At 45.3% G+C, this 108,306-nt stretch overlaps 11 protein-coding genes and 1 long non-coding RNA gene across 14 annotated transcripts; 8 read left to right on the forward strand and 4 right to left on the reverse strand.

Moving 5' to 3' along the window:
* The first annotated feature begins 855 nt into the window (after nucleotides 1-855).
* On the forward strand, nucleotides 856-2,566 carry LOC128726110 (protein ST7 homolog). Its single transcript, XM_053819898.1, has 3 exons — nucleotides 856-886; nucleotides 983-1,090; nucleotides 1,164-2,566. Exons 1-3 carry the CDS (start codon nucleotides 856-858, stop codon nucleotides 2,564-2,566), a joined length of 1,542 nt encoding a protein of 513 aa, XP_053675873.1.
* A 1,727-nt stretch (nucleotides 2,567-4,293) lies between these two features.
* LOC128725153 (myosin heavy chain, non-muscle) lies at nucleotides 4,294-39,657 on the reverse strand. Of its 3 annotated transcripts, none has more exons than XM_053818875.1 (13): nucleotides 39,523-39,657; nucleotides 35,323-35,538; nucleotides 22,245-22,401; nucleotides 19,287-19,405; nucleotides 15,455-15,478; nucleotides 14,779-14,802; nucleotides 13,618-13,710; nucleotides 10,795-13,534; nucleotides 10,401-10,705; nucleotides 9,196-9,960; nucleotides 8,044-9,105; nucleotides 7,814-7,977; nucleotides 4,294-6,748 (listed from the first exon to the last, which is right to left on the reverse strand). In XM_053818875.1, exons 1-13 carry the CDS (start codon nucleotides 39,655-39,657, stop codon nucleotides 6,637-6,639), a joined length of 5,916 nt encoding a protein of 1,971 aa, XP_053674850.1. In that variant the 3' UTR covers nucleotides 4,294-6,636. The 3 variants fall into 3 exon arrangements, with proteins under 3 accessions (XP_053674850.1, XP_053674849.1, XP_053674852.1); XM_053818874.1 differs by having other exon boundaries at nucleotides 19,284-19,405; XM_053818877.1 differs by lacking the exon at nucleotides 14,779-14,802 and having other exon boundaries at nucleotides 19,284-19,405.
* A 5,237-nt stretch (nucleotides 39,658-44,894) lies between these two features.
* Nucleotides 44,895-46,138, reverse strand: LOC128725374 (AP-3 complex subunit sigma-2). Its single transcript, XM_053819115.1, has 3 exons — nucleotides 46,070-46,138; nucleotides 45,915-46,006; nucleotides 44,895-45,827 (listed from the first exon to the last, which is right to left on the reverse strand). Exons 1-3 carry the CDS (start codon nucleotides 46,136-46,138, stop codon nucleotides 45,413-45,415), a joined length of 576 nt encoding a protein of 191 aa, XP_053675090.1. The 3' UTR covers nucleotides 44,895-45,412.
* Nucleotides 46,139-48,210: 2,072 nt separating this feature from the next.
* Nucleotides 48,211-54,149, forward strand: LOC128723273 (ubiquitin carboxyl-terminal hydrolase 36). Its single transcript, XM_053816994.1, has 3 exons — nucleotides 48,211-48,844; nucleotides 50,585-50,851; nucleotides 50,930-54,149. The coding sequence occupies exons 1-3, from the start codon at nucleotides 48,211-48,213 to the stop codon at nucleotides 53,569-53,571; spliced, it is 3,543 nt and encodes a 1,180-aa protein (XP_053672969.1). The 3' UTR covers nucleotides 53,572-54,149.
* A 1,891-nt stretch (nucleotides 54,150-56,040) lies between these two features.
* Nucleotides 56,041-57,746, reverse strand: LOC128724610 (peroxisomal membrane protein PMP34). The gene is made up of 3 exons (XM_053818332.1): nucleotides 57,678-57,746; nucleotides 57,545-57,605; nucleotides 56,041-57,307 (listed from the first exon to the last, which is right to left on the reverse strand). The coding sequence occupies exons 1-3, from the start codon at nucleotides 57,744-57,746 to the stop codon at nucleotides 56,472-56,474; spliced, it is 966 nt and encodes a 321-aa protein (XP_053674307.1). The 3' UTR covers nucleotides 56,041-56,471.
* Nucleotides 57,747-58,420: 674 nt separating this feature from the next.
* On the forward strand, nucleotides 58,421-59,630 carry LOC128724543 (28S ribosomal protein S22, mitochondrial). The gene is made up of 2 exons (XM_053818267.1): nucleotides 58,421-58,562; nucleotides 58,642-59,630. The coding sequence occupies exons 1-2, from the start codon at nucleotides 58,421-58,423 to the stop codon at nucleotides 59,628-59,630; spliced, it is 1,131 nt and encodes a 376-aa protein (XP_053674242.1).
* Nucleotides 59,631-61,099: 1,469 nt separating this feature from the next.
* Nucleotides 61,100-63,540, forward strand: LOC128724544 (zinc finger protein 721-like). Its single transcript, XM_053818268.1, has 2 exons — nucleotides 61,100-62,718; nucleotides 62,798-63,540. Exons 1-2 carry the CDS (start codon nucleotides 61,100-61,102, stop codon nucleotides 63,201-63,203), a joined length of 2,025 nt encoding a protein of 674 aa, XP_053674243.1. The 3' UTR covers nucleotides 63,204-63,540.
* A 511-nt stretch (nucleotides 63,541-64,051) lies between these two features.
* LOC128723538 (TATA-box-binding protein) lies at nucleotides 64,052-66,162 on the forward strand. Its single transcript, XM_053817292.1, has 3 exons — nucleotides 64,052-64,957; nucleotides 65,048-65,300; nucleotides 65,584-66,162. The coding sequence occupies exons 1-3, from the start codon at nucleotides 64,052-64,054 to the stop codon at nucleotides 66,009-66,011; spliced, it is 1,587 nt and encodes a 528-aa protein (XP_053673267.1). The 3' UTR covers nucleotides 66,012-66,162.
* A 2,100-nt stretch (nucleotides 66,163-68,262) lies between these two features.
* On the forward strand, nucleotides 68,263-69,855 carry LOC128724545 (zinc finger protein 567-like). The gene is made up of 2 exons (XM_053818269.1): nucleotides 68,263-69,221; nucleotides 69,294-69,855. The coding sequence occupies exons 1-2, from the start codon at nucleotides 68,263-68,265 to the stop codon at nucleotides 69,853-69,855; spliced, it is 1,521 nt and encodes a 506-aa protein (XP_053674244.1).
* A 2,516-nt stretch (nucleotides 69,856-72,371) lies between these two features.
* Nucleotides 72,372-76,771, forward strand: LOC128724546 (transcription factor grauzone-like). Its single transcript, XM_053818271.1, has 5 exons — nucleotides 72,372-72,491; nucleotides 72,565-73,445; nucleotides 73,524-74,070; nucleotides 75,294-76,183; nucleotides 76,261-76,771. The coding sequence occupies exons 1-5, from the start codon at nucleotides 72,372-72,374 to the stop codon at nucleotides 76,664-76,666; spliced, it is 2,844 nt and encodes a 947-aa protein (XP_053674246.1). The 3' UTR covers nucleotides 76,667-76,771.
* Nucleotides 76,772-77,010: 239 nt separating this feature from the next.
* On the forward strand, nucleotides 77,011-77,776 carry LOC128723539 (uncharacterized). Its single transcript, XR_008410814.1, has 3 exons — nucleotides 77,011-77,170; nucleotides 77,243-77,505; nucleotides 77,578-77,776. It is a non-coding gene; the product is annotated as an uncharacterized LOC128723539 (long non-coding RNA).
* A 2,616-nt stretch (nucleotides 77,777-80,392) lies between these two features.
* Nucleotides 80,393-101,163, reverse strand: LOC128723574 (phosphatidylinositol 4-kinase beta). Its single transcript, XM_053817330.1, has 11 exons — nucleotides 101,059-101,163; nucleotides 85,427-85,538; nucleotides 85,068-85,356; nucleotides 84,872-84,997; nucleotides 82,106-84,790; nucleotides 81,911-82,029; nucleotides 81,701-81,838; nucleotides 81,349-81,623; nucleotides 81,165-81,253; nucleotides 80,930-81,094; nucleotides 80,393-80,840 (listed from the first exon to the last, which is right to left on the reverse strand). Exons 1-11 carry the CDS (start codon nucleotides 101,115-101,117, stop codon nucleotides 80,653-80,655), a joined length of 4,245 nt encoding a protein of 1,414 aa, XP_053673305.1. The 5' UTR covers nucleotides 101,118-101,163; the 3' UTR covers nucleotides 80,393-80,652.
* Between the last annotated feature and the right edge of the window lie 7,143 nt (nucleotides 101,164-108,306).

Here is a 108,306-nt window from a genome sequence, read left to right on the forward strand (position 1 = left end):
ACTGCGTTACACAAACTATAGCAGAAGCACAAGAGACACATAAATTTGTTGTTTTCTGATCGCTTTCGTATGCTTACACTTCGACACGATGCGTTCTAACGATAAACGATGTTTCCCAGGGAGATGCTGAGATGCGGCACAACGTATCCGTTCGCGTTCAAGTTCAAAAATGAAATACAAACACAACTACACTGACATACAACTTTATACCCACCTCTAAACAGCTGACTTGACGCGCATGGCAGCGGCCAGCGCGTTTATGCTACCTTCATGAAAGATACGAGGTTATATTAGGCTGAGCTCTATTTATTTCTTATTGCTTTGCGAAATGCTAACCGTTAATGACTAGACTAGATAATGAAAATCTCAAAATATCGTGTGAATATTATTTACAGTTAAAATAAGGCCGAAATCCGAGTTTCTAAATGTAAGATACATACGATGCCACTATTCCACAAGCTAAAGAACAAAAGCATAGCGCAAACCTTGAAAAGGCATGATATTATATCCGAATTGAGGTTATATTCTCCTTCTTCTATCTTATATCTCATGGACAGGTTTCTATTTTCAGCAAAAAACGTTTACAATGTTCCTGTTAAATAAAATCAACTATACAAAGCGTATCAAGCTCCAAAACTGCGAGTGTAACCGGTACGCAAAGAATATAGCTCGCGCACTGAAACGTAAACAAAGCCGCCGTTGACGTTTCCGTCCGTGCGAAAACTTTGCATTGGTGCTGGAGTTTCGTTTCAGCAGAGATTAATTTCGGGCTTTTATTCGTGCTGTTTCGTGTTTCCGTTTGTGCTGTGGCTACCTTCGATTGTCCTTAAGTGTTGTGTCTTCCTACGCGGAAGGATGTGGGATTCATCGGTGTTTCTCAGCACACGTAAGTTAGATGGCCGGGCTTGACTGAAGCTGAGCAGCGGCTGATTCCGACCGGATGCTAATAATTTCTCTGTTTTTGGCTCTACGCGTGCTGCAGTGACCCCAAAATTTTATGTTGCTCTTACCGGCACGTCTAGTCTCATTTCCGGGCTGATTCTCATATTCGAATGGTGGTACTTCCGGAAGTACGGAACATCGTTCATTGGTAAGCTGAAACGCCGACAGGGTAAGTTGATAATTCCCCTGTCTCTGTACTGACGGTTGTTCTTGTTTTTCAGAGCAAGTCTCCATCAATCACATCAGCCCGTGGATCAGCGGAAACGATAATGGCACCGATTCCACGACACCCGCTACCGTCAACAGTGGCGGTGGCGGTAGCAGTGGAAACACACAGAGCATGCCCGAATGTAAAGTATGGCGTAATCCGTTGAATCTGTTCCGTGGTGCTGAATACCAGCGGTTTTACTGGCGGACACAAAAAGAGCCGCTTACTTTCTACGACATGAATTTGTCCGCACAGGACCACCAGACTTTCTTTACCTGCGAGGGAGACGCAGGAAAAGCGGAGTACGAGATCATGCAAACCGCCTGGCGAGAGCGCAATCCGGTGGTGCGGATCAAGGCAGCGAAAAGCGCGCTAGAACTTAATCCGGATTGCGCCCCGGCGTACATTCTGCTTGCGGAGGAAGAAGCTACCACGATCCTGGAAGCGGAGAAGATCCTTCGCACGGCCCTGAAGGTGGCAGAAGGAAACTACAAACGATCACAAACCTTCCAGCACCAAGGTGCAGTGGCCGAAGGCATTCATCGGCGCGATACGAACGTGTTAATCTACATCAAGCGCCGGTTAGCCATGTGCGCCCGTAAGCTGGGCAAGCTCAAGGAGGCGGTCAAGATGTTTCGCGATCTTACCAAGGAAATCCCTCCGATCATGAACGTGCTCAACATCCACGAAAACCTGCTCGAGGCGCTGCTAGAGATGCAAGCGTACGCCGATTGCCAGGCAGTGCTGGCCAAGTACGACGACATCTCGTTGCCGAAATCCGCTACCATCTGCTACACGGCGGCGCTGCTGAAAGCGCGCGTTGTCGCGGAAAAATTCTCACCCGACGTCGCGTCCAAACGAGGCCTAAGTCCGGCTGAGATGAGCGCGGTCGAGGCGATCCATCGGGCGGTCGAATTCAACCCGCACGTACCGAAGTATTTGCTCGAGATGAAGCAACTCATTCTGCCACCGGAGCACATCCTCAAGCGGGGTGATTCGGAGGCACTGGCATACGCGTTCTTCCATCTCAGCCACTGGAAGAACGTCGAAGGTGCGCTAAATCTGCTCCACTGCACCTGGGAGGGCACGTTTCGCATGCTGCCATACCCGCTGGAACGCGGCCACTTGTTCTATCCATACCCCACGTGCACGGAGTGTGCCGATCGCGAGCTTCTGCCATCCTTCCACGAGGTGTCCGTCTACCCGAAGAAGGAGCTTCCGTTCTTCATCCTCTTCACGGCTGGACTGTGCTCCATCACGGCTCTGTTGGCGTTGCTCACGCACCAGTACCCGGAGTCGATGGGTATCTTTGCCAGCACCACGCTGAGCTGGTTTTCGCTGCCCTTCCACTTCGTAAAGGAGCGCATCGAGGCGATTTGGCCGTGCAACCTGCTGCAACAGCTATCGCGCATTTAAACCAACTTTAAATTAGTTCAAGCTGATTCAACAGGCTTTTTTTTGCGTGTTTGCCATCTCCTGGAGGAAGTCACGCGTCCAGTATTTTCCCGCCTGGGAAAGGTTTATTACCCTGTACCCCCTGCTTTTGGGTTGTCCTGTTCCGTGGCTTTCGTTTCGACCCCTAATACCACTGCCCAACCGTTGCAGCATGGACGGAAGTAGGATGCATATGTAAAGGAATGATTTAGCATTAATGTCTGAAGCACAACACGTGGTTATGATCCATGGAAGGTCCATCGTGAGTCTCCCGATCGAGCCTGATCTCGGCGATCGTCATTGTAATAAGTCTATGTGGATGAATGTAATTTAAGCGACTGTGTATGTGAAAGCGTCTCCCCGTGGAGTACGTGTGCTCGAGTTTGATCTACGTTTTATGTCGTTTTTTGTTCTATGTGTGCGACCGTATGAGTAACTACTGGATAAAAATAAAATTATAAATTATTTAATATAAATAACACAAGCAAACCCTGTACCAATCGAAGTCATATCAATTGATTCCCGAATCGAGCATCGAGCGTATCTCTTTACACGCATGTTCTTGATTGGTCCTGGAGACGTGATAACCAATTAGCGATCGAGCTATGAGTGACCTCATCTCGTCCTTGTCTTATTCGCGTGCCACCAGTGGCGGTGTGATTCTTTCTCACGTGGTCTTCTGTTTAGCGCGGCATCTCACTCTGTTCTCCGCGTCAGGCGCAGCACTAACGGTACTATCTCTTTGCAGCATGCGACCAGCTTACTAGCGTTTGTCTGCGGAACTGGTGCCAGGCGCAGCAAATACGGTTACCTCCTCAAAGCATGCGATCCGGGTACTAGTACTCGCTGCGCGGCTGATTTCGAGGCAAATTTCGAGCGCGTCCCGAAAGCGTTTTTAGGAGATTGAAAAATGACGCTCTTGACTGGCGCGTGGTCGCTATGTTTTTTCAATTTATTGTGAACTTTTTAATGGACATATGTTTCATTTTCATTTAATATGCGATGAATTTCAATTGAATCTTTGAATTACTTTATTTGAAAGCTATTTAATTTTTATTTTGATGAGTTTATTGATTAAATACTACTACTTTAACTGAAAATTGATCGCGATTGTATATAGTTTCTTTCATATAATCATCAATCATTAAATTACTTTACTAATGACTACTTGATTTTTATTTTGAATAATTCATGGTTTAAATACTACTACTTTAACTGAAAATTGATCGCCATTGTATATATTTTCTTTCATTTAACCATAAATCATTTAATTACTTAAGTTAATGACTATTTGATTTTCATGTTGATTAATTCATGGATTAAGTACTATTTTACCAAAAAAAAACGATAGCGATTATTCATAATTTCTTGCATTTGATCAACAATCATTTAATTACTTTATTTATTGTCTATTTAATATTCAGTTAGATGAAAGCATCTTAAATCATACCTATTATGTTGTGAATTGAAACATCTACATTGTGGGAAACCATTTGTTCGATTTACAGACCCTTGCGTTCTGCGATTGCAAGTTGCATTTATGATGCACATGCGTGCATCAAATCGAAAGAATTCCAAAACATGACATGACGAAATTTATTTTAGATTTTAACGCTTTACTGTTTATTTATCAAAGCATTTCTTGCCATAGCAAGTTTCCATAGCATTTTCTTTCAAACCAAACAATAAAACGGCGCCGTTTTTAATTTTTTCAATATTTAAACGATATTTTATTATCAATTTTAATCGTTTGCTGCTTTCGCTGCTGGTCTACTCAATTGATCTTGTCCTATTAAAAAGTACATGGGGCTTATTCAATGTATGTAACAGCGGGAGGGAGTAGTGGCGATGGCGAATGAGGCTGGCGGAGGCCGAAAGTGTTATTTTGAGTTTGTTTTTCCTATTGTGCCACTTCCGAAAGAATGGAGTAGAAAAATGGAGTGCTTCATAAAAGTGACGATGACCGCGGGCGAAAGGGTTTTGTTGCGGAAATGCGTGTTCTGGTTGGCCGCCCTTCCTTTGTCACCGCTGCCACCCGCCCCTCCCCTCTCTCTATCCTTACACGCTCCGGGAATTCGATTTTTGATCAAGGCATACGTTTGCGCGACGGCTGGCTTACTTTAAAGTAATAGTGGTTATAATCATAATAATAATAGTAATAATACACAGTTAAATAAAGGACGAAAATATAAAAAAAAATCATTAAATAATAATCAAAATCAGAAAAAAGAGAATAAAATAACCCAAAAATCCTACAGATTCGGCCATTTTTCTTGCTTCACATGCTTTTCTTTACGTCAACATATACGCGCCTAGCCAAACAACGATCCATTTGATTTTTTTTCTAGCGCAACTTTTCTACTCGCGTTTCTTTTGCGTGTATCTCATGCCTTCCATGCGCATCTCAACATTAAATGCGACTGGTGTTTGAAATGAAACAATGGCCGCGATCGGTTAACCATTGAACGATTGAGCTTACTTTTCTCTCTGCTGTCACATTCATTTGCTACATTCTGATTCGATCTCTAAGAGGGTTGAAACACAGATCCGGGACAGTAAGTAACCCTTTAAAAAAAAGCAACACAATAACACTAGCGAACAACCAGAGACAACGTTACATTCGTGATAGTATGATCGAATGAGGCAACCGGACCTTGGATCTCGAAGGGTAAATGTCAAATACTCCTTTGATTCTTCGTAGCCACCGATTGAGGCAATTGGCATCCTCTACCAGACCACCACCCTCGTTCTCTTCACTTCATTCTCACATTCTGCACAACACATGCAAACACATTCATACACACAACACGTACACACGTCCAAACATTCGCATGCACGTGCATTGTTTTCTTCTCCTTTAATGGCTCAACATCCGATGTTTGGTCAGAACCTGTCTATGACTGGAAATGTCCACGTAGCTGGATAGTCCTGCGTTCTGGGAAGGCTCAGTCGAAATTTGAGCCCGAAACCATCCTGTGTATGTGCCGCAAGTTCGACTATCGACCTCCCCAACGTAAATGCACGTGCATTTACCGAATAAAATGCGGCTCCTGCTGGTGTGCCACCACTTGGCGAAATTCTCCTCCCTTTATGCTTTTTTTCTTCCCCGTCTATCTAGATTTGATTGTTATAAAACATGGCACTTTGCTAACGGTACACTGACTACATACGTTTATCATTTTATCGTTGTTGTTCTGCATTGCATTCCCTTCCTGAGGTCTCCGTCCGTCGTATTGCTGCTGATCAGCTTCAGTCGGTCTTACAAAAAAAAACATAAGACGCTTTTCTAGCAGTTGTTGCCCGGGACAGATGCTTCTACGTATTGCCACATTCACATCCGAACAAGAACATGGAGCCTGTATCTCCTCCTTGTCCATATCGCGACCAAACGTTTTATGGTGTGGTTAAGCGATTGTTAAAACAAAACACAAAGACAATTCTTTACAATCGATAACAAAAAGGGTGACGACGGTGTTAACAACAAAAAAGGGCGATTCAATAAAAATCCACCTGCTCCCGGTGGGATACCGTAGAAAACACATTTATGTCCATCGTTTCTTACAAAGTAACAGGAATGTGAACTGATGGGCCCCGATTAAACAAAACTTATTCCAAATTCTCGCACATGTACGCTAGTGCATTGAAGGACATCGTATCTCAATAGGCTTTCTGTAGCAATGATAGAAAGAAAAAGCTAGTACGCGTTTCCCCCAACCTGTTAAATGCGTGCTTTTCCGCCCCGGAAAATTGTCAGATCAAGGTTAACACATCTCGTATCAGTACCTTCTCTCTTATGGTTCGAAAATCAACGTGGCCACAAACACCCACACGCCCCAAGTTTACCCCGTTTGCTAGATCGTCCTTGCAATCGTCCCATCGTTTCTGGTTAACCTACTAATCATTATTATTGCCAGCGATATTCGTTGCGCGCGCTTTCAATGGTTCGCTCAGTAATGGTTGCCGGAATGGTCGAAGAGCTGTTGGTTTTGTGATCGATACTGCTGTTGCTGCTGTTGCTGCTGCTACTGCCTGCCATTGGAAGACGTCTTTCGTCAGTTACTGTTATCCTCACCATCGAGCGATTCATCCTGCACCGATATGGAATCATTCTCACGCTTCGGTGTCAATCGAGTCGAACTCAAACTGCCCATTGCTCCACCTCGTCTGTTAGGAAACGTAACGGAAAAAATGAATCATTATGTTAGTATGTGCTTAATGGGCATAAACAGCTAAAAATAAAAAAGTTTGGATCACAAGCAGTTCTGCTTTCCAAACTCGCTATATATCACTCTTAAACTATAACAACGTCATAAGTCGTGCAACAACGCCACACAATTAACATATTAGTGGGCCACATGGAACATGTTCTCAGCGGTAGTTAGTGCGGAAAATAATAACTGCCATTGGCTATATTAGTTGCTGAATCAATAATTCGATCCCAAAAAAAAACGATGGCTACAAAAAACAACAAATAAAACGACGAGGCATTTTGGTGTATATACTTTGCCCAGAGGAGACAGCATTAAACGTGGTAGCATGCAAAGGAACCGTGCCATGGTGGCGGCTATAAGATGTCTAAAGGTAGTAATAATTCAGTAGAAAATGCTTTCCATCTTGCAGGAAACATGAGCTTAATTCCATGCTATTGAGCTATCTTGGGAGTATAGACAGTAAATGATTAGACTATATCAGGAACAAGGGAATTTAGTTCAACAAAACTGCAACAGAACAACGCACAACAATAAAAACCACGAACGGGTGAAAAGGGGAACAACATTATTAACGTTACCTTACGCATAAATTGCAACAGTCAGTAAACGAGGAAATCTTCCACGTTTATCTTTTGCCTAAGGCGTACACATTTGCCCTCCTTTTTGCGCAATAGCGGTAAAGAATTATGGAACAGAAATTCAAATAATCTTGCTATTGTACTAATGTATTTCACTACTGTACAATAAGCAATAACCCTAACGATCAACGCACTATCGAATCCATACAACACCACGCGCCTGCCAAGCGAATCTCGGTCCTCGAATGCAAACTTATTTACTTTTTAGACTCTTTGTGCACACTATCAGAGCATTTCGTTGGATCATCGACAAGAAAGTAAAGAAAAGAAATCATCAGTGACGGATCATCCTGCAACCCACCGAATAGAAGCCCACCACCCATGCCGACTGGCCAGTACAAAAGACGGAAACCTTCGAAAATCGATTCAGTAAAACCTACCTTAGTTTCGATTTGAGGGCATTTACTTCCCGTGACAACGCTTCATGGCTTTCGAGCATATCCTCGCACTCGCGCTGAGCTTTTCTCTTTAGCGTTTTCTCCTTCTGAACTTCTTCTTCCGCCTCGTCCAGCTTACGCTTCAGTGTCTTCATGCGGTTGTTCGCCTGGAAATCGAGAACATTGCAGCTATAATACAACGCCGGTAAAACTTCAAACTGCCACCATCTTACCATCTCAATTTGCTCCTTATACTGATCAGCGTGTCGTCGTTCGTCCTCGATGTTCATAGTAAGCTCCTTGATGCGCTTTTCGAGCTTACGGTTCGCCTTCTGCACGGCCAACCGCTCCTTCGTTTCGTTTTCGAGCTGCTTCTCAAGGTTGGCGTTCTTCGCCTCGGACGCGGCTGTCGCGGCCTTCAGCTTCGTCCGCAGAGCAGTCTCCTGTTCCGACAACTTAGCCTTCAGCTCTTTGTTCAACCGCTCCAAGCCGCACTTGAGGGCTTCGTTGTTCTGAGCGTTTGACTTTTCCGTTGCCAGCTCGGTCGTCAGCTGCTCGATCGTCAGCTGTGCTTTGCGGTTTCGGTCGACCATGAGTTCGAGGTTTGATTGTTCTTCCTCGAGTTCCTCCTCGAGCGTGGTGATTCGTGCCTCCAGGCGACGCTTTTCGTCGATCATTAGCGAACCCTTGCTGGAGTTGGAGTTGATTTCCTCCAGAAGCTCGTCGCGTTCACCCTCGGCGGCCCGGCGTGCCCGTTCCGAGCTGGAAAGGTCCTCCGAGAGCTGCATCACGTCCGCCTCGAGGGTCTTCACCTTTCGCTCGGCTTCCTTACTAACAGCGGCTAACTCCTCCTTAGCTGCCTTAGCTTCCTCGGCGTCGCGGATGGCGTCCTTGATTTGTGCCTGCAGTTTCTTCGCCTGTTTCAGAGCGTCCTCCTTCACCTTGTTGTTCATCTCGAGCGTCGCCTCCATGTCCTTAATGTCGCCCTCGAGCTTTTTCTTGGCAGCAACGGCAGCCACACGCTGTTTGCGTTCCTCGTCGAGCTCTGCTTCAAGATCCCGCAAAGCCTTTACCAGTCCGCGTCGCTTTTCTTCAGACTGTTCCTCCTTCGCCTGGATGTCACGTTCGAATTGTGCGCGAAGGGCTTGCATGTTCACCTCCAACCGCAACTTCGCATCCTCCGTCAGCTGCAAATCATCTTCCAGTTCTTCGTTTTGTGCTTTAAGTTCCGCTAGCTGACTTTCGAGGGCTCGTTTCGCTTTTTCAAGCTCGTGCACGTTTTTGTCGGCTGTTCCCTGGAATTAATAGTTAACGCAGGAAAAATTGAAACCGTTACTATCACAATTACAAAGGAAAACTCTTTCTCAACTACACTTCTTTATTACCTGTGTATTTGCCAGCTCGTCCAGTTCGTTCTGCAGACCCTTGCGTTTCGTTTCTAGTTCGTCAATCTTCTCGAACGCATCGTCGAGCTCACGGGTCAAAGACAGAACCTTGGTTTCTTTCTCGCGTGCTTCACGCTCGGCAGCATCTCTTTCTTGGGCCACCTGCTCGCTGATAGCTTTCTCCTCGGCCAACACCTTATCGAAGTTCTTTTGTTTCTTCTCCAACTCCAACACCTTGGTGCGCTGCGTCTCCAGCTCGATCGTTGCATCCTCCAGTTCCGATTGGATCTTTTTCTTGCTCTTATCCAAACGGTCATTGGCGGCCTGCAATTCCTGGATCTGGCGCTGCAGAGTTTCAATGTCCTTGTTCATCTTCTTCTTCGATTCCTCTAGCTCCTTGGCCAAGTCTGAATCCTCCTCCGAGCGCTTCTTCATCTCTTGAATGGTAAAGTTAAGCTCAGCCAGCTTTTTCTCATAATTCGTCTTAGCTTCCTCATCTTCTTCCAACTGCTCTTGCAGAGCCTCTTTCTCCGACTCGATCTGGCGAAGTTTGGAGCTTAATGCAAGCTTCTGTCGGGTTTCCTCTTCTAGCAACTGCTGAGCTTCCGTAAGCTGACTCTCCAGATTTCCAGCGCTCTTGATCGCCGCTGACGCCTTCAATTCAGCTTCGTCCAGTTGCTGGGTGATATTGTCGGTTTCTTGTTGCAACTTTGTCACCTTATCCTGAAGCTCAACACGAACGCGTTCCACTTCAGCCAATTTCACCTGATATTGAAAGAATGATACATTAGTAACTGATGATTTACATGATTGTAAAGATTAATTTATACAAAAAAACTAAAACAATATACAATAGGTTCTGGCAACAAGCAGCATTACAAAGAAAGTCTAATTTTGAGGAGTAAGTAGAGATAAGTTCCGAAATAATGAATTATCAATTAGCGATAATCTTGTGCATTTGAACATTTTCACGAGTACTGTGAATAAATTGAAAAATATTCATTTCATGCAACACCATACTTCAAAATACTCAACGTAGTCCTTGCAGATTTTGCACATTTACGTAACCGCAAGAGAAACAATAACAGAAGGCATGCACGAAAAGAATCCGGTCAAAAGTAAGAAACCAAACTTAAATTCATCTTCGTAAATTACAATCTTTTGCTGTAAGTTCTCAAGAAAATTTGTTTCCAGTTCATTCCTACCTGAAGCTCAGCAATCTGTGTCTCTGCCTGTTTACGCCGGCGATCGTTCTCCTGACGGGATTGGTTTACGTTGCGCAACTCGGTGGCTAGGTCAGCATTTTCAGCCTCCAGTGTCTGTTTCCCCTTCTCCAAACCACTCTTGAGCTTTTTCAAATTTTCCAGCTGCTCGTTGATAGACGAGATCTCCTGTGCGTGTTTGTGGCGCATGTCCATCAGAGTCGATTCGTGATTAGCCGATTCATCCTCGAGCGTCTTTTTCAACGTAGCCACTTCCTGCTCGCGCTTTGAACGCAACTCTTGTTGAGCTGCAAAAGCAAGAAAAAAAAATCAAACAATAAAATACCTCTAAATCCTCAACGACCTTGTATGATTTACGCAATAGTTGATAACATACCGGCAGTAGTGTCCAATGAATCCAACAGCTCGTTTTTGAGTGCCTCCAGCTCTTCGTTGAGGTCACGCTTCTGCTTTTCGGCCTTGGAACGAGCCAACTTCTCAGCCTCCAGATCCTCCTGGATTTCGGCCAACTGTGACTCGAGCTCACGTTGTGTCTTCTGAGCCGCCGCCTTGGCCGCCGACTCTTCGTCAATGCGCACCAGAGTTTGGGCGAGTTCTTCTTCGCGCTTCACAAGTTGCTGCTGCATTTCCTCAATCTGCATGCGCCGCTCGTTGATTTGTTCCTTCAAATCGGCCACTTCCGTCTCGACCTTTCGCTTTGAACGGTCGGACTCCTGACGTTGCTGATGGTCCTTTAGCAGACGTTCCTCAAGCTCCGCAATTGTCGATTCGTGCTTCACTTTGAGCTTGGCTAGGTGCTTTGCTTTTTCTTCCTCCTCGGCAAGGGTCTGCGACAGGTCGTTGGCACGTTCCTCAAGCAGCTTTTTCTCTTTGACCAACTTGTGGTTTTGATCATCGATCAGCGCCACATCTTCCTCCATCTTTTTCAGCTTAGCATCCAGCTGTACCTTTTCGAGTTGCAGCTTTTGGCGAGCGGCTTCTTCTTCTTCCAGCTGCTCCTCAAGATCCTGTATGTTGATTTGCAGCTTCTTCTTCTCGCTCGTAAGGGCGTTGACGCGTTCTTCCTCTTCCTCAATACGCGACTCGAGGTCCTGCATCAGTTCCTCTAACTCTTGCTTGCGAGCAACCAGACGAGCTCTGCCTTCCTCTGCCTCGGCGCAAAGCTCAATTTCCGCTTGAAGTTGTTCAGCCAGGTGTGTCTTCTCTTCCATCGCTAGCTGGTACTTCTTCTCGTACTCCTGCGAGTTCCTCGACAAGTTGTCTAGCTTATCGCGAATCTGGCGCAGTTCGTCCTCCTTCTGTACCAACTTTTCCTCCTGCTTTGTCACCTCGAGCAGCGGTTTCACCTTCGTGTACAGACGCCACCACTGCCAGTTGCGGAGTTTCAAGTAGGCAGCACAGTTACGCTGGATGATGCGAATTGCGTTCAATTGCTGCAACCGTTTCTGGTAGTTCCGGCGTGCCAAGAAGCCACGGCAGAACGCCTGGAAGTTTACGATCAGATCCGTGATCTTATAATCGCGCTCCTCCTCTAAATGTGCCAGCACACCCGCACGGAAGAAAATCTTCGACTGACCGATGCGGTACAGGTTGCTGTCAAGCTCGAGAGACTTGATCATCTGTTCGCAAGCCCGCTTGCCATCCATAAAGCCCTTCGGTATGACGTTCGGCGTGAGCAGCTCGTAGCGCTGCCGGAACTCTTGGAATGGAATACGGTTGGGGAAGCCCTGCCGGCAGATACGGATACCTTCGAGCACACCGTTACAGCGCAGTTGGTCCAGTACAAGCGGGGCGTCGATTTTACCGGCACGTTTCTCGTGATTCGGAATGATACAACGCACAAAGTTCGGGTTTGTGTTGCGGAGCGTATCCATCAGCTTGGCCAGCTGCTCCTTGTACAGATGCGATACGGTACGGAACATACCCTTGCGTGTACGAGCCCCGAACTGTGTATCGGTGAGCGCCTGCTGTGCCATTCCTACGATCTCCGCATCCTTCCAGATCTGCACCACGAACGGGTCCTGCGATGCTTGCAGCAGCGACACGACATTTTCGTTCAACGGGTCCATGTTCTTCATCAACCACTTGGTCGCTGAGTAGTCCACCTTGCCGGCATAATGCACAACCGCGAAATCCGCTACACCGCGGAAATCAGTCTTCATAAACTTCGGATGCATCGAGTGAGCAGCGGCAAGCTTTTCCACGAACGACTTGTCCGTCGCCTTCGGGAACCAGCACTCTTCGTCCAGCAGTGCCATGATACCGCCCGGTTTGTCAATCAGGTCAATCGTCGGTTGTAGATCAAGCCCGAAATCGATGAACTTCCACTCGATACCTTCACGCTGGTATTCTTCCTGCTCGAGGATGAACATCGTGTGGTTGAACAGCTGCTGCAGCTTTTCGTTCGTGTAGTTAATGCACAGCTGCTCGAACGAGTTCAGTTCGAAGATCTCAAAACCAGCCATATCAAGGATTCCGATGAACGATGCTCCTTGCCGCTTGGTACGGTCCAGTGAGCGGTTTATCCGGTTCACGAGCCACTTGAACATTTTCTCGTAGCATGCCTTGGCTATCGCCTCGACGGCAAACTCAACCTGCTCCTTCGTTTGCGCCTTGGTGACGAAGTCCCGACCAACCTTGATGCGCGGTGTCAGGAACGCTTTCGTCATGTCGGTCACGCTCAATCCCAGTAGGTGTGCGATCTTTTGCGCGACCGTATTATCCGGCAGCGTAGCTTGGTCCGAATTGCGCTCCTGTTTGAACTTCATCGAGCCGAACAGCAGCACCGCACTGACGATGCGGAAGATGGAGTTGAAGTCGTCCGACGTCATTCCCATGATGTTCATGCTTTTTACAGTGGCCTGAAACTCAGCATAATCATCCACCCCTGGCACTGGCAGTCCGCCATTCGACAGGAACGGGTAAGTCTTCACGTCGTCGAGTATGAAGCGTTCGCGCTGTTCGGGCGACGCGCCGGCCAACAGCTGGTAGAAGATGTGGAATGTACGCTCATCCTTTGCTTGACGAATGGCACGAGACTTCTCCAGCAGATACGTTTCGATGTTGGCCCCGGAGATGTAACCGGATGCATCAAAGTTTATTCGGATGAATTTACCCTAAAAAATGAATAGATGCGAATAGAACATTAGGATACGGAGCAGCAGACAATCATTGAGTTGACTTGAAACACAATACTTACGAAACGGGACGAATTATCGTTTTTCACCGTCTTCGCGTTTCCGAACGCTTCCAGAATGGGATTTGCCTGAAGAAGTTGCTGCTCCAGCTCACCCTATTTGGTCCATATTTGTAGAAGTTGCCGAGCGAATTGATCAAACAGGAAAAAATTAAGATAAAATAGATGAAAATTTAGCTCTAGTGTATTATTTAAGAAATTTACTACTTTTACAGAGTTGACAATAACCATTCACACACCATTCAGCTATAAATATCATTCCCTGGTATAAAATAGATTAACGTATAGACTACAACTGATGAAAGTTCTGGGGTGTTTTTTTATGAATAATACACGTTATGCGTTATTTTTAATACTTAATAATTAGAACATTTTGCAAGCCTTCTTCCTTACGGATAGTTCTCTTAACCAACATGTCCCCGGGAAATAGAAAATTAGAAATACGAAGAAGAATATTTTTTACATAAAATCCGTAGCAATCTGTTCAAAATAATAATAAGAGCCTTTGAAAAAGCGCATTATAGTACAATTTTTCAAAATATTTCTCTAAATTTTAATCGTCTACTCAATATGTTCGTGAACGATGTTAGATAGATTCGATTTTTTAACACTTTTCACTTGAAGATGGATTACTTGATCCGTAATATTTGAAATTTCCCTCGAAAAAAACACAGATTGCAATCGAAAAGTATAGATGAAAGAAACAGGCTAAATAATCAAATGAAGTGAACGAATACAGTCAAATGTGATACAAATTGAAATGAATGACCTAACGAGTAAAACAAGCAGTGATGTTTTAACGTAAGACATCATAGCGCCGTCCATTACATAACGAAGAGGGCTTTTTCATAAGAAATAAGAATAAAACCACAATGCTACACTCATAAGCAAAACCATACTGGTACAATATAAATTTAGATAACATTAATCTAGAAACAATAGAAGATAAATGAGAGAAACAGCGAATATATTACACATGAAAAAAAAAACATCCTAAGCACACCTATTTACCACGAACATAATGAATTCTAAATCATAACCTAAAATGAAATAAGGCAGAAGTGTACGTGAAAAAAGTACGAAGAAGTGCAAATTAGAGTGCAAAAGATCATTACAATCATTACAACAAACATAACCGTATCGGAAACATTTTCTATACTTTACCGATAAACTTGTATGATGACCACCCTTTTTTGTGCGTTTGATTTTAATTGATTTGATTTTATTATTAGCCCCCGGAAGCATATTGCATTGGAGGACGTGCGGACGAAGAGGGCGGTAGCGAATTTAGCAGTTGTATTCGCCAGTGTTATAAGGATAATAAATGTGACCATAAAGGATTCCAACAAAGCATTGAATAGCACGAGTTAATAGCGTTGCGTTCGCGCACCATGGACGATCATCAGAGAGCACACGTTGGAAAGCGCAATTGTATATGGTATGGTGGTGTTCAATATTGGTAGTCACATTTTGTTTGAAAAGCGTAAGCAATTACAAGATACACGAGGTGGTGGGTTCAAAAAACATAAACGTGACAAAATAAATTTCGAAGATTGTTTGCAATGATGATTTTTGGCAGTTGTTGAAATGGTGATCAATGTGATGGGTTGGAAATATTTTATACGATTTGGTGTTGATTTCAAAGGATGTGGATGTGGCGTGTTCGATTTGGAAAAGAGAAAGAGAAAAAACAATGATATATTATCGGCTATATTTTTCGAATGATCAAACAAAAACTTAAATCAAATGAAATCAACAACTCAGGGGTTTTTAATGGATAATTTTTTAATAAATATCACATGATTAAGGAAACCAAAACAAAAAGAAACAAAATACTTACGATGATGAGTGCAGGCGTCGGTGTCTATTGATTGCAGGAAATAAGATCAGCAAAATTGAACAAAGTGACGACAATTTCATTCGCACAATATATTCGAGCATTTTGTACGGTTATAAGTTAATAAGGCCATATTGTTGGAGCGTTTAAAAAATTAGCAAAAACATAGCATAACGATTATCCATTGGATGATGAGCGCACGTTCGTGATACAATTACGATTACATGGTGTGTGGAAAAAAGAAATGAAAATAAAAAAATATTAGCTAAATATTCTTAAAAAACAAGCTTAACAGATCAGATTCATGTTGTGGTGAACAATAAATTTACTCTATCCATTAGAGTAATGATTGCAAAAAAAGTAGAGGCTTGAGTTAAAATAAACTAATAAGTCGATGCTTTGAGTAATATGGAATATGTACTTCGTATAGTACTTTTCAAAAGAAGATATATTGGGAACAATGCACTCTCCGAATGCAATTTTATGTCGAATTCATAAAATTATTCGTTTTTGTACGTCGATGTTGATAGACTCGGCACACGTGTGGCCTAAATTTGACGGTCAACAACATCAACTCACCCTTGGTTGCTTTTCCTCCGAGAGGTCAAATAAGCAATCACGAGCTAAAGAGAAAACAATAATCGCCAGCTTCAAACAAAGGAATACTGTGACAAAGAGCGCTGAGGATATTAATAAAAGTGCAACAGCTGACTGGAATTCGCCGTGCATTGGGATAAATCGTTTCGTAAATGAAGGAGCTGTTCCACGAAAAAAAGGTCCTAAAATGGCAACAAGGACCTACATCCAAATTGACCTAGTTTATTATTCTGCTGCTGCTGTTTGAGGGTGCGAAGTGGGAAAAGATATGCTGTATTTACAGCCTCTCCTTACACGTGCACTACCCTGTGTTTTGGGGAAGAGGTTGTGACTTTCGATACTTTATCAACCCCATTGTCCTGTCTCACTTGCTCACTTTCGTCATCGGGAGCTCCCGCCGGAGACCTTCCTCTCCATCTGGTGATTCCTTTCCCCCCCATGTCTCACTCATTCAGAGTTCATGCAACCGGTTTTTGTTTATATAATTCGCACCATATTGGGCGTCAATAGAATGGATTTCCAGCCCGGGCGCGGAAGAGAGCTGGCTGTTCACTTCGCAGCTACTCTTTTCCGTTGCTAGATCACTTTTACTACCGAAGCTCACCATCCCCATCGTAGTCACACTCAAAACCAAGCCTTTTATAGAATCCTGCACGACACCGATTGAACGCCAAGATCATTGGACGGTCGAGCGAGAGGTGAAGAGCGATTTTTGCGGTTTTATCATCACCTTCAAGCCTTCATGTTTCTGTGTTTTTTTTTTGCTTCTCTCATACAACAAGCTTTGCAACTTTACATCAGAGCTCAGCTGTAGCATGGTTTTCATGGGAAGCGCCTTTTTTTGTAACATTTGATCGGTGTGCCTGCTGTCGTCATTCATCAGCGTTCGATCACCGATTAGCGATCGCTGCTGACAGCGACTTTGAGCAGTCAATCGTCAATAGGTTGAGCTTTTTTTATCGCATTATTTTTTGTCACACATTTAAAATAAAGCGTGGCAGAAGCTTACTTCAACAAGACAAGCAAATTCGAGCCTCAAGAAAGAGCGCGAACTTGGAGAGTTTTCGTCTTGTAGATTTCACGCGCCCTTACAGGCTCTGTTGCTGAAGGTCCTCGAAAATGGTGCTCCAAAAATGATGACTCTACTCGAACGGTTTTACCCACTGCTATAAAAGGAGTCCCTCCTCTGTCTGATCGCTGGGAAAAGGCGACTAATGAATTGCTCATTGCCCGCCGCATATCGTCGCAATGAACATGTTGATCGTAACGATTACAATTTCAGGCCTGTTTCTCCATCTTTAGTCGGCGGTCCCGCAGACCAACAGGCAGACCAACCAAAAGAAAACCGCAGATCCGCGAATCGATCCGTCGTGTGTTCGACACAACGCGCGCTCTGGGCCGCGGCGGCTGTCGTCAATTATATTTTCATATTGTCGTGTCCCCAATTCATTCGCCTGAGCCTTATGGACGACGGCATCGTGTGTTCGACTGTGGCTCTTGCAGGGGGTGGTGTCGGACCATTGCATCCAAATATGGTCTTTTCGAGCATGCAAAGGCTCTGGTAGGCGCCCTTTTCGAAGCCGTCTGAGAGATCGCGATAAACGGGGAACACCGCCAGAAGATGTTTGTTGGGGAAGAGGGGGGGGGGAAGGTGGGGGAAGAGAGGACAGAATGGATCCATCACGCCAGGCGGGGAGTGGAATCGTGTGGTGCAACCAATGTCGAATAATCGTGGATAAATTTATGTTTCAATCTGCTGAGTTGCGCTCCCCAAAAAGGACATTTTTCCTTTTCGTACACCCATCCAAATGAAATTACACAATTTGATGCCGGTTTTAGGACACACGAGACACACGCACATGCTCACGGATAGATTGCCAAAATTGGTAAATAAAAACCAATCCCCATAGATTCGGATTGCCACATTTGGAATGCTCTCTATTTGGGCGTACATTTTGACTGCAAAAAAAAATGTGATCAACGTGTATGAATATCACTTTATGGGTAGTGGAAAACATCCTACCATTTGCCTGAATTTATTTAAAAATGAAATAATAAAACATAAAAAAATCACTAACATAATTCAGACCATTTATCACAAGCTATAAAATAGCTAATGTTGAACTCTAGTTACAATAGAATATTCACTGAAGGCAATTTAACATGCATTTTGTGCTTACTTGAAAGCACAGCAAGACAACGAGTTCATGAAATTGATCACACTGTCTCAAAGGGCACCCACGTTCACGGTTTTCACCAGACCTGAGGAAGAAAAATCTACGATCGCGTGTGTCGCGTGATGAATCTATTGTACCACCCCATGTGTTCTGGTTAAGTCTCACTGGCGCGCGAATGAGATTAACTTGGTTAACATTATCTCACAGTGCTGAGCCTATTTTGCAGTGTATAATGGTAATTTCGCTCCCTGAACACGCACGCGAACCTGAGGCCAGGAATGGCGAGCACTAAATTGCTCACTTCCATTAGAGTGCGTTAATTAATTATTTATTTCCTCACCTACGTCCCTTCAAGCGAGTTGACGCAAATTAAAGCAGGAAGAACAAGAGAAATGTGACAAATGCAGATCAGTAATCGACGTCAAGGGAAACCCACAAAGTAAGAAACAATCTGTGGCTGTTCCATTACACAGTTGATAATTCGAATCTCAATTTCAGCCACCGAAAAGTCACACTACAAGAGCGAAAATGTCCAGCTCTTATTACTCCATTTCACCTACCAAACAAGCAAGCAGAGCGATATTTACAATTGACAACTTTCCTTATTTGGAAAATGCAAATAAGAGTGCTTGCGTTTTTTTTTCGAGTACACCGCAGGCAGATTACAGGGGAGTGGAATGCAGTCGACGACTATGAAATTCAACCATAAATGGGCATCAAATTGATGCCGTTGCAGTTCTCCATTTTTACCTTACATTAAGGGGGAAAAAAAGGTGCAGTCTCGCGCTGACGTGCTCGTTTTTCTGGGGGTCCCCGGGACTGAACAGCGTGTCCGCTGCAGTTCGGTGGTTTATGGACATTCCATTTATGCCATCCAGAAGATCTGTGACCACATATGGTTTGGCTTGACCCACATATTAATCGTTCAAAGTAGTGTAGCGCTACAACTGAACATCTGGTTGTTTTTTGGCCGATTTGCTCATCAAAATCCAGGCAATTTGTCACGTTGAAAGCAAAATAAATGACTGATCAGAAGTGCACGAGCGCACTACACCTACCGCAACAGATCCCTTCGGCTTGGATGCAGCGACGTATGCTAAATACTGGATAACTTTCTTTGTGTTCTCGGTTTTGCCCGCACCGGACTCGCCAGTACACAGAATGGACTGATCCTCTCGATCTGCAACAAAACAAAATGTAAAAAAAGTGAATTATACACATCGGTAACACGTAGATCTGGGAATAAGATAGCACACTAGACAACCATTTAGCGAAACAAACGGACAATCACGCTCCGTTTACTGGTACGCGCAGAAGGACTGATGAATGTTTATTTACCCTTGTGACTTGAACCTTCTGGTCGTTTGTCTGCATCTCTCTCTCTTGACATGTTTGTTTATGACATTCCTCAACTGCCTTTGGAGGTAGATGCAAACAGCGTTAGTGATATATGCAAACTGTCTTTTACCCACCACTGGCAATGCTATTCCTATCATCTGTGGTTGTTCAAATATGTCGTTGAATCTATATCTACTAGGTGTGTTTCCCATAGAAGTGTTCTCAGTTTGCTAAGAGTATGTGTACTAATTTACAATCTCTCCATAATCTAATTAAGTAATCAATAAACAGTGTTGGCCACTTTTGGTTTCGTGAAGGCTCTCTCGATCAACCAGACACATACCTTGGCAAGAAGTTATTCCAAAGTTACGTCAGCAATCGAACACACTGTGGCATATATGCGTTTTTTTTTTGCTCTGCAGAAATAGTCACTAATAAACTTGTTGACGTCTCGGATAGGTGATGGAAAGAGTTTAGACAAGAACTAAACAAAAAAAAATGTTCACACGAACCACATGTTACACGAAACGATATATCAATGCTCAAATGAGGCGCTTGGCATGGTCTACGTAGATTGTTGGCAGGATTTCACGTCTAGCTTGACGAAACCATAAATGGTCATCTTCGTTTCTTTTTTTTGCCCGCGCTCAGTTTCCTATGACCTCATTAAGTCATTTGGGTAGTGAAGCAAGCAAAAAAAAACAAGAAAACTATCTGCTGATCGAACGTGTTGAGCCACAGCAATGTGCATAACATATGCTACTGTACAAATTGAAGGTACACACGTTACTCAGACGATCTTGAGAAAACTAACGCCATTTAAATAAATGCAAATTGATAATTTTAGTTGCATTTTTTAAATATTCACACACCTGTTGTATATGCGGGCGCAAGTCTAACTTTAGCTTGCTCATCATATGTTTTACTACTTCGTGTGTTACGTGCAGGTTAACAAATTGTACGTCAAAATATTCTCAAAATTCCGATCGGTTTTTGACATTTTGAAGCTTTACATCGAAGGGAGAAATTCATAAGTCCGCAGCGTCTATTTCTGATCACATAGATTAAAATTAAATTTCAGAGTGCACAAGATTAGAGGGACAATATCCTTGTATATCGTCTTATACCTTAAACCCCTAAGTGAGAAAGTGCACTTAATTAGAACACCACGCAAAAGTAGCGCAAACATCAGCAGGTTCTTTTACGACACGAAGAGGCCCCTCCAGTTGGCAATGAGGAAGAAAGCATGGGAATAAATAGTGCAACGTGTAGCAAACGTTACACGTTCCATGGCCACGGCAAACTGTTGGCATACGGTAATAATTATTGCGTTAGACGGCAGCAGAGGTGAACTGATATTTCTACGATGAGTCAGCTTATCGAGAGTTGCATTGGTAGCACGTTTGGGCACGTCTGGAATGCACGGTTTTTGCTGCACAGTTTAGGTACTGCTGTATTTTGTTTTTATTTTTCAAAACATATACTGCCTTTCGAAGAGGCAATAAACAAATGAACAACGTGGTTTTGCTACTGGAAAGGGAGCAGCGAATGAGAATTAGGCCCATATGTGAGGGCTGGCAGTTAATATTCAGTTGTTCGATACTAAATAACGGTCAATGAGGTTCATCATATTTACTAACCAAAAGAGAAATGTTTTATGTGCAATTTATTTTACCACAAAAAAAAATCCATATCAAAGATTACTTATGAAATCGAAAGGATACATTCACTTTTTCCCTTTTCTTTATAAATATTTGCTGTCGTCGAAAAAAAAAATCCGACATAAGGATGCTCATAAATCGAGGCATCGCTTTGACTAAAAATGGCAACTGTGTCCGAAAGAATCAACAAAGCTTAAAAAGGAATATTTACCGACCATCATCCGGTGAGCCACCCTGTCGAATGTTCAAAAGTCCTTGAAAAAAATATATTTTGCGAAACCGTTGCATTTGCATTTACCGCGTACGAATGCACGGTAAAGCACAAATTTAATCTTCCCTTCGTGCATGGACATGACAACCAAACGGAATGATATTCATCCGAAACAGGTTCCATTTGGATGTTGTGATTGTCTTAACCCTTGGTGTCTTGTGAAATCTCGCATTTAAGGGCATAAATTCAAACCGTGCAATAAATGAAACTTCATCCCAAAATGAAACACAAGACCCATGATGTAATTAGTGCTCGATGCCAAATGAAAGCAAGACATCCGTAGACGGTGGATTTTTTTTGTGTGCAATAAACGAGAATAGTGGATAAAGCTAATGGACTTGATTTTACAGCACTGAGGCCGTCGTAGGCGATCGATAATATGTGCGCCTAACGGTCGATGATCCATGTAACGATGAAGTAACACCAATGGTTGGGGCGATGAGCGTACCCTATCCAAGATGGAAGTAATTAAGAAAATTCACATTTTAATTGACCCGCGCGCGTCCATTACAGATCATAGAGCAAATCGTGTCACGGTCTTTAGCTCACCAAGTGCAATAATCTAAGATAGGATCTACTCAAACAAGCCTAAAATATCATGATCCTACCGCATTCTTTAAAGATTCATGATACAAACAACAAATTTAATTCGCTGCTTATCTTAACACTACTTTGAAATCGAATGTGAAATGACTTAATTAGCAGAACGGTCCTTCTTTAGCATTAATGCAATAATTAGCGTAACCTACCTTGCAGCATTGATCTATAAGCGGTGTCTGTAATGGCAAAGACGTGTGGTGGCACTTCGTGCCGTTTGATGCCTTTGTATTTTTCCATGATCTTCTCGGTATAGATAGGCAGCTTCTTGTACGGGTTCACCACCACGCAGAACAGACCCGAGTATGTCTGAAAGGAACAAAGAAACAATAATAAAATATGTATTCTCATATTTCGCATTGTATATGATATTTAGCTTTATTCAACAAATTGTCATTCCCATCTAATTCCTTAAATAAAACGAAATTTCAAATGTCTCACTGAGAAAACTCTACATCAAATACTACCCCCCTGTCACCGAACCGACTTTCCGTAATACATTTTCTTATGTCACCTCTAAATTAATGGCGAGAAAACGGCATATTCTGCATGTCAAAACAATGTCGTGAAATTTTTCACGAGGAAAGTGAATGATTCATAGCGCATGAACACCAAAATAAAATGTGTAAATTTGAATATTATCAACACTTCATTATAGATTTTATCACTTCATCATACCCTTCTTTACCCTTAGACATTTCAGTTATTTATAAATTTAACAATACATAACACGGTTTAAGCTAAAATAAAGTATGAAATAGAATAAAGAATCTTTAAGCAACTTATTTCATACAGCTGAAATTAATCAAACAAGTTAATTATGGCTCATTTGTGATTTATTATTTCATGTAGAATTCATCCATTACAGATGTCTATGAATAGATTTAGATGCGCAATTTTAAATGCACAGTTCACACAGATGCAAACCAATTAATGATACCTTTCTAATAATACACCCCAGGCAGATAGCTCATGAATGTTTAAAACAACTTTTCACAACCGTTAGATTTTTTGAATTTGTTTATTTTTTATACAATTTCTGTAAATAATTCCTCAAAATGAGTTGTTTAAAAATTGCAAAAATGCAATAAAAAGATAGACCACAATTGCTTATCAAGTGAATCATAACTTCATTTGATTCAATGCCGCCTTTCGCCATAATATTGTAAATCATTTCATCGCTGAACCCGGCTGCTTATCACCATAGGAAAATCTTATCAGGATCTGTTTGTCTAATTAGAGACCGGCAGCAATCTTAAGTTTAGCAAACAATCTTCCGATTGATTGCCAATTTGCTGTCAACAGTCAGTTTTGCAGATTAGTTTTTGCGCTATCAATACGCTCGCTGTCTGACATCCTATTGTACTCCATATGTCTTTAACTCGTCAACGTTACTTTCCATTCCTACCTCTCACGGCTCGAATTTTGTCCACAAAAAAAAATTCAGTTGTCATTGTAGGTTTGCAATTATGTAAATTAATTCCTATATAAAAAACTAAAGTAAGCAAACAGAAGCTACTGAAAATAGGCTCCTTTCTTAAGCGAGTTCAATTTAACCCCTCTACCCTGATGTGGGTGACGATTTTTCTAAATCAAGTTTACCTTCTGTTTTGCCTGTGTTCTCCTCTAAAAAAGATCTGCTCGAGAGGAGTACGATCATGCGTTGGGAACACGTTTTCATTAGATCTTATTAGAGAGGTTAAATTGGTCAATAAAAACTTCTCCGTCGGAAGGGATCATTACATCATGGGCGCATTGCCTCGTTTGTTTCAGGTTCCATCCTAGGTCGATGAAACAAAAGAGCACGATCGATCGAGAACTTATTCCAAATGCCTTATGATCGTTGAACTTCACCATAGATATTGTCGTACGATTATTGCTATGCGGTGAGACCGGATGAAAACAATTCTCCAAACACGCATACTAACATGCTATTCTTTGCGTGCCCGGTTTGACAAGAGCTGTTGTCCGGTGAAGATGATCATCGATCGTACATCGGACCAACAGGAACGATCAATGAACGAATGCAGAAATTCCTGCGTTAGTTTCAACCATTCTTCGCCTTGTTTATATCATCAGAACTTTGTGCAGGAATTTCACGTCCAACTGCTGTCCAAGTCTGCGAGAGCGCGCTAGTCTTTGTTGAATTTCGGAAACCCCCCCAATACATCCGCAATGACAGTCCCGAAAGTAGATCTTGAACCTGTTTCACAGTTACCGAGGTCCAGCGAGGTGAAGGTTGGAGGGAACGCATTCCAAAAATGATCGTCCCTTGCCAGAATGCGAGCCTACGATGGTCATATGCCGGAGGTTTCCTGCAAACCGTACCAAACTGCGACCGCGAATCCAAAAATGGAAAGTCTCCAGGTGTTGGTAAAGCAAAGATTTCGCGGCTTAATCACGGATCCCGCAAGAACTGATTTATTTTTTTTTTGTGTGTGAATCGCCGAAAGATCACGAAAGCTTTCACACACCGGTGTGTAGGTGTGTCGGTTGTTCAACTCAGCTTCGTAACAGAGCGCACACCAATACCAGCGCGAAGAAAAACCGGCCCAGCAAGTTGACACCATTGATGAGCCAGAAAACCTTTCCGTCGTCGTTTTTTTTTGGTGGTTCCTCGAGGTACTCAACATCTTCCACAAGGTTTTCGTGGTTTTTGCGGCACTGCCTTTTAACCACATCTTCCACCTGGCTCCCACCCGGGTAATATGCGTGAGAGTTCCAGAGACAAAACCCAACCGTCAATGGAGGGAGGGAGAATGAAATATCCCAAAAATGAAAAACCACTCGTCCCCGCTCATGGGCCAAAGCTGGAGCCACGGATCGTTGGGAAATTATTACGCAGCACATTAGAAGCAGCTTCAACGGTGGGCTTTGCTTCTCCTATTCCGCTATTTCTGCTTTTCTTTTCTCGCGAGTTCCGTCTTCGTTTCGATCATCCACCGCGCCAAGGGAGTACCAAGAAGGCACGTACGTATTCAAGGTCACCGTTTGTCCGGTCCACGACTCAAAGAAACTCCTTGCGGGTCTCAGACAGTGGGCTCAGAAACACTGACACTGACGTCGTTAGAGAATGATGGAGCTTCCCCTAGCACACAGACTCTTCTCTTACTTGCTGATGACAAATTTCTCAACCTACTTGTGGCGAATAGGCGATTCCTTTTTGTGAACCTACATATGAAGCTTTAATCGCAAACCAAACACCTTCGATATATGGCATCCGCGCTGCCAGTTTCGGGCGTTGGGAGACAGGATGTAAGTTCAAGAACGTGACAGGAATTCGCTAATGTCAAACCAAACGTCAAGTCGAAGAAAAAGAACAATAAGCAGATCGAGAATGTTGGGTTGGTGATCGCTGGTAATAAAAAAAATACAATCCAAGGAATGTGGCTTTCCTTGCTTGGCACGCGCGCTTGTCCGAGGATCGTAACTCATCCTATTGAGTATCTTCAACTCGATAGTACGTTGTCCTTGTGTAGTATTTTCTAATCAAATGGAAGATAACTAGCCGGGATGAGAATCGGGGTAGTGCATGATTTGTCTGAAGCAATAACACTACTTCATCGTCATTTCGCGCCGGCGATCGCGAACGAAAGCTCATGCAAATGCTAATGGCGGCCTTTCGATGAGTCACCCAACCAAAGGACGGAGGAACGCGGAGTCACCATCGTTGTCTCCGCGTCCCGTTGACCAAGCCAGTTGTCAAGCGTTGGACCCGGACTGAGTGGAGAAAAAAAACAGAGCCCACCAGTGGCTCCATGTGTATGTGTGTGACGGAACGTCAAAAAACGCCATCGGGACAGCCTGATTTTAACAGGTTCATCATCATAGCCTCGGTTTTAAATAAAGAGACCCCCGTCGGTTGATTCAAGAGCAGCGGTTGTGGAAGAACAAACACACACACACACATACATACATATACCGCGCGGCGTGGTAATGTACACAATGTGAATAATTATAAAACTTGCCGGGCAGCGTCACGGCCAATTACAAACCGCACAAAAAACCCCGCACAATTCCGTCGACTCGACCTACACAAACCCCCCCCCCTCCCTTTTCCACCCTTTTGGTGTGTCCTCCGTCCCCACGTGGTCTTCCGTTAAACCAACAAACGGGATGTCGGCAAAACAAAGGCTTACTCTCGGGGCAAAACGCTTGTATGGATGAGATGAGACAAGGCAGCAGCGGTCTGCGCCATGATAGATTTTCCGGCGTCGGCGTACGGGGCGCGAGTGACGTAATCTGCGCGCGACGTGACGAAAGCTCTCCACCGAGCGTTGGAGCAGATTAGTTTAAACAATAATGTTGTATCGGGTCGGATTTACCGCAAAGAAGTCAAGCAACAGCAAGAAAAAAACGTGCCCGTTTCATGTTCCGATTGGTTGATAGAAGGAGCGCGTAGGTTCCTATTTTTTTCGAACCCTGTTTCCGATGGAACGATTGTTTGTTGCTTTGTTATTTGTTCTACACCTTCCCCTCGAGAGCGGGTTTTCAAATAACACAATTTCATAACGCACGCAAAGGACCACTCCTCTTCTTAAAGGTCTGAGTGTGCATCATTTTCTCGCGAATTACAGTAACATATTTCAACATTGCTCACATCGCGCATGTGGCACAGATGATATCAAGGAACGCGATAGTGACACATCAGCGGATGCGCGTACACAAACGTACGCACACACACTCGCGTCGATATGATCATTCGCTACATGACAGTCTGAAGAAACTCTCGGTGGTGGATATAATTCAATGAATCAATGATACAATTCCACGCTTTGATTGCTTCGCACCAATGTGGAGCGAGCCGCAATTGAACCGAAGCGAGACGTAGGAGCTAACGGCGCGCAATCGCAAATAAAGATATTACATGGAGGCGCCCAACCCGTCACAACTCGATACGTACTCCTTCTCCTCCTCTTGTTCTTCTTTTTGTATACAGAGCTGCAAGAAAATGGCAAGTACCCATATCGATATCAATTACTTGTAGCTGCAACAGGGAGACACAAACAAACGTCAGAAACAGCAACGAGACTCTACCGATATATGGTCGCACTTTTTGCTGTGTATTTTATTTTATCATATTCAAATAGCTTCTTGGAAAATGAAGGAAAAAGTTAACTACTACAGAATTCCTTCTATCAACTTGCGAAACTGCAATTATCAATATTCAAATATGCATTTATAAATCACGATATCAAAACATACGTCCAACTTTCTTTCTCACACGAGTTTATCATTGAAGGGTTGAAGACTCGATCATTATACAAATCGACACTAAACGTTATGACGCAAGTCAAGTAAATGGTGCCTCCTCTTCGTTGTGTGACTTATGCATTTCTTTCCGTCGTAACCGTTTGTTCAAGCAGCGAGGATCGAGGACGCTAACCTTCCTCATGACAACTGAAGGTTAATTACACTGGAACCAGACCACCCTCACCCGCGCGCCGCTTGAACTTCCTTTGAGAGTTCCCTTTGCTTGGCTTCACGCGGGTATGATAGTCAATTGTTGCAAATCCGCTTATGTTGCTGGCTCTCTCTACTGGTCATCGAGCTCGTCTCGAATGCAGTTTAAAGCGATCGCATTATGACACTCGACACGCTTACACTCTCTCTCTCTCCTCTACGACTTTCGTTAATTCCTTTTAAATGTGCTACTATAGTCCACTGGAAAACAAAGCAAAACCTTCACATCGTCCTATGGGTCGCGTTCGTCAGGGCGGATTAAGATGTAAACATATCCACAGGTTTAACTTAATACCATTTACGGAGTGTCAAACAAAAAAAGCATGGTTGAAGCTCAAAGTGGCTGACTCTGGGTTTCGCTGCAACGGTTGTGTGGTTGGCCTGATTCGCGCTTGCTTTGTGTCGAGTGGCTGGGGAAAGCCCAAACCTGAACGACGTAACATTAAATGCCTCTTCTCCAGGTGCTTGAGGTGCGTGAGAAGGGAAACAGTTAAAAACCTGGTATGACTAATCACGAAAAGATGCCAACTCGTTATCGGCCCGACGGACACAAATGCAGGGTATCTGTGTGGAAGGGTACGATATCGCAATGTCCGCTTCCAACATCGCGAAAGGGAGTGTGTGATTCATACACGTCATCGCTAAAACTTGGCAGCTCGCAGATTTCAGATTGCGGAATAATTTCGATAAGCGAAGGAAGAAATCAAAGCTGAAGTGCATTATCGAACAGAACGTACAATATCTGATAAACTTCATTAGGGTCATAAGCGCTTGTCGTATCATAAAATTTAACCCAGCACCATGAACTATGTCCTAAAAGCCAAAAACTGTTCACATTTCCTATCCTTCGGTTGATTTTCATGGCAAAACTCCATCTTTGGAGCCGCGGAGTCATATCTTTCTTTCGTAAATCACACCCTAGCTCTGACACTCGAACCCCCCCATTGGCGCCATTTTGTACGATCGCAAAGAGGGACACAACACGCATAATGCGCCGTTTGGTGAACCATTCTCTTCCCATACTGCGCGATGTACGACCTCCAAGTCCGCTCCAATAAGGTCCCCGCCAGATTTGGAGATCTTGCCATTTTTGGAAGTAACACAGCATACTTGGCCACCGTACCCCCGACCGACATGATAAACTCCACCGTTAGGGGGTCGCCTCACTGATGTTGAGACTTCAGACTCTAGAGTAACGTGTGACCTACTGGCTTGTACACCAAACACACCGTTTTGAGGAGACTCCGAGCTACGCGTGACCTTCTCAACACAACGTTCCCTTTCTACGGTCTATAGACTGCTGGGGGGTGCTTTATCTTACACCAAAACAAGGTCCACTTCTCTCTGATCTCAGCCCGTCAAAACGACATCATAAGCCAGCCAGCCACAGATGGCCGACTTGGAGATGATGATGGTGCGCAAGATGGCGCCATGTCGCGACCGCACAAGGTGATAATTGAACATTCAGCTCACCCTCAGTGCGCGAAGCTTTCACACAAATTGGATCTTTACTTTGCAGCCCGAAACCCTTCGATCACAGCTCGTAAACACGGATCCTTCGCACGCTATGCGGGGTCACACACAGAGTGACTCGCGAGGGGGCACATTAAAAACGGACGAGAGAAGTGGTGGAAATCGCCTTCCGGCGGCTGGCGTCGAAGGAAATATTATTGCCCATCTTTGGTCAACAGCAAATTATGGCAAGAAACGAAAACCCCAGTGCCAATGGGACCAGTGATTGCTGGGGCGTGAACGACATATGCAATACGCCATACACACTCAAGAGAGCAGCATCCTTGTAAAGTAAAAAAAATGGAAAATTGCAAAAATAAAACTTTCAAGTGGCCAAAAGGGACACAATTAGTGGCATTTCTTTGATGAAATTTAAATACAGGGTTTAAGAAGTTCCTGTTTTTTTATTAACATTTTATTACTTGTCTGGCATTTCGAAATTTTGCAACAATTAACAGACAAACAAAGCGAAAAATCATACGATCCTCACAGTAAAATATGTCATTTTCGGAGAAGAATACAGCAACATTGAGCCGTCCTTGAGATCTTTTCTTTCCTCATCTGCTAGAGCTTGTTTTTGGGCAAAAATAGAGCACGCTTTGCAGCTTATCGGTAGCTCGCTAACTGCAGCAGCAGCACCGCTAATAAATCATTTCGTGCTTGAAGTTTTGCAGTTGTGGAGAAAACGAGTCGAACGCAGAGAACACAGCGATGCCAAAACATTCCGCTTCGCTGGCTACCAGGAGTTATCACATTTCATCCCAGCGCGCGATCGTTGAGCTAACCTCAGTGATGATGAAAGGATGGATTGCCCCCCCTTCTGTCAGGCCCGCGTGCCCTCCAAAAGTATCTGTTCTCTCGCCTACCCGGGGTTCAAATTTCACTCAGTGTAGGCGTGCCCCGCTTAAAGCCCTCTGTGAGGTCCGTTGAGTGCATTTAATCTCAGATATATACAGATATGCGCTTTCTATCTGACAGGAGGATAGTCACGTTTGAAGCACTAGAAGTGAGCTAGGGCTAGTACCACATTCATAAACGATGTTCCTTTTGCTAGCAGCACCCTGTAGACAATCGCAGAAAGCTTAAAGGAAGGTCGCCCTTTTTTAGTATCGCCCCACCAATGGCTTTTCCGGTTGAGTCATTAGGCGGGACCCATTAGGCACTATCGTCGTCATCGTGCATTTTCCAAATTTGGCAAACGAATCACTCGGCGAAAAACAGAGCACACATATGCAAATGTTTTCGCAGCGCCACAGTCCGATGGATTTCTGTTCTCTTTTACAGCACGTGCGCCCCCTGGTGGTCAGGATTCCGAAACCGTCACGAATCCATAGGACACCGCGCACGGATTGTGTTTCGTTCCGTTTGTGGCGGGGGTGAAGCCTGTAAGGGTGGAACTGGGGATATGGGGAGTGACTCGAGTGAGCGAGCATCAGCTCCATAAAGGTCGGTTGTTCACGGCTTTTCAACGTTTGTCCGTATTAACAAAAGCTGCCGGTGACGCTGAAGGAAACCTAATCAAACGAGACATTCGAGAGCGCTCGCGGACTTGGCGGGTCACATGTCAGTAAGCATGCAATTAACCTGTTGCAGTGGGATGGGAACCTCGCAAAAGTTTCAAGTGTTCGAGGGTGCTGAGACGTGAAAAAAATACTCTTTAAACCACCATGCTTCGAGGAGTAGAAAATGTAGAATTAAAAATAACTAGGCATTATTTTGACTGGCACAAAATGGAAGCTAATGCTCGATAAGAAACTAATTTTCACGAATGTCTCGATCGGAGCGTGAAACAACAGGTTTGAAACACATTCCTCAGTGAACATGGACAGGTCAGGAGGATTAGCGACTCCTACACATCGATGTTCTTTTCCTAACATTCGCGCTGGTTGCGTGGCACATCTCAATCCATCAGCTACGCTCATTTAGTTAATTATTTCAGCGACGACTTTTTCCCACAGCCAAACTCCTACACGCTTGCCTTCATGCAATAGTGAATGATATGTAAATATATACGTAGAAAACAGTGACACCTGCAGGGAAAAGGTACCTACTAGCTATCGCTTCAATACCTACTCAAATCCGGTTTCAATGTCCCGAAGCAAAAAAAACTCAATTTACTTATCATCCAAAATTTCGTACTTCTAATTTCTTTTTTTCCTTCATCCATGAGCAAGCAACGAAGAAGCACATTCTTACTAGTATGAAAAAACCTCCCACATGGCCAAGAAGCACCCATTGTGATAGCTACACTACAACTCATAGTGTACCTCGATTCTACCTCATACAACAAGCTTTCACCGCTGCACGTAAATTAAATGTAATAGTGCTGAGAATGGCACAGCTCTGAACTTGCAACCAAGCGCATGTTTCGAGCTCTCCAAGCAAGAACAGGGGGGCTAAAAGTTTGTCAACAAACAACTAAATTGTGTTGTGGCCCACTTCCTTCCACGCTGGTTGACCCTTGGAGACTCTTCGTGACAAACCAGCGCATTTCTTTCTGCTGACGTCGAAGATTTGTGTAGAAACGCTCGGGGACAAAGCATTTACTGCTGTCTGCAGGGTTTGTGGCACGTAATGCTGGGAATGGAGAAACAACGGACGTACCACGCTGAATACGTGAGCCATAGGATGTGCTGTCTAGGACTATGAGTCGTGATCACTGGAGGGAGTGATCAGTAACTGCCCCATGATGACCACATCTAATTGAATTTGATGCGGAAGATCATCGAGAATACGACAGTGCGTGATTCATTGGGATCTGTAGACAAACGATGTTTATGATGCACTTCTAAAGTTTTTGAATAGATGTCTGACTAGACTCAACAAATTTGAAAATAGTTACCACTTGAGGGTTTTAGTTATTAGCTAACGTTCAGCAGACTATACTAGACATTTGATTCCACCAAACTGTACAAAGAAAACATTTGCTAGTTCGCTATAGTATAGTGTCACACGATACCCGCATTTCGAGACTACAACGTTGATGACCTAAATGCCTAAAGACTTATACTGTTAACTGGCGAGTTTGAACCTCCTAGAGTTAATACAAAAAAAACGCACACAGAAAGCTGGTACGCAGTAAGAATGCTGACCCTCTTTTCCCTTTTGTAACTGCTGATAAGCAAACCCAAGCCTGCCGGTTGTTTTGTAGTTGGTGAAATATAAAAACCCATCCGTGTTGTGGCCCTGTCCTCGCTACTTGGTCCGTCAACTCGGTCTCAACTCGAAGTACTTCCACGGCAAAGCGCGCATTGTCGTTCACTCTAGAGGAGAAAGGCGATACGAAAAGGGCAGCTCTGTCATGAGACACTCCAGCTACCAGAGACTGGAGGATCGTTGACGAACGAAAAAGGAGTTTATATTGCGGAAGCATACAATGCAGAGAATGCACTTATCGCTCAGTAGCCCCGCTACTGGGTGCGCGTTTATGACCTCACACTTCTTTTCGTAGAGCTACACAAAAAGGAAGTGATCTATACTTTCAAACGACAGAATAGGGGTGTGGCTCATAACTCCACCAGCTCATGGTCGGGTGCATACACATGTACTGATAATACTCTCTCTTATTGTCCAACAGGTTTTGTATGCTCCAAAAGCGATTGCTTTTATTTGCAGTGGGTTGCTTTGCCTTATTCGAAGCATGACACGTTTATTGATCTCCATACCGTAGTGAGCTAAACAAGCATCTTGACCACATCGATCGTAACATACGCACGTAGAAGACACCCCTCTCCTTAAGTGATTAAATAATTAATGTGACAACAAGCGAATAAATTACGCGCCCCATTATTCAAATTGCCTCAACGTTTGTCATGACAACTTGGCGAATGGAGAACCTAGAGGATCCCAGAGGTGGTGTGCAGCTTCTGTGCAGCATAGTTAGTGTCTCAGAACCTCTACAAGAAATCATCCCACAAGAGACAGGTGTGTGTGTGCGTGTTTGTGGTGTGTTCTCCCGGTGGTTAGGCAAAGTGCGTCGGCTTTATTTTGCAACTCACGCAACGATCGCACGGCGTTGGAGGGTTTCGCCGGAGAGCAACAACTCGGAATAGCGGTTCCTTTCTTGTTCAATTGCGTATTCACAAAGGTGGTCTCGGTGGAAACTGGCGGAGATCTGGAAGCCTTTTGCCAGCCACAGCTCTCTTCCTACTCAAATGTGGTGGGGGCTTGTTGGCTTGATTCACATTAACTTGCATCCCGCGCAAATTGATTTACTTTCCTACGCGGGGTTTAAGCGTCCGCATTGTTACGTAGCTGATCGGTAACAATAGATAGTGTTGTGGCGGCTTTTAGACACCGTCGCAAGCCATCATTATCCATCAAACGTATTTCGTTATGCATCGAGCGGAGAGAGCGTAAGCAAAACAGATAGCATTTCCTCTTTTTGGAATATTAAACGAGCTTCCCGAGCTTCCACTTTAAATGTGTCAAAGAGTAAATAACGCATAAAAATAATACCAAAAACCTGAATCACTCTTTAGTGAGGTACTCTTCAGACAAGTTAGGGGCAGATTTAAACCACCTCAAACTGCTAATAAATCAATTGTAATAATATCAATCAAACTTAAATCTTGCGGCACACACATAAAAATTTATCAGAGTTGTTGCCCCAGAGCATATAGCCTCGCAAGAAGCAGCATGATCAAGTTGATGACGATGATGATGAGATCTTTAACCAACGCAGCAGCGCTAACCTAACCTAACTAACTAACTTCAGGGCGAGACCAACATCATCATGACGGATTGCGTTCACAAAAACCCCTCACACTCCATTGAACCGAAACGGGAAAAATGGGTTTTAGATTAAATTGTTTATGTGTGTAACGCGCCCCCTCACCTTCGCCCGGAGCGGGGGATGGTTTCTGTGTGTGTGTACATGTTGGTCCACCAACTTCCTGCCAGCGCCGCCTCCACGCGACCACGCTCAATTCGTGCCCCGTGTGTGACAGTTGGGAAATTGATCCGCATCCATAAACCGAACGTCGGGAACCATCAAAACGTACATGAGATGTGGGCCTGTACGTGGCCTCTACAGTAATTTCTCAACGACGGAATAACAAACCCGGAGGGGGTCTGTTCTATCATTAGAGAAACGGAGACAGAAAAGTCGATGGCTTTTCTTCGCTGGCTAGTCTTCCGATTGTCATAAATTCATAAATCTCTGTACGGAGCCGCTCTGTGCGTTACGAAATGACTTTCCAACGGGGTCTCTCTTTCTGGTTTCTATTCCCCATCGCTTAATTTAACACTCTGTTGCTCTCTCGCTTGCCCTCAGCCAGCAAAACAGAGCTGCAGTTGGTGATAAAAATGTGATCTTCCGTGATCTTCTGGACATGTGCTCTTTTCTGGGTGGTGTAGTATTTTTATTGCAAAAAAAAGAGGAAAAGAGATCTCTAAAGCGGATGTTTATGCGATGGTGGACGTAGTCAAAAAGGCTAACCCTTAAATCGTTTGTGGAACAATTGTGAGTTGTGAGGGGAAAAATGTCCATTTCATGACGGTGTGTCTGCATTTTCGTTCGGATCAATTCGATTGCTACACACAGCAGTATAAACGGCGACACAATTGTGCGCTAGTGCATAGCTTGGCCCGAATTGCAGACAAACCCCCGGCCTTTCCCGCGATTTGTTGCGTGGTCAAAAGCCAAATTTCGTTACAACGCAAACTTTGGTGCCGCTTGTACCGCGCGATGTCCCAGAAACCAGTTTGAATCCTTGCCGTAAATGGAGATCAACGTAACAAAAATGCTGGCCCGTTTCTCCCAGCGAAAGCGTGAACTGTGGCGCGTCCTCTCTCGAAGTAATGTCCGACAAAATTCCTAGCAAATTCCTCTAACAACCCCCTCTTCCCCCGGAGCCACCCGTTTCGTCCCTTATATGTCCTTCCCCTGGGCAGGCTGCCAAGCCATGTTGCCGAAAATCCGTCCCGCGGGAAGCTTTACACCGCGCGCCGGATGATTATGTGTGCGGCTCGTTTCGGACGGACCATTCGCTTTCGAACACCGTTGAGAGGAGTTCGATCATTCGATCGTCGAAGAGCTAAAAGGTTACACCATATTATGGAGAAGGCTGGACATGCTACGAAAAAGGCAAGAGATGGAGCAGCAGAGCGCGCAACCAAATAAGGAACACCGCACATTATAGCGGTGGCACCCCCCCCCCCCCACCTCCCTTCCACCTCACCAAGGCCATCACCCCCTTCTCCTCTTTCCCCCCCATGGCTACCCCTGCCATGGTGGTGTGTGATGGTACTTACATATATCAAACCGGAGTAGTATCGGTCCTTGATGTTGTGCAGGACGGAGGCTTCGTTCAGGCACGTCAGCTCGGCCATGTCTTCGACTTTGTCGAATTTGGGCGGGTTCATTTTCTGGATGTCATCCTTAAGTACCAGCACGCGCTTGCCGGTTTCGGCCAGCTCCACCTCCACCTCATCCCCGCGTTCACCTTTGATGCTGGCGGCGACAAAACCCTGGAAAGAAAAGGTCATAAAAACGTTAGCATACAGAAGTCTCCTTTCATTGTGAACCCCCACCCCTCACCAATACCATAAAGCTAAAGGATACCCCCGACGAAAGAGGTGTTCTGATAAAGATCCTGATCGAAGCGGATTGGGCTCGCAATCGGTAAACGGGTTACACTACTGACCTACATAACAAATATGCGTACTTTAGGTGAAGGAGAGATCTCCCCGTTTGCAGCGCGAAAGGACACTCCCTCCTTCAGCTCATTCTGCTGGAACAGGTTCCTTGGTTTCTTTTTGAACAAGAAGGGGAGGGGGAGGGGGGTTGGTCACCCCATCGTGTATGCCGTCCTTCACGTACAGCAGCCTCCAAGAAGACCCCTCCCCCTACTCTCCTTCTCTCCCCTTCGAGTAGCACCTTCGTGCGTCCGTGTATGGGACAAGGCCTACCGGGGTAGACTGGAGTTGACCGTATATGGTAGCGTTTAGTCGACCACTCGATCTCTCCATGTTGCTGTTGTGTTCTCCAGCACCTTCCACTCTGTCATTCGCCATGTGCCGCATCACGCACACGGCACTGTAATTTTACGCTTTTCTCTAGCCGTTTTGCCTTTAAACGTTACCGCACGAGGATTTTTGTTTTTGCTTCTTTGCGAGTTTTTAATGCGTAAATTCATCGAACGTACTGTAATCAGAGCGCACCTCTCCGTACCGAGAGGGACAGGCTCCGTGTTTGGCAAGGACGCGCGGATCGTGGTCTAGTATGTGGCGACCTTGAAGAGAAGAAAAAGGGCCTAGGGGAGGGCCCTTACGAGATGTGCTGAACGTGTCGCTCATCACACGATTGCGCAAGAGCTTCGTACATTTTCTTCTGCAATAGTTTTATGCAATTTAGATGCATTCTCAATGGGCAACTAAATGGTGATTAAGAGCAACTAAAAATCCTCACAAAATGAATTCATTTTATTCCTCTAAACCGCAGTGACGCAAATGGAAAATTTCCCTTCGCTTACGAACGCTTCAAAAACCAAATTCATCATCCCACCCCTTTCACCCGAAGTGAGTGTGGAGGGGGGAGAATTATTTAAAAGATCCAACACATGAAGTCAATATTCACTTGAACCGGGGGGGGTCCGGCTTGGTGTTGGATGAAAATTCAGAAAATCCACTGATGCGCTATTTCTGTGACCGATGATTCACACGATTTCCCTTCCCCCACAATCGCCAGGCCCTCGCTATCTCTCTACGGACCATAACCTCACATTTGCAAACGTCGGTAAAGGATGATCCACCAATCTTCCGGAGGTGGTCGAGATGCTTGTGAAAGGTCAACACACACACACACACATTAGTTGTGTGCACTGAGAAACCTGCCGTCGTGTACAGATTTAATGTGTCTTTGGGGATCAAGTGAAGTGAGCAAAAAAAAAAATCCTCGGTGTCCAATAATCTTACTCATTTATCCCAAATGGACCGTGCCAAATCGCGTTGCCGGAAACGCCTTCGGTGGGTGGAGGAGAAGGGAGGAGGGTTGGGGGGTTATGGCAACAACGAAATGTCCCTACGTTCGTTTACCTAGTTTTACTCTATTCCTGCGTAATGTCGGCCCCATTCGTACACCCTACGCGCGAATGATTTCGTACGTGCGTTGAGGCGTTATCTTCTCTCTCTCTCTCTCTCTCTCTTTTTTTTTTGTTGCTGTTGATATTCAATGTTTACTTTTACCCCGGGTTATTTACATTAACAGATCTTCTTGCAAAAGCACCCTCCCGAGCGCGCTCGATAAGCTGAACGTAGAGGAGTTGTTTTACCTTGAACCGGGGAGCAGTAGTATAAGCATATTGGTCATCTTCAGATTCCAGTAGCAGAGGGCTGATTGTTGCTTAGACCTGTTGGCTTCCCATTATCTCTACACGATGACTCTGAAACCGCAAAAGCGCGATCTATCATCCTCCTCGCAGATGACATCATCTGCTAGCGTTTCTTGCAGTAATCTGCTCGACATTTTCCAGCTCATCCCAGCCCCAGGAGTGGGACAAATACAAAGAAAACAAAATATCGCAGCGAGGACAAGGTATGCAAGCGAACAAAAAAAAATACACCACTTGACATGATACACAACCGCAGAGACCTGACGGAATCGCAAACAATCGCCGGGGGAACAACGGTGGAAAGAAATGCACCATATTCTGTACGGACGCGCGCTCTCAAACACACCACCGTCTGCTGAGTAAGCGCGATTCCAAATGAAAGTAACCATCATCATCCATTGGCCGGGGAGTTCTCGGAGCCAGGTTCTGACGTCGCGATTCGCGATCGGATTGCCAGCCAGCACAACCACAGCCACATACACACACCCCAGCCGGCATGGAAAGCAAGCTCAACAACAACAATGTGCAGAAGAAGAGAGCACGCCCATCGCCGTGCGGGGTCGGCTGCTAACCGAGGTCAATGTCTTCCGGGGCTCTCTCTCGCGCGCGGTTGCATTTGTGCGGTATTAGCAATACATATGGGGCGGGGGGCTGTTTTTTTTTGCTGTGTGTGGCATTGAACCAACGAAAGACGCGCGCGCTTGGGAGTCCGAAGCGCAGCAAACCAAATTCGAATCTGCACATGTGCAACCGTCACGGATACACCAACACTAGCACCAGCAGCAGCATTCGCCGTGTGTCTCACGCGTATGAAATATCACAGCAGCACGCAACCTGAATCCAGCCGGCACCGACTGGTGAGACGACGGGGCTCTGCTAGTGATATGCAAGTGCCAGACGCACACACACAAACACACGTGTGCATCTGTAGGACCCCGCAGGAAGATGCACCGGGAGAGATTGTGCAAAAATATACGCCACAAGCGCCACTTGCCACCAATACCACGGTCGGTGGACGCACCAGACCACATCAGCACAAATGTGCTCTCTTTTTCTCTCTTGAACCTTCGAGGAGATGCTTTCACGCGACAATCGTGGGGTGGGTGGGTGGATGGGAGTGAAGAAATCGTACCACCGCAACATCGAACCACCCACACCACCCTCCTCGGTCAGGTTAGGTCAGGTAAAAACGCCGGTAAATGGTGAAAAAGGCAATAGCACTTTCTTGCCCTTTTTTGCAATTCTTGCTCGCTGGGGTGAGCTGAGTGAGATATCGCGAGCATATTTATCTCACGTAAAGCTTCACTTCTCACAGGACCGGATACAAACCGCGTGGTGTGCGGCTGCTTTTTTGAACGAAAAGCGTTGATCAAAAATCAATCAAATCGTTTACCATCACCATGTCGCACCCCCCCCCCCCCCATATCCACCGTTATCGTTTTTATGTAGTTTTTTTTATTTTCAAATTTATTTACAAAGGGTGACGAAACATGAACCTGTGTGTGGCGGCCGGTTATCATCCCTCCGGCCCCGCGCTGGCTAGATATCGACCAGCAAAGGGTGGCACCTATATCTTATCTTGTTCCTGGCGCGGCAATGTTGATATTGTCACACCGAGGAGTGACTCGTTCCGAAAATGACAAACCCATTTCGGGCTAACACGCTTTTCCGGAGCTAACTGCTGATAAAAGCCGCAGCTCTCCCAAAAGAGAAGTAGATCAAAGTTAGTCCCTTTTATTTTGCCCGTAAACGTAACCGTATCCAATGATTATTGGCGCTCGAAAATCTGCGGGAAGATATTGATTCAAAACGCAGTTCGGACATGGTAACTGATAAGCGGCACATTCACACACGAATGTTGTGGAAGAATTATCAAAAAAATGCTACATCCGTTTTGCTTACTTTGAAAGTTCAAAATGTCGAGTTTCAAGTCGAATATGTATCAGGACAACGTAGAGATGAATTTCCTGTCAAATTTTGCCAATTTAGTTCTTAGTCTGAGGTTTAAATCAACAGTTTAACGCACATTCTTGGTGGCATGCGGTTAGAGGCGTATGGAAGGCGTTGGGAGTATTTTTTTCGATAATTTATGTATAAAACCCGCAAAATATCCCACACTTACTTGTGATTCGTGCGGCACCCAAACGAGCCGCTTCTGTGTCCACTCGGCCTGCGTGGCCGGATCGTTGAAGGAGTTCCGTTCCACGGACAGATACTTCAGCTCCGGGTCGTTGCGATCTCGCAGATCTTCAGCCATCGTTGCTTGCGATGGAGTTTCCGGTTTCGTTGACAAAAGATCACGCCACACACACACACGCGCGCGCGTTCGTTGTGCTCCTTTTGCTAGACTGACTCAACAACAACAGACTTTTCCCCGATGGTTTATACTTGACGTTTTCTTGGTTCGTACACGGTTTAATACTTGACAAATTGAATCGCGATCTTCCTTTCTTCTACGATCCTTGATTGCTTGCTTGTTTGCAGGAGTCACTCAACCAGCGATTACTGCATAGCCTTCTACATCAAGCGCGAAACACACATACACATACACACGTACATACACACGAACACTCACTCTGCTGATATCTCCTTCGCTTCCTTCGCACTACAGTTTTCACTTATTTCAACGTGACACACATAAATCTCACTATCATTTTGCACCGAAAAAAAGAACAAATGAGCATAAAATAATACATTTTTGAAGAAATGAACAGCTGATCAACATCCCAAGAAATTTGACGGTTTTTTTTATCACCCTCGGAATACCACATTGCGTGTTCGTGAGGTCTTCAATCTTTTGTGAGTAGAGGGTATTAGATATCCTGAAGAATCAAATAATAGCTCAATACAGGTTGCGATAGGGGAAATTTTCTTTACTATCGCTGATTCATCGCTGTGACACAACTGAGCGTCTAAAATCCGGAAACTAGATTTAAAGAACACAACAGATTGCTGTCGAATTTTGCCTAGCGTGACTTTTTGAAGAACGATTGCACTTCGTATTTTTCTATAATTTTTCCATTTTCTTTATATATACCACTACCGGTATTCGGTAGATAAAAATACACACAATTCATTCAAAAATCTGTCACGTATTGTCGCGTGATTCGTTCGTAACGGACTAATAAATTTACAATGGGATCCCTCAATAACTGAGCTACAGTTAAATAGGCATTTTGAAAGAAATTCTTCCAAAACATCTTCAAAAATCAATACGATAACACCAATATACAAAATATGAAAAAATGAATACCATTACTGTTCTTAATTTCTTCAATATATCCTGGATGGTAAAAATGACCGTAATGATCGTCGTCCGATCGCTTGGCAAATCAAACAATAACCGAGGGGACAAAAAATATGTGCGCGGTTCCACAACCCACAAGTACAGCCCCACCAGAAACTCTTAAGCGAATAAGAATTTGGTGGCATAATCCAGCACAGAAAGCAACGAAACCTTCGGTTGGAGTTTTATCTACGTTCCTCGCGTTTGTTGGCGCTGCTCCATCTCCATCATCAGACCCCACGTATCACGCAAACCGTTCGCATCTCAAAAAAACGTACGCCACGAACCGTGCAACGAATACACAAAATACTGCCGAAACTACTACAACAAAGCAGGCACAGGTCCTTCGGGCAGACGGGCCACACGGGGTATATACGGTCTAGAGCTAATGACGTTATATAGCCAAAGATGTCGCCTTCGAAAGCCTAGCTTGAGCGAACCCACTACTCACGGTTGCGCCGGGTGTAACGAGAGGATGGTATATCGCGACACGACTGCTCGGTCACTTTACACTTAGTCGAATGGTTTAAAAATTTACAGACTGCGTTGCTTTTGCTCACCACGAAACCTGCCCGCACATGGCTACAGGGAAGGGAGGATCGTAGTGTGCCTTTTTCTCCGCACTTCACCGATGCTGCTGCTGGAAATATTGCGAGAGGGAGAGAGAGCGACAGAGAGAGAGAAGAATTATGGGAGCGCCAGTTCATTCGCTGATTGTTGGGGCCAAACCCTGCTGTAGCAGTTCGTTTACGATATCGACACTTGCGAAACTTCAAACTAGGATTCGTCGATCGCAGTATGGATGAAATCGAGGAAAAATTTGCCCACTCCCTATTATTTGAGTATTTCTAGATGATGGTTTAGTCGTCACAAGAATAATATACTTGGCTCATCGCGATTCTTTCATCGCTTTCAATGCACTTACAATTGCAGTCGTGTATACACACCTTGAGGGATAGAACGACTCAAGTTCAACTCTTTTACTCGGTAACTGCTCCAGCAGTGTCAAAAGAAACAAAACAAAATGCGGAGATATGAAGGGAATGATAATGAGAGAAAGCGAGAGAGAGAAACGTGCAGCTTGCAATAGGTGAATGGAATAATGCAAGTGACAGTTTTATATTGCAATTTTATCCTTTTGCATAAAATTTTTTATCATTGAATTATATAAAAAATATATATCTGCAATTGTTTAAAAGGTGTAGGAATGTAAAAATTCTTAAACATTAATCTTTTCTAACTAAATTGAATTAAACATTCTCACGATATTTAATTATTTAAAAAACAATTTTGTGCTAGACCATTCTGCATCAAACAAGGGATGTTCATTCATTTTCTATTGAATACTGCTAAATTAGAACATTTCTTACGGAAAACATTAACTCAAATTCAATATTTACGAACTATTTCAAAACATCTGCTCTCTCCGCAGAGGCTCCCTATTTTGATCAGCTCTCGATAGCCACACCACGTTCGCACACACATACGCATGAACGAGCCCACCAGTCTCGCATTCATTTCGTTGAATCGAATTCACTCTACTTGTATGCCGGCAGTATTCATCGACTTTTGACCGGTTCGCTTTCCAGGCCACAGCCGCGACCAAAACAACCCTACGACGAGACGAGATACGGCAAATGCGATCCCACAAACGGTCACCAGCGTCTGCCTCCTTCATTACAGTCCCCGCATTCATCATCATGCTTTCCATCTCGCTCTCACCAAGATCAGTTGCTTACCGTTCCGGCAAACACCGTCGGCACCAGCACTACATACGTGCCACCTGCCCACGATCCCCTCAACCACTTCCCCCTTGCTACATCAAAGCAATCATCTTTTATTCTGACTCTCCCACCCCTCTTCCACGTCTCCCACAAACAAACATCATTCTTTGTCTCGTTTTCTCTCTCTCACTCTCTCTCGCTCTCTCTATGAGGTTGCTTTGTACTCGCTACCTCGACCGTAGCTCCACAAAGCTATCGTTCTGTGCGTCGCCGTTCTTCTCCGCGACGGATATTTTTTGCCGTTCCGTCAGCCTTCTTCCGGCCTTCGCCTTCTTTCAGTAGAAAACCAATCTCAAGCAGACAGACGCCCTCCTTACTCCTGCATTCCTTCATTCTCTTCCAAAAAAAAACACAACACTAATCCCGCGTATCCCAATCTCACCCACACACCGTCCGATTCCGACTAAGTTTGTTTCGAAGCATTGCTCTCTAATGTAAAGTTCGTACAAAAATCGCTACATCAAGGAAGTTAAGGTGATGAGAAACACTGAGAAAACGCCCTTATTCATTTTGGCTGTTCAGGTAGGGCAGCCCGATCAGCTCTAAAAAATTAAAGTACATTTTTTAGACCCCACCCCACGTCACGTCCTTCGCACTGTGGCCATCTTGAGCGTTCTCTTCCATGGAGTTCACTTTATTTGGTGGTAAACAGACGGTTGTCGGTAAAACGGTTCAATCAAGGAGCGTTTTCGATTACCCTTGCACGGGTGCCGAATGCAAAAGGCACGATGATAATTTCACTTCTGTTGCACTTTCTCTTGCACATATGCACCGCAAGGACTGCTTCCAAATGAAGCAACGTTAAGAGCAAAAGCTCAAAGCAAACAAAACGAGACACTACACAACCGCATGCCGATGCTCTTCATGGGCACAAAACACCACTACGGCGCGCGTCGTTGTCTTCCGTTCTTCATCCCCGCTGACGACGTCTTCCACACTTTTCTTCTTCTTCTTTCTCCTCCAGCAATCGTTAACGACGCGACAAACCAAGTATACACGCACACGCACTCAGCGACACTGCTCGATCGAGCAGTTTAACGTATTCCCGGGTGGCAAGTTGAACCGCCTGCTGCAGCAACACGGGTATCGCAAAAAGAACTAGAAGAAACGAGACAACGCGATACGGACAAGGCTAGAGGAAGGATACGGAAAGAACGAGAGCCTTTTTACTCTTCTCGTTTTCTCCGACACACCACGCGTATTCATCATGAGCTTTCTGGTGTTCTTCCATCTTCTTCTCGCTCCGTTTTGTCGACGCCGGTTACTCCACACAACGGGTTTATTTTCGGGAAATGGCAAGCCTCAGCCAGGATGGTACAGCCGCTACCAATTTTCCAGCAGCATTATCACTTACTGACCATACAAAACTAGCACGAAAGCCATCACGCTAGCTGTTAACGGTAATGGTTAGAAAAATGCTTATGCCGGCTGCTCAATGCTTACGAGAAGTCCCACCTTCCGTCCGTCTTCCCCGTTTCTTTCCACTCGCAAAGGAACGCGTCGGTAACATATTAGACGCACGCGTTATTAACCTTGCTCGTGTTGCAGGATCGATGGCAACATTGCTATTTCAGTAAACACCTTACCAGAAAAAAATCCACACCTAGCCTAATCACACGCGCAACCCATCAACAGCCATCATTACTCATCATTTCCAGTCCCTCCTCATTCCGATACCGGCGAGCCAAACCCAGAAAGCACCCCACGCTAGGATATCCTGCTGCTATACTGATAACCACGTTGATTTAACACACTGCATACCGTTCCACGATGAAGAATAATGCTCAAAATGAATCCTATTTTTGATCAATCCGGAACCGCGAAACGTACGAGAAAATGATTTAGAAGCGCAAACGAAATACTCTCCGCAGGGATTAAACTGACAAGCACGATGAGCTTCCAACGGAATTGAGAGTTGATCGAGTTCGAGCTACACTATCAGGTTGAAGAATCATTTAAGTCAAACAGTCGGTTTTTTAAACTAACGATCTCAGTCGTAGCTATTGGACGATAAGGCATTACAATCAGATCATATATGTTTTCATTTGATAAAAAGCACATATTTGAATTCCCAATAGAAATTGTAACTAAAAATTGTTCGCTTAACATAAATTTAAAGCTTAATTGCATTTACTTCTCTCGATTAGCAGATTCCGTGCACCACTCAATCCCCAACACAGCGCAACAAGAACATCTCATATTTCTAGTTTTAAATTTTTGTATCTGTGATTAAAAGATAGAGATAGTTTAAATGTGATAAAGTGGTATAGCGCATATGTAATAATTCAAATAACAAGAAAAAATCAATTGAAAGGCATTCCCAATAACATGGATTAGCTCTACATGTATATATTGCTTGTAGAAGTTAAATAATTTTCACCCAAGTTTGCGAGATAGTTTTATTATACGCTTAGATGACGTTGATTTACTTCCATATAAACTAAATGTAGACACTGAGCTTTGGAACTTAAGCTTGCATTCAGTTGATTCAATGAAGTATATCTCGTAAGTTAAAGGATTCTTAAGCTTCGTGATAGAACTAACGAAATATAACAGTGAAACAATCGTACAAAAGCACCACGAGTATTACACCCTATAAAGAGTGTTTGTCTGCTAGATTTCAACAATAACATCTTTTAAAAATTTTCTTCAGTGAAACTCTCACCGTTTGTTAGAAGCGTGGCACTCGGGGTAACAGACGAGGATTTCTTTGACGAACTTTGCCTATCGCGTTGAAACGCGGATGGAGCTGGTTTTTGCATGTTGCGCAAACGCCTCCTAGGAGAAGATCCCGTATTACGATCCTTTGCGGATGATCCGGCACCAACATACTCAGACTGATAGCACTCGAAACTGAAGCCCTCCAAACTGCTGTTTATGGGAATGTACGATGTATCGGCAGAAATTTTGGTGAGTAACGACGCATCAAAATTGTGGTTTGGTCAGAACTTCAGATCTTTTATTGCCTGAGGTAGATCTGGCAACTTTATGTCCTTTATCTGTTGCGGGAGATTCATGCTCTTAACTGCACTGACGGCACGAGCTGGTGCGGCTGAAATTCCAGCTTCCTGCTTTTGAAGCTTGTTTTGCTCCTCGATTCGAGCAAGAATGTCGGACATGTTTGTTTGCAGCACCATTCCACCCATAACCAGCTCCGACAGGATATGGTGCACAGCATCGGCATGAAAAATAAGATCCAGCTCGCATACATTTTCGAAGCATTTGTCCAACGTTTCTACAAACACCTGTATCAAATCAAGTATTCCTAATTCGCTTTCGGACGAGTCGACGCAAAATACAAAATAAAGCGTTGCATAGTGCCGATATATGAGCTTGTAGTCCGATCCACCAATCAAGCTAAAACAGTTTCCCAAAAACAAATGATCAATCCCGTCCGATTTGTCGAGACGTTCCGATAACCATATGATATGATTTAAAACGTACCTGCCACCCTCCAGAAAATTGCACACGTTGTCATCTCGTTTCGACACCAGCTGAAATGTTTCTTTTATGATTTGTTGCTGCATGTCTTCATTCTGTAAAAAAAATGAAACCATATGTTAGTATGCATTATTTTGCTGTCAAACCTTATCGCTTACAAAATATTGATAGAACTTAGATAGCCGAGGTTTGCCATGATTGTTGAAAACTAGTATCGCTTTGATCATGACGAACTGGGATGTTGTGTATAGCAGCAAAATCTTTCTTAAACCAATATGCCAATCTTCACGTTTGCGTTATAGCACCAAATTCTACCGCTTGGTACGCAATATCTTCGCTCGCGGAACGCCTGTAGAATCTAACTTCCGTAGTCTCGTTACACTTATTGGTAAAATTGATTAACAATGTACCACAATGTAGAATTAATTAAATTTGGGTTTAAACACCTCAGACAGAAACTTCTTTTCGCACTACCGATCTGCAAGCGTTTGGACAATCCACCATATTTTGACAACAACATGGTAAACAGGTCAGACGTCATGTTATTACTGTATCTATGCTTCTACATTCAATATTTAAACATTTAACAATCAACGCAACCAAGGTAAATAAAAAATGGTAATTTACATGGACTAAATCAGTAAGGCACATTTAATTATTTATTGTTATATTGATCAAGGTTTAATACAACGCCGATAATCAATAATTCATCCCAAGCATAACTATTTCTTACTCCTAGGCTAACTGTACGCATGTTTTAGTTTTATTTATAATATCCAGTATTTTATGTTCATGGAAATAAGATAAAATGTAAAATTTAATGCTGTGGTGTTTGGGTTAGCAAAACAATTGTGAAATTTGATTTATGAGCATCTATTATCTGCTATTTGCTAACATTATAATCATAGAACATGGCACCTTAAACTCGCTTTCTGACAAATGTACCTGTTTACCATATGGTTGTCAAACTATCATAGGTTGTCGAAATGCTTGCACATTGTAAATGCTAAAAAGTGAAATTACGCTAAGCTCAAAGGGCAATAGTTTGTGACTGCATTTATGTTAGACGGAGGAGTTTCGGGTGCATGTAAAAATCAAACCTTACTGCTGCTACGACACTGTGCTGCCGTGTTATATCGCGGTTCAGAGGCTTTCAATGTGAATGAAGAGAGAAAAAGAAGAAGAAGAAGTGCTTCCGCGAGGGCAGTGTAACGTGCGCTAGTAATCTATTCGTTTAACCATTCGGTGGTACCTGCTTTTGGTTGAAACAATGTGAAAAGTGCGCAAGATGGTGCCTACTTCCCGTAACATATGAAGTATCGCACATCTGTTTAAAGTTTGATGCCGAAAAGTGTTACCAAAAGTTTGACTCGTCCACCCGTGTGTGCTGTCGGTTCATCCGTCCCTCCACCCCACATTCCCGGTATTCGTTAGTGCTGCGTCTCTTTACCGCTACGCACGGTTGCCTAGTGCTGTTTCGTTCACACAACCAGTGCTCTCTCACTGGCGGATCTTTCCCGCGCCGGACGTGTGCACCTCTGAGGATTTGGCGCTCATTCTATTCCTTTCTCTCTCGCTCTATTACCCTGGGTTGCTTCACCATTCATAGTCGTTGTGTGCGTGTGCGACGTGTGTACGGAGGTGTGTGTGTGCCGACAGTGTGGACTACGAAAACGAACAACGTAGGGGAACCGATGCAATCGTTTAGTTGTCGAAAGTTATTGTGAAAAAACGTGCTTCTCACAACTGGGCGAAGTAGATTCTTTGCGCTCTATTGTCCATGGACTGATAATTTTCCGTGGACACTTATTGTGAATTCTACCTGCCATGCCGGTGTAAGCAAATTCCGAGTCGCAACACTCCGGCAAAGAGCAACTGACATTTGTGAGGAAGATAGTCCTTGTAAACGAGGGACAACCGCTGACGTCGCACGTAAAGAAGCAGAAAAGTGTGGCAAACTTTCTTTACCGCGCATTCCCTTCCTGCTGGAATTGCGGCGCGCTTACAAGGGCATCATCAAATTGCTCTTACGCACTACGAAGGTGTCGAGTGTTAGTTAGTGGCATGGTGGTGGTGATGAGAAACTATGTTCCGTTGGCTCGGCGCGCTCCGTTGTGACAGGTGAAACCTGAAAAGCGAATCCTTTCGGTTGCCCATGTGGGGCCGTCCTTGCTGACACGCAGAGCCCTAGAGAAGGCAGTAAAAGAGTTTGCTTGGTCACATTGTCGTCGTCGGCGAGGGTGTGTGTTTGTTTTTGTGTTTGTTATTTTCGATCCTCTTCCGTTCGATTTGGACGGCAATGCCTATCCAAATGGTTTGCGATTCAACATCATCTCTGGTGAGTGCAGCATTACGGAATGCACTGCACCCAGGAACGGCGATGAATGGGCGGTCATCGGCGACATCGGGACTGAACTACAGCGCTGCGTCTTCTGGAAACTGTGTCACGACAAACGGTACCACCGCCGGCAGTAGTAGCGCTTTCAACAAAACAGATTCCAGCTCGCCGACCAGCAAACAGGCATTTCGGCGGACCCCGGTCGACATCGACTGTGACATTGACTTCGATAGCTTTGACGATGGGGATGACGATCAGAATGATCTGGTAAAATCCATCAGCCTTTCGTTGCGTCAGGGACAACAAATTAAGCCTATTAAGTACGAGGAAGTTGAGAGCTTTAGTGCCAGCTCGGACCAGCGAAAATTTAAACACATCGTCCTGAATACGACTACCGAAGTGCTGGATAACGGCATGCAGCATAGCGCTGGCTCATCATTATCTTACGGTGCAAGCTCCGGGTTCTTGATGCATGCATCTAAAACCTCAACTACGCCAATTACTTCGACAATGAACGGTGGAAGTGCTTTGAAGTTTTCCTCAACCACACAATCTTCCAACCTTAACAAGGTGTCTGTCAATGTGCTTCAGCAAAGTAAGTATAATATAACCTTTCTGCAATTTATGCTTCCCATTTCAACGATTCCCTTTGACCATCAACGTGGTGGGCAGTCGTGGAAGATTTCATAGAACAATATCCAGCATGAGTCACATGCGAGAGGCAAGTGTTCGTCTTGCCCATAGCGTTGAAGGGTTTCTTCTTTCATTACTGTCTCTGTCATCTCTGTGTCGTCTTTCATGTTTACGCAAATCGAACAAATAACTCAGCAATGTTATGCGTCCATCCCTTTGCCGCTTGATTTGTGTGGAAACGCTGTGCTCAGACAACCGTCAGACAAGTAGCGAAGTCGCGAACTTGGCAATCAAAACGATAGCAAATAGATGTAGGAAAAAAATCGATAATACTGCGCGCGGGATGCACGAAGGAAACTCACGTATCGAAATATCATGTGCGTGAAGAATTTTGACACTTCACTAGATGAAGTTTACCTCCGGAGGAGGAGCGGGTGGTGCAACATCATCTTTGTGAAGAAATCTCCACCAAGTGTGCTCCGTCGTGTGTTGGAAGTGTAAAAATGAGCATCTGCCCTGTCCGTGTTGCAACATTCATCCTCGGACAGTAGCGAGACAATCGGCGAATTCGTGTTGTGTACACGTCGTAGAGTGCAATTTTCTTCATTTCGCCCAAAAGTTTCCATAACCGAGTGCGCGCGCGCGTGCACACACACGATCGTCCTCGAGAAATTGATGTGCCCTTCTCATGGATGTAGGCCGCTTGCCTTATATACTGATAATGGAGCAACTGAGACTGCTATAGAACGTGCCCGATTATCTGACAAGCATTCGACACGTGCAGCGGACAGTGTATTTCTGGGGCTACGGCTGATAAATTCGCGTAGAGCTTCAACGCAGATTGAAGATCTACCAACTTTGTCCCCGAAGCGGCATTATCTGTATTGAATCAAACACCGGTTTGCCTGTCTGGCTTATTTTTTTTTGCTTCACACCATCATGACCCAAATACGACCCTAGCTAGTGCGCTAGCTCCGAACGCGCACCGGGCATGTAAAGGAGGGCTCCGTAGTGACGGAAATAAATCTAGCTACGGATTCTTCCTCACACATACATGATCGCTCGCCACGTTCCGGCGGATAGCGCCCGTCAGTTTGGCGCGTCGGGGCACAGTTTTGTGCTGCGGCACCTTACGATGGTGCCCATGCTGCGACCGGGATGCATTTTATGCGATTAGTAAAGCTGCAGTTTCGCTACTTTTGCCAGCTAGTTTTACGCTTGCTGATACCGTTGTGGAGTAGCCTGCGTACGACCGCGCGCCGCAAAACGATACGCCGCTGGCAACGGACGAACAGTATTCCTTTGTCGCAGATTATCGAAGGTAGGTGCATTCGTCCGGTTGGAGCATATCGGGCTGTGGAAACTTCTTGCGCGCCTGGAAACCTCGAATGATCTGATCCTAGAAGCCTGTGTGATGTGCAATGGATGCTGTGCAGTTTGCGTGTTATTGCTTGGTTTTAACGTGTTTATTTGTCGTATAAATTTACTTTTGCAACGTCTCCCGGCCCCGGAAAAAAGTTTTGTTGGTGATAATTCTATGCTATTTGTGGTCTGATGCATTGACATGGATAGCCTGGCAACGACGCTCAGTCGATTGCAGCTGCAGCAACGAAATGGCCCTGATAGTTGAGCATGGTTTGCCGGTGGGGCTGCTCTAGCGCTAACTAATTTGCTCCGTTTTTCCTTTCATCATCGCTTGCAGATGGCGTCCCAGCCACCACCAGCAGTGCTGCCGCTGGAAAGATGGATACCTCGACACTGCCAACACCGAAGCGAATACTCTTCCCGAGGGAGAATGTGCAAATCGGCTGGAAGACGACCGGCCGCAAGTGGCTGGTGGGCGCGGGTATGATGAACATGGGCAACACCTGCTATCTAAACTCGACCCTGCAAGCCTTGTTCCACGTGCCGGCCATTGTCAACTGGTTGCTCTCCGACGAGCAGCATCGAGCAAAATGCGACGATGGTGGTATGTAGCGTGTCCTGCTGCTGTAGTACGAAAGACTCTCCAATTGTCACTCATATTTGTCCCCGCTTTGTTTGATAGGTTCCGGTGGTAGCTGCATTATTTGCGCGATGGCGAAAACACTGCTCGAATCGCAGACCAACCAGAATGCCTTCAGGCCGTACCTAGTTTACTCAAAGTTGCGCCTCGTATGCAAGCACCTGGTGCCCGGGCGGCAGGAGGATGCTCACGAGTTTCTACGCTACCTCGTTGAAGCGATGGAGAAATCCTACCTCGGTCGCAGCAAGAACAGCAAAGAGCTCGACCAATACAGCAAGGAGACGACACCGCTGAACCAGATCCTGGGCGGCTATCTGCGCTCTGAGGTGAAGTGTTTGTCCTGCCAGCACGTGTCGACAACGTTTCAGCATTTTGAGGATTTGCTGCTCGATATCCGGAAAGCGGACTCTATCGACGAGGCGCTTGAGCTGTATTTTGCCAGGGAACGGCTTGAGGAGATGGGCTACAAGTGCGAGGCGTGTAAGCGCCGAGTGGCCGCTACCAAGCAATTTTCGCTCGAACGTGCCCCGTTCGTGTTGTGCGTGCAGCTGAAACGATTCTCCATGCTGGGCAGCAAGATTAACAAGCACATTGAGCAACGCTCCAAGCTTGACCTGAGCTCATATTCGTCTCCTGCCTTACGCTCGACTGGCGCGAAACTAGCCTACCGACTAACCTCCATGGTGACGCACTTGGGAAGCACACAGCACTGCGGTCACTATACTGCCATCGGTCACACGGATGCTGGTGGTTATTATGTGTTCGACGACAGCTCAGTACGTCCGATCGGCATCCAGAACGTTATGAGCACGAACGCGTATATTCTGTTCTACGAACTAGAGAGCGCAGCGGCCGGGACGGTTGGGCTGCCGAATGGTGCGTGTCGTGCGAAAGCCACTGTGTCGGTTGGACAACCGAGCAGCACAGCCACATTGGCATCGATGGGTTTAAGCAACGGCGGATCGCCAGTCGGATTCGGTGGCGGAATGAGCAGTGGCACTGGAAATGGTGGAAGCACGGGGGGAGGGAGTGGTGGCGGCACCCCCGGAAAAGCCATCAACTCATCACCCCTGCGGGTTGTGGCCAATGGCGTTGGTCATGGAAATGCTGGTGGACCTTTTCCGAGCAAGTTGGAACAGAAGCCTAGCTTTATTGGGCCAGTGCTGCCAAATTCAACGGCCGCCTCAGCGACAACTTCTTTGCCGGTCACGGGCACGATCGGCGGTAAGCCACACAACAATGGCGGCCACAACACGTTGCCGTCTGCCAATGTCACCTCATCGAGCGCCTGCAGAGAGTTGAACTTCTTTTCATCCCCATCGTCGACAACGTCCTCGCTCTCGAACAGCTCCTCGCTGTGTTCACCCGTGAAGCTGCCAGCGATCCATCCTACCAAGAATCATAAACTGCAAGAAGTTAACTCGCGGAGTACTACCGCTGTGAATGGAGTGCATAGCGAAAAATTGAAATCACTGTCGTCGTCTTTACCCATGTCGATGCCCAAACTGCAGCGCGGGTCTCCAAATAAGCCCGTGGAGAACACCAATGGCTTCAACGCGTCCGTTATCAGCCTGGTTCCGTATGATAGCGATGATACCAGCAGCACCAGTGAGGATGAGAGCAATCGGACCCCATCGACCAGCAAGATGCTCCCTCGCAAGTTCGCCAAGGATGACAAACATGTTAACGGGAATAAAGAAGCCGATGATGACGAAGAAGTCGAAGACGGACGAACCCATACGATCGCCTCCCGGTCGCCGAAAATGATTAAAACCAAGATAGGTCTGTGGAAAGTTTCCAAAAGCAGTTCGGCCGATCAACTTAGCTATCCTGAAAGTGGTTCCGGCTCGTCTTCCAAGTCGACATCGCCAGCTACCTCGGGGGGATCTTCTCCGACAAGTTCACCAGGACAACAGCAAACGAAACCGCAAGCTCAGCATAATGGAGTGAGCGCGTCACCTGCTACACCACTTATTAACGGTTATCGACATGCTCAAAACGGTAACGGTGGTGGTACGGGCGTAGGCACTACCAAACAAAGATCCTTTACGAACAGTTATCATCCGGTAAACGGAGGAAGCAACTTGTCATCGTCCTTCCTTGGCGAAGCAGCGAGTAATGGAGGAGCATCAACAACAGTACAAATATTGCAAAAATATTCGCAACGTGGTTACGGCGCTCCTGTGAAAACCTGGAACGGGCAGACCACAGCAATGGATCGCGAACTGGCGATAGATCGGCGCGAGGAACGAAAGCGACAAATCGAGGACGATCGCGAGACTGAGATGGATCGAGGAAGAACGAAGAAAACAAAAGCAGGTGGTGGCGGTGGGGCTGCGAATGGCACCAACCTATTCCAACAGTACCAGAACCATCCAATAGTCGGCGGAAAATGGATGGCCAATGGCGGTGGTGGCAATCGTAATGGTAACTACTTCCATAATCACCACCAAAACAATTACCGAGGAGGAGGAGGTGGTGGCAGTTATTACCAAGGAGGCAACGGACACAGATACCATGGTGGCGGAAGTGCTGGCAACGGTGGGTTTCGCAACGGTGCTAGACGGTTCGGAGGTCGAAACGGAGGCGGATACCACACCAAGGCGCATCACCATCATCAACGTAATGAATCAGGTAGTGGTATGGCTGGTAGTGGTGGCGGCAATGGCTTTTGCCATCGATAAAGGCAGTAATAAAGGCAAACAGGGCTGATTGACTAGGAAAAAGTAAAACAAAACAGTGTGAAGAAGAGAATATATTGCAAACACTCAGGATGGTTCTGGATGCCACCTAGTTGAGTGGAACGAGGAAGACGCGTGTCCTTGTTCTATATACTGTACGTGGTGTAAAAAAATGCAACTCAGTGAAGCGTTCCTCATTCTGGAATTTTTCATTGCAAAGGAAAAATGGCATTGGTTTTCTTTGTCAGAAAATAACAAACGAGAGAGGAATATGGGTGGTATTTTTGCCGATTATTTTTACCGCAGATTCTCGTTTCGATTATTGAGCCATGAAGCTTTTACTTTATGTAGATAGAAGCCAAGCAAATTGCAGCAGAAGTACTGATAGCGAAATGCTTCGGTATTTAAAATAAACGGTAGGAGGCTTAGGATATACTGTTTTGTTGCATTTTTGCTCTAGGGTTGCCTTGAGCTTGGCTAACATTATTTACTATTTGTTTTCCTCTTCCTATATCCCTTAATGAGAATAATATTTTTACTGAATATATTGTACATTAAATTGTCAATAGCTGTTCATTGGAAACTGGCGATAAAAACGTGTTTATTATTTGTTAATGCAACATGCTAGGTTTTCTTGGATTCGGATCATCAACCTGCCACAATTTGGATGTTCGATGTGTGATCGAAGAACTTGTTTAGCGCTCGTCTTTTTAATAAAGGGAAAATGCTTACACAAAATTGAAATAATTGTTTGCTACAGACGGAACAAAAAATAGCGTATCGCGTTATTCCGGGCGCATTTTCTGTGACGCAACTCTCAATTTGCAGATTTTTATAGCTAAAATATGACTTACGCACCAGGATAATACTAGCAAAACTCAATTAAAAATGAAACAAGGGAATTCAGAATAAGTACTGCCAGGTAGGAAGTTAACTATTTGGGATAGAACCACTATCAGATACCGTGAGTGACAAAATAAGCCGGAAGGTAATGAAGTCAATGCCGAGAAGTTTGGTATAAGAAAACACTAGCAATATTCTGTACATAAAGATGTCCCTTCTCTTTGCACGGGGAGCGCAAGAACGTAGAACGAATTTAAGGGACTTGTAATAGGATCTAAAAAATGCGCTGTAAATTCGAATGCTTTTCAAAGAAAGGTAATGAAATGCCTAGATGCCGGCGAAGAACATACCCAAAATTGATTAAAATCGAGGCTTTTTCGTTAAGAACAAAATGTACATTCAATTTCCTCCTTCAACCGGATAGAATTTAAAGGGTTGCTACCCGTAGCAAAATTGCATAACGCATGTATCGAAAGCGATGGAATCCGGATATTGATGGTCAAAAGAAAAACAAATCGTTAATAGTCTGGGTCCGAAAAAGAAACAACAAATAAGGCAAACAGTTTAGAATGTATGCAGTTAGAGAGCTAGTTTTCTTTATCATCCTTTTTAATCATGTCATAATGAATGCGTGAACCAGGATTCTATTGAAAAGATGCGATCATAGATATGCTGAGTACGTGTTTGGGAATTGTAGATATTTGGATGAGGTGATTAAATATGTGTATATCAGTAGTCACCGGCATTTAGCTCAGATTTGTTCACTCCAAATGAATATCCCTGTGTTTGTTATACTTCGTTGCTTTCCTATGTAGTTAGATAAGAATTTATATCAACAGACATACAATTTACATTAATGTTTTCTTACAAACTTTCGTTAATGTTTTTCTGAAAGGAAAAATATTAAACCCTCTAACCTTTAAAACAAATGCAAAAAAAAACAAATGGAAACACTTATTTCGTTGTTATTCAAATTGACTGGCAAAAGGTTCAAAGTTCCGCAGTATTCGGGACACAGCCGTTTACAGCAGCACCACTAGGAATACATAGCCTTGAGCTAGAGGAATATAAGTTATAGGAATCCTTCATTCATTCGCATCAATCTTACTTTCAGTACGTACCACAAGCAGTTTTTAGTGGTTATTCATTTGAGCGTACAAGACTTAAGCCATCAAACGCAGCCAGGATCGGTAAAATTCAACCATCTATAAACTACTTACCTTCTCATTTGCGTTTGTATGATCGTTTGAACGTAACATGTGCTGCATAACATGTAAATACTAAACTAAGACAAAATATTACAGCACTACGGTAGCGTTAATCAAAATACGATAATACGAATTAAATGGCGTTTGAGAAGAGTAAAAAAAGTGGAATAATAGAAACTTGATCTACTTTTATGATGCCCTTTCTAATAAATAAACACACGGGAATGCTAAAACTATAGACATTAAACTTCGAAAAAAAAATAAGTTAATAAAAGTACAGCCTTAAACTATTAAACTATTGAACAATATCTTGCAATGAATTTCATAAGTGCGTCGAATTTAGCCAGCCTCGCGATTAATTTGAACACTTTAATTGGATATTTGTTTTTTATTTGCAATCTATTCACCGATATATTGTTGATTTGGTCAAATGCTGCCTTTTACGATACGCAAACGTAAGAATGTACACAGTAAACAACTGATTAAATTAGCTTATATCCTCAACCATGGAAATCAGTTAAAGCTTACCCAACATGAAATTGTATGAAAATCACCCACTCTGCAGTCACTTCTTCAGTTCACCCGGTACGTTCTATTACCAAAGCCGTAATAATTTAAATTAAATTAAATAATCACAAGGAATGTCAGACATCTCCCTTCAGATGTAGCAAATTGAAACGAACGGATGGGAGATGAAAATTAAAAGTAAACCTTGTTCGTTAAAGACTAGATGTTGCATAAATGCAAATCTCTAGAAAAGTCAACAGATGAAGAAAGAATGCCTCGTAAAAGCAATAGTTGTTCATTGGTATGATTGAACTGTTGATATACGAAATGCACCAGCTGACGTCATCAGTGGTGCCCCATACCGGTCCGCTTAGAGAGCAATAACGAGGTGACGAAACGGGCAATCTTTTCGTACGCCATGAACATTAGGGCTGCTGTGAGGACTGTTTGCAGCAACTTCGCTTCCAACCCACGAAACAACCCGGACACGCCTTGACGCTTCAGGATGATAAGCAACATTTGTACTGTGTCAACATCAGGCGGCAGGTTGAGGCTCTGGTCACCGTTCCCGTGCCGTAACTTGGTTTGAACGAGCTGTAATGGATAGGTCAGTACGGTAGCAATCATCTTCGCGATAGCGCCAATACTGAAGAACGCGACCGCGGACGGAGTTTTGGAAGTTCCCCCTGCCGTGAGTCGGCGCTTAAGCGCCTCGTACACCATGAACTGCATGGCGGGATTTATGACCAGCATGAGCGATGGCATGGCACCGGCCCACAACCCTCGAACGCCTTCCGTCCTGGCGATGTACTGCAAGCCATCAAGCAAACCGTCGTATTGAACGTTGGAGTGAACTTCGCTGTGGCTGTTTCTGGACTTTTGGCCCAGTCCCTTCATCTTCAGTCGAGTGTTGACTACCCAAAAGGGTGTCGTCGACAGTACGTTGACAACACCAGCCAAAGAACCGAGCAGCAGATCGCCGAGCGCAGATTGTCCCATACTTCCTCCGGCTCGCAGTGCTTTCAGGCTGTGAAACGTGTAGAAGTAGACAAAATTGGAAATGCATAGACTCTCTAGCACCGGCACCAGCCCACGATACAACGTGTTGAAGCCCTCCTCATCGATCAGATTTCGCAGCACTCTCCACGTGCTCAGTGCTTTTCGGCGTTCGGGTGATTCCACTGAAAAGTAAAACGCGAAGTTAATGTGCTGAAACGCTTATCAAACCCTTTCCACGGTTTACACAGGGGAAAGCATGGATTTGTGATAAGAACAGCACCATTGATTTACAATCTTTTTGTTAATCCTTCGACACATAGATTTCAGTGAATTTCCTGTATCGAAGCCCAACAGGCGGTCAATATTTACGTAATGGAGTACGGTATAATGAAACACAGTGCTTCTAACTGTGTACTTACACTGTAAACGACTACGTACGGTGTCCAGTGGGTAGAAAGCTGACATAGCTATCACACTTCCCTGCAAAAACAAACATTTTTTACTGCGGGCAATCATGTCTTATGAATAATAATTCGAGTAGCGAATTCCTACCGCTGATCCAGATACAGCGTGCACCCATGACTGGTAGCTAAATACTTGTTTCAGCTTCGATTGTGACATGTTTTTTAAAGATTAGCACAACAGTTTTGAGCACTTTGCAGACCGTTTGTGGGACAATTCTCGTGAGGTTCTGCTTCTAGAATTACCCTCTCATAGCGAACTTCGTGTTGACCTTCTTCGGACGAAGTAATTGACAGAACTTGAGTGGCACCACAAAAAAACAGTGTGCTCCCCTTGCTCGTTTGCCTGTACCAACGCCCTAGAGTCGTTAGATTAGCCGTGCGAATTAATAGCAACCCCTCACCTTACAAAACCGTGTCGGATGAGATGTTTTTACAACTCATGTCAAAGAGTCATGTCAATTTTAGCAGGCATGCAGACTTGCTTAAAATGATTCGGAAATCAAAAATTCCGAATCAACCCAAAATGAAGTATTTTCAAAATATTACTTTGAGATTTCGCTTTCCAATAAAGTTGTGGAAGAGGCATTTATTTATATTATGAAAATATGTTTTACATTCCAAGTGTGTTAGAGAAACTGCTCGAAATAGAAATACGGCTTATAATTGGCTTAAACCAAATTTGACAGAATTCTAATGTGACAGTTCCCATCTTGTGGAGAAGTGTGATGTTTTCGTAAAGTATAGCTCAAGAAACTTGTGCATGCTACGCTATTTCCAACCACAACCGGGAGTGTTATACAATAAAGTACTACGTAAAACAGGCTAGGGAGCATGTGGAAAGTGCTGCACGAAGTGTGCCTGTTTGGCAGCCTGAGCAGATGTAAACGTACTACTTTTCATCTGGCCGGTAGTACATGTTCCCGTACGTTCAGTTCCAGTGGCTCATCCGACGGTGAACCATACATGAGTTATGGTAAGTTCGCTAAACATGCCTAATCCAGTGTCTTAAATTACCTTTAATGAATTCACGCTGTATCTATACATAACGACAGATAAAGATCCCGCACCAGCGTTCATTAGGGATGATGTTCAGAAGCTCCTGAAATCAATAACACGCCTGGAGTTGGATAAGGTTTTTCGCAAACGTTCGGTAAAAGATAATACAGTGCAGTATAAATTCATGACGGATGACCAGTTGCGTCAGGAGCTGTTGCAATCTCTAGCCCATGCACAGGAATTGCTTCAAATGCCACCAGTAGTGCAAGAAAAGAAGGACAACTGTAAGGTAATATCTAGAGATGGGGCATTGAAATCGCTTTCCTCGTCCAAAATGGTGTTCACCGATATTACTTACGGGTTAAAGAATAACCAGCGCTCAATTGTGGTGCGCCATCCCGACGGTACACTGCAAGAGGCTCCATACGAGGTGAGAAAACGTTTAAATCAGATCTACTTCCCACTCACCGGCCGTTCTATACACCTGCCGCCAATGTTTGAGAAAGAGCATTTGAGTCGTTTGCTTGAATCGGGAAAGTATGAGTTCGTTCTCGATCGGACGTGCGTACAATTTGAACCGTATGAGCGGGAATATCATCGCCTTACTGCAAGCGTATATCAGCATGTTAATGAGACTAGATCCTTCGATGCACTTCGTTCTACACGACATTTCGGTCCGTTTGTGTTCTTCCTCGCCTGGCATAAGTTAATCGATGATTTATTACTCGATATGATCAAACGAGATTACTTGCGTAATGGTGTTGAGCTGATGGCACTATTTTCGACGTTGCACGATGTTCCTCTGGATTCTGGGGTAAAACAAGTTCTCCTTCAACCCGAAATGCCTGCTCTATTTGAAACATCAGAAAAATCTATAGACGATCTTAAACAAGATGAACAATTTCTGGGTGCGATAGAGCAATTTGTGAACGAACATGGTATCAAAAAAGTACAACTTAACCTTGCAATACAGGCGTATCGAGAAATTGCAACTGAAAAACTGCAATTAGCACAAGGCATTCGAAGGATGCATGGAGACAGTTGAACAAAAAGCTTAAGCTGAAACGTATAGTGTATCTACGATAAATAAAACAGTAAAAAAACTACTTGCTTCTATAGAGCGTATTCATAGACAGTGCTAATCCATATTATATTGCAGAAATATTTTGCAATGCATTTTGCCTGTTTCGTTACACATATCATTACCCATTACAGAATTCTTTCTCATAATTGGGTAATTATCAAGTAATTTGGGAGCAAGGATTGTTCGGGGTCAATAACTTTACCAATATAGTACTTGCAGAGCTGGCGAACTGGGAACTCCGAGCTTTCTCTGTCCATTTTAATATGCCTATTTATATATACCTGACCATTTGTATGTATACCATTAGAAAACTCATTTTTTAAAGCCAATTTTTACAAATGTTTGGTATATATCATTCAGCTTACGGTACGAAACAAGAGTCTAGCATTCGGAGCCTAATTGTATTGTTCTGTAATTTGAATTTTTTCTCCAAAATCTTAGTTATTGACAATAACTAAGACGATAGGTAAAGATAGTCCATAAGTTCTATACACGACTTTGCTTGAGCAAATATAATCGTCATTTAAAAAACATGTGAATTAATGCCACGAACCACGTGCGTGCCATTTTATGTACCATGCTTTTTAAGATAAAAATTAAAACATAATTAGCAGCAGACTTCGAAAGATTTATGCAAAGGTTATAATGAACTTACAAAATATAACAAATTGATATAGCTTAACTTTAACTACTTTAGCGCAGTGATAATAGTTTGAACTGAGAAGCTCCAGACTAGCTGTAGGATGGTTCCCAAAAATATACAGAGTAGAATATAGTTCTTACTATCTTGTCAATATTATGTATTGTAACAATTCATTGAATAGGTTTTAAAAATGTGCCAATCTTTTATCTAAAATAAGATTTATTATTTTTGTATATTACGTTATGTAAATGTCCATAGAAGACACGCTGTAGCAAATATTATGACAATTTTATACAGGGTTGCGGTAAACTTCACGATAGCCATTTTTTATGGATTTTGCCTGAAGCCTACAGTAGATTTATTATTTGAGAAATTAAAATCAGCTATGTTGAATACAAAAGGAGTTTAATCCCAGCTCCGATTTGATTTGAATTTTATGCAAATCGATTGTTTTGAGCACAGTCATCAACCAAAATTATTAAGGATATTATGCTTCCGCCCGGATCAGCTCGAATGGACGAAAAATAAACAGATCTGCTCGATCTGCTTTTGGCAACACGATTGATGGAGTTTCGTGGTAGCAAAAAATAAGAAGAACAAAAAGAAGCGCAGGAGCAGAAAGTGTCAAGAAATTGTAACAAAAGCGAATAGCCGAAAGTTAATTTAGTTATTTATAACACGAATGAAAAAATATAAGTGAAAAGAATGTAAACGTCAGCGCGGCGGTGAAATATTTTGCGAGTGAAAAAGGTTTTACGTCCCGGAAGGCTCGCGGCAAGCGCTCGAGATGGATGCACCACCACCGATCGATGTTTACGATGTCATCAATCAAAAGGAATGCGGAATATGTCTCACGCGCCGTACGGAACAGATCTGCTTTGATATGTTCATGCCGCGAGAGGAAGACCCCAAAGAGATGCCGTATTTGATTTGGAAGCATGTCGACTTGCAGTTCCCGCAGGAAACGGGCAAACATTTCATTTGCCGCGACTGCTCAAACGCTCTATACGAATTTAACCGATTCTACTTGATGGTTCATAATGTCCACCAAGAGCGAGCAGCGACTAATGCCGACACGGTCCAACCGAAACTGGAACAAGTGGGCGCAGAGCAAGAAGCGGATGGCGTGAATGAGAACGGCGTTCACAATACGGACAATGGCCCGGCTAAAGAAGAATCGCCGACGGACGGTGGGGAAATGCAACCCGTTGAATGGCCTGGTACGAATGATGTAGGCGAAGCAAATGGTATATCGGGGCCTGTTCCTATCGGTGAGAGTGAAGGTGTAGATGGCCAAGGGTTGCCGCAGCAACCGGTCACTTATACGGCGCCGAATGAGTCGGAGCCTGAGAGCAGTCGAGTTAAAGTCGCCGTCGGAACTCCTAGCCGGAAGCGGAAAAATCAAGAAATGGACGATGAAATTATCGACTTTTACAAGCTTGTATGTGACGTGTGTGAGGACCGTACTGAGTACGGCACGATGAAGGACCTTAATCAACACATGAAACAAGCTCATGGCGAAGAGTCGGGGCGGGTGTGTTGCCCGCAATGTGGGAAAAAATTCCGCACCAGAGTGAAGCTGCTGGAGCACAAAAATTTACATGTGCGCCAGGAGATGTCGGAAGACGATGTGGAAAAGGTGCAGTCGGAGCAAATGGATAAGGACATTTTGGAGTTTTACAAGCGCATCACCTGCGAGATTTGCGACACTGGCGTTGCTGCAGACCCACAATCCACCATACTGTACGCGACTGTAAAGGAATTAAACCATCACATGCGATTGGTTCATGGGCAGCAGGCGGGAAGCGTAAAGTGTCCGTTGTGCGAGAAGAAAATTCGCACCAGACCTAAACTGTTGGAGCATAAGCGCATGCATCAACCCAACGCTCTTTTGGAAGAGGACTCCGGGAAGTCCGGCACAGCCGGTGTCGAAACCGGGCCAGAACTGACGGAAGAGCAGAAACAGACGCTAGATAGAGAAATTTTCGATTTCTATAAACCGATCATTTGCGAAATCTGCGATCCGGAAAAGGTAGCCACGGGTGAGCCGAGTGGAGAGCCCAACGAGGAGAATTATCGCTCGCTAAAGCAATTGAACCAGCATATGCGTACGGCGCACGGTCTCGAATCGGGCACAATAAAATGCCAGTTGTGTGCAAAAAAGTTTCGCTCGCGCGTGAAGCTGGTTGAACACAAGGACATGCACCAGAACCCGGAGCGTTTTCGGTGTGGCGTGTGTCAGGAGGTGCATCAAAACTTAGAAGAACACATGCAGAACAAACACCAGGAATGGGAGTTCGCTTGCGAGGAGTGCGGCAAACGGTTTCCATTTAAGAACAGACTCACTGCCCATATGGCTAAGGTTCACATGAAGAAGGACATTATATGCGAGGAGTGTAACAAACCGTAAGTACACGAGAAAGAGGATCATTAAAATGACTGGGGAACTAATTTTTCTTTCTTTTCTGTTTCATTTCATACGCAGATTTACAAAGTTCAGCATCGAAAAGCATAAAAAGACGGTCCACGGCGCTATGTTTGTCTGTGAGAACTGTCCGAAAACGTTTAAGACGCGCGTTTCACTCGAGCGGCACATGGAAGCCCATAATGGTGAGCAGCCGGGTTCTGCCACTGTTAGCTGCACGCTATGCAATTCAGTGCTGAAGGATGAATACAATCTAAAGGCTCACATGAAGCGGATCCATGCCGAGCAGACTCCGGCGACATGCAGCACGTGCGGAAAAACATTTAAATCTAAGCACAGTCTCAATACGCACGTTGCAAACGTGTGTAATACCCGACAGTTTTCATGCACGCTCTGTGGCAAACAATTCAAAAAGCGGACAAAATTGAAACAACACATGACGATTCACGCAAGAAGCGCCGATTAGGAAGTGCGGCGTTGTTCCTGCGGCGGTAAACGAATAATATAATAATATTATTGTGTAGCATAGGTGTACCTTAGGGGTTACTACATTATTAGAGTGGTCGTAGATAAACAGGACCCCTCTTTCCCTCTCTCCCCATTTTCCTGTACATCCATCCCCTAATAGATAGGGGTCGCGCAGGGCTAGTTGTTCGGATCGTGAAAATCGGATGCTAGATATGAAACAAGAAACTAAAGTGTTTGAAAAGCTAAAGCTGAATCTCCAGAAGACGTTAAATGTGCTGATGGAACCGTAATGGAGGAAAAAGATTATCGAATAAAATATTTTTTGTTTTAGCGGCTTAATTCGTTGTTGGTTAATTGTTTTGTCTTTCCCTATTCCGACAATCGACGAAAAATGTCGCCTGTACATCGACTTACCCAGTGGCGAAAATCATGCCTGTCGGTTTGACAGCTGCCACTGCAATGGTGAGGAGGAAAAAAGAAGGAAAAAACTATTGTCTTCATCATAAACAACAATTCGACAACAAAGTCCGACGCATCGGTCGCGAAAGAATTGATAAAAACGGAATTTCAAGTGTAATTTAGCAGCATAGCAGTAGTTAAAGATCATCAGTGAGCCGGGCGGTACGGTATCATAGCAACTGGTGGACGAAAATCGTGAGATACTCGTATTGCTGCAGCAGTTTTCGCCGACCGTACCAGTCTCGATGGACTTGATAAAAATAGAGTGCAATTCATTGACCATACCTTCGTTGTACGCATAGAATGAGCTTATAAAGATACAGCCTAGCAGGAATGCATCGTGTGCCTTAACGTAACGTGCTGGAAGGAAAAAATCACTCAAAACGAATGGTGGGCAGCAATTCCTTTATCTCCAACGCCATCAGCACCACCAGTGTGCCCAATGGTATTAGCGGTCGCAGTAACAGCAACAGCAGCATCGCCGGCACTAGCACCGTCGTCGTGCAAAACGGCACTAGTCCAGGTAGCAAAACCGTAATCGATGCGAATTCGGTCAATACCGCTTCACTGGCATTTGCAACCAGCAATAATGTGGTGAGCACTGCGAAAGGGAGTTATCTTCGGCAGCAGCAGGGCAGCACTTCCGGTGTCATTACTCCTGCGATCGGCAACACGAGCATTTTGGTGTCTCCGGGGGTGACCAATCGAATAGTTCCGATTTCAAACCACAAATCCATCACAAGCGGAATGATCAATCACAGCTCATTGATGTTTGCTACGGCTAATCATCAACAGCAGCTGTCGGTCCTTTCGAACGCATCTCCAGTAGGCGAGGGATCAGTTGAGAGGAAGCCGTTGTCAGCCAACATCAAAAGCACTTGCAACGATACTACCACGGCGTCCACTACCGTCTCTAGCATCGTGGCCAGTACCAACGACAAGAATATTACCACCGGCACCGCCGCCACCACCACAACCATCTCCACCCACGCTCCATCCACCGAGCCCGACCCAGCGGGTACCACGGAGCTACCATTGGAAACCAAAGATGCGATCCTGGAGAGCGAACCACAGGAAGAAGAACCGGAGATCGACATCGTTATCAACAATGTCGTCTGTTCGTTCAGTGTACGCTGTCATTTGAATCTACACGAAATAGCACGTAACGCGAACAATGTGGAGTTCCGGCGAGAGAACGGTATGGTAACGATGAAGATACGCCGCCCGTACACCACCGCCTCAATTTGGTCATCCGGTAAAATAACGTGCACCGGTGCTACATCGGAGCATCAGGTAGGCTGCCTTTGTTGCGCTTTTGATTTTGTACCGTAGTAAAAAAAAACAAATTAATGTAACAAATTCTTTTCGTATCTCTTCGTACAGGCAAAAATAGCAGCACGACGCTACTCCCGTTGCCTTCAGAAATTAGGTTTTAATGTTAGATTTAGGAATTTTCGTATCGTGAATGTGCTCGGCACTTGCAGCATGCCGTGGGGAATTATGATTGTAAACTTCTCGGAGAAGTACAAAAAGGAAGCCAGTTACGAACCAGAACTACATCCAGGCGTGACGTATAAGTTGCAAACCCCGAAAGCTACTCTGAAAATATTCTCAACCGGAAGCATTACCGTCACTGGTAAGAATATTAGAAATAATATGTGATATTTTTTAAATTATGGACCATAAGAACCAGCCGACCAGGAGACCATAAGAGCGCATAATTCTTGCTCTCTGGAATATTAATCTCCTCTAGGTAGCAATCTTAGCACGTTTTTTTCATACCCATTTTTTATTATCTAACTAGATTAGACAACTAACATAAAATAATGAAACTATTTTCAATTTTGTTAATTAGACCATTGAATATTAATGTATTTGTTATTTTGTGTTTGTCCCCAATGCGTCGTACCTTATGCTAGCGGCAAGTGTGGCCTTCGTGCAAGCAGCAATTGAGCAAATATTCCCACTGGTGTACGAGTTTCGTAAAAAACGTAACCCAACGGAAAAGCTGGAAGTAGTCAAGCAACCGCAATCATTCGATACCTACGACGTCGACCACTTGATAGAAGAAGACTGCGAAGGTGCAATTGCGGAGGCTGAAGGGCTAGGGTACTGGAATGGAACGTCTGGCGCATCGCAACCCGAGGAACAGGTGGACGATCTCGAGACGTTCGGTGATGATGAGGACGTCTGTACTCGTAACAACACCAAAGCAATACATAAAATCAATAGTATTAGGCAAAACGGTAAGAAGCGTCGCATGCGCCAGTTTCGTCCATCTGGACGAGCTATAAACGACGGAGACAGCATGTCTGACGATGAATTGTGTGTTAGCGACATCGATTAGGGATAGCGCAATAGAAGGTACAGGAGCACGCCTACAATCTGGAGGAACCGGTGCGATCTTATTGATACGACTCTTGATCAGCATCTGTTCTATCAGACCTAACTACTCACGCTCACACATCTAAGGTAGACCTTCTTCTCGCCGACTTTTCGACCTTATCGTCAGATGTTTTTCAGTATTACTGTAGGGCATAGATTGTGCCAACGCCCACAGTCAAATATACTTGAAAAATATTTACTAGCGACGAACGTTACTAAGTGATGAAGGAATAGTGTGGTAATCAACCATGAAAATCCTACGAACGAAAGAGCTGCTAGCAAAACAGCTACAAAAGCAAATGCGATTGACTGTAATTGTCCTCTAGGAGAACAAATCGTATCAAGAGCGGACAAATGGCAAGGAAATTAACCAGCGCGAACACCTATCAGGTCGTTGTGTGAAACCTATATTAAATTTATACCTTCTCATATCGCTAGCTTCGGCAGCTTCATATTTTACCATGGCATTACCATTTGGGATTTTAGTTTCCTATGAGCTAAAAACCTACAGTACAGAGCTCCTAATTTGGCTTCGTTGTTTTACAATCTATGTTCTTGAGGGCCTTACATAGATGGATATCAATCGACATTATGAATTAAGTCCGCTAGGACAACGTGCTGTAGTATTTCTGGTGTAGTGTAAGTCTATTAAATATCGACCCGTGTATGCTACTGCCAAAGTCTAGATCCGTTTGTGTTTAAAAACAATCGCTTGAATTCGTCCAAGTGGCAAGATCATTAAAAATGCTCCGTTTTTGGAAGCTATCGCGCGGGACTACTATCCTATGATGCGGTACATACTTGACTCGAATTGTGGCATGTGATGAAAATAAACGAACTTCGCTAAAGGATAAACCCATTGGTTGATTGCATTGCACTGTCCTCCAAAATGTGCCCGAGGACAAACGAGACGTATAGAACCAAAAGGGTACGCACTTTGATCAATAAAATAATTCCTTGTATTTTAAAAAAATATCTAGACATACATTTTTGTTCACTTGGTATTTAAAACGTGACAGCCTTTCGGGAAAGCTTGCAACTTGTTAATGCCAGCAAACAGCGGATAGAGTGCGAGACGTTGTATATGAAGGACAAAGCCTTTATATGGGTTAGATAAAAAAGTTTGTTTCAAACCGCAAAATTATCAAAAATAGCCATACGTTTGTGTAACACTAATTTTCGTATGCTGTTTTCATGAACTGATGAATCAAGTAACACACATATTCATTGTTTTATCAGAGTAACTTAATTTTACGTATATTACAAATTGATGAAAGATGTAAGCTACATAAATTTGATTTTCGTCCAGTATAAGATTCTTTCGAAATATCCGAAAAAAAAACTATAACCATAAGGGAATCTCAGATTACATTAAGATGTACATGATTACATTAAAAAACTGTGGAAGAAATCGAACGGTTTGGTATTAATAGAAAGATCTGTAGTGTTAGTAAATTATTGCACAGTTTTCTACGTATTCTCATGGAATGGCATGCGCTTCATTAAGATAAACTGATAAGTGATAAAAACAAAAGTGAATTAAGTGGCAATTTGTACATGATCCTATGTCTTAGCAGTTACATTTTTTGGTATAAATTACCAATTATATACCCCTAATACCAAAATATCGTTGATGTACCTTTAATTTAACTGCTGTTAACTAGACAGCGATACTTAAAAGATTCGCCTAGTGTCAAACTTGACGTTTGCTGAGATGAACGTGTTGTTTTGATTGGTATGATCTTAAAAGCATAACTTTCGTATTTTTAGTCTAATTTTGTACTTAAGTTCAGTTTTTTCCTTAGGTACTCTCTACAAATGTATAAATACATACTGAAATAAATCAGGTATTGTCCCTTATAGTTTTTCTACGCTCTGAAAATACACGGTTTACTCCAAGTGTGAAGACAAAGCTGCTTACAATTATTAAAAACATAATTGTAAACTACAATTTTCAACAATATTTATAGGTAAACATTAAAATGTTCGTGCAGCATGGGCACACATAATCCTTAGTTGATTCTACATAGTTAGACGCTAAAAAAATGACAGCAGTAAGCAAAATATGCGTTTCTTTGGTGAATGTATAAATTATGTTTGAATTGCAAATTTGGCGTAAATGTTTACACACTGGCATGTAATTGTGTACAGCAGAAATATTATCCTGAACAGTACAGCAAACTATTATCCTGAAACATTATTAAACTTAAACGATGGCGCTAGCACAAGCGGAAAACATAAGCGACACTGAGAAGTGCGATGTTTGTCTAGAAAAACGAGAATGTATCAGCATAACCGATCCCGTTTTTGGTGACAAAGATGTGTTAGCCATTGTTAAGCAGCATTTGGATATAAAAATCATATTAACGTACGTATGCAAGCGCTGCTGGAGTGTGTTACATGATTTCGACGAATTTTGTAAGATGGTGAACCTGCAGCACCACAGCTTACATTGGGAATCTGAACTGACGGATCGAGTTCCAGACTCGATGTTTGCCACGGAATTCGTTGAGATCAAGAACGAACCACTCGCTGAGGAAGTAGAAATGACTCTGAAGGAAGAACAGGAAATCAAGTTAGAGAGTTCGCCCGAATATGGTTGTGATAAACTTATGTCTGACCAGTCATCAGACGAAGACGATATGACGTTGGCTTATAATAGCTCCGTTCCATCGAAGAGTAACGACAAGTTTAATCTCCGGAGGGCCAAGAGAACTGCTAGCAAAGATGAGTTTAAAAAAGAATCCAAGATTGATGCTGATATACTACAATTCTACAAGCGTTTGGTTTGCGAGATATGTGACGCAGAACAAATGCTGTCTGGGGACCCATCGATTGAGTACAGCAATCTACGGGATTTGAATAAACACATGCGAAAAGTCCATGATCTTGCAAAGTCGACCGTAAAGTGTCCAATGTGTGATAAGAAATTTCAATCACGATCGAAGCTGCTTGAACACAGAGCGATGCATTTGGATCCGGACCGGTTTAGATGTTCGGTATGTCAGGAGGTACATCAAAACTTGACGGAGCATATGCAAAATAAGCATCAAGAGCGGACCTACTGTTGCGAAGAGTGTGGAAAAAAGTTCCCATTCAAAGCGAGGCTCTCCGCACACATGCGGAAAATGCATACTGCAAAAGACGTCGTTTGCGACCAATGCCAAAAGTGGTAAGCATGAAAATGGTCTACATTGCGCGTTGATTGTACAAATTTTGTTGATGAAACCTGTTTTCTTTGTAGCTTCAGCAAATATACTATCGAGGATCACAAACGTGCCGTTCATGAGTCCCGGTATATCTGCGAACATTGTCCGCGAACATTTCAAACGCGTTTCTCGTTAGAACAACACATGGAAGAGCACGTGGAAGGTATGCGTAACGCAACCGCAGTAGCCTGCAATGTGTGTGGTTTTGTGCTCCGCAATAAGTACAGCCTCTCGTCTCACATGAAGCGAATGCACACCGAACATCCACCTGTTAGCTGTGTGTCATGTGGAAAGGTTTTTAAATCCCAACGCAACCTAAACACCCACCTCGCGAACGTGTGTACCGATCGGACCTTCCCTTGTCCCATTTGTAGCAAGCAGTTCAAGAAGAAAATTAAACTAAAGGAACACATGACAACGCACACGAAGAGCGCGTTGTATCAGTGCCCTTATTGTCCGAAAACATTCAGCTTCGAGACTCAACTGTACACTCATCGCAAGCAGGTGCATTACGATCAGTGGCTAGAAATGCAAAGAAAGCGTAAAGAAGGTGTACGGTTTAAGGTTAATCGGGTATCAGATATGCCGTCTGTTTAAAGAATTGCTGCATAAATTCAAAAATGCAAAATGTAAATAAATACTGAAATGAGTCATTAATTATGCGACGGTGTGCCGTTGTATAAACGTGAGAAAAAATATGTACTACGAACTGTTTAAGTATTAACTGATTGAGAATCCCTGCAATAACGCAGATCTGAAGTGAGCTGTGATTTTAAGTTTGTAATTTCTAATAATACTTTGTAAATTTAATAGCAAATTTAACTATTATAAATTTATACATTATTGTAACATATTTGTGTTTTTGCAGATTTGAGTAATGATTTCCCTCGTGCAGCCCAATAAACTGTGAAATAGGACTTAGCTGTGCCAATCATATTCGCATTTTATCGTGCAAAGTGGAAACAAGTAGAGAAGTAGTTCGTTAAGTAAAATCAAAATCAAAAGAATAGTGAATACCAATGGCATCGCTGGTTTGTGAAGTTTGTTATTCGACGTCTAGTGAGCAATATTCTGCTATCTGTGATGAAGATAACAGTATAATGGATTTACTATCCATACATCTCCCATTTGTGGTAAGCTGCTTGTAGAATTGATTACTACAAATTGAAGTGGAGCTTTAATCTGTTGAACATTTGTATTTTAAGATCATGGATGGTGTTGAACAGCCACAGATATGTTTAGCGTGTTGGAAAATGATACAACATTTCCATCAGTTTTACCAAAGCATAGAAGAATTGCATCGTCCACAATCGGAAAGCTCAGGTGGCTTCGAAGACGAAGATGAGCAAGCCACAATTACCGCTCAAGATAACGCTCAAGAATATGAAGCTTTCAAATGTGAATCTTTTGATTCGACAAATGACGATAAAGATGATAACTCTGGTTACGATGATGATACAATGAATAGCTATCGACAGTCAACGAGCCATGTCTACATAGACTTCGAAACATATGAACGATCTGGAGACATAACTTTGCCGGCAGCAGCTTTGAAGCATGGCTGCCCTAACAGAAAACTGTTTGGAAATAATATTAGTAAAGCACAAAATGATGACAATTACCAAACTGGCGATTATAAAGTAGACGGCAATGACATTAATCAGCAAATTGACGATACACGTAAAACAAAATGCAGTAAAATTGATCGAGAACTGATTGATTTCTACGGGCCTCTGGTATGCGAAATATGTAAAACTAACCAGACAGGGAAGAGTTCGGTTCATATTGAATACGACCAATTCAGTGCACTTAAAAGTCATTTATTGGCCGTTCATGAAATCAAAAAGGCTTCTTTAACATGTCCAATTTGCTCAAAGACGATAAATCTTTGTTCGAAGCTGTTACAACACATCGCTTTGCACCGGAATCCGGACGCGTTTCGATGTTCTGTATGCAACGAAGTTTTTGAGGATCTAGAGAACCACAAGAAAATAAATCATCAAGAGCAGCGCTTTGAGTGTAAAGAATGTGGCAAACGATTTTCCGTTAAAATGCGATGGATGACGCATATGAAAATTACACACGCCCCAAAGAACGTTCTGTGTAAAATCTGCAATAAATCGTAAGTAGAAAATACGTGTTTAAACGTTCTGATATAGACTTTATTTGCTGATCCGTTTTTTCGCTTTGTGGCCATTTACAGATTCAGCAAATATTGCATAAAAGAACACATTCGCACAGCGCACAGTGAGAATGAGTTTATTTGCGAATATTGTGGAAAGGCTTATCGTCGGAAAGCACCGTGGAAGCAGCATAAAATGCAACATGAAGGAGTGTTGGAGATAGAGACGACGCGTTGTTCTATTTGTTCTCAACAAATCCGCACAAGTTATCTAACCCGTCATATTGAACGTATGCATTCTCATTGCAATACTGAAGTTTGTGTGATTTGTGGAAAAACGTTTTCATCAAAACAGTTATTGCGCATCCATCAACGAAGAACTTGTCCTAAAAGTAGCTATTCCTGTGCCCAGTGCTGTAAGAGCTTTAAAACTGCTGCAAAACTTGCGGAACACGAGACAACCCACACGGAGCACGGATTCTATGTGTGTCTATCATGTTTGGAGAGGTTTGATAGTAAATCCAAATTACTTACGCATCAACAGAAAATGCATGACAGTTAGCTAAATTTAAATAACTTCTATGTTAGCTATAAATGCAATTTTCTTTTCAAACCGAAGTTCCCGCGGAAATTCTTCTAGATCATATGCAATGACAGCGACAACTTGCTGTCAATAGTTTGTTGCTGTCAAGCTGTGCACTTGTCGTTGTTGTTCCGTTTTGTTGGGAAACCAGCTGTACAACAACATAGTTTTGGCAAGAAAATAAACATAAGTGCTTCCCGATTTAAGAGGCAGTAGTAGCAACAACAGTAATGGTTCCTTGAACAACCGCTAAACTTCGCTGTTGCTGTACCCAGTAAGCCCATCTTACTGATGGCATTACCCGGATGGGTCCGGATTTCCACAGTAGAATTGTGTTTAGTATATCCCTTGGGTATGTTTCGTGGTCGAATGTAAATATTCTGATGGTAAGAGACGAAAAGCTATACGATGGGTACGGCTGTTCGATGTGAAATATGCTGGTCCATTTCGGAACACGGGTATAAGGAAATATTCGTGGAAGAAAATAAACACATAGTGCCGATCATTGCAAAGCACTTGTGTATTGAGGTAAGCTTGGTGCGACCGATACGAAGGTGCTATTATTGAATTTTACCTATTTCGTTCCACTTAATTTTTGCAGGTAGTACAAAGCCTAGAAGCTCAGTCACTATGTACCGTGTGTTGGAAAGTACTGACTGAATTTCACAAGTTTTATTGTGACATCGAAGAAATTCGTCGTCAAAGTCGTCCTGCTAGTACTGATGGAACAGAAAAAATACCAGAAGCTGGTACCGAAAGCAGAAATGAACCGAAATTCGTTACCGAATTCTTTGAGGTCAAAGTGGAACCATTAGATGCATGCGATGAGCAGGATGATTCAAATTGTTCTAATGAAAAACCACTACCTTGCACCTTCGTGAAATGTGAGGAATCGACAGAATTAGATCCAACCGCTTCGCTATCGGACGAGGATGCCCAACTGGACTGTAAATCGGACTCTTCCGCGTCCGGGAGTGTAACAATTCTGCGTGAGAAAAAATGCAAAAAAACACACAATGATGATGAAACGAAGAAAAGCAAAGTACGTTCGCAAAAGGAAGAAGATGATAGTTTGCTGAAATTCTACAAGAGGATAGTCTGCGAAGTATGTGATAATCAACGCATGATGGTAGGTGAACCACAGATAGATTACGGTACATGGCGCGCGTTATTGCGGCATACCAAAGAGGTGCACAAGCACGATAAGGTGTACGTAAAATGTCCCGTATGTGAAATGAAAATGAGAACCAAGCAAACTCTACTACAGCACAAGGATTGGCACGAAAATCCCGAAAAATACCGTTGTGAACTTTGCTTCGAGATTCATCAGAACATGAAAGAGCACATACAAAATAAGCATCAAGAGCGGCAGTTCTGTTGCGATGTGTGTGGTAAGAAATTTCCGTTTAAAAAGCGGCTTACGGTTCACATGAAAAAGATGCACGTTGAAAAAGACATAATTTGTGACCAATGTCAAAAACCGTAAGTATTCTCGATGCAATGTGTCGTTAATGTTATTTAACTTAGTTTTTTCGTTCGCACTGCCGCTACTGTTTTCAGGTTCACAAAGTACACCATCGAAGATCACAAACGCTCCGTTCATTCGGCGCGTTTCGTGTGTGAACATTGCCCAAAAACATTCAACAGCCGCTTTCGATTACGCCAGCATATGGAGGAGCACGACGAAAGCCTTCGAAATTCTACCTCCGTGCCATGTTCAATATGCGGACAGGTGATGCGCGACAAGTACATTCTGACAAGACACGTCAAGCTTATGCACACGGTGCAACCCTCCGTGAGCTGTACCACGTGCGGGAAAACATTCAAATGTAAGCGCAATCTGTCGGTGCACATGACGAACGTTTGCATGGAACCGACGCGTCTGTATCCGTGTACCATTTGCGGAAAGGAGTTTCGACGTAAGAACAAGCTGAAGGAGCATATGTCCACGCACACGGGTAAGCCACTGTATATGTGCTCGTTTTGTCCGGAAACATTCCGCCAGGATACCCATCTCTATTATCACCGCAAAAATGCTCACTACGAACAATGGCTGGAAATGCAACAGCAACGGAAGGAAGGTGTAAGATTCAAATTGACTGAACTAGCATGAATTGACTGATTGAGTGTTGTTTTCGAAATTATTTTATAAGTTTGGTTGCGCTTTCATCTAGCCGTTGGGTGCCCATAGGGTCTCATATCGCTCAGAAAATATTGGTTACAAATTCACACAATGGCAAAATAAAAGAGTATACGCTTCTGAAGATATGAAACATTTTCTTATGCCATTCTGCAATTAAGACCTCAACCAAGACTTAGTTTACCATTTGCCTATTATAAAGAAAGCAAATAACAAACGAAAGTGTAGATAATCGGAGTTGATAGGCAATAAACATGTAATTAATAGCAGTGCTATACTAGCCAATAGACAACCCCTGTTTGATTGGTTTAAATAAATTTATTTTATTAGGTCGGGTTAAATTCATGGGCCTGCGCCATGTACAATCGTTATTATTATAGTTATTTATTTATGAACGGCCTGACCGTATTTAGATTTGGATAATTTTTTGTGAGCTGAAAGGCATGTCCTCCCAACAGCCGCAGATAGCCTTATCCCGGGCTTACTCGGTTAGTTTTTGTAATGGTTCTGTGACATGTAACACATGTAAGCTTTGGTAGATTTTTGAGACCTTTACAAAGATAGTAATTTCTGAAAATTCCTTAACTTCTTCGACGGATTCAAACTGCGTAACCTCAAAGTTCATCATCAAATCATCAATACGCAGGTTAAACTTGCGCGAATGGTTCTGTATAACACCGGTCAAGAACGACTGAGATAAACCATGTACAATCGTACACGACTACTTAATTAAGTAAAAATAAACATATACTGTACCTTATTTGTTCCACAGTACGAGAAGTTTTAAATTTTCTTTAAAAAAAACCGCCACAATTGAAGCGTTTGCATCTACCATATGCATCTACCATAGCGGAGCAGCCTCTCGTAAACGTCATTGGAAATAGTTGCTGTCACAAAGGGAATCTGCCTGCTTTGTTTAGTTTAGAAACATATATTTAGTAAGAAAAAATGTCTGTTTCGCTACAACAAAATTGTGATATGATATACAAACGCCTCTGTATTGCCTGTTTGTCCGCGTCCGAGTCAGAATACCTGAACGTTTTTGCCAAGGAGCATGTTGTGAAAAACATTGCCGCCGTCATAGCGAAGCATCTTTGGTTTGAGGTTTGCTATCGAATCGAACACCCGTAGTGGAACTCGCACCCCCGCTGGTTAGTACGCGCAATAATCTGTTCTGTATTCCGTTCTAGATCACCCCAAAGGAGGAAAAACAATGGATTTGCTTGAAATGTTGGGCGTCGTTGGATGGGTTTCACAAATTTTACATCGACATTGAGTTGTTGCACCAGCAGCAGCAGCAGCAGCCCCATCTGGAAACCGTCAGCAAACCCCAGGAACATTCCACATCGCCTGTGAATTTTACTGGACCAACTTATACCACGGAGTTTCTTGAAATTAAAGGAGAACCGCTTGACGAAGGCGACGTAGACGATGACACCATCGATGGTGCGGATGAATGTTCGAGTGATAAAATTGTCCCCTGTGACGACATCAAAAGTGAAGAGTCTGATGCCGACACCGATACAGACTCGTTTCCGTCCGACAGTGAAACGAATAAAACGAAACCATACAGTTCGCGTGCGAAAGCGTCGAAGCACGCAGACAGTGGTCAGCTTGCGAAGCGCAAAGCCGGAGGCCGTTTCCCTTCGCACCCGGAAGAGGATGAAAACATACTGCAGTTTTACAAACGCATCGTGTGCGAGGTGTGCGATAACAAGCGGATGATGATTGGCGAACCGCTCATAGAGTACGCCACGTGGGGTGAACTGCTGCGGCACACGAAAGAGCTACACGGCCACTACAAGATCTTCGTCCAGTGTCCGGTGTGTGAGATGAAGCTGCGCACGAAGGTGACGCTGGTGCAGCATATGGATATGCACAAGAACCCGGATAAATACCGGTGCGAAATTTGCAGCGAGGTGCATCAGAACATGAAAGAGCACATGCAAAACAAGCACGAAGAGCGGCAGTTTTGCTGCGATCTCTGCGGCAGCAAGTTTCCCTTCAAAAAGCGCCTCGTGGTGCATATCAAAAAGATGCACGCGGAAAAGAACGTCACGTGTGATCTTTGTCAAAAATCGTAAGTAACTGCCTCGGGGAAGCGCAAAAGCGCGCTATCATCTGCATTCGCTGATTCATTTCACCGTTCTCTTGCAGGTTCACGAAGTACACGATTGCGGACCACCGCCGGTCGGTTCACATGGCACGGTTTGTGTGCGAACACTGTCCGAAGACCTTCAAAATACGGTTCCGTTTGCAGAAGCACATGCAGGAGCACGACAAAAGCCTCAGTGTGTCGACGTCCGTACCGTGTCCGACCTGCGGGCAGGTCATGGGCGATAAGTACATTCTTCGGCAACACATCCGGCATATGCACGCCGAACAGCAGGCCATGGATTGCGAAACCTGCGGGAAGACGTTCAAAAATAAGCGCAACCTGTCGGTGCATATGGCAAACGTGTGCATGAAACCGACCCAACTGCATCCGTGCTCGATCTGCGACAAGCAGTTTCGCCACAAAAACAAGCTCAAGGATCATATGTCCTCGTGTACGCCCAACTGAAGCAACGCGCCGTTTGCGAGTGATTCCGTTCGGATCCTATGGTGCCTGTGAATGTGAAGACTCCTGTGCTGTGTTGCCTACTCTGATCGGTGCGCGAATTTCATTCCTCTTGATTCGAATCGAAGGCGTACGAACTTTACGTCTCGTATCTCTGATGAGGTTCTGATCAGCAGGACCACGTTGAAGGCGTAACTTTTGTAGTGTATTTTAAGAATCTTTTATCATCGAAAAACAAGCATACCGACATTAAGCTTCGGTAGCTTTTATTTATTGAAATATCTCCGCCGTACGAGTGTATTTCTCTCGTGCATAGTCAAATCGAGAGTCGCTGGCGACACCACGCGTAAAGGGACTTGCTGTGATGCTGCTATAAGCTGCTTTGCGGAACGATGGATGTCAAGAACGATGGCATCGTAAAACAGGAACCCCAGGAATGGCTTTCACCTGAAGGAAGGCGATGAATTGACTAGGAGCTCGTTGTATAATATCTCCTCGGGAAGCGTGGTAAGTGTTGCTGGTTTTGTTTTGATTTTTGGGGCTAGTTTCAATTTTTAACGGTCTTTGTTTACATTTCAGACGGAGGCAATCGCTGCTAGTCAGTGCTGTGGCACGTATCGCTCCATCTGAGAACAAGCACCTTTTAAGGCAAATATATACGTATTGGCTGTTGTGGAGTTCACAGAATGCTGACCAGATACAGGTAAAGCACGCCCAAACCGAAGGATGACTATCAATAGAACCTGACCGTCTTGGGAACATAATGCGGGAATGTACCGGTGACAAAATGCTACGGATCCCATTTATCAGCTGTGACAAAAGCCGTTAATGTACCATTAAGGGTAAGTATTATTACAGTTCTAAGCATCATCGTTCATATTGTAGTTAATTCAGCGTTAAATTTTATTACATAGGTGTTCCGGCAACAAAAACCCGCGAGGACTACAACATTCACGCTGAAGGTGATCCCGAACGGGTTTTGGCGTTTTCTGCTGCAAAACAACCCCGCTGCAGTGCCGATGGTTATATTCGTCATCAACAAGTGGAAAAAGCAAACACTGTCGAAAAAGAATAATTTCCCGTTTGAACGAGAGCAAAACTGGTTGCGAGTAGTGAGCGTGATGAAATTGTTAATAAAGATTTCAAAACAAAATCTGACGGTTCGTCAATCACTACATCCGAAAAAGGGAACTTCGAACCGCCGATTTGAAAAAAAGGGAACTTAAAAAAACCAAGGTTTATTCAAACACGAAAACGCTTGGCAAGCGTTTCATGAAGCGTTTGTAAAACATTTCACGAAGCGTTTATGAAACATTTCACTGAAGCGTTTATGAAATATTTCAGCAAATTGAAAAACGCTTCGGAAGCGTTTCGATTTCGCCCGTGCCAGCTCATGCTCTCCTGTTACAAAAACGCTAAAAATTTTTCAACAGGGCAGCATGCTCCCGAGGAGGTATCATGTTTTGACCAGCTGGTGCCGGATCGTCGCGCGCCAAATTTTTTTCGTCTCATCGAAGCGGTACTTTTTCGGATGCGCAAAAAAAGCAACACGAACGCAGTGGGGTTAGAGTTTTTCACTTTTCATCAACTTATATTCAAATTTCGACGACAATTTTTTCCCACATTCTCCCCTCTCCCCGTTCCTATGTCTTCATGCACCCCTCGCGTCTATTTATTTATTTTTTTTGCTCGTGTACCACAATCGACGCCCAGCAGCAGCAGCAACAACAGCGATGGATGAGTTTTGCTTTGTTTGACTCTCGTCACTATTGGCACCGTCCGTTGCGCTGGGGTTAACACCGAAGGGTTAACACGATCGCGCACGTCCGTTTCCGGTTGTTGCCATCATCGCCCTGCCTGAACTGTGCCTCCAAAACGCGCTTGTACGGCGAATAAATATAGGACCGTATAGGGTGACCGGATTTTCGCCACCCGGACCCGGAACATCCCTCCGTCCAGAGGCAGACGCACCACACACCCTCTCCTCTCTCTGGCCTTATCTTGGCCCCTGTTTTCTACACTATCTGTACAATATAGCGCGGGGCGCTTGCTTGCTCTCTTCGCTCTTTCTCTCTCTCTCTCTCTCTGTTTCGCTTACGAGTACAACATTAAAAGTAATATAATCGATACCAGTATTCACGTACGCACGTATGGTTTTTAAACGAAAACACCCTCCTCCCCATACATAGTACTGTGTGTGTGTGTGTATGTGTATATATATATATATTTATACGCGGGAACGTAGGTTAAAGAGTTAAATGGTACGAATATACATATAGCACATTATGTAACATTGCTAGAGTTTAGTTTTACGCTCGCTCAAAACCGCCAAACCGAAGCTGTCTCCCTATCTCTCTCCCCCTTCCCGGGGGCGATACTCCTAGCGTTAGATCTACCAAAACAAAATACCACCCCAAAAAGGGGGTGCTTTACAATAAGATGTAATAATAAGAAAAAAGAAACCCCAACGAAACACAGAAGAAAAAAAAAACAAACATAACCGCTATAAGGCGCGCATCAAAAGCCCAATGAAAAAAAAAAGATAAAGAGAACGAACGGAATTTCCTTTCGATGAGTATTTTTGGTCGCTTGACAAAACAAACCTCGCGACAAGCAGGTTGTTTGTTTGCTATCCCCCGTCCAAGCCCTTCCCGGATCGAGGATCGAGCAGTTCCTGTTCCTATTAGTGTATAGAGAAGCGAATACGAGACGCACGGAGTATGCACAAAGATCGAACTGGAAAGTGAATTGTGTATAAGATTATAGAACAAGAACGGGTGCGAGATAGAGAGAGAGAGAGAGAGAGAGAGAGAGAGAGAGAGAAAGAGAGAAAGAGATCGAAAGTACAAGAGTATGAAAGTGTTTGGAACTCCTCTTTCTCCTCTATTAAAGTTTGATTTTTGCAAAAACCCTTCAAGCGTGGGGGGGCCCAAAAAAATGGTGGCTACAAGGGGGGTGGGTTGTGCCTTCCTAAAATCCTTTCGTTTTTTTTTTCGCCGCATTCCCACCTTCCCGGAACTAGCGGAAAGCGGGCAGAGAGGGTTTGTTTGATCCCGTGAGTCCTTGTCAGCGTTTTTCGGTAGCAGCTTTTCTCTTTCGCTCGCTCGATACGCCCCTGCTTTTATGTACAAATCGTTTAAACGTGTGCAAGGCCAGCTCTAAGCGCTTGCTAATATCGTCATTACTCTAGCTAGTGCAAAAGTGGGAACAAAACGGGCGAGCCAACCCCGGGGAGTTGGTTCCTCGCTGCCAAAAAAGGCAAAGCGTTTTCCTTAGCGTGGTTGCTAACTCACAGAAAGACTGCGTCTTTCTGCCTCTTGTGATGGGAAATTTGGGGGCCTTACGCGGAAATGTACAGCCTTACGTGCTAAACGCTCGCGCCTACCCAGCGGTCACTTTCCCCCTTACAAAAGCTAGCTCTCGTTTTACTTACTCTATCCTAAATCGCATTCGTTCGCGCGTATCTGAGTGTTTTGTTGTTGCATTCTTCGACACCCTCTCTCTCTCTCTCGCTTTCTCTCTTGCATTGATTAAATTACTCTTACACTCTAGCCCACGCCCCTGACACGGTTTCAAGTTTCGCTTTTTAAAGTGGCATTTTGATTTACGTTCACGCTTACAATAGTAGTGTACAACACGTCGTTCCCGCGTTCTGCTCTGTTTTGTTTGTTTGTTCTCTCCGTTTATGTACAATGTCGATACAGAAAATAATACATACAAATTGGCTACCAACAAGCGGCGTACTCCCACACACACACACCCTCCCGGTACAGCTCCCCCCACTGTGAATTGTCTATCGTTCGGGGAAAACGAATAAAAATGCACCGCGCCACACGCACGCACGCGTACAACCAGCAAAACCGGAAGCAGCAAAAGCGCATTCCCGCACTGCATATGAGAGGGTTTCTCCAGGCGCGATCGGCGTTCGGTTCCGTTTCCTTTTTTTTGTACTTGTGTGTTGCTGCTTAGATGTGCATGTCGAATCGCTCTCACAAGATACCGTTCGTGATGTACTGGTAGCCATCGTACAGCTTGGTCGAGAGTGAGTTCAGCGAGTCCTGGATCAGCTGTTCCACCTTCCGTTCGAGCTCCTGCTCGGTTAGGTTCATGTGGAACCGATTGCGCAGGTTGCGTACCGTGCCCGAGCAGCCGTTCTTGAAGCAGGGCAGTTGGGAACCTGTGTGAGAAGAGCGAAAAAAAGGACCCTGCATTAGCGAATCTCGACGCCTTTATGGGGACTCGTGCTCTCGGTGGAAAGTAACGTACTGCTTCGCATGACTTCGACGATGTTGATGATCCGGTCCATGTGCTTGCGGGCGGCTTTCAACCCATCCAGCAGCAGGTACTTGAACTCGCAGTACAACTCCGACTCGGGACCGCCCATCACGTCCACGAACTCGGGCGTCAGCTTGAACGGGGATTGCTCGAAACCTGGCAAAGAAAAGCGAACTCCGTTAGTCGTCGTGAAACTGAGCGCTTGGAGCTTTTGCCTTGAACTTACCGAGATTTTTGGGCGATATGCTCAAGATAAAGCCAAAGTCGATGTGAATCAGATGGCCATCGGAATGCAGCAGGATGTTTCCGTTGTGTCTGCGTGGAGGTGACATGCAAAAAAAGCAATGTTACGTGAATTGAAAGGCCATCTTTAAATGCACCGATAAACGAGAGAAGAGGGTTCCACTTACCGATCTTTCACCTGCAACAGGTAAGATATCAGGCAGTAGGCGGCACAGGAATGCATAAAGTTCCGTTGCGCCCGGCGGAACGCAACCGAGTCGACATCACCGTACTCGTCGATGAAGTAGTCCTTCAGGCTTTTGTTCGAGTTCTTCTTGATCTGGTGCAGCGAGACCGTGTTGACGATCGTTTCGATCAACCCGGAATCGTTCGACAGGCAAACGATCCGGTACGGGCGCACCCAAAGACCGACCTTTTCTTCCTCCCAGATAAGCTTGAACATCTACGGAGGAAGTGGACAACGAAAGAGAGATTATTCGTGGAACCGCACACGAAAGTGTCGCTGATCGATGCACTTACCTGCAGAAGTTGGGTGGCCATCAGCTCCTGGCGCAAATCGTCACCGCACTTGACGATCGCGGACAGAAGCTTCCAGTTTTGCAGGTGCCCGTAGGGTGACGATTCTCGGATTTGTTTCTCCTTTTCGTGCCACGGTTCCTGTGAGAGAAAAACAAAAAAAAACCAATCAAATGAACAACGAACAACGCCACGAATTTTGAGGTTACGTACCTTTAGCGCTGCAGCGGAAGGATCCGACGGATCGTTGCTGAAAGGTTTCGCATTTTCCGTGTTCAGATTGGCACAGTGACGTTTCTTGACCTCCCCGATGTTGAACAGTGTCGGTGTGTCTGGAAAGAAATCGACCGGGTTTTTCAGTATCGTCCACTTCTACCACTCAGCGGGCTCAATCAAACTGCAACTTACGATGCTCACGCGAGTCGTACGAATCGATCGAGAACTGCGATATTGCGTCCCGATCACTCGACATCTTGGTGAGGCTCAGATATTGCGCCGTAATCTCATCATCCTCCTGCGACCACACATCATCCTCCGTCAGGCCAAGCTCCATCATGCTGCCACCGCCACCACCATTCTCCACCGAACACTCGGACAGCTTGCTGTGCCGGTTTCTCGTCACTATCATCGAACTGGCCACAACCGTTGACGGCACCGATTCCACCGTCGGTGGTGCTTCCGATACCGGTTCATCGATCGGATGACTCTGACCACCTTCCACCTTCGACAGGCAGCTCGTTTCAGTCTTATTGGGGTTGCAATCGAGCGCATTCAGCCCGCTGCTGCTCATGCTGCTATCCAACCGTTCTTCGCTCTTCGTATGCCGCAACGTTGGCATCAGCTTCGGGATGACGGGCGACGTGTAGATGTCGTGCACCTCGACCACCTCCACGTAGATGATGTACGGCGTTTTATCCTTCGAGTTGAGCACGGCCGTCTTCTCTTCGGTGATGCGCACCACGTGATGCGGTGTTTCCGAGTGCAGTGGCAACCAAACCCGCGCCGGGAGGTTCTTGTTGATCAGATTCAGCAGGATGCGCAAGCGGGACGTCTTCTCGATCTTCGTCTGCAGGCAGGTGAGCATTTTGCCGATGTCGATCAGCGCCTTCATGAACTCTTTCTCGGGTGCTAGCTTTGGGGCACCGCAAGAGCACACCGTCTGTTGGCCAAGAAGATCGTTCACCGTGCCACGGACGGATTCGAAACACACGCATCCATTGTCGAAGGCACGACCCGTGCTTAGATCTCCCAGGCACACTGGCGTTCGATTGCTCGGTCCCGGAAGGCCAGCCGTCGGTGCTGGATGTAGGATGTTATGCTGCAGGTGTACGGGATGATGATGCTGTGCCAGCAAACCCATCATACCGGTGGCGTCCGATTGCGAACGATGGTGCGTTTTACGCACAGCCGAAAGTGCAGGATGAGCGTGCAGAACCGGATCAGTAGCTCCCGGTGGTAGCGCATCAACACCACCACCACTGGCAACCGGAACAGCAGCAGCAGCAGCATTCGTGGCCAATTTCACGCGCTCCCGCTTGGGATACAACTCCCGCAGCAAGCTTAGGTGCTTGCGTATGTTGTTGCTCGCGCTGCTCAGCATCTCCGTGTTGAAGTTGTACGCCTCCAGCAGCCAGACGCACTTGAGCGAAAAGTCCACCGACTGCCGGCAGCGGTACACGAGGTACGGATCGAGCACCTCGGACAGCTCCTCGATCTGCATGTACATTACGATCAGCTGCGGAATGTACAGGTCCACCTCGCCGTCCGGGAAGCTGAATATCTTGTTCCCGATGAAGCTCAGCACGCCGGGCTCTTTCGAGTAGAACAGATAATGGACGGCAAAGTGGATGTTGAAGACGGGCGATTCGAAGAAGCGCAACAACCCGCTCTGTCCCGTTCGTTCCGTGCGGATTTGTGATTCCTCGCGGGGACCACAGCTCGCGCAGGATGATGGTGTGGCCGCGCTGATTATCGCTGCCACGGCAACTCCCGGCACCACTTTGAGTGACGCCGTCGAGGACGATTTCGATAGCGATGGTTTGGGAATGGCGAGCTGTTGCTGGGCACTTTCCGTCGATGAGGACGTTACGTCGGATTCCATCGAGCATGAGGGTGTCATCGTCGTTGTTGGTGTTACCGCACTACTACTGCTTTGCTGCTGTTGCTGGTTGTGGTGATGTTTGCTGCTACTGCTGCTTCTCGCAAACATGCTGCCAAACTCGCGCTTTCGCACAATATCCGTCGGGGACTTTACCACCGCCGTCGCAACCGTCGTCCCACTTGCAGTCAGCGTACCTGCCGCTCCACTGCCCACTGTCGCAGTGCCTGCATCCTCCCCCGACGAGGTGGCCGCTTGCTTTTCCCGCTGTTTCGCGTGCTTCTTTTCGTGATTATCGATGATGCTTTGAGCCGTTCGGAAGATCGCGTTCTTCGTCGCACCGAAGAAGTTCCGGAACATCACCTCGTTCTTTTGGTCCGCTTTCGGGGTTTCCCCAGGTTTTGGTGTCCCGGCCGCCGGAACCGCGTCTCCGGAACATGCGGCAACAACCGCCGTTGGCACGATGAGCGAACCCGGAAGGGCGTTGGTCGGTGTGGTTAAGCTTTTCGCCTCACCCACGATCGGTGTCGGGGTGTCCTGCGCATGCAGCAACTCATCGCGCTCGAGCTGCTCGACACTTTCCGTTCGAGCCGGCGGCGTGGTGTCCTCGTAATCGATCGGAATGAAGAGCTTTTCAAGCATGATGGCGGCGCGGGTCATATTTTGCTGCCGGTATCGCATTTTATCGCTGACCGGGCCTACATTCGAGCCACCTGCCGTTAGGGTGGCTTGCTGGGACTGTAATTCGACGCTTCCGTCCAGCGACTCTCCATCTGCACCCCCGTTTGGGTCCTCTTTCGTCGTCGGTTCCATCGATGACGGATAGAAGCACAGATCGGATTGTAGCATTCGGTACTCCTCGTCCATGGACGTGGTCTCTAGGATCTCGATGCATTCTTCCTCCGACGGATCGATTTCGCCCGAATCTAGGCTTTCTCGTGACCGACGAATACGCGTCAGCGATGTGTGGTCTGGTTCCGAACCGCAAATGATGCCTGCAAGTGCCACAAAGCAAACGGATTAGAATGGTTCTCAACCTAACAATGTCAACGCCAAGAGAGAGAGCGTGTACTCACCCGAATCATCCGACCCGAGACTAGTCAGATCTTCACGCTTTTTGCTGTCACTGTCCTTCGAGATCGAACCAACGATCGTTTCTGCGTCCGTGGGTAGGTTTCCCTTCAGTGTCCTTAACGCGGCACCTGCTGGAGGTTGAAGAATAAACCCTGTACTTCAGTAACCAGAGGGTACCTTGCTTCAATCGGTTCTTACCTTGCTCGAGAAGATCGAGTTTTCTGCTTATCTGTTGCCTACTGGGCTGATGGTGGTGTGTATTGCTTACGGATGTGCCAGCAGCCGCGGTCATATTGGTGGCTTTTCTCGCACAGTCAACGATCGATTTGGCGGAGGACGCTGAGGTTCCGCGGCCACTATTGCTGGGTGTATTGGTCGGGTTGGTGGACGAGGATTGGATGATTTTGCTGCACATCGTGCCGCTCAGGATGCCGTTCGTGCAGTGTAGGGTATTTTCCGATTCCGCACTCGGGGAGGATACCTCGACCTGGGGGTGGAAAAACAGCGCAATTTTTCTGTAAGTCACAGTTCCGGCTTCGTATATTTGGGCATTTTACCTCCGGTATTCGCTGCAATGCGCTATCTAAACTTCGATTACGATGATGCTGGGTCATGTTGATGCGATTGTTTGTCACCTGCGACACAGGAGGTAAGAGAATTCCCATTGATCTGGAATGGAAGAGAAAAGCCGGAAAAGCATATGTTACAAAAATATTCTCTTTACGAACAACTTAATACAAGAATGTGGTGAAATTTTACAATAAAACTCACGTCTGTCGGTTTCTCATATCAGGAACGAGATCCCTTCTCGAAGGAAATGCACCAAAATTATTGAAATCATGAAGGAAGCGCAATATGAAAGGTTTCACCGTACTAAAAACCTTCCATATCAAACCCAAACGTGAAGATTACGGACCCTTTTGCGAACAATCATTCGGGTATCCAATCCGTCTACCAACGAAAGAACACACCATCTTAACAGTGGTGCGAAAAAAAGGGGATAACTTAGGGACGAGATTCGCAATCAGGAATCCACGAAGGAGCTAGACGTTTGACCTTCATTTGCGCACACATGCGGTCCAATCGTAAACCGTCGCTCAGGACGATGATATCCAGCGCACATAATGTATCACCATTTCGGCGGGGGAATCGTAAAAGAAATACACCCAACTTGAGCAGTATATGCCTTCCAATTTGCTAATGCTGATGTGTTACAAGGCGAGAAAAAAAATCCCCCAGGCAGTAAAGAGCCAACAAGCTTACGTGTATAACCAAACACGCTACGACCGTTTAGGTGATCATGTCTGGAAGACTGCGGATATATCAGTCACATGCCAGAAAATGATCCACCAGCTGGAGAGCAACAACATCTCTCGCCCCACATGATCTAGGCTCCATACCCCTAAAGGTATTGCTCAATATTTGTGACATTATCCCTGGGGCAATGCCGAAACGCCTTGTCAAATGTGATTTGATGCAGCTGCATCCCACGCCCTAACAGAAAAGGGGTACCACCGTTGGATGCTTCTTTCTCCCTTCAACGATGCAGCGCGTGTGTGACGACGCACCGACATTTCGACCCTGAGGGCGCATAAATCATTGTTCTGAAAATAGAACCCCATTGGGCGAAGGGACGCGAAAAGAAAAAGAGACTCGCCCTCGATGACAAGGGAGGGCAGCAGCTCACATTAGTTGGCTTCCGCGTGAGATGACGAACTGCTGGTTCGTCACGGTCATCCCGCTGCACAGTTCGTTGCCCCAAAGAGGGTGACGAGGTGATCGCGAGATGGAAAAGTCCCTGCCTGCATTTAAAAAGGGCCCCGAAAGAAGTGAAGCGTTGGATGCTGAACGCGCAAGAATTTCTCTCCGATGTTTGCTTATTTACGCCCTCAACCCCGTTGGGAATGCTTGGCGATTTGGAAACGAGTTAAACACTGATTTATTGCAGTTTTCTGGTATTTTTCCGAACGTAAATTCCACACCGGCGGTGTTGCGCTTCGGTTCAACTTCACTTTCCAGCGTAAAGCCTTGAAGCAACGCAACGTTGCGATAATATGCACATCACATGAAGGACACCCCGTGTGTGTGTGTGTTCTGTTCCGATAAAGCACAGACTCTTGCGGAATGTGAGTTACATCACCAAAGTCACCAGTTCACTAGAATACCTGTTCGAGACTGGGAGAATCCCACACCACTGGCTCAAACGAGGGGGTTGGTATCGTAAGCTAATACTTGTAATCGATCGGTGTAAATATTCGCAACAAAAAAACAACCGATCCAATGCCAGGACGGGGAGTTGCGCGCGCGCTCAAAAGATCAGATCGATGGGCGATGCATTACACATCGATTGGCCAAGAAATTCAAACCCTTCTGCGAGGACGGGAAGGCAAGTTGCGGCCCAGATTCTTTCCGGTTGGGCCTTTCAAGCCCGCAAAACCGGTTCCAAGTCGCACAACAGACCAGCACTGTGTGGTGCAGAAAGGCACTTCGAGGTTATGCAAGCAAAAAAAATAAATGCGCACCCTTCGGACTTCAGTAAGTGTCCGGGAGACGTGTCGTGTGCGAGAGATATTAAGCAGCAAATGTGTCCAATATACGCTGCTGTCTTCTGAACAAACGCTCCCAGGTGCATACAGACAGACCCGGTGGTGTCGTCCTGCGGGAAAATCGAACCTCGGTGTTCTTGTCACACCTCCGTCTATGTTGGAGGTTGGCATACATCCCCCTTCCATCATACCTAAGGGATCGCGATTGGACGGTTTTAAGCGACACAAAACGAACAGCTGCAGGCTTGCTTGGGGGTCGTTTGAGCACAAAATTCGCTCCTGTCAAAAAAGGGGACTTTTCATCTCGAAACGACGGGCGTTAGAGCGTTTGACCCGCTTTCAAGGCGAGACCAAATAATCCCTTCATAAACTTCATGAACTGTGTACCCGCAAATCATTTCTGGTGTCCATGTGCGAGAAGAAGTACACCAAAACGAGCAGCTTCAACTGATCTAGCTGCCGGTAAAATAAGACGCGTACGAGATGATGGATGTGCAAACGGTTAGTTGCCGTTGGTCAACGTCTAAATATGCAATCGAAAACGACAGCTTCTTAAAGGCATACTGCAGGTGTTGGAAGGTGCTGCGTAGCAAGCAAACACAGGCTTATTGCCGCATCTGGCAAGTGGGAAAGTAAAGATCCCCCAAAGCACCATCGTGCAGAAATTGCATTCCAAACCAGCGGCGAGTGTGTGAATCCAATAAAACGCACCAAACGGTAGGCAAGAAGACACACGTGCGACGATCAAGTGCTGAGATAATTCGCAAATTGACGCGCAAAAAGGCAAATTACGCCAAGCAAGCAAGCAAGTCGGTTCTTCCCAAAATGAAGCAAGCCCTTGCCCAGCGTTGCTTGGGTGCTTCTGGTGGAATAATATACAGCCGCGCACATGTGTGCGAAATGTGGAGCATTATTTTGACTGACAATTCGGGTTGTTTAAGGGCACGTGCACGAGATGATGATGTTTAATCCACCGGCATCAAATTGCAGCCTGTGCTAGTTGCTAGGAATTGTTAGCTGGAAGAGATGTGTGGTCGCTGCTGGTGAATGGTTACTAATTTTACAGCAAAATCCCCGCCACAAAATTCCCGGGGAAATCGTTTTATTCTCCAGCAGCAATCTCATACGCCCACCCGCTTACCGAAAATCAGTTTCCTTGATTCATTCCCTCCCAAAGCGCCGGAGTTTCATGTTCCCAAGGGAACACTTCATTATTTGTGGCGCGTTCTAAGCCAACCATGGAATTGCGCGCTGTTTGGAAGTTTTGATTTATACATCCATATCTTAGCTGTTAGCGCGGGCGAGAGTTGTCTCGTCTATCACGTAGAGGCTTCGCTGACTCGCTCTTCTTCCTCCGGACCGATGGAAGTCTTAACAACCTCCCTCAATCCAACCTGACGCTGGCTCTGCCATGCTTGAGTGCCATGCAGCGTTCGTTTTGTGGCAAACAAATTTTCTCACGAAATGCCGCATTTGCAAGGATTCGTACACATCCGTCGTGCAAGCGGACGCCCGTGACTGAGTTTCCCATCGCTTGAAATCGACCGCCCTTGATGTTTTACTACCCCTTCTCCAGGGAAACTCTTTTCCGGTGATAATTTATAATGCATGCCGAGAACCTCGTGTGCCTAGTGGGGTTTCGTACGTTTCGTGGTTCCCATCAACCCCCGGGAAGGCTCCTTCTCCGTTGACAAGCAGGATATATATTTTCAAGGTTTGGTTCGAAAATATGTACCCACCATCGGCTGCCTTGTGGTGAAGCTTTTGGAACTATGTCTCTCATCCTCAGAATACCTTTGTTTGCACCTTATCCGGCAAACTCAACAAAACCGATTCGCGGGGTGGTTTCGATTTGTTTGCTCTGCTTGTAAAATTGATTTTTCTCTCTTGCAGCTACTAGCTTATTACGCCTGCGAATTCCATGCGAATGAATCACATTTTCCACTATGTTTCGGTGTGAAGTTTTGGTTCAAAGAATTTAGGTTATCCCGCACAAATAAGCTGCGAACAAACGGCCGACAATCCACTTCAGCTAAAGCCACCCAGGACATGTATGGAGGGGGAACTGTTCTAGAGCAAGGATGAATAAAACATGAGCTTGGATTTCTAGCAGCATCTTCCGAGATTCGCATTTGTCTGACGGCAATGTGTTCGTTATTTTATGGAGAGCTTTTCGCCCAAAAAAAAACTCCCGGTCTTTGGCCGCTCAAATCCAATGGTTTGTGAGAGCCTGATAAGCATCTTCTATAAGCCGTGGAGAAGAAGAAAAAAAGAAACACAACCATATTTGCGTATCTCGCATCCCATCGTCGGGACATATCGATCCGTATGTCCAATTTACATGTGCAAGACTACTAATAGAAGAGAATGCTGATTTCTTTTTCTTGGCTCGTAAAGTGAGACCTACACTTCCAACAGATACTTTGTTTGTGTTTCTACAAATCTAACTACACCATACTATTGGTAATGCAAATTCCATCATTGCTGTTGCAAAAAAAAAACCGGCTCCTTATCACGTTGCGAGGAATTAAAGCTTACTTTATCACTTGACTCGAAAACCCGTCCCAAGATGGGGATGCTGATTATTTTCTCTCCGCCATTCCGGAATGTAATTAAACAGACGCACAAAACTGGAAGCGTTCGGTTGATGTAAGGCCTCCCACGACGAGCCACGGTGAGGGTGAATTTCTCCACCTCCACATGTGGGCCACACATGTGAGCGAAACATACAGCCACACAAACCATGATGCGAAGGCGCATGAGGGCACGTGGAACTTGGCTGCGTCAAAACGTGCCGCAACCGTCGACATCCCATTGATCAGGCTAACATATGGACCTGGGAGGCTTTGGTGGGACAGCGAATGGAAGGTTCGTTTGTACGAAAAAAAAAGGCAAAAGAAAAAACCCACCAAAGAAAAAAAGCGTTCTATTCTATTCCGGCCCCAAGCCGACGGTTGTCGTCATCTGCTTAGGCCGTGTATGCATATCTTCTTAATTTACTCTGAAAATGGACACGTTGCGGTAGGCGAATATGAGCGGTAGAGTCGCGTTTTGCGTGGCCTTTTTTTTTTTGAGGCCATTAGGAAAAGAACCCGTGCTTTGTGTGGTGCGATGAAAAGACACGTTTAATAGGTCGCCATTGCGTTCCACGAAGTTTCGTATTGAAATTACAGCTGACATTTCACTGTCACGATGATGAATGTGGCGCGTGCCAGTTGGGCGACCCTACGCATAGAATCATTCATTAATTAAAGCCACCTTCGTTATTCTTATCAACGCGCGTTGGCTGTACCGCGAATACCACGGTCTTTCTAATGCTTTCATCCTGGATTAATACACATACGCAAAGCATTGGTCAAGGACCTTCGTGGTATCTGATTTTGACCGTTGGCCGTTATCGGGCGTGGGTGGGTGGATCAAACAGAGGGCTGAATCATCGGCACACCTTGTACGCGCGATAAAGTATTCGTATGTGAGGAATATGTCACTCTCACGCGAAACAATTCTCCACGGAACACAGTGAAAAAACCCCGAACAGGGAAACAAACAACGGCGTGGCTTTTAGGCAGTTGATTATTCTATGAAAAAGGCGGCCGGTTTCAACGCAGGTTCGACAATTTGGAAAGGCATTTGGAATGGCTTCGTCTTTGTCAATTAAGCGAATGTTTTTGCACGGAATAATGAAAACAGACTCACTGAAGCGATAGCCAAAAATAGTAAAAAAAATAGATATTGGAATGCTTCAACTATTGAGCGTCTATTGGATTGAGGAAATGCATTCCAATGTGATTTAGGGTATACAATTATGCATAGTTTTTTTTAATAGCTCAAACGGAGCGAAACAAAACAACAGAATGGAACAAACAACCTGCACTGTTGATAAAAAAGAATTATACAGCGCGTTCTAAGCCAAAGCAGGGGTAAATATTCGCAAACACCACCAATAATTTCTCGTCAGATTAATGTGGGAAAATCCCAACAGGGACTCCAACGCAAATTCCGAGGGTGAAACCCAATAAAAGTAGGCTAAGGAATATACACACTTATCAGGCGTATCATCGCGCACGTCATGATAACACCCTGATTACCCGCCCAGTCTAATCCCTTTCCTCATCGAAGGTGGTGTTGACCGTAAAATTACCATTCTCCCGCCTGAAAGGCAGCTTTTGAGTGTGACCAGCCATTCGTGGCACAACAGAGACATAATAAACACAACCTGCATCTGAATTGGTGCGTCAAACCACCACCGTGTTTTGGGGCGTTTTTTTTCCCCATTCTCGTCATCGGTTGCAATGTGGATGATATCTTCAACAACATCAACACCCGCACCCTGCTGCAGATGGAGAGAGAGAGAGAGAGAGAGAGAGAGAGAGAGAGAGAGAGAGTTTTGCCTTGACGTTGACGTTGGCGTACCTGTGATGAGCTTTGACAGTCCTGATCCCTGACCCGGGCTCCATCGTTCAGCGGATGCACGTTTGACAGTTACCACCCGAAATGTGGAAATCTAGTAGGCGGGTTTTCCATTCACGGATACGCTACGAACGGACCTCGTTACGCTACGTGTGTGCGTTACGAGGCGTGACAAGCGCGTTATCCGCTCTGATGAACACGACCAGCCAGCCAAAGTAGTCCTGCACGACGATCTAGTTCTGTAGGCCAAGGGAATCCCGCATTTTGTGGAACACGCTACTGTGTGTACAACCAACACCAAACGGGGCGACTCTTTTTTTACGGTCTCGCCGAATCGAAAGGGAAAACCCCCACACACATGGCTTAAGCCCATGCGGGCACCTGTTTCCCGAGCGCGAAAGAAAACAGCGAGCCGGAAATGGAACACAACACTCCACCCTTGTGGTGTTTTTTTGCACACTCACACCCACACACACACATTCACCGAAAAGCGCACCTCCAAACACACGCAAGAGATTCGCGTTTTCATCCACGGCGGTACTGTCCGTTCACGGCTTTTCCGCGAGATGGAGGCGGCATTTTCCAACTGACTGAAAGCACCACCACCACCGCCAGATTGCAACAATCGCGGAGGTGTTGGAGGCTGGGAGGAGGGGTTTTTGGGTTGTGGAAGAAAACCCGCAACACACCACCCACCGCCCTTGTGTAGGGCGAACGACGAAACACGCACGAAACAGCACAGTACAAAATTGAACAACGTTTGGAAAACGACGACGTTAAGCTTGTGTGGTGGCACCAATACCACCAGCCCAGCAACGTGAAGCGCGTACGGCCGCGAGCCACTAATAATACGGTTGTGGATTTTCTAAGGGCAAGAGAGAGAGAGAGAGAGAGAGAGAGAGAAAGAGAACGGTTTCACCTCACGCAACACCGCGATGGAGAAAAAAAAACAGTAACCCAACAACAACAGGTGATCGAATAGCTGGAAGCTGCGCTATAAGTTTTTCACTGTGGGGCGATTGAAAGATGCAAGACGAGGTCACCCCACCACTTGGTAGTGGCTGGTTGTTGTTGTAAGAGAAGAAGACACAAATTCCATCACCGCACACACCGCGAAGGACAATTACCACAAACCCCTGTCTAACGGGGATGCTGCTGTTGATGCTGGTGTTGCGTTATCATTCCTGCAGCCTTACAACACTCACTCTTTGTGACGCGAAACCACCAATAAGCAAATTATTCTACACCCATTGCGGTAACGAAACCGTCAGCGCACAAACTACCTGTTACACTCGCAGCAGGACACCAGCGTTAGACGTTCGCGTTCGCTATCAGCACACACGTTACACGATCGTTATCAGGCGTTATCGTCATTCCGTGAATTGAACGTCTCGGTTTGGACGTTACGAAACGCAAACAGACGACACGTTTTGACACTCGCACTCGCTGAGGAACTAATTTTCCGTTGGTTCGTTGGTCCGTTGGTCAAGAAAACTTAAACGTCCGGTAAGGCAAGGACGCACGTTTGGACATTCGTCTTATCACTCGCAACAAACGTAACGCGGGCGCAAAGTGAACTGATTCCACGCAACGACGGCCATCAAATGAAGTGGCCGAGATGTGGGTGTGCGAGCGCTATACGTTGCTCTTACGTGCATTCGACTCTCTCTCTCTCTCTCTCTCTCTCTCTCTCTCTCTCTCTCTCTCTCTGGCTGCTTCGCTTGCTAGCATTTTCTGAACAACCCCCTTGTGGGGGTGTGGAAAACACACAACCCTCAACGCGGTGCCCGTGGAGAAGCTTCGCGATATGATGGCCAAAACATGCCGCCTGCAACACCAATACGCACGCAATGCATCCGACGTGGTTGTGGCTCGCAATTTCTAGCCGCGTTGTTGCTGGTTGTGCATTTTTTGTTGTGTGTGAATCCATCGCGTAGAGATTCGTAAGGTTTCTCCAGCATGAGGCGAGTGGGGGAGGCATCAATTGTCGAGCGTGGTAAGGAAAAGAGGAAAAATCCAACGGTATACCACACCTTCGCCGGCTCCCACCTGCCCCCAAACGTGAGTTTTTCTTCCGCCGATGAACCGTAACCATGTTACGGCAACAACACCACGCTTGGGGCCAATGATTTATGGTTGGTTGGTTGGTTGGGTGCTGTGGTGCAACAGAATTTCCTTCGCTGTATCAATGTGTGGTGTGGCCCCCGGAAGAGCTTCAATAGCGTAAAGGACGTAAGGTGAGCTAGTTTTAAGGACGCACAGGTATATTGAACCTGCTGTGTTAGCTTAATCGAACGAATAAAGGTGCTAGCGCCAAACGAAGCGCAACAAGCAACACGCGAAAGGTGCGAATTGTTTGGCTAACTGTGCGTTTTTCTAAACGTCCACGAGCAGGGTAATACTGCTGACGCATGTCACCAGTTCGCCGCCCCACAACACAAGCAGAGTGTGAACACTCTTACAGATAAGGGAAGTCCAAGTGGATCTTTCTGACGTTGGCAGCACGCTGGCCGGAACCAGACGTTGCCAACTGGGGAGAGTTATTCATCAATGGGAGGCGGAAATAGAAAAATGCTATCAAAAAAATGAACCACCGAGCACAATTGGCTCGATTTGGTTACGTTTTTTCGATTGTTTGGTGGTTACGAAAGTGCGGTTGAATCGCGAGAAACACCTTCTGCGTGGAGATCTTAACACATCAGATACCAATTCGAGTACCATCTTCAATTAAGCTGGAATAAAACCCCGAGTGTTGGGGGTTTTTCCGCATCCTGCCGACAACAATTGTGACAGTGTTGGAAGTGGCCTTGAAATTCATAGCAAAACGATGCAATGGAAGCTTCTTCTGCAAAAGTGCAACGATGCAGGGAGATTGGAACTGCAACACGCTTCGGTACGGACCACGAAAGCGAAACGGACTTTCCCCAATCTAAGAAAACCCTACCCCGCAAAGATATAAAACGAAAGGTACCAACCGAGATAATAAGCAAGAAAGTAAAATTTGATTCAATTAAAAATGTATCCCCCAAAGGTATCACCACAGGCTGTGTGGTAAGCCGTTGGGTGTCTCTTAAATATCGATTTATCAAATTCCCTGCACCGATCTAAGTCAAGAAAAGATAATCTTTTCCAGTGTATTGTGGCTTCGGAACGGCACACTTTGCTGGATAAATGATTTGGTACGATTCAATAATAATCATATTTTCTTATCTCGTTTTCTCCTCGCTCTGAATATCGCGTTTCCGTTGCACGTCCGATACTGCTTCGGAAAATGCAATGTACGCTTCTCTGGTTATATCGTTTCGATCGAATCGCAAACCGGGCGTTTGCCTTTGTTAGGTCGCATGCAGAAGCTCCAGGTTTAGCTCTGGCAGACGCTTTTGCCGCGTCTTGGAAAGGGGATTACGTTTATGGCTAAGTATCCGGGTGCTGTTTGAGGGAAATGAAGCGAACAACGGATACCGGAGTCGATAATATGCTCGTTTCAAACCAGCAGCAGCAAATAGTTCACATCATCACACTAAGAATACATCCCCTTCCTGATCATTTCCCTCGGTGAATATGGCCTTAAAATCTTGCAGTGCGTCATGTAACGATTTATGGTGCCCTTTTTGCCCCATTCGAACGTGCCCGCGATAAACGAGATAATCGCGTACCATAAACTCTGTACATCATTTACTATAATTTTCACTTACATTGCTGGCCCTGACACGTCTCTCGAAACATCACGAGATTGGCTTTGTTTGAAGCGTAAGCTACTCTTCAGGAAATAAATCACTGTACCAAAGCAGATCCTCATAGAACACACACACACACACGATCCCCCGGGAGTCAATGCATTGTGTGCACTGCATCTTCATGATCTTGTGAATGATTGAGTGGGGAGGAAAGTTTTCCAGCACACTTGCTAACATGTTTTCCCAACTCGCCAAACTAGCGTCTACTTCACCACACAAGAGAGTGTTCTTCAGGCGCCATTGTCTAGGGCCAAACCGAAGAAAGTAGCTAGAGGCTTGCCGGCATTACAAATGGCGGTTGTCCGCCGGAAACCATGGTAAGCAATTAAAACTTTCCGTAAACATTACGGCTCCAGCACACACGTTCAAAGGCAGACGTCTTTTTTGCACCAATAGACGGAATTCGCGCTGAAGGAGTAAGACGCCTGCTTTGAAATCGGTGCAAGCAAACATTTGGCCATATTCGCACCCAGCCCTTACACCTTTTGAGGACGGTTGTAAAGGCGGCGAAAGATTGTAGGGTTGTTAACGATGCAATGGAGGCAACAAAATGCAACCTCTTGGGAACGGAGTGCTTTTTTTTGCTAGCTGATAAAGTGTTGCAGAATAAGATACCATTTATCGAAGCATGGTTTCTGCATGTACACGAAGTGGAGAGTTTATCAAAAACGGCGGCATTTGTAAGAAGTTTATTGCTAATTAGTCATATTTTCAGACTGAGCACTGCACTAACAACCTCTTGCTAAAGACATCAATACTACACAGAACAGCTTTCTTGATGTTGCCGAAATTTCATTAAACTTCTTATATTTTTAGACATCGCAAAGACAAGCAGATCTTATGCAAACAAAGATCAAATTTGCACAAGGACGTGAAACGTGGACAAACATGAAAGCTTTTTCCCATTTCTACGCTACACTCTGACGATATGTGTGATCGAAAGTGTGAAAGGGAAAGCAACAGCGCTACAAATGCATCCATGGTTGACAGGCCAATTTCATGGATGCATGCTGCGCATAATAAGGAAGACACAATTAGCTTTCCCCCTTCACTAATTGCTAGATGCCCTCTGTCTGGTATTGTGTGACCGGAAACGTTCGCCAACACAGACATATCATATCGCGCTCTCACTCCCTCGATCCCGTTGATGTGGTTAAATAATATTTATTCAAAAAAGCTTTCAGCTTTCTATTGGCGCGGATGAAAAATTGAATCACCCAAAAGTGATTAATAATGCATTTCCATTTCGTTAACGAAACTCGTCCGGAGGCTAAGAGGATCGTTAGAATGTTAATGGAAGCATTTCGTTGGACGAAAATTGAATCCGCTCCAGCGTTGGAATCGTCACAAACACGCCGTTTCGTTTGATCCGCTTTCCACCGCGGCTGACGACGGTGCAAGACGTACAACGCATCGTTTGTGCTGATCCCCGTTCAGAATGATTTATGATTTATGTGTTTCCTGTTTCTGATAGCCCCCAAATCTACAAGCCTTCGGGAGAGCCCTTAAATCAGGCAGCCCAATGATTCTCAGTCAATTCTTTGCAATCCGAATTGCCGGCTAAAGGCAAAAAGGAAACTTGAGGGGTTTTTCCTCTCCCCAGCTAACAACCGCTATATAGATAAAAGCTTACAATTGCCGTTAGTTCCTTGGAACGGAAAGATTTTCTTATCATATTTCACCGTCTTATCTGTCACCAAAACGGGAAATAGTGCGCCCTGTCGTTGATAGTCTCCGTAGATAACATCGCAGCAGGGCATGGCTGCAACTGCGCCGTTGACCACAGCAAACTTTGCATCTCAGCTCGCACTCGCGGGAATAATAAATTATAATAAACACCCACCGCCACAGTGCATAACGCTGCCCTCAGATGGAAAGTTAAAGCCCCGTGCAACACATTTAGAGCCCTTTAGAGGACCGGCATTCGACGGTATATTGGTCCATTAGATCGCCATAAATTGTGCTTTAGTGTGCTCGCATCGTTAGCGTTAGGCGCACAGCAGTATGTTCCGTTTTGGGAGTGAGAGGGAGGACATTTAGAATCATCCCACGAGCCAACACGTGTGAATGCAAGCGAATGGTAGTTTGTAATATTAATTAAATGGCCCTTAATCAACAAACACGCAGGGGGTGGGCAGGCATATGCATATTTCCACTATCTATTCCAACGTAAAACAGTCAAAGTTTTCTTCTCAAAAATTTAGGCCACACTCCGCTGCCAAGAATTCCAATCACAATCCGATTATCGAATCACACAGACCACCAGACATCAGGCACGAAGTTTAGGTCTTAGGTCGAATCACGACACTGTCGATTCCCACCAGCAGTTTCGTTCGAATAAACGTTCGTTAGGTTAGATCACCTCATAAATTATCGTCTTATTGCACACGGCTGTAGCCCTAGGGTAAACAATCTTAACCGTAACAAACAGTAGCGGCCAGAAAAAGGCACCATTCACCCCTGGGGTGAGCTTAAATTCTTGCTGTGTACGCAAGTTGCACATTACTATAGAATCGTGTCTGGGAGAAGCAGACAGAAAGCAGCATCTGTTTCATCTGGTCTGGTTTAGAATCGATAGCTTATACGTGCTTTTAGAGCGCTTTCCATCTTTGATGGCGATGTCTGGACGTCCGACACAATCCCCAAGCTACTGTTGAACTTCTGCAAGATCACCACGGCAATGTGCAATGCTTCTGCCTGGGAGGATTAATTTTGGACACCAGCAGGCAAGACTTGCAACACACGGTTACCCCGGGTTAGATTCATGGTAGGTGTCTCCAGTGGTGCAGTCTAATAGCACCGATTGGTCAACTCGACGTACGAGCCCACGTTGACTTCGTGAGGTTCCCCTTCCAGTGGAAAATTGCAACATTGCGACTCGGCAAGAAACAACCACTCCTAGGGGTCGTAAAAAGGCTAAGCTCTCTAACAAACGAGGCTTCCTCACAGACCACCGCATTTCGTGCACATGTTTGGCAATCATTCGATGTTGTTCCACGAGACAAACGCATCCTCGCGGCACTTGGTTCACGCGACCAATTAACAAGTAGCTATGTGGCTTTCTGTCGGTTCTACCGTTGACCGGCACACGAGCAGGTTTGCGCCTATTTTGGACATTACCAGAGCGCTTAAAACCTGGCGGACATGTGATGCAAACATACAGTCAACTTCTCGACGGCACGCGACATGTGTGTCTCCAGTTTCTTTACGGACTCGGCACACGTTTCGACACAGAAAAGCGTGTCCTTTTACGCACGGCGACGGATATCCGCCGACGTTCTTGATTTCACGTTATGTGCTCCCACCTGTGCTTCGGGGTTTGGATTTATTATCGATTTGCTTTAATTAAATTAACTCGGGACTCCACACGGGCGTCACGAGCGAATGGAGCAACTCCCTTTGCGGCGGTGGGCCAGCAGGCTCGTGGCTCGCTTTATGACCTTACGGTGACCTTTATCGCTCCGGTAGGAGCCGATAATAATCAGGCGATCGGTTGGGTGTGGTGTTGCGGCCATAACTCAGCCGAAGGAGTGTCCTGGCAAAGCTCGCCTTAGCTGCTAGAGTGCGCGAAACCAGGTGTCCTCTTAGGAAATGGGATTTTTTTCTCTCGTTTTCGCTTCATTCCAACTAATCCTTTCCTCGTGCTATATGAGACACACGCGCGCTTTATTGTTCTGTGTCTCCGTTCCCTTGCGCGGGACACACTTCCGGACTCTAGCCCTCGGGGTCGTTGGTCTTCTACGTGGTAGTAGATAAAAGCCAACCTATTAATGCATTCCACTCACGTATCACGCATCATGCCTTGCGATGCCTCAATCCGGCGACATTGGATAACGGCAATGGTGGCCAACAATTTGCCATTCGTGGCCACTCTCTCTCCCCCGAGGGGGAGGGATCGAAAACAAAATGTGCAAAGTAATGGAATAAATCGGAAACGAAACCGAGTGGCTTTCAATCTTCCATCGGTTTTGTGTGGCTGGTTTGGAGGCCTTTTGCGACCTATACGAGCACCTCATGAGGAGAACACAGGGACCATCACGTGCGAACGGAGAATAGCACTTCCTCATCACGGATAGGAAACTTCTTCTCACAGCACACATCGGGAGGAAGTGCTACGCAAATGAAGTGATGTCACATTTACACCCAGCGCTGCGAACGTGCCTGAAAAGGCTCGAAGGCTGGGCACAATAGGCTAATAATTAGTCATGTTTAATAATTCACTATGTAAGAGACGCCAAAGCGGCCAAAGAGTCTCGTGCGCTGGGGATCCTCCCGAAACATACACAACATGGTTGGGAATTAAATTTTAACGATCAGCAACAAACGCTACAGCGCTTAAATGCACAGCAAAAAATAACACCTATTAAATTTGTCCGCTCGTGCGATTTTTTTTGCAGCTCAACTACATAAAAATGACAGCACAGCTGGACGCAACAAAGACAAAAAAAAAGGAATGCCAGATCACGAACCCAAACGACACCAAAACAAACAGCAAAGCGCCAGATTCGTGAACAACTTTCGAAACACCAGCCCACACACAGCACGCGGGAGTCAGCAGCTTCGCGCGCCAGTGGGCTTTGCTGAAGGAAAAAAATATATATATCCCGCATGTAGTGTCTATAAATGGTCAATAAATCTGAGTAATACGGGGCGGCACCGCGTGCAAGTGGGAACAAAATCCGTCCTTGCCATTTGCAAAAGCGACACTCTGGCGCCCCCGTTTAAAACAGCCGTGTGAGTGGCAAATGCAGGTTACAACACACAAAAAAAAAGCTGAATGCATTGAAAAAGTGCAGCACGAGTAATAAAATACGATCGGAATATTATTCCGAATTTATTGGCTGAGGGGTAGAAGCCGTTGACATCATGCACAATCGGTAATCGTACACAAATTGTATTGCACCAGCTGACAAATTTCATGTGAAATGTTATGTGGAGCAATAAAACAGCTCGACACGGTGAATTATCAAAGCAAAAGCTAGGTATTACTCATTTGAAAGGGGTTTTTTTCACATTAACTTTGGTGTCGCTTATTTCTAACCGGGGGGTCAAGCCTAATTGAACACTAAACGATAATTTTATATACGCTCAGGGCATGGTCGTATAATTCCCCCTAGAATATAGCCCATAAACAGGGTACTTTGAAGTACCACTATTTGTCTTTGAAGCACAGATTTCAGATCAAAAAGAGGGGAAAACGCTTGAACAGTCCTTGAGCAAGCAGAAGGTGAAGGACATGGAGTTTTCTATCTTTATGAGGATTGTTTGCACATCGATATCATGCAGGTGTGTGGAATCGCTCCAATATCTACACCGCATGCTTTGAGGGTTTCCTTCATATTCAAGTGCTATTTGAAGAACCTATTCTAGGTCAAAGTTATGATAAATTCTGAGAATGACGCTGATATCGAGCACAGGTTTATCAAGTACACTCAAAACGTCCGTATGCAAAACGTTCAAAACATGTAGGTGATTAAAGAGTTATGTTTGACTTACCTAAAATCTAAACTAAGATTCCTTTGGTGCGTTGAAAGTCTCGTCTTTGGCGGTGGCATTCCGGACGATCCGCCATTCGCGTTTGGCCCAGTGCGACCATGGACAGAGGGCATGCTGCTGGCGGTAAGGTTGCTGCTTCCACCGCCACAACTATTGCTCAGACTAAGCCTGGGTTTGTGGAACCGAGGTGGCATAGCGGCAATGGAGAAACCCGCCCCACTAGACGCCAACCCATCCGAAGAAGCGGAAGCCCCCGAAGGAGGTTTGATTGCGAGCGGTGCTGGTGTTGCACCATTGTCTGAGGTGGAGATGCTCTTCAACTTAGGCAACAGCCCACTGTTATCACTGCTGTTGGTGCCACTAGCTACTATTGCTCCTCTACTGCTACTTTTACTACTGCACGCACTATCACTCGGCGTTGTGTCGGAACTACTCAGCATGGAAGTCAGTTGTGTCTGTGGGTGTTGCTGAACTACATGATGATGATCAACCTGATCGATGCTTACGATCCGATTGCCACCACCGTTCATCAGCAGACCGTTGGAAACGTCGACAGATGGGCCTACTAACGGACCTGACGTTCCAAGACACTGCTGCTGTTCATCCAGCTCGTGGTTCATCGGACTCTGGACGGGAGTGGTCGCAACGGAGCTGTCCTCCGGAGTGACTACCGGAGCCACCTCGAGTGAGCCATCGAGTACGACGAGGTTGTTGTTGCGATTGGTGCAGCTAATCTCACGGATGTGGCGCAGCTTTTCGTAGCTGCTGTTGGGCGGATGATCGGCCACCGCTGGTCGGTGGGTTTTGATGTTGAGCAGCAGTTTCGAGGAAGTCGTCGATGCGGGTGTGGACGATTTGGTGCTCACAACGGTGCCGTTGGTGAGGACCAACCCATTCCCGGGATGGTGATCATGGTTACCGGCAACCGTACCGGTAACGATGCCGTTGGAGTTTGATCCTGACGTCGCCGTCGCCGCCGCCGAAGACGACGATCCCGACGACGAAGACTTAAATGCGGAGAATACGGAATTCATCTTTGGTACTGGCCCGTGCTGGGGGGAACCGCCGTAGCGGAAGTGAACGAAGCCGTGGCCGTTTTCTGGCCGCACCGGCAAAGGCCCTTCACTTCGTGGAGGTGACGACGGATGCACACACGTTCCTTTCGCTCATAAAATGCAACCCACCGCCAGTATCGCCATCGTTCGATTCATCCGCGCACCGGTGGATCGAAGACGTGGACGGACCGGTTGTCGGGACGAACGTCAGATTGCCGGAAGTTGGTGGTCGGTTTGCCTTCCGGTGCGGTCGCGGTGCAGTTTTAGGAATTATCACACCGGGTGGTGTAACGATCGCACGAACCACAACTTCCACTCACTGGAAGGTTTTTGTTTTTGTCTTCCCGTCGCTTTGTTTTGCTACAATCGTTGAGTGACACTCGTGTGATCTATCGATCTATCTTTGGTTTTGACAGTTGACAGATAAACACACCACTTAGCCATTAGCCGGGTAACATTAGCCACTAAACATGTCACTAGACGCGGTTGCACGGAAAATTTGGCGATTTAATGCACACACACACACAAACTGACATTCAAAAAAGAGAACAAAAACGGCCACGATACAATAACAACTGGTGCCCTGGTGGATTCGCGATCACTTTCTCTGCTTTTATTTTGGTTGTTTTTTTCTTCCTCTTCTCGCGATCGCGATAATCGAAAAGCGCACACACAACACAAAAATCGATCGGCACCACGAGAAGCCTGTTGCTGCACACCTTTCACCAACCCGCGCACACAAACTCTTACTCTCACGGAATAATGCACAACACACGGCCACGGTGTGGTGGTGTATCAAAGCCGTACCGCGAGAGATGGGAAGTTTTAAATCACCTTCCCTCGGCTCGTTTGATGGAGAGCGCACATAAAAAGCACTGCCAAACGGAATTTTTCCCTCGCTCCTTTGCTTATCACTTTCCCGGTTTGGTGGGTTGTCACTTTCTCCACGTGCGCGCACGTTGGAACTTTTTGGTAGGAGGAAGAGAGTGGGCGACAAAGGACGCACTCGCGATCGCGAAAACCGCACTTTTACGGACGTAATGGATTTTTGTTTGGCTGTTGGCTAAGGCTGTGAGCAGTTACTACTACGCCTGCTGCGATCGGTAACTACGACGGCTCAACTGTCAGCCAGCTGTGCCGATGATGATCGCAGCGCGCTCGATCACGAGGATGACAAACTCGTGTTGATCACGCACTTTGTACCCTGCTTCTGCTGCTGCTGCTCAACCGATGAAGTCATCCGGAATGGGTCACATCCGGATTCGTCATAGCCGTAGTTGGTGGCATCTTCCACCGACACGACGTTTTGTGTTTTCTGTGTGTCGCCGCAGTGCGTTTTCTCGGCTCGTACACGCCTACTGCGCTGCTGTCGTCGTCAGGCGTGATTAACTGCTTGCCGTTCGCGTCGTTACTGTGGTGCTGACCGTGACACGGTCGTCGTCGTCTTCGTCGGCGCTGTTGTGTGAGTGCCGGCGATCTGCTGCTGCTGCATTCGGAAACACACCAAACTGATGCTGTTCACCTTGCAACCGTTAAGCAGAATTGACAGCTGGCGGTGCATGGGAGACGTGCACACAGGTACGTGTGCTTGTGTGGGGGGTTCGTTCTTTTGCTTATGTCTTTTCCATCCACCCCACAAAGTTCTTTCCCAGCTTCACAGGAACTAGCGCCGTGCGATTATAATCCTAAAGGGAAAGCTCCGAAACGAGATGAGAAAATCTGCAAAGACAGAAAAGGGGAGAAAAAAACGATACTTCTTAGTAAACGCACGTGACGACAGGAGGGAGATAGCATGCAGAGAGACACACAAAAACAAACTTCAATCGGCGGCTGCATCTGTCATTTGCCGCAGTGCTGCAGCGGGCTCTGGTGGTTGAGATCCCCTTCACCACGGCCAACTCTAACGCGAATATACAACGACTGAAATGGCAAAATGCGCGCGGGCTGCAGCGAACTTTCAATTTTATTGCCAAATCTTAATAAGCAACCGGAGCGCGGTTCCAACCGTCTGCACGTTGAGGAACTGGATTCGGTAAGAAAAGCAGGTGAACGTGAAAGATGATGAGGACGATGGAGATCAGCAGGTGCAAAAGTAGCATGCGTACCCACAGGACACATCCCAACGGTACCTAAGATGTGACGGACATCAGCAAGGTTCTATTGGGTGAATGTAAAACAAAAAACTGTACCCTAAATTGATGTTTTAGTTCAATATACCCGAATAGTAATTTCCCAAAATGTGTCAAAAACAACCGAACAAAGTTTGATAATCGTTAGGCAACACAACTTCAAATAATTTACGGCAACACAACCTCAAAGCAGGATAAAAGGGTTCACTAACGAACACGAAAAGGTTACCAGGTGCAAATTTGGTTTCTTGCAGCTGCTCCATGATGCACTTGCTGCTTCCAGGCATGGTGTATCTGTCCGCCAGATCTGTCGGTGTATGTTTTGTCTCTTTTTTGCTTCCCCCAAACGCAGCCCCGATGATGCCTTGTGCTGCTACCCACCCAGCGAGCACTCGTCCTTCGTTCTCGGTGTTACCAAATCCATTTTCGTTACCAAACAGAGGCCTTACCCCATCATCACAACAAGCCAACGATGACTTCAATAACTCCTTTTTCCATGCCTTCGTCGCACGTGGGCAGCAGAGATCGGCGGAATCGCCATAAAAGTACGGATTCCGGAGGAGAGACACTGACGAACCAGTTATGAGGCGCAAATCGAATGAGATCAACCTACGGGAATGGTTGGCAGCGCGGCTCAACGCACACGTTGTTGCGTGATGGAGAGCTTTGGATTAACGCGGTCGGTTGAGTCATTAGAAAATGCTTCCATTAATATAAAGCTCACACGCGATAAACGTCTCCCTCTCGAGGTTCCACGGTACCCAAGGTTCCCTCCCTTAGAAGACGTGTTTAGAAGCAGTGAGAAGGTTTAACCTGACCTCGGTTTCATGCCGGTTTGCTCCTCACGCGTCTTTAAGGGACACGCCATCTCAAGTTCATGACCTCGAGGGCCCAAGAAATACGGCAGCCAAATCCAAGCCACCGTAACATCGACAACCCATTGTCTTAATGCCGACGATTCCGAGGGTTCTGCTGATGAATTCATCCGAAGCGCGACTCCCATATAAGTGTTAACTGCCGTAGAAGCGGGGTCCACATTAACTGCCTACTCACCCTCAGTACGGAGGTCAGGAGAGAAAAAAACATCTTGAGAACTTCCCCGCCAAGTCGAGGAGACATCCAAAGGGTGGCACATCCCGTCAGGGGGTTGTGCGACGATCGAGCATGGCGCGGGTGTGTGTCTCGATGAAGATCCCTAACACCCCTGAGAAGGGCACGCATCGCAGCGCGCATTAGCGTTCGTCCGCGTCAACTGGTGTTGCCGTAAAAAGCGGCGTAATAAAATTTTAATTTTAAATTAGCCCCCTGGCTCATGCACGCCTCCCTGTCTGTTCCTTTTCCTCTAAGTCATCGTTCTCTAATAAAATTTGACTACCAAAAGCTGAGCAGCAAGCTGGAGAAAGAAAAGGGAAAGAGCAAGCGAGCATGTGCCTTCACGTAGGTGTGTAGGATAAAGTTTCTGCGAGCAAAAAACTCACACGATAGCGAACGAACGGAGGGAGTGAAAAATTGAGTTTAATTTCTTCTAATTATTTATCGCACCAAGGGAATGGTGTGCCCGTTTACCGCCGGAAATCGCGCGCTCGCGCACGTGCGTATGTGTTTCGCGCCCCGGAGGTCGTGAATTAGCGACGTGTCTTTCGTGAAAATGGTGGAACGACAAACACGCGCTGGAAGAAAATGCTAAATTTCTTCCTTCATGGCGCAGGTTCCGTTTTTTTCCTGTTGTCTTAATTACATTTACGGTCCTCTTTTACGGCTGAAAGAGAGCCCCAAAGGGCTAATGATGTAAGAATTCCTTCAGCTCAATAAAAGCGCAGCGCACTTGTGTGATGCGCTCGGATGAAAAGAAACAATTCTAACTTTCTACCCCCTTTTTCCCGCCTGCAAACGGGTAAAAAAGGAAGCGAGAAAAGAAAGATGCTGAAAAAGAAAGTTGCATCTAATGCACGAAATGGTTTGATTTGATGGCTTAATGGTTGGGGGTTGTGTTGTTCTTTTTTATGAAGCCATAACTCGCTGTCACACACCGCTGTGTTTTTGAGAGGCGTAGCTGTGTTGAGGCGATTTTCTCCACCCGTTCCAGCTACAGTGGAACGCACGGTCTGGTTTACTGGAGCAAGAAGGAAAGTGCCAGAGCGAAAGGGAAACAAATACATGAAAATACAAAACGTGCCTCTTTCGGTGTCTCTACTACTCCTAATGCCGACGCTATCTATGGAAATATCCTAAAACAAAAACCGAAAAGAAACCCTCCAGAACGGCGTGGCGGTGTAGCGCTTGTGGTATGTTTTATGGCTGATAAATTCTGAGACGAACCAATCGATTTGACATTAATGGTGGCGCGAGCGAAGTCGAGCCGTTTGGTGCGCGCCCCAGAAGCGTTCCGTATTGTTGATGCCATATATATTCATAATGTATTCGCTCGAAATAATGTATGGGGATATTTTACAAACGTAAAAATAACCCTCCCCATCGGCGGGAACTCTTTCCCCTGTGCACGGGAAAGGATTTTTCATTCGCTCCGAAAACGGATTATCCATTTCCGCACCGGGAGAATGTTGCCATGAGTGGTGGGTTATAAATTTCGAATTAAATATGCTGCATACTGTAACACGTAGCGCATTAATCGCATATGCACCCCACACTCGCGGGAACGAACAATATTTGCTGCGTTTGTTTGTTGTCGTTGCCTGAAGCCGCCATCCCGAGCGGAACGGAGAAAACCATTTCCGATCCCGTGGGGAGAGAAAACACTTTCGGAAATCAAACTGCATAAGGGAGTGCACCGGCGTGCAGCCGTGTTCTAGCACTTGTGTGTGAAATTTCACTTCAGGCGTTCCACTCCGAGCGTTATGCGCTTTTTATTTTCCCTTCTGCAGTGTGTTACTGATTTGTTTTCGTTTTGTTTATTTTTCCCCACCTGATTTACGCTCCCTTTCGATCCGCAACAGGAAGTTGCAGGTGATAGGCAGGTGCAGGTGCTGTGGGAAGAAGAAAAGCACCCCAAGCTACCGGGTATATTCAACCCCAAATAAGGCGCACATAAATACGAACCGTGGGGTAGCAGATAAATAAAATGGCCAACCAAAGGGGGGGGGGGGGGGTGATTATTTTCCATACATTTCCTGTCATCTTGTCAATCACTGTTGAGGGAACGCTTTTTCGAACGTCCAATGAAGATGGCCAAACGAAAAGGGCCCTCTTTTTTACGTTGCTTCTGGTGTAGCTGCTGTACAACAAATAAATCTTACGCCAACCCCCAAAAAACGAAAGCAAGAGACGCTTTTGACGCTGTTCGGAAGGAAGAAGGCATTTAAATTTAAATAAGAATGCAAAAGGGAAAGAGTTACGCAAAACATAAGACGTCTCGATCAAGCGGGATAGAGAGAGAGAGAGAGAGAGAACAGCCTATGCGATCGTTAGTAGCGACTCCACCGGAGCCGGAGCTTGGGACCATTGCTATGGGTTGATGAATTATTAATTGCATTCGATATGCAAAACCCCTGGCACGGAACCGGGAAAGACGGGCCGATAAGTCGAAAGCGGAAGACGACCGAGCAAACGCGAATGGCAATGCAATGCAGAAAAGCGAGAAAACCTCCGCAATCAAGGAAAAGCGAACAAAAGGAACCCAACAACGACTTGCTGCTGTCGAAGAGGAACACGAGTTGCATGAGTTGCAACAACGGGGCAGAGACGATGACGCACGGGAAGGAAAAAGGCACCAACTGGGCGCTACTGTATCGGCTACTGGAACCAGTTCCATGGGGGAGAAGGCGAAGGCTCACAAGAAAAGGATTTTTTTTTCTTTTCCCACCCTGCAAATTTACCCTCTTTCGATTCCGAAAAGGGTTAACGATCCCCCCGTTTCGGGCCAAAACGAAGAGCACTCGGGAGGATGGGGGAGAAGCTAAAAAATGCATACACTGCATCGGTGCATCTGCTGGTGCATCGGGCCAACACATGCACACCAGCTGCTGTGGCGTATGCATACTGCATGTGACCGCACTTATGCGCGCTTATGAATGCATGCAACGGTTTTGCTTGACGGGCGCGAGCGA

Source organism: Anopheles nili, chromosome 3, assembly GCF_943737925.1.
Source record: "Anopheles nili chromosome 3, idAnoNiliSN_F5_01, whole genome shotgun sequence".
Classification (NCBI taxonomy): Eukaryota; Metazoa; Arthropoda; class Insecta; order Diptera; family Culicidae; genus Anopheles; species Anopheles nili.

What these genes read in the sequence shown, in the direction of transcription:
- LOC128723273 (XM_053816994.1), top strand. Translation starts at nt 48,211, where the DNA reads ATGCCTATCCAAATGGTTTGCGATTCAACATCATCTCTGGTGAGTGCA. An exon ending in TGTCAATGTGCTTCAGCAAA is followed by an intron (nt 48,845 to 50,584) that starts GTAAGTATAATA and finishes CATCGCTTGCAG; the next exon opens with ATGGCGTCCCAGCCACCACC. An exon ending in AGCAAAATGCGACGATGGTG is followed by an intron (nt 50,852 to 50,929) that starts GTATGTAGCGTG and finishes TTTGTTTGATAG; the next exon opens with GTTCCGGTGGTAGCTGCATT.
- LOC128723538 (XM_053817292.1), top strand. Translation starts at nt 64,052, where the DNA reads ATGGTGGGCAGCAATTCCTTTATCTCCAACGCCATCAGCACCACCAGT. An exon ending in GTGCTACATCGGAGCATCAG is followed by an intron (nt 64,958 to 65,047) that starts GTAGGCTGCCTT and finishes CTCTTCGTACAG; the next exon opens with GCAAAAATAGCAGCACGACG. An exon ending in CGGAAGCATTACCGTCACTG is followed by an intron (nt 65,301 to 65,583) that starts GTAAGAATATTA and finishes ACCTTATGCTAG; the next exon opens with CGGCAAGTGTGGCCTTCGTG.
- LOC128724544 (XM_053818268.1), top strand. Translation starts at nt 61,100, where the DNA reads ATGGATGCACCACCACCGATCGATGTTTACGATGTCATCAATCAAAAG. An exon ending in TGCGAGGAGTGTAACAAACC is followed by an intron (nt 62,719 to 62,797) that starts GTAAGTACACGA and finishes TTTCATACGCAG; the next exon opens with ATTTACAAAGTTCAGCATCG.
- LOC128726110 (XM_053819898.1), top strand. Translation starts at nt 856, where the DNA reads ATGTGGGATTCATCGGTGTTTCTCAGCACAC. An exon ending in ATCGGTGTTTCTCAGCACAC is followed by an intron (nt 887 to 982) that starts GTAAGTTAGATG and finishes CGCGTGCTGCAG; the next exon opens with TGACCCCAAAATTTTATGTT. An exon ending in GTACGGAACATCGTTCATTG is followed by an intron (nt 1,091 to 1,163) that starts GTAAGCTGAAAC and finishes CTTGTTTTTCAG; the next exon opens with AGCAAGTCTCCATCAATCAC.
- LOC128725374 (XM_053819115.1), bottom strand. Translation starts at nt 46,138, where the DNA reads ATGATCAAAGCGATACTAGTTTTCAACAATCATGGCAAACCTCGGCTA. An exon ending in CTAAGTTCTATCAATATTTT is followed by an intron (nt 46,007 to 46,069) that starts GTAAGCGATAAG and finishes TTTTTTTTACAG; the next exon opens with AATGAAGACATGCAGCAACA. An exon ending in AATTTTCTGGAGGGTGGCAG is followed by an intron (nt 45,828 to 45,914) that starts GTACGTTTTAAA and finishes AAACTGTTTTAG; the next exon opens with CTTGATTGGTGGATCGGACT.
- LOC128725153 (XM_053818874.1), bottom strand. Translation starts at nt 39,657, where the DNA reads ATGGCTGAAGATCTGCGAGATCGCAACGACCCGGAGCTGAAGTATCTG. An exon ending in GGGTGCCGCACGAATCACAA is followed by an intron (nt 35,539 to 39,522) that starts GTAAGTGTGGGA and finishes TTTTCTTTCCAG; the next exon opens with GGTTTTGTCGCCGCCAGCAT. An exon ending in TTCATTGGACACTACTGCCG is followed by an intron (nt 10,706 to 10,794) that starts GTATGTTATCAA and finishes TTGCTTTTGCAG; the next exon opens with CTCAACAAGAGTTGCGTTCA.
- LOC128723574 (XM_053817330.1), bottom strand. Translation starts at nt 101,117, where the DNA reads ATGCCACCGCCAAAGACGAGACTTTCAACGCACCAAAGGAATCTTAGT. An exon ending in CATTGCAGCGAATACCGGAG is followed by an intron (nt 85,357 to 85,426) that starts GTAAAATGCCCA and finishes TTCCACCCCCAG; the next exon opens with GTCGAGGTATCCTCCCCGAG. An exon ending in ACTCGATCTTCTCGAGCAAG is followed by an intron (nt 84,998 to 85,067) that starts GTAAGAACCGAT and finishes AACCTCCAGCAG; the next exon opens with GTGCCGCGTTAAGGACACTG.
- LOC128724545 (XM_053818269.1), top strand. Translation starts at nt 68,263, where the DNA reads ATGGCGCTAGCACAAGCGGAAAACATAAGCGACACTGAGAAGTGCGAT. An exon ending in TGCGACCAATGCCAAAAGTG is followed by an intron (nt 69,222 to 69,293) that starts GTAAGCATGAAA and finishes TTTTCTTTGTAG; the next exon opens with CTTCAGCAAATATACTATCG.
- LOC128724610 (XM_053818332.1), bottom strand. Translation starts at nt 57,746, where the DNA reads ATGTCACAATCGAAGCTGAAACAAGTATTTAGCTACCAGTCATGGGTG. An exon ending in ACGCTGTATCTGGATCAGCG is followed by an intron (nt 57,606 to 57,677) that starts GTAGGAATTCGC and finishes TTGTTTTTGCAG; the next exon opens with GGAAGTGTGATAGCTATGTC. An exon ending in CGTACGTAGTCGTTTACAGT is followed by an intron (nt 57,308 to 57,544) that starts GTAAGTACACAG and finishes TTTACTTTTCAG; the next exon opens with TGGAATCACCCGAACGCCGA.
- LOC128724543 (XM_053818267.1), top strand. Translation starts at nt 58,421, where the DNA reads ATGTGGAAAGTGCTGCACGAAGTGTGCCTGTTTGGCAGCCTGAGCAGA. An exon ending in TGAACCATACATGAGTTATG is followed by an intron (nt 58,563 to 58,641) that starts GTAAGTTCGCTA and finishes ACATAACGACAG; the next exon opens with ATAAAGATCCCGCACCAGCG.
- LOC128724546 (XM_053818271.1), top strand. Translation starts at nt 72,372, where the DNA reads ATGGGTACGGCTGTTCGATGTGAAATATGCTGGTCCATTTCGGAACAC. An exon ending in CAAAGCACTTGTGTATTGAG is followed by an intron (nt 72,492 to 72,564) that starts GTAAGCTTGGTG and finishes TAATTTTTGCAG; the next exon opens with GTAGTACAAAGCCTAGAAGC. An exon ending in TGTGATCTTTGTCAAAAATC is followed by an intron (nt 76,184 to 76,260) that starts GTAAGTAACTGC and finishes GTTCTCTTGCAG; the next exon opens with GTTCACGAAGTACACGATTG.